General features: G+C 40.4%; 1 protein-coding gene across 1 annotated transcript; it reads right to left on the bottom strand.

Annotated features, from left to right (window-relative positions):
- Nucleotides 1–23,062: 23,062 nt before the first annotated feature.
- NOTCH1 (notch receptor 1) lies at nt 23,063–93,453 on the bottom strand. Its single transcript, XM_074210713.1, has 34 exons — nt 93,393–93,453; nt 90,860–90,941; nt 64,479–64,741; nt 63,320–63,658; nt 58,001–58,123; nt 56,521–56,754; nt 55,480–55,635; nt 55,006–55,191; nt 54,168–54,281; nt 51,556–51,669; nt 48,487–48,720; nt 48,036–48,146; nt 46,276–46,468; nt 45,790–45,935; nt 44,847–44,960; nt 42,544–42,663; nt 41,664–41,816; nt 40,252–40,480; nt 38,279–38,480; nt 37,527–37,680; nt 36,881–37,065; nt 35,592–35,724; nt 34,417–34,674; nt 34,204–34,316; nt 33,398–33,966; nt 32,560–32,988; nt 31,861–32,009; nt 30,723–30,939; nt 30,314–30,401; nt 29,911–30,076; nt 28,916–29,211; nt 27,560–27,707; nt 27,340–27,437; nt 23,063–26,476 (listed from the first exon to the last, which is right to left on the bottom strand). Exons 1-34 carry the CDS (start codon nt 93,448–93,450, stop codon nt 25,016–25,018), a joined length of 7,635 nt encoding a protein of 2,544 aa, XP_074066814.1. The 5' UTR covers nt 93,451–93,453; the 3' UTR covers nt 23,063–25,015.
- Nucleotides 93,454–144,179: the final 50,726 nt, after the last annotated feature.

The raw sequence follows: 144,179 nt of genomic DNA on the forward strand, positions 1-144,179 counted from the left end.
TATAAAACAAAATGTGATATTCTGATCAAATGTACTCTGGAAGCTCAAAGTGGAGAGGGCCAGTGAAAAGAGAAGGTTTCTTGGACCTTGAAGGGAATATCAGTTATCAGGAAATAGCAATATGGAAAGTTGTTATTATTTCCTGGTAAAAACTTCCTGCTTTTGCACAAAATCAAAAAATTCTTAGTTTGAAAAGGAACTTCTACCTAGTTAAAGATCATTCCCAAGTAGATATGAGAATGTCTCCTAATAGCCTTCAGGTGGCCACCCTAATTCAAGTCTCTCCAACCTTAACTCATCCTCCACTTACCTGTGAAAATGATCTTCCTAATGTACAGCTCTGACTTCTTCCCATTCACTAAACTCAAGTGGTTCCATATTTCTTCCACGATCAAATAATAAAATCCTTTGATTCTCAAAACTTTTCATAGCAAGGCCTTTTCCTTCCTTCCCAGTCTCCTTACACCTTATCTTCCTCTATGTACTCTATGATGCATAGACATTGATTTCCTTGCTGTTCCTCATACATGACACTGAACATCTTTACTGGTTGACCACAAAGCTCTCCCTTCTCATCTCTGCCTCTGGCTTCCTTCAAGTCAGCTCAGTCCTCCTTGATCTTAATGCCTTTCAGCTGAGACTGCCCCAATTTATCCCATGTAGATCTTTTTTGTGCATAGTAAGGACTGGTTGTTGGGGGGGGGGGGTTGGAGGGAGGTTAGGAGTAGAAGTGGATGGTTTAATCTTTTGTATCCCCAGGGTTAATAATAACAATAATGATAATAGTCAACATTTATGTAACACCTATTATGTTACAGGCACAGTGCTAAATACTTTACCATTATTATCTCATCCTCACAACCTGGGAGGGAGGTGCTACTATAATCCTTATTTTACAGATGAAGAAACTGTGGCAAACAAACTTTTTAAGTGACTTGTCCAGGGGTCACATTTTAAATGTCTGAAGCCAGTTTTCCATTCGTGTCTTCCTTACTCCAGGCCTGACACTCTATCCATTGCACCATCTGACATTGAATAAGTAGATAATAACTTCTAGTTGACTTACTGATTATTTTGAAAGATCTCCAGAGGAAACTTTGAGAACACATTTACTGTGTAACTTTTCATAAATCATTTCTGCCTATCTGGACCTCAGTTTCTTCTGGCTTAAAATAATGGTTTGGATTGAATCTAAGTGCCTTCCAATTCTGATTCTATATAGATCTCTATTCATTGGTGCTTGAATGAAAAGCAGGTTGATTTTCTAACTAGGAGAGCTATCCAAAGATGACCTGAATTGTGTGATGGGGGCAGGAATAAAAGCTATTAGAAACTGACTTTTTTCATGGAGAGGAATGAGAACCTAGATATAACCAATAGCCAAGATCATCTTTATGACTTGGTGGCTAAGATACAAGGGGCCCAGGACAGAAACTGTAAAGAGAAAAACCCTCAGTTCATTGAGTTAGAATGTCTTCTTAATTTTTTGGGGGGGGGGTGGGTTGCTAGGTAATAGGGTTTAGTGTCTTATCCAAGGACACACAGCCAGATAATTATTAAGTGTCTGAAGTCAGATTTGAACTCAGGTACTCCTGACTCCAGGGCTGGTGCTCTATCCACTGCACCACCTAGAAGCCCCTCCTTAATTTCTTTTTTTTTTTTTAGGTTTTTGCAAGGCAAATGGGGTTAAGTGGCTTGCCCAAGGCCACACAGCTAGGTAATTATTAAGTGTCTGAGACTGGATTTGAACCCAGGTACTCCTGACTCCAGGGCCAGTGCTTTATCCATTGGGCCACCTAGCCGCCCCCCTCCTTAATTTCTGTAGTTTTTTTTTTGCTTTTTTTTTTTTTTTGCAAGGCAGGGGAGTTAAGTGGCTTGCTCAAGGCCACACAGCTAGGTAATTATCTTCCTTAATTTCTTTTTTTTTTTTGCAAGGCAAATGGGGTTAAGTGGCTTGCCCAAGGCCACACAGCTAGGTAATTAAGTGTCTGAGACTGGATTTGAACCCAGGTACTCCTGACTTCAGGGCCGGTGCTTTATCCAGTGCCACCTAGCCCCCCTTTCCTTAATTTCTTAAAAAAGAAACCCAATGCAAACAACCTTTTAAACATTCAAAAAACAATCTTTTAGTTTGTCATGTCTACCAATAACAAGATCATCTGATTGTTCTCTTCCCTTCTTTATTTGATAAAGAGTTTTAAGATTTCTTTAATAAATGTTACTTTAGAAAGATATCAAAAGGTTGGTTGGTTTTTGACTTTTGTTAGCAAAGACCAAAATGATACCACAATGTTAGAGATGAGTTACAATGTGTCAGACCAATCTGATCTTGGAATGCTTTACCATAGGCAGTTCATGTGAACACCAGGGGTGCTTCTTTGCACGTTCTAAACTTACCTATCTCACATTTCCTTTTAGCTGCTTCAATTCTGCCTTTCTCATAAAGCATAGCACCTTCTCTGATGAGGGCACACCATGCTGGGCAGTCCTGTGCCAATGTCTCCCATGCTGTACTATTAAGTCTGAAGTTCTTGAGAGACCTTCAAAGTGTTCCTGTATCATTTCTTTTGACCCCATTTTAAGCTCTTGCCCTGTGTGAGTTCTCTAAGAAATAGTCTTTTTGGCAAGCATATACCTGGCATTCAAACAACATGGTCAATCGATCTCAGTTGCCTTCTCTGTAGAAATGTTTGAATGAATGGCAATTTAGCTTTGTGTCTGATATCTTATCCTGCCAGGTGATCTTCAGAATTTTCAAAAGACAATTAAAATGGAAGTGATTCAGTCTCTTGGCATGGCACTGGTGGACTGTCCAGGTTTCATAGGCATATAGCAATGAGTTCAGCACAACGGCTGAGTAGACCTTCAGTTTGGTAGTCAGTCTAATATCTTTTCTCTCCCACATTTTTCTCTGGAGCCTCCCCAATACTGAGCTAGCTCTGGCATTGCATGTGTCAACCTCATTATCAAAGTGTACTTCCCTGGAAAGGACACTGCCAAGATAAGTAAATGTGGTTCCACATGTGGTTTGGTGCTGGCTAATGGAACACCAGTGTTTTCTTGATGTTAATTGTTAGGCCAAAATTAGCACAAACAACAAAGAATCTATACCTTTGTTGCCTCTCAGCTTCAGAGGCTGTATTGAGTGCACAATCACCTGCAAACAGAAGATCATGCACCAACCCTCCCTGCACTTGGCTTTGTAGCCTGTTCAAGTTGAAGAATTTACCTGTCATGCAGTAGCTGACCTTGAAGCTGTGTTCACCCTCAGTGAAAGTGTTTGATAATATGGCTGAAAACATAAAAAACTTGGAAGCAAGGACACAGCCTTGTTTCACTTCATTGGTAATTGGGAAATCTTGAGAGCACTATCCAGAACCCAGGCAAGCATGTAGTCATGAAATAGATGAACTTCTCTGGGCAACCAAATTTTGACATAATTTTCCATAAGCCTTCACAACCTTCGTCAGATCTCCAAATGTATATAGACCTCTGATCTGCTGGCATTTTTCCTGGAGTTGTTGGGCAGCTAACATATCAAGCTGTTCTTTGACCTTTTATGAAGCCATACTGGCTCTCAGGAAGGTGACCATTTTCCAGGTGAATGGAAGGATCAGCCTATTGAGAAGGACTCTGGCAAGAATCTTACCAGCAATGACTAGAAGAGAATACCCCTGTGATTGTCACAGGACAATCTATTCCCTTTACCTTTATAAAGATGGATAATGGAGACATCCTTGAACTACTAAGGAATAGCCTCATTATGCTATATAACCTGGAAAATTTCAGTCACCTTTTGTATGAGCATTGGAACACCCCCCATGTTGTAAAACTCTCTTGGAATAGAATCAGCACTAGGTGCTTTGCCACATGAAATGAGTCTAATTACATTTAAAACCTCTTCTTCAGTTGGAACTTCATTTAGTCATCCTGATTCATATCTGGCCACTGGACCCAGGATGGCTCTAGAGAAGAAAGTGAGGCTGGTGACTTAGCACAGCACCCCCTCACTCAAATCCAATTCATAGGCTTGTCATGGCATCACCTCCCTGATGTCATGGTCTTCTTGGAAAATGAAGGACAAACATTAGATTGACTTCAACTTGAGATAATCCATCAATGACTTCTATATTGAATGATGATGGTCCTTTAAGAACATTGTGGAAGGGAGCAGATAGATGGCACAGTGGATAGAGTATCAACTGGAATCAGGAGGACTGGAATTCAAATCCAGCCTCAGACACTTAATAAGTACCTGGTTAATAATTACTTATCTTGGGCAAGGTCACTTAACTCCATTGCCTTGCAAAACAAACAAACAAACCAAAAAAGAACAGGAAATGTTCAGCCCTTCTCTCTCTAGGGTCCTGTCCCTCTCACTAATCAATGTGACTATCAGCTATCAGCACTGAATAGTTAAGGTACACCATATGTCTTTGGCCCATAAAAACCTATCATATCATAAAAGCCTGTTGGACTATTACAATCTGCATAAAACTGAATTTCATCGGCCTTCTTACTGAACTAAGAATCCTATATCTCTCTAAGCTTCCCTTGTACTTTACTTTTGATGGAATTAAATGCTGCCTTCTCAGAAACAGATGAACCATCCTGCTGGTATAAACCCTGTGGAGTTCCCATTTTTCATTTAGCAGCTTCTGTATTTCCCCATCATTTTCATCAAACCAGTCTTAATGTTTTCAAGTGTTCTGGCCCAGATGAACAAATGCAATGCTGGACATCAACTCTCTGAACCCTGCCCATTCCTTTTCTCCTCCACTGTTGCCAACACTGTGTTGCCTCAAGTTTTTCTCCAGGTTAACAACAAATTGTTCCAGTTCATTAATTCTTCTGATTGTCACTTTGCCTTGGGGCTGCTGCTTCAGTTGAATGGAATATTTAGTTGGAGAGGATGAGATCAGTTCAGCACTGTGTGCTACACATTGTCTTGATCACATCATCTATTAGATTCCAATGTTTGCTTTGAGGAAACAACCAGGATTTTATTACATTTAGGTATATGGAAGACAATGTTGTGATGAGACACAAAAATCTTCACTTGCTATTTCCAACTCTATTCCTTGCAAGGATTCCCTGCAAAGTCTGATAGTCTGAGCCCACTCCAGCATTAAAATTACCCAGAATTATAATTTTTCTTTTTTGGTACATTGATGATAAGGATTTCCAAGTCTTCTTTGTCTTCATCAGGGCTTGTCATGGTGGGAGCATAGACCTTGATGATGGTGGCATGACGTTTTCCTTCAACTAGCAATCTCATCTCACAAACCTGTTGTTCATTCCTTTTGGTAGGAATTTAAGTTTGTTGACTAGATTAGTTTTGATTACAAAACCTACCCTAGCTTCACAGCAGCCATTCCAGAAAAAAAACTTGTATCCAGCCCGACTTCAGTAAAGGGCCTTCATTTGCCAACTTGCTTCACTTAGGGCTGCTATTTGAATATGATACCAGCTGAGTTCTTTTGCAACAAGTCTTTCAGGTCTATTGGATCTTGTATTGTCTATGAGTGTGTGCATATTCCATGCACCTGTAGTGAATGGAACCTTTTTTTGAAGAAGTTTTTGTACATTTTTTTGTGTGTTTTGACTGAAGGGTGGGATCCTCACCAGCTATGATATTCAGGCCAGGGTTGGGTAAGCAGACAATTCTGGGGACACATTTTGTAGCCTCTTCCTTAAAAGGGAATATCAAAGGGGAGTAGTATGTTATAAGCTAAAAAGATAGATTAGAATAAGGTTGTGAAGGGTATTAAATGCTGAAAAAGAGGAATTTGTATTTTGATGTATATAGAAACTTTCTTACTCTATAAGTGGAGGTAATTTCTCTTATACTCTAGGTTTTTGAAAAAAAAATTGTACCAAAAAATGAATAGGTTAACTATGTGCTATAACTTTCTAAAGATTGTAATTTAAGAAATTATCAACTTCTATGTTTTTTCTATATTTGAAAGGAAATTAATCTAAGATTATTTGGCTAATACTTATGAAAATTTTTAATTATTAACTGTTATTGTTTTGATTTAGTGTTTTACATGAGTATTGTAACAGACAATCTTATTTTGACCTTGTACAAGTCTCAGTGTTGTAGAATTTTTTAAAAATTCTTGCATAGGAGTGGTTAGTTGGTGTAGTAGTGGATAAAGTGGATAAAGCACCAGCCTTGGACTCAGGAGTACCTGGGTTCAAATCTGGTCTCAGACACTTAATAATTACCTAGCTGTGTGGCCTTGGGCAAGCCACTTAACCCCATTTGCCTTGCAAAAACCTAAAAAAAAAAATTCTTGCATAAAATAGGTTGTAATTATAATTGTCAAAGTCAGTTTCATTTAAGGATATATTATATACAACTTAATTTGGAAGTTTTGCAGCCAATTAGCCAGTGTTGTTCTGAAGGTCTATTTAGGATTATTTCTAGTATGTATGTAAGAACATAATTACGTAAGTGAATTTTTGTTAATATAATAAGAGTAATTTATTTAGGTATAATTCTGTCTGGCTTAGAAAAACTTAAACTCCTTCCTGTTAAAAACACCTGATTTAAAAAAATGACCAAGGGAAGGTAATATTTAAAGACTTTGTGATAATTAGAGATTAATTTTTGCCAACATGATTTAAAATTAATTTCTGATACTTAAAGCTAAGATTGAATATGACAGATTTTAGAAGGATTTTTTTTTAATTTTAGAAGTTAAGAAAGGGAAATTCTTTTTTTTTTAAACTTGGAAAGGGGGCAGCTAAGTGGTACAGTAGTTAGAGCACAGGTCCTGAACTCAGAAAGACCCAAGTTCAAATGTAGCTTCAGACACTTTAATAATTACCTAGCTGTGTGAATTTGGACAAGTCACTTAGGCCCATTGCCTTACCAAAAAACCCCTCCAAAAACGAAAATTATTTTCTTCAATTAGCTTCTGTGTTTCCTTTTCCAGTTGGTTATTTTTACTTTTAATGGAGTTGATTTCTGTAGTTAACTTTTCACAATTTTCCTGCATGACTTTCATTTTTTTTCCATTTTTCTTCTTACTCTCTTTGTTTTTTTAATTCTTTTTTAAGCTCTTCGATGAGCCTTTTTATTTAAGTCCAATTTATAGACTGTTTTGATACTTACCCATAAGTGATTTTTCACTGTTTCCTTCTTCAGACATGGCATTGCTATCATCTTCATCTGTAAAGTAGTTTTCTATAGTGAGCATTCTTTTAGTTTTTTAATTCATTTTTGTTGTTTTACTTCTGCTCCTTGGGGTATATGGAGTATTGATCCAAGCTTTTATTTTGCTGGAGTTAGGGTCTGATGCCTGGTTCATTGTTGGCAAAGATGTTGCCTATGCAGTCCAGGCCTTGCCTTTGCAGAGGTTTTTTTGATTTTTTTTTTTGTTTGTTATTCTTCCTTTCTGACTTAATAGAGGATTGTCCCCAACACAGTACTGTCTTTTACTCCAGTGTTTTCAGGTTTCAGACTTTGTTTAGGGTTGGGATCCTCCCTTCTGGCTTACTATCCAGCTGCCAGGACCCTGTTGTTATTAAACTGTTGGGATCTGGATTGCACATTGACTGAAAGCCTCCTGCAGGCTTTCCCCCCTCTCCTGCAGGCTTCCCACCCCCCACCCCCCCACCCCCCACCCCCCGCCTCAAGGACTTTACTTCCCCTTTTCCCCCAAAGAGACAGATCTTCACTGAAGATCCTCCACAAGGTCTACAGTTGAAAACTCCTTTAAATTTTCTCCTTTTTCTTGGTGGGATCCTGTAGTGTGAATGTCAGAGTAGAGCCATTTATCTTTGGTAGGGAAAGGGCCCAGGAGCATGTTAACTTTGCATTGCTATCTTGGCTCCTCCAGGGAAGTCCCAAAAACAAAATTTTTTTTTTAGATCTCCAAAGGTCCTTTACATGCATATATCTATAATCATTGTAATTTTAATTTGACATTTGATAACCCTTATGCCACGCCTAAATAAGATTTTGGAATCTTGAATATTATTGAAATTCTCATTTTTAAGTTTACTCTTTTTTGATGTAGATTTTGCTCTCTCAGAGTAATAGTCAAGTAGCTAAACATTTCATGTCTAAAGCCAGTATTTTTGCCATTTTTATTTGTTTTGTATCATTGCAAGAGCTAAAATAAAATTTAGTCCCTGAAGAATCTCTTATTAAGAAATAAGATATAGGGGTGGCTAGGTGGCACAGTGGATAAAGCACCGGCCCTGGAGTCAGGAGTACCTGGGTTCAAATCCCGTCTCAGACACTTAATAATTACCTAGCTGTGTGCTTAATAATTACCTAGCTGTGTGGCTTTGGGCAAGCCACTTAACCCCATTTGCCTTGCAAAAACCTAAAAAAAAAAAAGATTTCAGTATAGAAAAGTATATGTAAATTAAGAGTAATAATTCATGTGTCACCCCAGTTTGGAAATCTGAGTTTTGATTGTTTCATCTAGAATTAGAACCTTGTAGAGATATATACAAAACACTTAAGAGTTCCCTAAGTTTGAGAATAATAATCAGTTTATCTATTCAAGCATAGTTTATAGGCAATGTTTCAAAAAATAACTATGGCTTCTGGAATTGCATATTTATATATTCCAGGCCTTTGTTGTTTGTTATTAAGCATCTTAAGACAAAAGTCACTTGTATAGGGGCTGCTAGGTGGCACAGTGGATAAAGCACCGGCCCTGGAGTCAGGAGGACCACTGTTCAAATGCAGCCTCAGACACTTAATAATTACCTAGCTGTGTGGCCTTGGGCAAGCCACTTAACCTCATTGCCTTGCAAAAAAAAAATCACTTGTATAATATTGACAAGATAAATTGTAATTTTTTTTATGGATCTTTTGCTGATATTGTTGTGAGATTATAGTCACCACATGACATATTTTGATCCTTTAGATCTAAATACATCTGAAGCTCTGATTATAAGAAATTGCTTTTGGAAGTCTTTATGAGACTATTAACTGATTTGATCTGATTCTGTGGAGATGAATCTCCACTCAGACTCAGGAATGCAGGTTTTGGGAAAGAAAATAGAAATTTTTTATTTTTTATTTTAGGTTTTTGCAAGGCAAATGGGGTTAAGTGGCTTGCCCAAGGCCACACAGCTAGGTAATTATTAAGTGTCTGAGGCTGCATTTGAACAGTGGTCCTCCTGACTCCAGGGCCCTTGCTCTATCCACTGTGCCACTTAGCTGCCCAGAAAACAGAGATTTATTAAAGTAAGTTACAGCATATTAAAAAAGTAAGAGGAAAGTTAAAAGAGTTTAAGAGAAGACCAAGTGGATTGCTGATTGAATTGGCCAGGCTAGCTGGCCAGGGTTTAGCAGGAGACTGGAATGTAAAAGGGGCCAGTCTAGGGGCGGCTAGGTGGCCAGTGGATAGAGCACTGGCCCTGGAGTCAGGAGTACCTGAGTTCAAATCTGACCTCAGACACTTAATAATTACCTAGCTATGTGTGTGGCCTTGGGCAAGCCACTTAACCCCATTGCCTTGCAAAAAAAAAACAAACCACTAAAAAAAGGGGGCCAGTACCTCCCCTGGATCTCCTTAAATTCTTTCCCAGAGTCCATGGGAGTGGATGGTGACCTGGGGATGACCCAAGTTCTTCATTGGAGATTTTACCTTTAGGGTAGTCTTCCAGGGCATTTGCTCCCTGGCTGCCCCACCAAAAAACAATGCAACCAACTCCCTTTGAAGGTCAGACCCTCTGGGTGTGGCTTAAATTAGATGATAAAAAAAGGAAGATTCCAATTACAATACAAAACAAAAGATTTACAAAGTTTGTCTCCCACTCCCATGCCCAGTTTTCTCTGCATCAATTCTAGGTATGATCACATGGAAGGAATACTACTTGACCAACCATTTGTGATGCTAGTAATCCTAAAGGGTTTGATATGCTTAACTATATAGATGGAATTCTCATGGGAAAGATTAGGAGAACAACTATTGGCACCGTTGAGGTAGGTTTTCCCTAACATGTCATATACAATGTCCCACCTGACAGACTTGAAGCTTGACCCATTGCAACTGGCTATTTATATGACCTCTGCCTGGAACAGACATCTAAATACATAAGGGGACATTTCCTTTTATGTGCCTGTTCTTTGTAGCAAATTTCTGTAATCATGTCAGGTGAACCATTTGTCCTGCAATTCTCTAAATTCTAACAGTCAACTAAGCAAGTGTTTAACTTTGGCATCTTTTACTAGCCACATATCTTTGTGTTGATTGAGAGCCTTTAACTCCTCACAATGCTACTGGGATTTATGAGAATGGGGATATGATAAATTATTATAACAAGTTCTGGTATTTATTGATTGATTGATTGTGGGTTTGGGGCTATTTTTTTGGCCAGACAATGGGATTAAGTGACTTGCCCAAGGTCACACAGCTAGGTAATTACTAAATCTCTGAGACCGGATTTGAACTCCTCCTGACTCCAGAGTCAGTGCTCTATCCACTTTACCACCTAGGTGTCCCTCAATTTTTATTTTAAGGAAAGAAATATCAGCACCACTAGTTAAATCAGAAGGAGGATGATCTGTGGTACTTTAAAAATGTCTTAAAAAAGGGGTGGCTAGGTGGCATAGTGGATAGAGCACTGGCCTTGGAGTCAGAAGTACCTGAGTTCAAATCCAGCCTCAGACAATATTTACCTAGCTGTGTGGCCTTGGGCAAGTCACTTAACTCCATTTGCCTTGCAAAAACCTAAAAAAAAGTCTTAAAAAGAGATCCATTTTTCAGCCAGGGATTTTGTTCATTTTAAATATGACTGAAGATGATCTGACAACTTTTAACGAATTCCCTTTTGCATTAGAATCCATATTCTTAAAAAAAGTGTTCTTTTATTACTTTATTACTTACCTACCATATGGAGAAATGAATAATGTCAAATATAAAAAACTGGATTTAAAATTTTCTATTTGTAACTGAGTTTTCTGTGTAGTTCAGCATAACAAGTAACCAATCATAACTGTAATTTCCCTTGTAAATTTCTTTTTTCTTATAATAAAAATATAAGTTTTGACTTGATTATCTCTCAAGGAAAACTTTGTGTTAAGATGTTCTTTATTCAGAGACCAGTATCTCTCCAAGTATTGGAGGAAACTTCTCTGAGATCAGACCTGAACCAAGAAATGACTTGGGAGATTTCCAGAAAAATTAATTTTTCTAGAGTCTTACAAATAAGAGACATTTAAGGGGGGGAGGGGAAAGTGTAGGTGGGGAGTGGCATAAAAGCAAATTCAACTTGTTCTTCCAGAGACTTCTGAGGCTTTCTGTGTAGCATGCCATCTCTAGGGAAAAATCTTCCTTGGGCAACTGCAGTCTCACCACTACATCTACCACCTTCTCAGGCTTGACTAGATACTATCAAGTTCTTTCACCTAGGCTTTCCATTCAGAATTCTGTTGCCTCTGAGGTTTGTAATCTCTCTGGAAGAGAAGGAGAAAAATAGAGATTCTCCTATTCTGGGTTTAAAACTGGAGTTCCAAACTAGGTGAGGAAACCCATTCTAACTTTTTGTAACTATCCCAGTACATTTCTCAAATACTTAGAACAAAAGAATGAGTGAGGACTAAAGAAGAGTCAGTCTGTGCCCTAAGGCTAGTTCATCCTCCTGCTAGCCTGTTCATATGCAACTGAGTTACTCAAAACCTTAGAATCCCTTCCAAGGTGTAAATAATTAAGGGCCTCACCTCAACATTTCAGAGTTCACCTTAGCCCATTACAAACCTCACCTTTCCTGAAGTCTAAATAGGGCATACTTCATAAAAGAAGTATTTTTGGTTTTGAATAATTTAAAAATGATCATGGGAAGGAAAAAAAATCATCTGTCTTAACCTAGGAATTCCCAGCCAACTCTTCCTTCTTTCAATAAACAGCTTTGCATTCCCTTATTCCTTTCCGTTCACCTCTTATTGCTGTCCTTTATATCATGGCAGCTTACCTTCCAGTGAGGGGAGGTGAAGGCCTACTATAGGAAATTGGCCTTCCTTGAAGCAAAAACACTACCAAACCTCAGGTTGCCAAGAGATGTAGGCAGGCAGGGCATGGTCTACAGTAGCGAACATAGATGGATGAAACATTGACAAAAATCCTGCTAGTGTCTAGTTATGTGACCTTGAGGAATTTTACTCTCCATCTCTGGACATTTTTATTTAAAATGTAGAATTACAATTGATGATTTTAAACACGAATGAGAACTAGTCATCTCTATCAGATTAAAAAAGCCCGCACTGGCAATGCTCTGCCAGCAGGGAGAGGCAAAATCCTGCAAGAACTCTCAGCATTGAGGGGCATTCCTCTGGCCCCAGAGTTAGGAAACCCTTCTGCTCCCTTCTCTGCATAATCCTAGAATTGGGAGTTGGAAGAGATTTTAAGAGAAAACATATTCTATCTTCCCATTTAGGAATCCTCTCTCCATCATTCCTCAGGGATGAATCTGCTGCCTCTTCCTGAAACTGTCTTCCTTAAGGAGAAAAGGCTTCTAGGTTGTCCTGATTTTTAGTGTTATGTGGAGCTGAAATCTCTCTCTCTTTAACTAAATAGGAAAGAAAGTAAACATGGTTGTGGTGGAGAGAGCTTGGAATCAGAAGCCCCAGGTTTGAATCCTGTTTGTGTTGAATAGCACTGAATTTCAGATCCTTTGGAGTTACCATTAATGAATTATTAGCATTCCACTCATTGGTTCAAATCTTAGCTCCCTCTACATAATAGCTGTCACAAATTTCAAGACAATCATTGCCTACTAGAACACTACTTAAGATCACAAGTTCACAACAGCTATTAAGTATGAGGCATAATTTGAACTCAATCCTTCCTGATCTCAAGAAAAGAGCTTTATCAGTTGTAATACTTAGCTCCCTCTAAAGTCCTTCTTTAAAACATCACGTTCTTTCAATCTGTCCTCCTATGACATGGTTTTGAGTTCTTTCACTAATCTTTTATAAATCTTAATTTTTTATTATGAACTTATTTATCAACAATTACAAACATCCCAGTATATAAAGAACAAAACAAAATTGAATATGAAACTATGAACTATAGAATGTATTTTGTTTTTAAGTTATTTGGAAGTTAGTAGCAAAATTGCCTTAGATTCTCTTCTGCATATCTTTTTGTTTTCTTCTGTATATTTTTAATGTTTTATTGATGCTTTTTTTGTCAACTTTCATCACTTCCTATGACCTTGCCCCACCTCTTCCCATAGAAGACCTCCCTTATAACAAATAAATATAATCAAGCAAAACAAATCAATACATTGGCCATGGTTGACTTTGTCTCTGTTTCTCACACAATATCTCCTGTCTGTGCTTTTGCACCAGCCTCCCCAGGATGCCCATGATGTCCTTTTTTATTTATTCCTTAGAGTCTACCTCTAGCTTTTTTTTTTTTAGATTTTTCAAGTCAATGGCTTGCCCAAGGCCACAGGGCTAGGTAATTATTAAGTGTTTGAGATCTGATTTGAACTCAGGTTCTCCTGACTCCAGGGCTGGTCCTCTATCCACTGTGCCACCTAGCCACCCCTCTACCTCTAGCTTTTAAGACACAGCTCAAGCATGAAGGCTTTTCTGATCCTCCAAATACTCATACCCTCCTTCCCAAACTAACTTGTATTTAACTACTATGTATATATTTATTTATTATAAATGACTCAAATACTTAGTCCAGAGTGATTAAAATGGCTTTTATTAAGGTATCTTAACAAAATGACCACCTCTCTCAAGGGGAGAGGGTCACCGAGTCATGAAGGAGCTGGGTCTTCTATGCAGTTTGAAAGGCTTGTTCCTCCCCCCCCATGCCAATCATTGGTGGGGCTCACAATCTAATTGATAAAATCGTCTCCCTATGTGTTCCCCTTCCATTATATTGATGAACAAGAATAGCTACCTCCTTGAACAGGTGCAAAGGACAGTAACACAGACCTGCAAAGTTATTTGTTTAACCACCCTCCCTATGTTTAACTCTCTTCTTCCTGTAAACAGGTTAGCATCTTTTGGGTTTCCACAAAGACCAGATATCCTGGCTTTTGTAATGTATTATCCTCACAGACATCTGTGAGATTCTGGCAATACCCTTTCTCACCCTTGTGAAAGCAAAACACTTGATTCTTTCCCACAATATTTATGTATTTTCTAATATATTTATGTTTATGTGCTTTATGATGTACTTTTTTATTTATATATTTTCTATAGATACTTGTGTTCCCCATTAGAATGTAAGTTCATTTTGAATTGAGACTTTTTCATTCTTATTCCTTGTGTCCTCAATGAAAAATGGCTAGTATTTAAAAAGTACTTGTTGATTAATTGATTAATATATCATTCAATACCTCTAGTTAATAATCACTGCTGACACATAAGGCAGGAAACATACTTCTTCATATCTTCATTAGTTATAATTGGTCATTGCATTGTTCAGTGTTCTAAAGTCTTTCAAGTTGTTTTTTCTTTATATTAGAGTGGTCATCGTATAAATTATTTTATTTCTGCTTATTTCACTCTCAATTCATATACATCTTTACATCTTTCTCCTTATTCATATGTCAAAGGATCATAGATTTAGAATTGGAAGGATCTTTGGAGGCCATTGATTCCAAACCCTCTCTTTTTCTAGAGGGGGAAACTGAGATTTAGAAAGGTCAAGTACTTTACACAGGTTTAAGGCAGGATTTGAAGTCAACTCTCCCTGACTCCAAGTTTAACATTGTTACCACCCTATACTATATAGCTGCCTCAATTATCATTTCTTACAAGCACAGTAATGTTATATTTCATTCATGAGCCCCAATTTGTGGAATCATTCTCCATCTAATAGTAACCCATTTTGATTGCAGTCTTGTTTTTACAATTAAAAACACTACTATAAATATTTTTATTCATTTGAATCCTATCTGTCTTTGACAAATTTGAGGGCGGGATATACATACATAGTCATGGTATTTATATAATTTGTCTCTTCCTCTTTTTTTAAAAATTTAAGGCAATGGGGTTAAGTGACTTGGCCAAGGTCACACAGCTAGACAATTATTAAGTGTCTGAGGCCGGATTTGAACTTAGGTACTTCTGACTCCAGGGTCAGTGCTCTGTCCACTGTACCACCTAGCCACCCCTCTATTCCTCTTAAAATGTAGCACCCTGACTGAACACTGTTACTTAGTTGTCTGAGATGGGTAAATGATAGTATAATCCTGCCTTCTCTCATTCTGAACACCAAACTTCCAGCTAACATTTATTTAGCTTATGCAGAAGCTAGGTGGTACAGTGCATAGAACACCAACTCTGGAGTCAGGAGGACCTGGGTTCAAATCTAACTTAGACACTTAACACTTAATAGCTATATGACCTTGAGTAAGTCACTTAATCTTGATTGCCTTATATACAGGGCCATTTCTAGTTGTCCTGATTCATATGAGGCCACTGGACCCAGATTGCTGTGGAGGAAAAAGTGAGGTTGCCTAAAACCAATTCATGTGCTTGTCATGGCATCACCTCCCTAATGCCATGCTCTCCTTTGAGAATGAAGGACAAACAACACAGAACTACTCACCAAGTAGAGTAGTACAGACAGAAAAGAGAAGAGAGCCCTGAACAGAACCCATGTAAGGCTTACAAGTTGGGATATGGAGAATATTCCCCACTTGAAAATGGAAGGAGATAGAAAACAAAACTGACCCCCCCCTTATTAAGAAAAGCATTCAAAGATTTAACTTTGTCTGAACTTCAGGTATAAAAATCCAAATTTTCACAAGTGGTAAATAATTGGGGGAGTTTCCCCTTTTACAAAAGAATTTTTCTAAAATAGAAAGCTCTCCTTTTTTACATAAAACACAATTTTCTTTATAAAAATTCTCACATCATTTTTTAGGAACATAACCAATCTATGAAAGAAAATCCATCTCCAGTTTGTTTTTGTTTTTTTCCTTTTTAGAGTAACTGGCTTTTTGCCCAAGGGGTAGTAAGGATTAGCAGAACCAGCCAGCAGCTTTTTGATCTTCCAAAATAGATTGGGAAGGGTGTGAATTTATCTGTTGCTAATATCACAGTTTTTAGAAGCAGAAGATGAAACTCTTTGGGCGTAAAAGGGACCTGGGATCCTCCAAAAGGCTACTTTTCCATCTTATACATCAGCACAACAATCTGAACAATCACATACTTTTAAATCACCTTTGGAAATAAAAAGTTTAGATAAGGTCCTTCTCTTTATAAAATCTAGTCAGATATCACAGGATAAGGCAAACACACACACACACACAAAAGAAAGTCAAACCAAAAATTCAAAAGAACATAACCAACACCCCCCAAAAATACAAACATAAATAATGGTAATATACAAAATACAAAATAAAGGCATCAGATAGGTAGAAAACAAAGTGGTGTGTGAAATATCAGGGTTCTGCAGAGGGAGCTTTCATCACAGTATCATTTCCATTGTATTTTAGAGGATTAGTAGAAATTTATTAGACCAGTTCTGGCTTTAGGGAACAACAGTTTGAGCAAAGATTGAAACAGGAGAATTTATGGTGTGTTTTAGGAGTTGAGAGAACAATTTGACCAACACTACATTAGTTTAGAAAAGAAAATTCATTAAGAGCTCTCAATGACCAAATAAGTATTTTGTAGAGGGTTGAAAGAAATCTTTTTTTGAAATATTAGTTTGGGGGGGAGGATTGGAAAAAGAGGGAGAGCGGTATACCCAGGTCTTTCTCCTTTATGATATTCCTATAATAAACACCTTCCATTCAGAAATTAGAATGAGAACCTTGTTTTTAGGGGATGAATGAGTAAGCAAAATGTGATGAAAACTTGGATTGGATCCAGTGAGAAATCACTTTTCTAAAGTCTTTTATATTTCCTTCTGAAAGATGTTCCTGAAAAGTGGCTGGAATCACAACTATTTTCTTTATTTCCATGTTCCTTGAGGAGATCTGACTGACACAGGCTGCTTCTTAGACTCTAAGAGTTAGAAGAAACATAAAATTTCATCTAATCCGACCCACATGTGATCAAGAATCCCCTTTTAGGACATAACCACCAAAGTGGTTCACAGAGCCATTGTTTGAATATTTCTAGGTGGAGGAAGCCATTACCTCCCTGAGGATACACACTACACTTTTAGGTAGCTCTAGCAATCAGAAAATTTTTCTTTGCATCAAACTTTGATCAGTCTCAAGAAGTAAATATGCCCCAAGAAGTAAATATTTTGATTTTATGGAATTCCTTATTGATCATTAATTTATTTATCATTTATTATTATTATATTTATTTATATAATTAATTTAATTTATATTTCTTCTGGAACTTACATGCCATTTTCTTTAGGTTCTTTATAAAATTTATTTTTATTTTATTTATTTAAGGCAAAGGGATTAAATGACTTGCCCAAGGTCACACAGTCAGGCAATCATTAAGTGTCTGAGGTTGAATTTGAACTCAGGTTCTCCTGACTCTAGGGCCAGTGCTCTATCTACTGTGCCACCTAGCTGTCCCCATTTCCCATTAGGCTCTGCTCTTATCGTCACAATTTTTTTTTCATTATAGATTATACTTAACTTTGTTGATAAGTTACCATAGATTGAAACCCCAGCTCTTTTGTTCTATAAAATATAATTTTCTAGGTCCTATAGTCCTTCAGTAGAGCATATGTGATCCTGATTGTAGCTCCACAATATATAAATTGTTGTATTTCTTTTCCAGGTTGATTGTAATATTTCCTCCTTAACCTGGTAGCTCCGAAATTTTGTAAGGTTTCTTTCTGGGATTTCTTTCAGGTGATGACTGGTGGATTTTCTCTGTTTCTGCTTTAACTTCTTGTTCTAGATCTTCAGGGCAATTTTCCTTAATAATTCCCTATAATATTGTATCAAGATTGGTTTTTTGATTGTAACTTTCAGACTGAAGAACAGAAAGGAGAACCAGGCAAAAATAATCATAAAAACTCAGGGGAGAGAGTAACTTGGAGAAAGATCTGTCAATAGCAGCAAAAGTTATCAAAATCAAGGGAAACCACCCAGATTTGACAATAAGAAATTATTGATAACCTTCATGAGAGCAGTTTTAGTCAAATGGTGAGTTTGGAAGCCAGTTTTCAAAGCAGGAAAGGGGAGAAAAGATATAGGATAGTAGCAGGTTAAATGACAATTTCTAAAAGATGGGGAGATCTAAGAGGGAGCTCATGAGTTCTCAAATTTCTCAGGGAACAGGGTGGCTAGGTGGTACAGTGGATAAAGCACCAGCTCTGGAGTCAGGAGTACCTGGGTTCAAATCTGGTCTCAGACACTTAATAATTACCTAGCTGTGTGGCCTTGGGCAAGCCACTTAACTCCATTTGCCTTGCAAAAACCTAAGAAAAAAAAATTTCTCAGGAAAGTATGAGGTGTAAAGTCTTTTGCTGAGAAAGGATCTGATGACTGAAGATTTAGAACAGTGATTATGAAGATCAGGACTGATGCTGTGAATGAGTCAGATAGACTCCATTAAAGAGAAGTACAAAGATTGGAAAGAAGTAGGGAGGATTGATTGAATGAAGCCCATAATTACATTAGGGATTTTATGGTGTTCTCAATTTGGTGTTGGTGTTTTTGTTGTGACCAAATCTTTGCTTAACCTTATATAGCCCTTTAGACTGTTAATGACTTTTCTTTTTAAGAAACCCTCAGCTCCTCTCCCTCAGAACTGGCAACATGATTCTCCAATTAAACTGAGTTCAAGGGATTTGGAATCCTCCAAAAAAGCTAGATTTAGAGTTAGTCCATTAATTGGTATTGGTTAAGTACCTACCACTTACATGTGTTAGGAACTGTGCTAAACACCGAGAATATAAAGAATGGTAAAATACAGGTTTTGCTCTCAAAGAACCCACACTCTAAGTAGTGGAGACACCATGCAAATACATACAAAGCTATTTTCCAATTTATGAAAATGTTCTAAATCATTATTGATTAGAGAAATGCAAATTAAAACAGTTATAATGTATCACTCATATCTCATATTGGCTAAAATGGCAAAAAAGGAAAATGATCACTGTAAAACTGGAAAAACTGGGACACCAAGGTAGTGTTGGTGGAGTTATGAATTGATCTAGCCATTCTGGAGAACAATTTGGAACTATATCCAAAGGGCAATAAAACTATGCATATTTTTGATCTGTTTGAACTTTTAAAACTGTGCATACTACTAGGTCTGTATCCCAAAGAGATCACAAAAAAAAAGGAAAAAAGATCCACATATGCAGAAATATTTATAGTGGCTCTTTTATTTAATGGCAAAGAATTTGAAATCGAGGGTATGCCCATCAATTGGGAAATAGCTGAAGAAACTGTGGTATATCAATGTGATGGAATACTATTGATCTATAAGAAATCATAAGCAGGACCTCAGAAAAGCACAGAAAGACTTTCATGAACTGATGCTGAGTGACGTGAGCAGAGCAGGAGAATGTTAACAGCAACACTGCATGATAATCAACTGTAAAGGACTTAGCTCCTTTTAGCAGTTCAGTGATCAAGGACAACTCTAAAAGACTTTTATTGGAAAAGGCCATCCATATCCAGATAAAAAACTGGGGTCTGAATGTAGACCAAAGCATGCTATTTTCACTTTTAAAAACTTGTCTTATTTTTTTCCTTTCTCATGAAAGTTCTAACTTTTTTCACAACATGACTAATATGAAACTATATTAAAGATAATTGTACATGCATAGCCTATATCTCTTGTGGGGAGAGTGAAGGAACTCAAAACCTTACAAAAAGATGAATGCTGAAAACTATCTTTGCATGTAATTAGAAAAAAAAAAATAACATAAAAAAAAGCTAAATATGTACAAACAAGCTACCTAACAAGATAAATTGGACATAATCAACAAAGAGAAGATCCTAGAAGGAGGAACAGGAAAGGCTTCTTAGAGAAAGTAGGATTTTAATTGGGACTTGAAGCCAGGGAGGCCAGGAGGCAGAGATGAGCAAGTAACGTGTTTCAGGCTTGAGGGACAGTCAGTGAAAATGTCCAGTGTTTTGTTCAAGCCAAAGCAGGAAGACCAGTATCATTGGATTGCAGAGTACAGGGCAGGATTAGGTTGGGGGGATGGGGAAAAATAAAATGCAAGAAGACTGGAAAGCTGCAGGAGTGCTTTTAATGCCAAATAAGACTTTATATTTGGTGTTGGAGATGATAGGGAACCACTGGTGTCTTTGATTGGAAGAGAAATAGAATAATATAATCATACTTTAGAAAGATAATTGACAGCTGAGTGGATGATGGACACAAGTAGATGGACTTGTAGTAGTAAGATCAACCAGCAGTCTATTGTCATAGCCCAGATGGGAGGTAATGAGGGAATACATTAATGGGGTGTTACTTATGTAGAGAGGAAGGTGGGAGGGTGTATGCAAGAGATGTTATGAAGATAAAATTGACAACTCTTGGCAACAGACTGGATATGGGGGGGGTGCAGAGTAAGATAGTTGATACCTATAGGTGGGTAGTGGTACCATTAACAGTAATAAGTTTGACAAGGAGATCAAATTTGGATGTCTACAATACTTCCAGTTTGAGATATCTCAGGTAGTTGAAGATGTGAGATTAGAGGTCAGCAGAGAGGTTGACTTGATAAATAAGTTTGAGAATCATCAGCATATAGATGATTATTGAATCCATGGGAGTTGAAGTCATCACCAAATGAAAGAATACAGAGGAAAGAAAGTTGACACAGGATGGTCCTATAGGAACCTGCCTTTAGTAGATATGACCTGAATGAAGTTTCAGCAGTGGAAACTGAGAAGGAAGTCAGGTAGAGAGAAAATTTCCAAAAACCTAGAGAGAAGAGAATATGAAAAAAAGAAGAATTAAGTGTTAAAAACTTAGCGGGAGGGGCGGCTAGGTGGCACAGTGGATAGAACACTGGCCCTGGAGTCAGTAGTACCTGAGTTCAAATCCGGCCTCAGATATTTAATAATTACCTAGCTGTGTGGTCTTGGGCAAGTCACTTAACCCCATTTGCCTTGTAAAACCTAAAAAAAAAACTGTAGAGGGCTAAGAAGTTTGAAGAATGAGGAAAAGCTCTAAGATTATTAGTTGGGCCGACTAAGTGGCACAGTGGATAGCACTGGAGTCAGGAGTACCTGCATTCAAATCCGACCTCAGACACTTAATAATTACCTAGTTGTGTAATCCTGGGCAAGCCACTTAACCCCATTGCCTTGCAAAAATCCTTAAAAAAAATTATTAGCCCCTTTGGAGAAAGTGGTTTTGATTGTATGAGGTCAGAAGTCAGATTCTAGAGAGCTGAAAGAAAGAGGAAGACACCTCCCAAAGACATTTAGCCACAAAAGGAAGAAGAGATATAGGATAAAAGTTTGAGGGGGGAATGGATGGGATAAAAGGAATATATTTTTGAGGATGGGGATGATGTGGATATGTTTGTAGAAGTGGGGGAAGTGTAGACAGGGAAAGATTGCAAATAAGTGAGAGTACAAATGATAGAAGACAATCTGTTGAAGAAGATGAGACAGAAGGGAGTCCTTTTGGAATATACTTAGTAAGAGGGGCCACCCAATGCATTGTGTGAGATTACAGAGGAGTGGCAAAAAGCATCTGGATGATATGAGGTACCTCTTGGCAAATCACCACAATTTTTTTTCAGGAAAATATGAGACCATGTTTCTCACCTGAAAAGGGTGGAGAGGAGGAACCACAGGAGGCCTGAGGAAGGAAGAAAACATTTGAAACAACCACTATATATATATATATATATATATATGAGATACTGAGTTAATTATGGATATGTAATTGTCATAGTGAGATACAATTGAGGTTATGTAATGTAAATTTGCAGTGGACCTAGACAGAGGAATTTGTTTTTCTCCTGTCTCATTCAACAACACATGTGTATGGAAGGCAGCAAATAGTGTAACAATTCAACTGATGCTTGGCAAGAAAAGATTGGCAGTGTATTAAGGAGTAAAAGGACTCTGGAAGGGGAAAATAATAGTACCAAGGGGATCAAAATAGGGAAGGGAGGAAAATATGGCTAATGGTAATAGCCTGAAAAAGAACTGAAGACTTGGAGGTCATGATGTAACTACAAAACAAGAAGTGAGAGAAGTATATCGACAATAGATTGGGATCAGAGAACTTTCTTTATAATTCATGAATGTTGAAGTGCTGGATTTGTGATGACAAGATTATAATCTTATATGAGACCAATGTGGGGTGAAATAGTCATGTGGAGTGAATCAACTGGGGAACTATGAGGTTAGAGTGTTGTCTCAAGGTGGAATGCCTTAGGGCCTTGGACAGTTCAAGTGAGGAGACATGTACTTAAAGAGTTGAAGGAATTACTCCCCTTTCTCAAGGCAGACAACCAGATTGGAGTAATAAGTTAGATAATGATAATGGAATGGCCTTTCTTCCTTTTCCCTGTTCAGTGTGATGGTGTTTCTACTCTTGCAACAGGAAGGCAAGAAACCTGGCTGGAAGGAATAGTTTTGTTTTTTACAGGGGATATAGATGAACAAGATCTGGTCCTACCCTGAAAGACTTACAATTAAGTGGTGAATAAAAGAGTGAGTACATAATTATATGTGTTAGAATTTGAATAATTCCATAAGAAAAGTATAAAGTGTCATCCCTGGAGGGGGGGAGAGAAAAAAATTCACTTATGGAATTTGAAGGAAGAAAAAATTGACCAGGAAAATTTTCATGAAGGTAGTTATATTTGAATGACATTTATGTGAGACACAAACTGAACAAAATAAACTCAGTTGCTATTCAACAACATATGCTGGTTTTCTCACCTCCATGATTAATTCTCTAGACATACATTCTAATTTATTCTAAAATTTCCCAGAATTTCTGGAGAAAGAGGATATACTAAACTCACATCTCCACTCTAACCTTCCCTGTCTTGTGAAAGCTATTTCATGACTCTAACTTGAGATGACTCCCACTGCCCTTCAACTACTTGAGTCCAGAGGAGAAATCTACTGGTAGCATCACAATCCAGAAAGGGGGTGGAGGGGGAAGAGAGAAAGAGTACCAATCACCATAGCCAGATTTAGTAAAATCTAGATGACAGAATCATTTATTGCAAATCAGTTAACAAAAACAAAACAAAAAGTACATAATTTTTGTAATCTACAGTTTTGCATGTAGACAATTTTATTAAAAGGTTTCTCTTCTTCTGTAAACTACAGTCTCTAGTTTATAAAACATGAAATGAATCAACATCATATGATGTTTAGACATGCACATTAGGGATGCAAAAATATCACTGGTTAGGAAGGTGCAGGCTTGAAAAACTGGCAATCTAATTTGACCTGATATCCACAATGCAGAAGAGCTTTTTTTTAAAAAGTAAACAAACATATCCCTGCACAGCCAGGTGATTCTTCATTTGCAGGCACAGCAATATTCTGACATCTCTAATTGGCATGAAATACTTAAGACTTGTTCATTTAGATTTTTGAAACAAAATCCACCTTTTAAAAATTTATTTACAAACATTTAACTTGCCATAGGCTTATACATTAGATTATAAGGTTGATCTTTTTGCCTCCCCTCACGCTTAAGTATGTGTCACCTCATAACTGAGTTGCACCTCTATGAAAGGAGAGGGTCCAATGGCCAACATTACATTTAAAACAACTTCATCATCCATGTCCTCAGCTGCATTTTCTCTTCTAGTCCTTAGGACTAGAGGCTTCAGTGCATACCCTGAACCAGACACAACTTTATCTTACTACAAACGTCCATATCCCAAAGCTGAAAGGGAGCAATATCTGAGTAGGACTGAAGCACACAGCCTTGACTGGTATAATGAATTTGTTCAGAAAAAAAAAAAAGCAAAAACAAACCCACCAAAAAAACCTTTATGCAGATATTTAAAGTGTCCTGGAAAACTTCCTATAACAAATATGAGTAGAAAATCAAGGTGTGGTATGTCAAACACCAATCCCAGAACTTGTTTGTTCTATTATTTGCTGAACCTGAAAAAAAAAGATATTAAAGGTGAGGTGTTTCTTTTCCTTTGCTGATGCCAAGCACGGTCCTGTTTTTTTTTCCCCCCTTAACAGGTGGCATCTATTGTGTGAATTCCATTAGCTTAAAAATTGAGTACAGGTCTATAGGCCTGATTGCTCATATCTGTGTTTAAATAAAAACAAAACAACCCAAAACCTTTTTTTTGTTGTTGTTGAACCTGAAACTACGTAATACTGAAATTGTAAACAAAGATTCATGATTGGTACCATAAAATGTATCCTCAAGGAAACATTTTAAGTACATTTCAAAAAACCATTCCATTTTAAGATACCTCAAATTCATATTAAAGACAGACATGCAAATTTATAAAGGACCTCTGCTAAAAGCCTTAAAGGCTCTTTCCATTTTTTTTTTTTTTTTGCTCTTTTAGGTTTTCTTGAAAATTAACATTTTACAACTTCTACTTGCAGAGACATATGTTGTCAGTTCATTGATACTGAAATCACTGGGAGGCAGATGAATAAGGCAATGGGCGGTACTGGCAGGTGGGGAATGGGGCTAGGGAAAAACTGCAGGTTTTTGGGAACTTTTCTGCATAGCTGGTTTAAAAATAACTTTCTCCTCTCCCCCTTCCCTATCATTTATCTCTGGATTTGGAAAGCTTATCAATAAATAAAGGTAACTTCTAAATCATGAATCTTTGCTTATCATTACAAACACACAAGAAAAATTATCATATTAAAGAAAACCATTTTTCTAAACAGCTAGTTTTGTCTCAAAACAAACTTTTTGCCTTGAGCCCTACATTGAACATATAAATAAAAAAGGCAGTGTTTTCATGTAAAATAAAAGTACATAAATAAATACTAAAAAAAATTAAAATTTTTCTTATTCTGTATAAAAACATATAAAAAAAAGAAAAGAAAAATGAATCCTTCAGTCAAGTCACAGCATAAGCATCATTCCCAAATGTCCTCTTTCCTCTCATGGTTCTTAGGAAAGAAAAATTATCAAGTTTTGTGGTGAGACACTATGTGTTCACTTAAAAGCATCTGGAATGTGTGCTATCTGTGACTGCATGCTTGTAGGTGGACTTGATATACCTTCCGACCAGTCAGAGATGTTGGAATGTGGAGAGGAGCTAGACCACTGGTCTGGTGACTCTGGGGATGGGGTCAAGAAGGGATGATCAGGAACTTGGAGCTGGTGACTGGGTGTGTTGTCCATAGGGGAAGAGTAACTGTGCTGAGATGGTGGAGTCAAGAATTGAGTAGTGGTCATGGGTTGAGAGAGGGAAGTTGGCAGGGTTGTTGGCAGGATCTGGGTCTCCTGTGGCAGAATCGTGTGGACAGCCATGCTGCTGCTCCCTAGCTGTTGCACATCTTGTTGGTTCAACTCGCTGCCAAGGAAACCCTGGCTGATATGGCCAGTTGTGGTGGAGCTTGTGTTGTGCTGTTGTTGTTGCTGCTGCTGTTGCTGCTGTGGTTGCAAGTTTGGCTGTGGCTGCTGCAAGTTTGGCTGTGGCTGCATCTGCTGCAACTGCTGGGCCTGCATCATGTGGGGCTGAGTGGCTAGCCGAGTGTTAGGCATACCCTGGTAGCTCATCATCTGGGACAGGGTAGTAGAGGAAAGACCATTGTGGAGTGGCCCCAAGATGTTGTGCTGCAGGCTCTGAGCAGGTGGATTCAGTGGCCCAGCTGGGATGTTCCCTCTCAGAGGATTATACTGGTTTTGGACCATCCCACTCTGGAGTCGTGAAAGCCACTCACATTGCCCATTCAGGCTGGCTGCTCCACCAACTGCGAAATTCATAGACCCACTATTCATTACTGAGTTGGGACTAGAAGCAACAGGAAGGTGAGACAGGCGAGGTGGTACTGCATCAAAGCCCAGGCGGTTGGCACTGCCCAGTGCAGCCATCTCCTGCTTCCCAGCCATGTTCAGATGATTGATGCTTAGATGGGCATCAGGCATACCAGGTAAATGGTTCAGGGGCATGGATGGGGACTGTTGGAAGGGGGAAGTCATTAATGGTGGAGATGCCACATCTGACAGATAGCCATGGGGTGACTCAAGAGAATCAACAGGAGACAGCACACTGGAACTGTCCAAAAGGCAGCCCTTTCCATCTTGAGACTTTTTCCTACGGGTCTTGATGTCTTTGGCATCCTTGCCATTACAACTGAGTCCCTTGGTGCTGGGTTTCCGGGCCTTCTTGCCCTGGACTGCTGGCTTCAGGTTGCCAATGTAACTATTAGGAGAGCAGAGTGGAGGAGACAAGGTGGGTGCTCCCAGGGGCCCATTGTGCAGGGGTGGGCTGCGCACTAAATTGTACTCATCCAGAAGCCGCACAATGTCATGGTGCATCCGTTCCTGAGCAATATCTCGAGGCAGCCGGTCCATGTGGTCAGTTATATCCCGGTTTGCAAAGTGGTCCAGCAAAACTTTGGCAGTCTCATAACTCCCTTCTCTGGCTGCAAGGAACAAAGGTGTTTCTTCCTAGAGAAGAGGCATAGAACAAACAATTGTTTAGGAGAGTGTCTTAAAACCCCATCATCCAGAATGGATCTTGTAATTGGGACAAGTCCTTATCTCATCCTTATACAAAATACTCTTAGTTACTTAACGAAATATGAGAAAGCAAGATTGAGATATGTTTGTGGTTTCCATCCCTAGGGGATTTCAGGAAAGTAGGCATTGGGTTGAACCAGAGAATCTGGGATGAGAGGATTTGCTCCAGTCTTAAGAGATAGCCCTAGCCCGAAGATATTCAAGGTCACAGAGCTAGAAATAACACACACACACACACACACACACACACACACACACACACACACACCCCTTTATACAGTATATATGATATAAATACTTTTTATAACCTATTCTCTGTGTGTGTTACTTTTCCTAAATTATTCTAATTCATTCCCATAGTATTCTTGTGAAATTAGTACCTCAGATGTTATTAGTCCATTTTTTAGATAAGGAAACTGAGGCTCAGAAGCTAAAAGACTTGCCTATAGTCCTACAGTTAGCTAACAGCAGTCAAGATTCAAATCTAGGTACTTGCAATTCCAAATCTAGTGCCCTTTCTGTGTATTTTATAGTCTTCTAGCTCTAGAATCTGGTAAATTTAACTTTTTTTTGCTAGGCAGTGGGGTTAAGTGACTTGCCCAAGGCCACACAGCTAGGTAATTATTAAGTGTCTGAGGCTGGATTTGAACTCAGGTCCTCCTGACTCCAGGGCTGGTGCTCTATCCACTGAGCCACCTAGCCGGCCCTAAATTTAACTTTTACAAAAGAAATAACTCCCTCCCACCATCACTGCCTTTGCAAGGATGGAGCCAAGTAGTTTCTTGTCTTACCTTGTTGTTCTGCATATCCTTATTGGCTCCATTTTTCAGCAGTACAACAGCAGCGTCAACATTATTTACTGCAGCTGCCCAGTGCAGGGCAGACTTGCCTAGAGGATAAGAAGGTCAAAATATATTGAATCAACTGTAAAAAAAAAAAAAAAGATACATTCTCCCCTTCCCAAAGGCTTTCATGGTCCTACCCCCCCCCCATCCCTGCCCAAGGGCCTACCCAGATCATCAACTGCATTGACATCTGCATGAGAGTTGATGAGGTCTTCCAGCATGCCTTCCACTGCCAACCGGGCAGCCAGGATCAGTGGAGTGGTCCCATCATGCATTCGAGCATCTAGATCTGTAGCTCTATTCCGGATCAGGATCTGGCCAAGGAAAAATGAGAATTTAAGAGTCAGGGAAGTGACAGGAAGGAACACAATTGCAGAGGCATGTAGTGAAAGACCATATTGCAGTGTTGGACACATGGATAGCTTAAGTGAAGGAGGAAGAATGGGGGATTTTAAGAAAAGGGGCCATCTAATATGTGGGTAATATGGACATGACTTGAATGGCATTTTGCAGTAAATCAGCATTTCCTACTTTGTCTTTTGCATAAATCTAGCCATTCACCAATTGTTAGGTCTTGGTAACTGCATAACTTCACTTCTCTCACATAATTTTCTCATCTATAAAATGAGGTTAAATTAAATGACCTCTAGAGGCCTTTCTAAATCCATGTTTTCACATATTGGTTTTACTTTATGATCCTGATAGACAAGAAGGGAAATTCCCCTTCTGCTTAAGGGGAAAATGGCTTAATTCAACTCCTAAAGAAGCCCTCTACAGGACAGGTACTCAAAATCACAATTATCATTGCAAACATTCCTCGACTTTCTGTTTATTCACTGCAAAGGATTAAGAAATTGCCACAGTAAACCCACATCATGACTACAGGCAATACCTCTGGCCTAAGGATACAGTTCCATAGATAGATCAATTGGGTATGAATGTTGGTGGCTTGATAAGAAGCAAGAAACAAACTTCAGTGTTCTTGGGGTTCCCAGTGACACCTTGGTGCCAGTTCCTAGAGGCTCTCACCTCTCCCTGACTCCCCAGCAAATTCTAGTTGGAGGAATCAATTACCCTCAAAAACTATGGGTGTCCCCAAATACCTCTTACTGTCTCTATATCCACTATATGGCCCCCATTTTCCAAAGATTTATTTAACTCTGTCTTCAATGCCTCTAACATCTTTGGGGAGAACAAATTCCTCAAGTTTATATACTAATGTGAAAAGGATGAGTATGCCCCTCTCTGTCTAGTTCTAATATTCAAGTTTTAGTTTCATTCTTCATCCCTCTTGAATTTTTCGCACTGGCACTTGGAACACATGCCTATCTCACACCTATTAGAAACCCGTTTTCTTCAAAACTCTTCAAGTACCACTTTCTGCATAGTCCTGGCATATAGCAGTGCTTAGAAAATTGCTTGTTGACTTATACCTTCTTAGCCTCTTTTTGGATGAACAATTTTCAGATAAACTCAGCCAAGAAAAAAAGATGAATTTTTCAGACACCTGGCAGGCACCTACCTGGAAGACCCCCTGAGCATCAGCAGACACAGCTGCATGAAGAGGAGTTCGACCCATGTTGTCCTGAATGTTGGCATCTGCGCTGGCCTCCAGCAGACGTTTGGCTGCATCTGAACGGGAGTAGCGAGCAGCCAGATGAAGGGCTGTCTCCCCAGTTCGGTCTGTTTGATTGTGCAGGCTAGCTCCCTGATAGATGAAGTCTGAGATGACAGCTGGGGCATCCTCCTCTTCTTCACTGTTGCCTGTCTCTAGGCCCCCTCCACTACATGAAGCGATCATCAAAGGGGTGAAACCATCTATGGGAGAGACAGGGGAGGTCCATTTAGTCTAATATTGCTATAGCTATTACTTTCCAAAGAGCCAAAATAGAACTTTCTCCATTCAAATTTTTAATCTGAGGGTGTAGTTAACAAAAAAGAACCTTTAGATTGTTAGTTCAGACACTGACCCTACTTGTCTCACTTCATATAATATCTGCACTTCTAATTCTTCACCCACCAAAAGCAACATGTGCCCATATGGAATGAGGTTTTAAAAACTCTACAATTAAGAGTGTTTTGCCTTTTTGAGAGGCAGCTTGGGTAAAACTTAGTTTCTGGAGACAAGAATATTCAAATATCCTATGTGTTACTCAAAACCTGAAATTGGTGAATTGTCTTAAAGAGCAAGCTGGGGATGAGGGTGGACCACACACACACTTTTGTGTTGGGAGTCTTGAGAAGTTTCCCACAACCTTTTCTGAACTTGAAATCTAACAGAACTGAAAAGGGTTTTCCCTCCCCATTCAAAAGAGAAGGCTTTCAGAATGTTGATCACACCATGTTGCTATTGACCTTCTGCGTGTGGCAGAGGAATGGGGGTGGAAATTAGAACATGCCAGAAAAGACCTTAATGGATTTGGGGAAAGGACAGTGCCAGGGGCTGTTTATATAAATAGATCTATGAGCTACGCTGAGGTAGAGAAAGTGTGAGGAGTCTTAGGAGGGTCTTCTTACCAGGACCTCTGACATTCACATCCATGCAGTCAGCATCAATCTCGCCCTGGGGTGGGGTAGGAGCCATAGAGGGGATCCGGAGGTCAGCAGCATCAAGATGCTGCTGAGTCCACTGCCGGTGATCTGTCTGATCATCCATGTCTGGCAGCATGACTTGTTCTTCAAACTGGAAAAGCAAAGGAAAGGGGGAATGGGTGGAGAAATCAGGCTTCAGCTACTGTAGGAAGGAAAGCTTCAACAAAGCTCCCTGGCATCTGAAGCCAAGGAAGGGGGGGGACTAAGTGGAGAAATCAGGCTTCAGCTGCTGTAGGAAGGAAAGCTTCAACAAAGCTCCCGGGCATCTAGAGCCAACTTAAAGGGCCTCTCACTGACCTATCCCCAAATGACAGGAAGCAAGGCTCACCCTGAATTTCTTGGTCTCCAGGTCTTCATCTCCCCATTCATTCTGATTGTCATCCATTAAGGCACCATCTGAGGCATTCTTCAAGGGTCTTTGGAAAGGGTAAAGAGAAGGATAAGAGTGAACTACACTCACTGAGAAAGGCTGGGAATATTTCACAAGACTCCACCCCAGCTCTTTCCCTCTGGACCCTATCTACAATTGCTCAGTACTCTGAATGGCCACCGCTCTCACAGACAGAACCTAATCCACCATGCAAGAAAGGGAAGGGGAAGTTTCCCTGGGGAAAGGTCTTCCCACTGCTCAGACCACCAACGCTAAAGAGGACAGTGCCTGTTCCCAACACACCTCCCTCAGACCTCCACCCACTCTTCCTGGAATGAGATGGGTTAAAATCCCCGCTGTGACTTACTTCAATCCCACTGAATCCTCGCCTAAAGGCTCCCGCCGTTTCTTCTTGCTGGACTCGGTCACTTTGAAGCCCTCAGGGAACCATAGCTGGCCATGTTCCCTGCGCCGTTTTCTTGACACCAGCACACCAAAGCCAATGAAGGCCAGTAGTGCAAAAGCAGCCACCAGTACGTACATAGGATACAACTGAGAGTTCTCTGGGGAGTCCACTGTCTTACCTACAAGGGGACAGGGTAAGGGAACGCACCGGAACATTGAGCTACATATCAAGTCAAGGACTGGAGTAGTCAGATAGAGTGAAATTAGTTCATAAAATGTAACTCACTAGCTCTATATCATTCTCCCCAAAATAAGGTCATTTTATACATGATTAATCAGAATTGCAAAATATCACTAAATTCTCTCCTGTACTAGCCCATTGTATCTGGAGACAGCTTTTACTTTTTTCTCCTTTAAGGAAAAGGATTAGCAAACTTCAAATCAGTGCACTTGCATTGAGCTGTTAAGACAAAGGATTTAGGGGGGATTTTCAAGATACAAACTTCAACTCCTCACATGACACCGATCAATTCTTGTTTTTTTTTTTTAAAGCTGTAATGATTTTGAAATAATACCCAACAAAGGGAAAAAAGGCCTGGGGAGGGGGCAAAAGAGTGGAATGTGGAGAGTGGATGAGCACAGAAAGACAGATATTCAGTTACTTATTATGGCTTACCAATAAGCTTACTTCTCCAAAGATGTACATTTTTAACAGCTGGCACCATTGGTACCATAAGGTGTCTCACTTGTCCTCTGTTCAGAGGTCTGGAAAATCTTTTCCAGAGCTTTGAATAGCATAAGTGGGACACCCTTCAGACCAGCTGAGAAAAATTATTTAGTCCCAGTCTTTGGAGAAATTAAGACAGATTTAGCCCCTCCTGTCTTTCTTTCTCCCATACCCCCAAAAAGAAAAAGAGAAAAATAATTCAAGGTTTTTAAGGACAAAAATAAGCCAGATATTTGACCTGGGAACTGGCTAATGAATGAACTAGTAGGAGATCTAAAGGGGAGGAGATAGCATCAAGAGTGGGGTAATTCTGTTCTACATCCAGTTATGTTGCACAATCCTCCATACCCTAGGATATGATGGACTTACTTACTCTGTACAGCTTCTATTTTATAGGGGATGTTAAGGTTCCCCATTGAAGCCAAGGCTCCCAGGAAAGCTGCCACATCTGTCGTACTCTGAAAACATTGGGAGGATGACTGGATACACTGGCGGTTGTCAATTTCCAGATATACAATTGATCTGTATGGATGGGGAGATAGCATAAGGAGAAGCAGAAATGATGATGGGATACAAGTGAGAGAACTAGTAGAATTGCATGGTAGTCCTAACTGCAGAAGCAAAAGATTACTTTCAACCCTTCAGAGCTGTATATATCTGCTCTCCTTTTCAAATAGTTCCATCTACCTTATCTCATATGATATTCATTAAGAGGGCAAGATGGAGAAACTGATACCTAGTCAGTGTACTTTTAAAAGCAAGAAGTTTATATGGAAGCATTAAAATAATGTGATTCAAAGATGACTAAGTTTGATCCTTCCTAAAAGAGTTAAGAATGTATTTCCCTCCCTTCTTTGTACAGTGGGGAAGGGGAGAGAAACAGTGCATGTACTGCCAAGACTCAATTGACGTGTTGATTGGTTTTACTTAACTGCTTTTCTCCTTTCTGCTTTTATTCTTTGTAACATGGGATAAAGGAGGGGGAAGAAGGATATGTTGAGAAATGGAAATGATACAAAAACAAGATAAAAGATGATGAACTTAGGGTTCAGAAAACCCACTGGATTCTTACCCTCGGATGTCCATCTGGTCCAGTTCTCTCCGCTGCCTCCCTCCAACTCGGGAGTAAAGAGAAGTCTTCATTTTACCAAAGACAGCACCAGGCATGTCAGCCCAGCTCTCTGCAGATCTCTTGATGTGGTGTTTTTTCAGCTCCTCTGCATTGCCATAGTAGGGGAAGATCATGTACTCCCCATTGGCATTCTTCTTGAAGACCACATTGGTGTGTAACACTCGGCTTAGCTCCCGAAGGAAATGGAAAGAGTTGTTCTTCAGGTTTTCTGGGAGCATGAGCACCACAACCACCAGGGTTCCATCTGCCAGCTTTTCGGGCATGTTGTCAGCACAATCCAAACCATCCCACTCACACTCTGCATTGTTGCAACCCTGGTCACAGTGGCCATCGCTGAAGTGGTCCTTACAGTATTGGTCATACAGGGGGCTAGAGGGAGAGGAGGACACTGTCATTTCCTGGTCACTTGTCTCAAAATGAGCAACAGTTTATTTTCTTAGAACCATCCACCAGTGTACTCTTTAGAATAGTCTCCAAATCTATTCTCTGAACACAAGAGCAATAACATTCTCAACCGAGAACTTTTGCTCATGCTGTTCCCTCTCCAGAAAAATGACTCCTTGCCCCTTTCCCTCCCCTCCCATACCCTGGAGCAGAGGTAAAGGAGATGGGGAGGGGTGTGGGATGGGAGTCAGGGAACTTGGGTTTTCCCACATCACCAAATCCCATCAGAACACAAAATAAATTTGACTGTTTGTATGGACCAGCAGAACTGGCCTTCTAAACCTCTCAGGGAAAGCGAAAGTGGAAAGAGAAATGGTAGGCATAGGAGACTCACTTGCACTGGACCTCCACTTTCTGACAATCAAAGCCATCAAACAGGCAGCCAGCATTATTGCACTGGCTATCACAACTGCCATCATTGAAGTACTTCCAGCATTGCAGAGACTGAGTACAGTTCTTCCAAGGGTCATTGAAGTTAAGGGAACAGTCTCCGCCATCCCAGCCACAAGCGTGGTTATTACAGTTGCTGTCACAAATCTTATTACCAGTGGTCTTCTTGCACTCAGGGATCTCACATTTCTCTTCAATTTCAGGTGGGATGATGTCTTTCCCCTCTCCACCCTCAAAAGAGAAGTCCAGGATGTGGCACAAAAGCCCATTGAACTTGGCAGGGCAGTGGCACTGGTAGAAAGGGCTCTCAGGGATGAACTTGCAGGTACCCTGATTGTAGCAGGGGTTGGAGAGGCATGGGCTGCTTACTGGGTACTGGCACTCTGGGCCGGTGAAGGGCCCCAGGCATAAGCACTTGGAGCTCTTCTGGCCAGAGACACAAGTGCCCCCATTCCTGCAGTGCAGGCTGCCGCAGGTACGGGAATCATTCTCACACGTAGCACCATCAAAGCCCTGGAGAGAGTTTAGAGAGAGGTTATGGTATCTCTTCTTCCTTAGACTCATAATCCATGATTTAGTGTAACCTTAAGGGGGTTCTCGGAGGAGGGTTCAGTGAGACATCTAGGACTGGTTCCCTCTGGGTCATCAGATAGAGGATTGGAGTCTGGAGAGGCTGACCTATCTTTATCTTGGATTTCCCCTTCCCTTCCACTCCATTCCGCCAACCCACAAAATCACATGACCACGTACTGAGGGGCAGTTGCAGATGAAGCCACGTCCAGTGTTAGTTGCCACGGCACAGGTCCCACCATTCTTACAGGGCTTGCCTTTACAGCCATCAACAACAGAATCACAGCGGCGCCCTGGGATGGTGACAGGGATATGTAAATGTGACGATGGTCAATCTTTCTTCATTCTGCCCATTCCCTAACTTCTGCCCCCCACCATGCCCCGCCTGCCTACCTGTGTAGCCCTGCCGACATTCACATTTAAAGTCATTGACACGTTGCACACAGTTCTGAGTGCCATGAGGATCACAGGGATTGGAGAGACACTCGTTGACATCACCTTCACAGCGCTCTCCAACAAAGCCAGGAGGGCAGGTACAACTGTAGCCTCCAACCTGGTCAACACACTTGCCATTATTGAAACACTTTGGTCCCCGGGTAATGGGGTCAATGAAAGGATTGCAGTCATCCACGTTGATCTCACAGTGAACACCTGTGGGCAACCACACAAGGGATGAGGAACGTGAATAGCCAGTTTCTAAAAACATATAAAACAGGTAGCATATTTTCCATTTAATATGAGAAATATGAGGGCCAAAAGGAGTTGAAATGACTTGTCCAGGGTAACTCAGATGCTTAATAGCACAGTTAAGACTTGGAAACCTGGATCATCTCTAGACTCACTGAATCCAAGGTTCCTTCCACCACATAACACAGCATTTCAATATTGAGAAATAGGGTCAGAAGGTGGGGGAAGATTACAAGAAACCAACAAATTATTTGAGTTATACCTAAGCATGGACAGTGGGGCCATGTGAAAACTTACTGAATTCAGGAGACAGTGATATTAGATATAAAGGTTTGAAAATTGGCAGCAGTTTGAAAAAGGCTGCTAATTCTGGAGTGATCATGTCCTCTATGAAAACTTCCTTTATTGGGGCAGCTAGGTGGCACAGTGGATAGAGCACCTGCCCTGGAGTCAGGAGTACCGGAGTTCAAATCCGGCCTCAGACACTTAATAATTACCTAGCTGTGTGACCTTGGGCAAGCAGCTTAACCCCATCTGCCTTGCAAAAAACTTAAAAAAGAAAACTTCCTTTATTCTACTATTCTACAAGCCTTGAAGTGTTTTCTACCTCAGTTTCTCTTTTTTTCTTTTTTTGGTTTTTACAAGGCAATGGGATTAAGTGACTTATCTAAGTAATTAAGTATCTGAGGTCAAATTTGAACTCAGGTCCTGACTCCAGAGATGGTGCTCTATCCACTGTGCCATATAGTTGCCCTACTCCCTCAGTTTCTCACATAGAATACTTGACTCATCTTTGCCCTTCTGCACTCTTACATCTTCCCTATTTGCATTTCCCTTGAACCATCCCAAGACCTTTCATCTGGTGAAGATCACTCTCTTACCCTGAGTCCCTCTGGGACATGAGCACTTGTATGTATTAATCAGATCAATGCAGGTGCCACCATTCTGGCAAGGGTGGGACAAACACTCATTGATCTCCTCAGAGCAGTTTACTCCATGGTAGCCAGCAACACACTGAAAGGAAAGAGGAAGAAAGGGAAAAACATCACAACCTGGCCCTGAATGAACTCAAACTGTCTCAGGAGGCTTAACCATTATGAAGTACTGGGTCTCCATTTCCTCAGTCCCAGTAACATTCAAGGGCAAAGACAGAATAGGTGTTAAGGCTCAGAGGGTCAGATGGCTCTTCTACACTAATCTTACTTCACCAAGAAGCCTTCCCTTAACACCATACTATCTTGTTCAGCACTCAGTGAAAATTCAAAGCAAAATAACAACCTGCCCTGTATTTTTTTTTTAGGTTTTTTTGCAAGGCAAAGGGGGTTAAGTGGCTTGCCCAAGGCCACACAGCTAGGTAATTATTAAGTGTCTGAGACCGCATTTAAACCCAGGTACTCCTTGACTCCAGGGCCAGTGCTTTATCCACTGCACCACCTAGCAGCCCCCTTGTATTTTTCTATAATTGCTTTGACTGTGTCAGTGTTTCTCTTGACCACAGTGTGGGCTCAAGGTCAGATTCCACCACTGCCCCACCCTCCTGCATTTCTCTGCCTCCCCCCACCCCAAGGTATTTTACATAATACCCATTTCCCTCAGGAAAACCACCAATTTAGCTTTTAAATCCTGAAAAAAAAAAAAACCATCACTTTATCCTCAAAGAAGCCTGCCTCCCACTTCTTTCTCAGGTTAACTTAGAAGGTCATCCCTAAATTCCTATTAGATGTCCATTTTGGGGACAATTCAAGACTCCTGCTCTTGCTAAGGCAATTACCTTGCCTCTTCTCCAAATTAGTACCTAGTCCCATTGCCCATGTGTAATTCTGCTCTCTCTTGAACTGGTCTCTGTTCAACGGGCAAGAGCTATTTCTACACTCATACCCTCTAGGTGCCTCATTGTGACATAAAGGCTATGATAAGAGTCTGATTGCTGAGCTGCAATGGTTTCAAGTGTATAGCCAAATAACAGGAATGCAATCTGAGTCCAGCCTAAGTATGACAATCTAGAAACTGCTAGATGAACTTAGCAACAAAACTGTCTACAACAGTCCAATCAGTCAAGATAGCACTCCTTGTAAAGGACAATTCGGTCTATAAAGGCATTGCCAAAGGTCCATGTGAGTTGTTTATTGTGTCTTTCTAGGAAGTGCCAGTCCCTTGCATTACTACTCACCTCACACGAATAGCCTCCCAGATAGTCTGTACAGGTAGCACCATTCTGACAGGGATTGGGAGAGCACTCATCCACCTGCTCCTCACAGTAGCTGCCTGTGTAGCCAGCCTGGCAGCGGCAGTAGTGGGTGTTACCAGTGTTCATGCAGAGGCCAGAATTCCGGCACAAGTGGGCCACATCAGTTTCTATGGATAACAGGAAAGAGCTCAGTCTCTGGTAATAATCAAGGGATTGGCTAATAGAAGATGGAATTTTCTTTCTTTTTTTTTAAAGCCACAGTGACCAATGAAAGAATTAAAAATATAAAATACTTTTAGTCTCATGAAGCTCCTTTTTGATTTTTACAATGATATGAGATAGTTTGTGAATAGGAAACAACATTTTCCCCTCTTTTAACAGCCCTGTACAGGGATTAGACCATGCCCTCTACTCCCTTTGGCACTGTATGCTAATTAGGAAACAGTAATGACGCAGGCTGTGCTCTATGGCTGGTCCCTAGAGTCCTAATTGACAGATGTATCAACCACTGCACCCCAAAAAACCTAGGAAGATGGTACCTGGGCAACCAGGTCTAGGTCTGCACTGAAACATCTTGGGATCCTTCCACATTTTCCCTGTTCTTTCATCAATAGGAATAGCAACTGACCTTGCCGCTTGGCAGCCACCTCGCAGGACACACTGGGCACATCACAGTAGAGACCAGTCCAGCCACTCTTGCACTCACATCGGTACAGATTGTTGGTCTGTGAGCATGTCCCACCATTCCTACAGGGTGAGGAGTCACACCAGCGCACCAGGTTCTAGGGAAAGTAAATGGCAAATCAAATCCTGCTGCTACATCCAAAAGAACAATGAGGATTTGGTCTATTAATTATTTTTGAGAACTTCTAGTTGTTTTATAGACTGTTTTTCTTTCTAAAGGCATACTAGTTGTCACCTATATGGAGATCTGCTTTGGGCTTGTCTCATAAGGTAAAATATCCTTGTCAAATCAACCATCTTCACTGTCCCAAAAATATAACTTGCACATTTTACTATTGATAATCATGATTCTTTCCTTACTTCTCTTAACTACTAATGAGATGATCAATGATGGATTTTTCATTCCAGATTAGGTTTTACTTAAAGGAGAGGCTAAGCCCCTTAAGAACAGAGAAGCTCAGGAGCAGCTAGGTGGCACAGTGGATTACAGCACTGGCCCTGGAGTCAGGAGGACCTGAGATCAAATCTGATGTCAGACACAAAATAATTACTGAACTGTGTGACTTTGGACGAGTCACTTGACTCCATTGCCTTGCAAAAGCAAAAACAAAAACAAACAAACAAACAAAAAGAACAGAGGAGCTCAAGACCACCATCTGATCAATGTGATCTATAAGGATGGGAGACAACAGTTACCTGGCAATTGAGGCCTGTGTACCCTTGAGGACAGGTACACTTGTAGGTGCCATAGCTGTCCTGGCAGGTACCCCCATGTAGGCAAGGGCGTGAGTCACACTCGTTTATGTCATGTTGACAGTAGCTTCCTGTGAAGCCTGGTGGGCAGAGGCAGGTGAAGGTGTTGATGCCATCCACACAGGTGCCCCCATTGAAGCAGGAGCTAAAAGGTAAGAGTACAACTACCAGTTATAATCTCAATAATGAATACCCCCACTTCCCTCTAAGCCAGCTAATCCCATGGCCATCTGCAAAAACATCTCAGAGTACAGTCAAACCTACTCTGGAACTAGATACTGCCCAGAAAGAGTCTTTGAAGCAAACATATTTTCTTTCTCTTTTTAGTTTGAGATGCTATGGCACATTTTAATTATTATTTTTTGATTGTTCTTCCTCCCACCTTTCCTATTTAACTGAGGGGAAAAAAGGATAGAAAGACAAAACCCTTATCACATAAGCACACTCAAGCAAAAATTTTTAAAATTTAAAATTATTTTAAAAAATTGGGTACATCCAATAATGTTTCTTATTCTGCCTATGAGACTATCATCTTTTTTACATGAGTGGGCAGCAATCTCCATTATTCCAGTTCTCTGGAATTGTTGATCATTGAGTAAATCAGAGTTAAATCTCTCTTTTTTAAAATTTTTTTTGCAAGACAATGGGGTCAAGTGACTCGCCCAAGGTCACACAGCTAGGTAATTATTAAGTGTCTGAGGTTAGATTTGAATTCAGGTACTCCTGACTCCAGGGGCAGTGCACTACCCATTGTGTCACCTAGTGGACCCCACCACCACCCAGGGGGTTAAATCTTTTTTTTTCTTTTAGGTTTTTTTGCAAGGCAAATGGGATTAAGTGGCTTGCCCAAGGCCACATAGCTAGATAATTATTAAGTGTCTGAGACTAGATTTGAACCCAAGTACTCCTGACTCCAGGGCAGGTGCTTTAGCCACTGCCACACCTAGCCGCCCCAGGTTAAATCTTTAAAAATTGTTTTTGCAAATTTTTTTACAAAATTGATATTAAATATAAATTGTTCTTCTAGTGCTGCCCATTTCACTCTGCCCTCAGGTTCATTCAAATTTCTCTAACTCTCTAAGAAGCTGAATTTTTGTTCACTGAGGATAGTAAGAGTAGTTAGTATTTATATAGTACCCTCTATGTTCTAAGCACTTTGCAAAGATTATCTCATTTGATTTTCACACATCAACCCTGTGAAATAGTTATTATGATTCTCATTTTACAATTGAGGAAACTGAGGCAGGCAGAGGTTAAATGACTTGCTGAGGGCCCATAATTAAATTCAGTTCGTCCTGATTTCAGTCCCAGTGCTCTCTACAGTACCATCTGGTTAATTCTATCTACAATCTATTTCTTATAGTGAAATAATATTCCACTGCAAGCACATTTCTCAAGACACTTTCTTGCAGATCTTGGTTTATCAAAGAATAAAAAATGAAAATAATTCTAAGACTGGAAAATGTTTGGGAGATCATTTAATCTAAGCCCCTTCTTTTTAGACATTGGTGAACCCAAGGCCTATAGAAATGAAAGCAACTTGCTTTCATTAGGTTAGGCAGACCTTAAATCTGTGGGAGTCAGAGGTATATCCAATCCAAGGCCTTTCCAACTTGACCTATCTTTGTTGTAGTTCACTTTCATGTCTATTATTTCCTTGGATGCTCATACACTCCTATAAGTTTTTAGTATTTATTATTGCCTCCATTTTGAAGAAGGATATTGGGGACCTGAGGTGAAGTCATGTTCAACATCTCAAAACAGAATAGTGACAAAACAGAAACACCATGTTCCATTGCAAAACCATCTCACTTTAACATAACATTTACAAAGCACTTATCCCACAATTTACATGGAAATGAGATGACTAGATGGGGCATTTTAGAGATCTCTGCCTCCTCTACACCAATTCTTACCTTTCAGTGCAGTCTGGAGTGTTGTTCTCACAGTGGATTCCACTGAAACCAGAAGGACAGGTACAGGTGTAACTGTTGACACAGTCAGTACAATTGGCCCCATTCTTACAAGGGTTGCTTGCACACTCATTGATGTCCTCCTCACACTGAAGACCTCGGAAGCCAGGCAGGCAATCACAGAAGGCAGTATTGATACCATCAGAGCATGCACCACCATTATGACAAGGATCTAAGAAATCACAAAGCAATAGTCAATTGCAGATCAACAATCATATGAAAAGTTATTTCAAATCATCAGTTAAGACAAGTCTAAGCTTTCTGGTTCATACCCCACAAAGTGTCAAAGACAACAAAAGACCAAAATAGTTAAAGGCTGGCAAAGGTAAAGATAGACAAGCACATTAACACATCATTGGTAGTCTTGTGAATTGATCCAGTTATTTTAAAAACCAATCTGGATCTATGCAGAAAACATCACTAAAATTATTCACACCCTTTGACCCAGAGGTCACAACACTGGGCATATATATTTCAAGAAGGTCAAAGGCAGAAAGGTTTTTTTTAAGACAAAACATTCAGGGGCGGCTAGGTGGTGCAATGGATAGAGCACCGACCCTGGAGTCAGAAGTACCTGAGTTCAAATCCGGCCTCAAACGCATAATAATTACCTAGCTGTGTGGCCTTGGGCAAGCCACTTAACCCCATTGCCTTGCAAAAACTAAAAAGACAAAACATTCAGAGAAACATATCTCATAGTAGCAAAAAGAAAATGGATAAAAAGTAAACACCTGTCAATTGGGAATGACTAGACAAATTGTGGTTGATAAGCCCAACAGAATATATTCCAGTTTATTGTATCACAACAAATATAAGGCAATTTAAAATATACAGGGAGATTTATATGAAATGAGAACATATATATGTATAGATATATAGATATGTGCCCGGTGACTAAAACTATAGAAAGGCAGTTGAACTCTAAATTAATTTTAATGAATGGTCTCTGTCTCAGAAAACTAATAATGAAATATACTTGCTATTCAAAAGAAATGTATGTGGGAGACTACACAGGTGTGGTAGAAAGTCCTTAGCATGATCACCAATGTTTCTGAGGATTTCTGTTTAAATTTTAATTTTTAAATTAAGATGAGGAAGAAAGAAGGGTAAAAGGAAATTGACTATTGTGTAAAAGCAAAAAGCTTCATTAAAACTTATTTCTAAAGTCAGCTGCAGAGTTTTGAGCCTAGCAGTACCCAAGTGCTCTCTTATTGATAATTCTACCACATCTCCCAGGGAGGGTCTTAACTACTCTTTGACACTAGCAGTCTTGCTCCCATGGTAATAATCCAGATGGTCACCACCCAAGCCCCCAATGTTCCTCTTTCCCACACCTGAGCCCAGGCCCTTCTTACTTGGCTGGCAATCATCCACATCAGTCTCACAGTTGCGTCCTGTGTAGCCAGCCTTGCAGCTGCAGCGATAACTTCCATTGGTATTCTGACAGGTAGCTCCACTCTGACATGGGTTCTTCACACATTCATTGATGTCAATCTCACATGTTTGTCCTGTTGGATGAAGTATCATAGGGACATAGCTGTAAACCTAGGTGAGTCCTTAGAGGTCATCTGCTCCAACCCACTTATTTTACAGAGAGGGAAACAGGTTCAAAAAGGTTAAATCATTTGCTTGGGTCTCATAGAATTCAAACCTTGATCCCCTGGATCTAAATCTAGCCCTTTTTAACACTATACGCTATAATATCAGGGAACAACTATCTCTCTATCTACTGGAGTTGCCACCTCAAAACATGGAAAACCTTCCCCATTAAGCTCAGGAGGCCCATGTTCTTACTCCTCTCCCTTCTCCTGGGAATTCTCTATGGGTATAGAAGGAATTTGGGCTTATGTCCCAATTCTGAAAATTCCCAGGAAGGAAGGTAACTTCAGCACATCCTACAACGAGTCAAAGGCAAGGCCAAGAACTTTTCACCTTCTAGGATGACTATAGATACTTTTTCCAGATATAGGAGACTTCTAGACAGAAAGCAGGACTCTAGGGAATCTGGACAATAAGAACCAAATACAAGGACACTAGATCACTGACTTCTGATCTGACTGGTCCTCCCTGACCCCAAGCCTGAACCCCAATTTGGCATCATGATTCTACTATTATGAACTGTGTTACTTCAAAAGAATTTTGCTTTGCCCTATGGTCTTTCTGAAATACAATCTAATAGATGGATAAAGGAGCCCCAAGAAGCATCATGAAATACTTTTTTTTTTAAAGTCTCACCTTGCCAGCCTATGGGGCACATACATGAGAAGCTCTCATAATCCTCTGACTCTTTACACTCTCCACCATTTTTGCACGGGTCTTTGGCACATGGAGCCAGCACGTCCTCACAGGTGGCACCTGATCATTGGGGGGGGGGGGGAAATGACGATGATTTTTGTGAGATGACTTGGTTTGAAGTAGGCATCTACTACTATGACTACTAGTTTCCAGTATCTACCTCCTTCCAATTAGCAATCCAAATGATTGTTATTCAAGCAATATGGGGTGAAGGTCTCAAAAAGTTATCTACTTAATGTACAAATACCCTTGATAAAGTATGCATTTCCCCTTAAGCTATTATCAATAAACATTTTATTAAAGATTCCTAATTTAGTAAGAGTATTTGATAATCAGACCTAGAATGGCAAGAAGAAATGTGGTTAAGTTTCATAAGCATCATCCTATATGACTCTGTCACGTGTCTGATCTAGGAGTTACTCACCCACAAAACTCAAATTCCTTTACTCTAAAAACCACAGACTATTTCAAATACTTCACTCCCATAACAGAATTCCATTTGAAATTACCATCTAGCAAAGCCATAGGAATTAATGAGTTGTATCTATCAGTCTTTGAGGATAGCCAATAATTTAGAAACCTCCCCTTTTAATTCCAAAAATAATTCTTATTTGTAGGTTCTTCTTGATTTTTTTTCTTCCCAGTATACATATGAAAAAACATTTACATAGATATATAAATACATATATGTATTTCTAATAAAAAAGAAAGTAAAAATCTGATTTATAGTCTTCCTGTTTACAGGGCATATGGGGAAAATAAAATGCCTAGGAAATCTTATCTTCCTTGTCAACTGTTATCTTCCAAGTATAACTTTGTGATTTTTCCAGAGCTGATTTTTCCTATCTGTTTCCATGGTGATCTGCACAGACAGGAAATTCGCCAGAGTTTCCTACAATTGTGCACATGTTGCCATTTTGTGCAAGAGGAAGCAGGAAGCTGGCCAACAGGAACTAGATCAGCACTAATTCCCTCTCCTCTCCCTTGTACAACTGCCCCCAAGCTGCTTTTCAGGAGCTTCTGATGTAGGTTTTTCCAAAAAGGAGCATCAATAGTAGAGAGAATGCTGTTCATCAACAGGCCCGGAAAGGGACAGAATCCCCCAACAGACAAGGACTCTGTTCTGTTTTCTGAAATAACACCCGCCTAACTCTGGGAGAGCAACTGAGAATGCAGTCCTCTATCTTTAGTCAAAGCAAATATTTCTCTTATGCTCCTATGTCATGGGAAATAAAAGTACAACCATTCCGGAAGCTTCCTCCCCTTCTGAGTCAGGTTCCCTTAGTAGGATCCATCAGAGCTAAAATAACAGATTTAGAGGAGTTGCATTCATTCTCCTTTCTCCAAACTACAGAAATCCATCCATTCCCATGGTCAGAGTGAACTGTCAGAGAGAGACTCAGGTTAAGGACTTTTTCTATCAATTCTTTACATGGAACATGTGGTCCCATATCCAGATATGTGGTCAACGAACAAGCACTTATGATTTTTTTTTTTTTTTAGGTTTTTGCAAGGCAATGGGGGGTTAAGTGGCTTGCCCAAGGCCACACAGCTAGGTAATTATTAAGTGTCTGAGGCCAGATTTGAACTCAGGTACTCCTGACCCCAGGGCTGGTGCTCTATCCACTGTGCCACCCCTAGCACTTATGATTCTAAAGGAAACTTTTCCCTTTCTTCCACCTTCAAGCAAGCTCTGCTTGGTTGGGTTTTTTCCAGTAGCTGTTTTCAGCCTCTATAACAACAAATACACATCCTGATCAATCTCTTCCAACCATGGGAATCTTCACTCTCTCTCCTATTCACCTTAATTTCTCTTATACAAAGGCTCACAGGCTAAAGAAATCTTGAAAGCTCTTTCAGGGATGGAGGGAAATGATTCAGACAGTACATATTAGGAAGCAGGTGACCAGGATAAGGCAGTGAGTACTGCCTTTGACTGACTGTCTTAGTAAACAAAGAAAGATAATTCCTTTGGCCAAAATGAGATTAGTCAAAGCATCGGCATCTTTTCTCTCTAAAAAGGAACAGGATATATTATGCCTCAGTTTCCCATTCAGTGAAAGAAGAGTGTCAGACTAGGGTGGTCAATAAAGTCCTTTAAATTTTGATATTCTTTATTCTGGGGCTCTTCCAAATCTGGACATTTTATGAGTCTATGCACTCTAAGGCTGGTCGTAAGTGCTAGACAGATCCTCTTCTTTAGGCTCCAGATAAAAATAAGAAGTGACAGCCATATTTCTCACCAGTATAGGGTAGGAGGCAGTTACACTTGTAGCCGGCCACATCATCAATACAGGTACCCTGGTTCAGACATGGGTTGGAAGCACATTCATTGATGTTGGTCTGACAGTTAGGGCCTAGAACAGAAAAACAAACCATAAAGCTCCAGTTTCTCAGAGAGGGCCTTCATCTTCCTTGGGATAAATGACTGTAGCACAAAGGCCCAAGTGCTTTAAGGGAGTGGCCCCTGAGATTAAGAGACCATCTCCTTCCTCCTTCTAATATCTCATCTTCCTTCTCTCAACCTTTCCCTCTTATGGTACAGTATAAAGAGTACTATATTTGGAAGACCTGGGTTCCAGTCCCAACTCTAACATGAACTAATGACTGACCTCAAGCAAGTCCTTGCCCTTTCCGAGGCCTTAAATTATATTCTTTAGTTGATTGGACTAGATTATGCATAAGATTACATCAAACTCTAAAAGCTGGTGATTCTATTATCCCCCCCCCCCAACCTTTTTCTTTCTTGCTTTTTTTTTTTGCATTCCCCTGTGAAATCCCATTGATCAAAATGTGATCTGGTTCCCTCAATTAGACAGGAAGCTTCTTGAAGGCTAAGTGTGTGTTTTATTCATTTCTGAAATTCCCACTACATTTCACTGTTTGAATAATGACTTGTTAAATGAATGTTTCTCAACCAGCAAAAAGGCTTCCATCCAATGGTTAAGAAAGTTTTGTGAATAGATTCCAAATGGTGCATTCCACTAGCTAGGGTGACCTCCCCGCCAACTTTGATTCACCTGGCCTTATGCTTCTGAAACCTACAGCTATAACCAAGGCTTAATAGATTATCAGAAAATAGCAAAGGAGTAAATGATAAACCAAAGAAGTCCCAGACTGACTTTAATTGTAGAACATGATACCTCCCCCTGCACCATGAGGACACCTTCCATAGGCTCTACTTACCACTGAAACCCTCCCGGCAAGTGCACACGTAGCCACTGGTCATATCCTTGCAAGTTCCCCCATTAACACATGGGTTTGACTCACACTCGTTGTTATTGATATCACAGTTAGTGCCACTCCAGCCTGGGTCACAATCACACTTGTACCTAAAGAAAAAGTAGTCTCTTAGGCCACCCTGTGAGTCCCTGACTAAATATGCTCACACTTTTTATTGACTACCTTGAAATGCAAGGATATAATTGAACATTAAGTTGTAGCTAAATACAATGCTAGACTGCTCAGAGGCTTTTCTATTTTTTCTGGACATAAAGTATGAATAGAAAAGAGCAGGTTCATTTATCTCTTTCTGAGCTTCAAGTCAAGAAGTCCAAAATCCAGCCAGGGAGGATAAGAAATCGAGACCTAGATATATTGTAGAATAAAACCAAGGACCCCCCCCCCCATTAATGAGATATGGTAGGGATAAAAGTCCAAGATTTTACATACCCATTAAGGCCATCCCGGCATTTCCCATGTATACATGGGTTACTGCTGCATTCATTGACTTCAGATAGGCAGGTAGGATCATGGTAGCCATCTGGGCAGTGGCAGGTGAAACTATTAATGCCATCCTCACATGTGCCACCATTGTGACATGGATTCCCAGCACATTCATCAATGTTGATATTGCACATACTCCCTGGTAGGAAAGGGAAAGAAAGATAGATAGGTTAGAATTAATGGAATGGTGAACTCTTAAGTCCTCTCCAATGGATTCCAGCCTCTCTCCATCTTCAACTTGTAAGGGATGATAAGCATCTTGGTTAAGTGGAAAGGGAAGTAATTTTGCTGTCTAGAGCCTGGATTTAGTCATAGTTCTCCTAATTACTAGTGGCTTGACCTTGAAAAGATCTCTTAAATTCCCCGAGTCTCAGTTTGTCTATAAAATAAAATGGCTGAACTAGATGATCCTAAGGTCCCCTGATACTCTCAATCCCATGATCTCATTCATAGAAGCAATAGGGATTTTTCAGCTCCTCCCTAACCCTTTCCTAAGTCTAGAATGTAGTGTAGGCAAAATAGCACTTGACTTGATTATTAGGGTCCTGGTAGTTCCATGCCTGCCATTAGCTTATTCCTTTACCTTTCTATGACTCAGCTTCACCATTTATATAAGAGTGGTAATTACATGCACACTATCCATTTCATGGGGGTGATATGAATTGTCATACAAAACACATAAAGAACCTTGGAAAGGAGTTGTTAATGATGCCCAACTTGACCCCACCTCACTCCTTTCCTTATACTCTCTTTATCTCTTTCTTAGTATCTCTTCAGTATAATCTTTCCTCCCAAAGCAGAAATTCTATTTCCCCTGGGCCTCTGCTTCCTCACCTATGGAATAAGGAGCTTGTATTAGAGGAAACCTTTCTACATCTTATACATGTATTCTTGGTTTTGGTTTATGAGGGGAGGAACCAATTCTTGAGTTTTTATTCAAGGCAGCAAGGAGGGCCTAATAAAGGATGTGGTTCTTTGCTAGTATCTTGGGTCAGGTTTGGAAGGTACTGGTTAAGTAGAGGTAGACTGATCCAAGATACTCCTCTCTCCATGATAATCAGACCAACCAGTCAAACAAGACAAGGAATCTGATAGCCCTGAGACCCAGAAGTCTGGGATTACAGGATCACAGGATTTAAATCCAAAATGGACATCGGAGATCATTTAGTCCAACCCCCTCATTTTATGTGAAGAAACAGACCCATAGATATTAAATGAGGTTCACTGACCACATTCTCCTCTTTCTTGTGGGAGTACATATATCCCCCTGCTCCCTTGCACCCCAACCCAAGTTGTAAGAAGGAAAGGGGCCAGTGAAGTTAGAATGTTCCTAAGCAGGAAGCTAGCTGATATGCCTATGCTTTTATGTTTTGCCCCAATTTCTACCTGTTCAAGTCCTACCCAATCTTCAAGACCTAGTTCCCCACCACAAGTTTTTCCTGATCACTTCAGCTTTTGGTGAACTCTCCATCTTGACAGCCTAACTCATTTGTAACCTGTCACACCTCAAACACATTAATTTTACTTGTTTCTATGTACCAACTAGTTTGTTAGCCTTAAAGGCAGGAATGACCTAGAATAAGTCTAGGAACTGTGAAATGGGACCAATATAGTCTAATTACAAGAGATAGGAATACATGAATAATCAAAGGGGCTACTAGTATCAGAGAATCCCAAGATTCCATGCTTCTTCCTGAGATCCTCACCTGTATAGCCTGGCTCACATGCACACTCATAACCATTGATCTTGTCTATGCATTTGCCAGAATCACAGGGGTTGCTGGCACAGTCATCGAGGTTGATCTCGCAGTTGGGCCCTGGAGTGGGAAGAGAACCAATAGTCAGTGTCAAGCCTGACTCCTACTCTGTTCCATTTCCCCATTGCCTCATAAAGTGACCCTCAGGTTATGAAAATATAGGGTTGTCCCAAAAGCCTTATTGCAGATCTAAGTTTTAAAACTTTTATACATATGTGCATGTGTGAGCATACACATATACAAATATGTGCATGTATGTATGTGTGTGCTTATGTGCTCAACCTGTATTATTCCTAAAAACACACACACACACACACACACACACACACACACTTTGGGCTCAACTTTACACCTGTCTCTGGCTCTTATGACTTGCTATTCCCTTCATGAAAGACCTCACCTGTGGTCCCCTTAAGACAGAGACAGTTGTAGGCATTGTAACGGTCCTGACAGGTGCCCCCATTTCGGCAAGGCTGGCTCTGACATTCATTGATGTTGGTTTCACAGCGATGCCCAGTGTATCCTGGGTGGCAGAGACAAGTGAAGGCAGCAATGCCATCCTTACAGGTTCCATAGTGGCAGGGGTCAGGCTCACATTCGTTGATGTCTACCTCACAGTGGGAACCCGTGAAACCTGATTGAGGGAGGGAACAATAGAAGGGGCTGTCAGAATGTGGCTACATTAGATCTTCCTAAGCCCTTCATCTCCTACTTCTTTCAGCAGAGGCCCTCAATGGCTGGGATCCCAGTTCTGTAGGGCTGCTGACTGTCATCTCCTCCCAAACACCCTTCCAGACATTTCCCTCTAGAAGCCCAGAGGACTTTGGAGACAAAAAGAGACCAAGAGGCCTCCTTGACTTGGAGGAACTGAGGTCCAGAGAGGAGCCTTGGCAGAAGTCTCTAGAATTGCAATGTTACAATTAGAAGCAAAGGGGAAGGGAATAAGCCTTTATTAAGTACCCACCACATGTCAAGCAATGTCTTAAGCACTTTACAAGCATCTCAAAACAACTATAGGAGACAGCTGTTATTATGATTCCTCCCATTTGCAATTGAAAAAACTGAGGTAGACAGAAGTTTGATGGCTTCCTAGGGTCACACAGGTAACTAAGTGTCAGATCAAATTTGACTTTGGGTCTCTCTAACTCTAAGCCTAGTTGCCTCTAAGGAAAGTCTCTCATTATATAATGAAAAGAATAGCAAATTGCCATTTGAAAAGTGAGTCTTCAATTCCAAACTATACGAATAATTGGGATCTTGGGCAAGTCATTCTGAGCCTTATTTCCTCCTCTATAAAAATGAGGGAGATTTGCTAGACAATCTCTAAGATTCTTCCCAGTTCTAAAAGTCTATGAATCTATGAAACTGAGACTCAAATAGAAGAAAAATGACTTACTCAAGGTCACACAATAAATCAGAAGCATAGCTAAGATTAAAAGGCAAATCTTCTGACTACCAAGACCAGGGCTCTTTCTAGTCTGCTACAACCCTTTCTTTGTGTTCCTCCTCCCCTTGGATAGTCTCTTGGCTTGCAGTTTCACTAAGAGCACCCCCCACCCCCACCCCCCACTTCCCGCCTCTCATCAGGACTCAGCTCTGTGTGCACGCTCATTAGGGACAGCTCTACTCTGACTTCTGGTGGTAAGGCCACACAAAAGCTGCACTGTTGAACACCAGGCTGCCAGCATCGGCTTGCCCAGTTGCTCCTCAGGTCTCTGGGCCTCATGCCGAAGAGAAGCCTGTGCTATGTTACCACCAACAGCTTGCCTAAGCCTCCCCTTGAACAGCTGGTCCCAAATGGTGATCTCAAAGCATTTGTAACAACCACTAACCCCAGTGTTTATGGAAGCACTACTGGATTGTGAATGAAACAATAGCTTCACCTGATGGGGAAGCATAACATCACTCAGGGGGCCTGGATTATTCAGTAAGAAATGCTCCATCAGTTTCCTTATCTGTCAAGTGGACAAGAGAGATGCCAATGTTCCTAGCAAACTCTCAGGGATGTTAGAGAATCAAATGAGTATAAAAATGACTTGAAGGGGAAAAAAAGTTTGACCCAGCAAAACCATTACCAGGTATATACTTCAGAGATGCCATGGGAAATGTCATAGATATACAACAATTAAAGTAGCAAGGAACTAGAAGAAAGCTGAGTGTTTATCACCTTGGGAATACCTGAATTAAACACATGAATCTAAGAAAATAAATGAACTGCTACAGAATGAAGTAATCAGAACCAGGGGAAAATTTACATAGAGATTACAGTAATGCAATGAAAAGGAAGATACCAACAAAAAACTAGACCTCCAAGCAAATCAATGTTTGATGATGATTTCAGAGAGAAGTGGAAAAGCATGCTGACTGCTTCTCAGAAGAGAAGTGGTAGAATAAAGATGTGGAATGAAACATATTTTTTCAGGCAGCCAATATAATGAATCATTTTGGTTGATCCTACTTATTTCTTGCAAGGGATGAATCTACAGTGGCTGGATAAAGTCATTAGTAAATAAATCTTAAATTAAAAAATGTATTTTTAAGTGCCAATATTTTCTTCTTCCTTTTTTTTATTTAAGGCAATGGGGTTAAGTGACTTGTCAAAGGTTACACAGCTAGGCAATTATTAAGGGTCTGAGACAGGATACTCCTGACTCTAGGGCCAGTGCTCTATCCACTGCACCACCTAGCTGCCCCACTAAGTGCCAATAATTAGAATATAGAATGGAAATCTTTATGGACTTGAAATGATAACAAATTTCCCTGATTCTGCAAGTAGACTACCAATCTTCAAGATTGATACAAATAATGTACTCAGAGTTTAAGGGGACATGGACTCCTCCTTTCTCCTGTAACACCTCCAGGTTTCTGGAGTCCAGAATGAATCTCCTACACACTCCATCTTCTAAATGATTATTATTCCTTTATTCCTGCTTATAATAGCTTCTCACTCTCCACCATGTTGCCCCAAGGATCTATGACAAGTTCCAAAAAAGATGTTTGTTAGAACTGTGTACAGGAGCAGCTAGGTGGCCCAGTGGATAAAGCACCGGCCCTGGAGTGGGTTCAGGTCTGATCTCAGACACTTAGTAATTACCTAGCTGTGTGGCCTTGGGTAAGCCACTTAACCCCATTTGCCTTGCAAAAGCCTAAAAAAAAAAACAAAAAAAACAAACAAAAAAAAACAACAAGAACTGTGTATAAACATACAGCTTACAAAATTAACAGAACATTTTGAAACCAACAAAGCACATTTTTTATTATGGTCTTGGTGTGCTTTATTGACGAGAAGATACTAACTAATTAATTTAATTTGGTGACAGAGGGATGTCTCCTTAATTCAGCTAGATATTTTTGGTTCCCAGGATTCTGAGATATCTACTTAGTTCTTTTTTTACTTCCTGATTTTTGGCTTAATGCTAGAAAGATGAGAAGTTATAGGGATAACAAGAACTGGGGAAAAAACACTTACCTTCAGTACACTCGCAGGTGTAGGTATTGGGGCCATCCACACATTTTGCTCCATTCTTACAAGGTGTGCTGGCACACTCATCAATGTCATACTGACAGAGGTGCCCATTGAAGCCTGAAATCCAGAGCAGAGCAGTTATCAGTCACTGTTTGTCCTCTTCTATCCTAAACATCTGCAGCCTTCTTTCCAAGGTCAAGTCCTAAAGAAGTAGGAATCTTACAGGAAAACTCATCAAAGAGGAGTCAATTCCAAAGCCCTTCTCATTAACCTTTTTGTTTTTTTTTCTTTGCAAGGCATTGAGGTTAAGTGACCAGTCCAATACTACAAAGCTAGTTAATTATTAAATGTCTCAGCTTGATTTGAACTCAGGTCCTCCTGACTCTAGGGCCAGTGCTCTATCCCATGGGCCACCTAGTTTTCCCTTCAAAGCCTTTCTCCATAAAGTTAAGCATCATCTCCCCTGCACTGCTCAAGACCAGTCCAACACTGTGAAGTAGTGTATCCTTACCAAATCAGCCTATTCAAGAAGTATTTTTTACAAATATCTGCTCCCCCCCCCCCAACTTAGGCTTGGATAAAATATTCCCAAGAAATAACAAAATATCTCTCCGAGGTATTGTATAAAGTCCTGCCTTCAAGTTTCTCTTCCAACCATAGCTCAAAGCTTTCTCATCCCAAAGCCCCTTGATTTCTTTCAGCTCACTCCCTTCTGATTACTGTCCCTTCCCTGTACACTGCCAGCTCCTCACCCCCCCCCCCCCATTCCCAGGCCTGCCTATAGAAGCTAGTATTTTTTTTCAAACCTACTCTGGGTTGCCATAGCTACAGCCACATAGGGCTGTGAATGGGGGAATCTGACCCAATGTCTGGGACATCTTATTTACATCTCTAGAGGAGTGAAGGATCTGAAATTCGAAATCCTTTCACAGCTTGTCCATTCCCCCCCCCCACACACACACACTCTTGTTTTTTATCCTGGGATTCTGACACCTTAGTCAAGCCCCCAACAAGTTCTATGGCATGCCCCCCCCAGCCTTCCCACGCTGGAGACTTTTCAATCACAAACTTTAGGTTTTCATTTTAACTGTATTCAGACTCTCTTTTCCCTTTCCTTATCCCAGGGCAGAGGGCCATGAGATGGTGTGTTTGTGCACACACACACACACACACACACACACACACAGAGGCATGAAGATAGGCAGTACTTAAGTTAACTATTCAACTGAGAAGGTGACTGAATATCTTTGATCTATCCAGAAAAAGCACATCTACCCTTTCTTAAGGCAGCTTTCTTTTATTAACTAGCTCTCTCAAAGGTGAGAAAAGCAATAATTTCTCTGCAAAATATCCCTATTTTCCTATCCTTAATATTCAGAAATTCTGTTCACTCTAACCCAAGCTCTTGGGAACGTTTCTTTGGAAGAAACTATTTCTTTCCCAGAGTAGGCACTTCCTAAAAACTGGGCAGGTGTTGCTTTATAATCAGAGTACCAGGGCTGGGAAAGATACCCCAGGTTAATACCACCATTGTACTGATGGTAAAACTAAGTCAGAGCAAAGAAGTAGTTTGCCCAAGATCATAATTAGTTTAATGATAAGTGTTAGAACTGAAATTCAGTCCTTCTGGCTTTATATCCATCTCTTCATGGTGCACTCTCACTCATTCATTCTCTCACTCATCACACTTTCTCTGTGTATGTATATACACATACATACATATACATATATACATACATACACACACACACACACACACACATATGAATCAAGATCTTTCTCGCTTCTTTAGTCTTCTTGAATTATGATTACCTGAGAAATTTCACCTTATCTTAAACCAGCAAGGAGGAGAAAGGGGGGATGTGATTCCTTGGGTTCACTGACTTTTAAAAGTTAGAAGGGACCTTCAACATCAAATAGACTAACCACCTCAGTTTACAGATGAAGAAACTGAGACTCACTCAAGAGGTTAGCCAGGGTCAGCTAGGTGGCACAGTGGATAGAGCACCAGCCCTGGAGTCAGGAAGACCTGAGTTCAAATCTGGCCTCAGACACTTAATAATTACCTAGTTGTGTGACCTTGGGCAAGTCACTTTAACCCCATTGTCCAGTTTTAAAAAACCCCAAAACAACAACAAAAAGAGCTTTAAAAAAGCCCAAGATCATATATTTGGCAACCAGAATTATTCTACTATTGATTCTACAAACTCAAAACCACTACTACTACTACTACTACTACTACTACTACTACTACTACTACTACTACTACTACTACTACTTACTACTACTACTACTACTACTACTACTACTACTATTACACACTCCCTCTGAGCAAATAAGCATTTTGAGAGGCTGAATGAGTAGCGAAGAGCAGAGTCTTTGTTCCTGTGCCATTTTTGGCCAAAAAGGCAGCATTCCCTAATGCAGATGAAGAATTCTGGCTTTGGGGAGTGGGTTGCCTTGGACTCCAAGGGAGTCCTGCAGCAGGCATGGAAATCCACCTTTCCTTAGTTGCCTCTGGCAAGGGGATTAATTTCAACTTTGTTTCCACTACAAAGGCTTATGCTGAGAGGCAAGGCTATCGACCGCCCAGCCAGCCCATCCTTAGTCCTTACCCGTGGGGCAATCGCAGTGGAACTCGCTGATCTTGTCGATGCAGATGCCGTTGTGCAGGCAAGGGCTGCTGGCACACTCGTCTGTGTTGATCTCACAATAAACACCCTCATAGCCTGGAAGTGGGAGGAAGAAGAGAGGAGGGAATTGGGTTGACGTTAGAAGAATGATGGGGGGAGAGAGGGAAGGTTTCTGGCATTCAGGACATAAGCAATTGTCAGGAACTTCCTTTTTTTCTTTCCATCTAGGAGCCCCAGGAGAGAAGTTGAGAAAAGATTCATGTCTTAGCAGGAAGTTTTTGGGATACAGTAGAAATTAATTATACTTATTAATCACAGAATATCAAGACTAGAACAAATGGAGAAACCATTTAGTCCAACCCCGTATGCTCTAGAAGGGAGTATTAGAGAGAATAAATTCCTAAGTTCACCAAAAAGCCTAAGGACCAGAGTCACCCCTAGAACCTTACACACCACACAGGTCAGGGATCCACTGTCACATCAGGAAGCCTAGACTTGTCTGCCATGTGTCATCCTACTCCTGGGAATCTCCTATTTCCCTGGACTTCTGACTACACAACTTCTTCTGCCTTATTTTAATAGCATTCTCTCTGCTCAGTTTCCCTGCATTCTGACCATAGTTTCCTATATTGACTCTGATCTTTGATAAGTGCCAAGTACTTCCAGGTTTAGTTTCCCTGATCCTAACTTTTCATCCTGTATCCACAGCCCATTGTGTCTCCATACTCAGAAAAGACTTGTGCCTGCCCACTAAATTTCCAAAGCACTTTATATCCATCCCTTTGGGGCTGGAGGAATCCCAGTAACTCCCATTTCAGACCTGGCATGCAGATACACTGGAACTCTCCAATCTGGTCCAAGCAAGTGGCATCATTCTGACAAGGATTGGATATGCACTCATTGACATCAATTTCACATCGAGGTCCAGTATACCCTTGCAGACACTGACACTCAAAGGAGCCAAGGGTGTTGATACATTTACCAGCATGCTCACAAGGATTAGCACCTATTAAGGGGGAAAACAAATACAAAAATGGATTTAAAGAATTTCTATAACCCAAGAGTTGATCCTATCTCCTAAGTGCCTCATCTTTATCCCAAGGTTACTCCCAAAAATGCAATTAAAAGTGACAGAGCTAGACAATGCCTTCCCTGACTGAATCCTGACTGGGGGGGGATCCCCAGGAGCAGAAAGTACTATCTCCTCTTTCCCTCAAGCCTCTTTCCCCAGTAGAATGACTGTCATACAACAAGCACTCAGTCTATGTCCCAATGGACCTGCTCAGCCACATACCCAATGAGCATTCATCCACATCTTGGTTGCAGGCTGGCCCCATATAGCCAGAGGGGCAAGTACAGATGGCTTTGCCATTGACAGGGTTGGTATCACAGTTGGAGCCCTCATTGCATGGGTTGCTGATGCAAGCATCATTGAGGTGACAAAGCAGACCTAAGTGAAAAAATGTGAATGAGATGTGAACTTAACCACATTAAGTTCCCAAAGGACTGAAGGATCCAGTATTCTAGTCCTTCAAGTATTTTGCATGATAATATTATGCTTCCATATGAGCTGCTATTTTTGTTTTTTTTTTTAATAGAATCAAGATATAATTTAAAACAACAAAAAACCAATTAAATAATTTAGAAAAACAAACAAAAAAAAGCAATTAAAAAGGATCCTGGAGAGATAACCCAACTTATACCTGTTAAAGGAATATTCTCTACTATATTCCTGACAATAGATGATAAATATATCATCCCTTGCAATGAAAGAACACAAACTAGGTTGATATGAAAACTAGATTTCATTTTAATTTCTCAGTTTTTCTTTTCTGAGGACCATTCTCATTGCAGGTACAACAGATAGAGATGGAGATGGCTAGGAGACTGGGCTGATTGTGTCTTCCTTTATCAGATTTTAATAGGCTCTTTGAGGTCAGCAACTCTTTTTTTTGTGTTCCTTTTTTGCAAAGTTTAGTACAGACTCTAATATACAGTAGTATAAATGTTAATTGACTAACATACTAAGTTTGTAATCCCTAGATCCCAGGTAAAAATTCTAGTTATCCGGATTTCCAAACTATTTGGGTGGGGCTTATACTAATATTTCACCTTCCTTTAGTACATTTTTCTTTTTAAGGCAATGGGGTTAAGTGACTTGCTCAAAGTCACACAGCTAGGTAATTATTAAGTGACTGAGACAGAATTTGAACTCAGGTCCTCCTGATCCAGGGCTAGTACTCTATCTACTGTGTCATCTACCTGCTCCCTAGTCCCTTTATTTTCAAAGCATTTTTCAGTGTGTAAATAGTCACCTCCCCTGCAGTTAACCTACCTGTGCGGCCGTGGGGGCATTCACAGTAGAAGGAAGCAACACGGTCATGGCAGGTGGCACCATGGAAACAAGCAGCATTTGCACAGTCATCTATATTTTCACTGCAGTCCTCACCAGTCCAACCATTGACACACACACAGTTGTAGTCACCATGAGTATTATGACAAGTACCACCATTCTGGCAGGCATTGGGCATGAGCTGACACTCATCCACATCCTCTGTACAATACTGACCTGGGAGGGAAGGATTGAAAGGAGGGCAATGTCACATCTAATTCCAGGAGGGAAGACAGCTAGAAGGCTATATTACTTAAAGCCAAGTGATTTCACAAGAGAAAGCCGGAACCAGTCACAAGAGAAAGCAGGAACCAGGACAGTTGAGAAAATCTACATAAATCATGTTACAAAGATGTCCAAATAAAATAAATACAAAGTACTTTTTCTTGAGGGAGAAATCCCTCAAAAAGCACCAAATGGGGGCAACTAGGTGGCGCAGTGGATAAAGCACCGGCCCTGGAGTCAGGAGTACCTGGGTTCAAATCCAGTCTCAGACACTTAATAATTACCTAGCTGTGTGGCCTTGGGCAAGCCACTTAACCCCATTTGCCTTGCAAAAACAAACAAAAGCACCAAATGGTCAGTTCTAGAAAAACATGGCTATCCAAAAATGGTTCATTCATTCATTCTCTAACAGTTCCAGAGAACCAAGGTTTTAGCAAGAAGGAATTGATACAGATAATTTACTTGTAATGTTAGGATAATCTTTTGTATATTATGTCACAAAGACAAAGAACACTTAAAAAATCTTTCTTTTGTAGTATGCCCAATAGAATTGAAACTTTAAAGAATATTTCATTTCAAAATAATCCCTTTCAAAATGGGGAAGGGAAGAAGAGTGGAAAACAGAAATGAGAGCCATACACAAAACTACTTTCTTAAATATTATATACCAAATATTTTATAATTTTTTTCTTGATACATAAGCTTATCAGTACGAATATACATTACTGAGACACAGAGTCTTCTCCAATATGTTCACCAATACTCCTATCTTAATTCTGTCCTGGGATCAAATATTGGTAAGAGGATGTGTCTGCATATTGACTGGCAGACAGTGTTCAATATTACCATAAACCCAGGGTCCCATAGAAGTGGGCGTGCCATGTCCAAAAGAGTTAAGGATAAAAGGGTTAGATACATAAGGGCTTATGTGATGAGGACAAAGTACAGAGTGGGCTTAGACAGTCATAAACCCCTGTTCCAGAGTACTAGTTCTAGGGTAAATGATATGATTAGCAACTTAAACCATGAGCCTGAACTTGTATCATCTTCCTATGTTTAGGACTGCATTGACCTATGGATCTGGGGAAGTCCTAGTGAAGCTGTGAAGTGAGTGTGGAAGAGTCTTTTCCATTTCTGGGCGACACCCCTAAAATTCATTTATCTTTACTCAAGAGTCAGTCAGTTAATTGCCTCATACCTGTCCATTCTGGGGGGCAGCGGCAGTTGTAGGTGTTCACCCCATCCACACAAGTCCCTCCATTCTTACAGTTATTACCAGGACAGTCATCAATGTTGTCTTCACAATTCTGACCAGTAAAACCTGAGAGGAAAGAAACAGAAAGAAGATAAATCAGACTCCACTTAGGTTGCCAGCAAATTAGGATATAATTTTCTACTTCACTTTAAAGGATATTTCTTGTTATATGCTATCTATGAGCTCAGCTCCATCACCTGATTAGATCTGGAGTAGAGGATGCAGTGGGGCAATCACTGGACTGATTTGGGATTTGGATTCTAAACTAGTTATGTCCCTAATTCTGTGTAACCTTCAGCAAATCACTTCCCTTTTTCTGGACTGCAGTTGCCACTGGTGCAAAATGACCAATCTGGACAAGTAAGAATATTCAATTCTTCTAAGGTAGGAAGAATGCAAAATATAGAAATTCCATCTATATTGAACTTTTTTGAAACAAAGTGAAAATAACCCAATGTCAATGGCTTTGTTCCTGATATTTCTGGGAGAGGGGAGTGTTGTGTAGGGGAGTGGAGGCAAGGAGAAAGAGGAATATTTGTTTCCTAACTGAATAATCTAAGGCTTAATTCCTTGATTACAAGGGACCTTACTCAGTTCCAACCCTTGGGGGGGGGTGCTTAATATCTAAATCATTCTGGCTGCCAGGTTACCTATTAATCTGCTCCACTCCCTCTGGCTCAATGATCAACCCAGGAGAGTCTGATTCTAATTGCTTCAGGCTGCTATACTGCAGGGCAAACCTGTGGCCAGTTACTGATTAATGCTCTAGACCAGTTAAGGAATCCTTTGAACTGCCTCATACCCTTGGGGAAAGTCAAACTACTTCAGCCCCACTCCCTGTGGGCTTTGCCCCAGAGCAGGAGTGTCAAAGACACCCCCCCTCCCATTACCTGCCTGCCAGCCTTGCCCACTCAAAGCTGGAAAGTGGCAGCAGGAAAAAAAGAAATTCAAAAGATCTTGGTTGAATGTGAAAAGGAAAAACTGAAGAGCTTGTGTTTTCAATAGAAGCATTTTTGTGGAGCAGACACTCATTCTTTACAGTTACCCATTCTTCTTCCAGCTCCAGCCAGTTAGGAAGAATTTTTCTCAAAGAGCCTTGAGGAAAGGCCAAGCAGGAAATTTATAGATACCTTTTCAGGTCCTTATTCTTAAGGTGCTTTTCAGATCTGGGACATGACAATCAGGGAATCACCCCTGTTTCTACAAGAGATCCATCAAAGAACCCAAAGCAATGGCAATCAACACAACTCATCTCCACTGAAGGAGAGCTTTCTCCATTAATAGTAGTCAGTAAAAAGTGGGACTTCTGAATCCCTTTTGGAGAGAAGGGAAAAGTGGCCTAGGAAAGAAAAAAGAAACTAGACTTCAACCCATTTGTCTGTTGGCCAAGTGGCAAAGTGAAAACCAAGAAGCCAGTTTGTTAATGTATAACCTGCTGCTCATCACCGGCACTCCTGAGGAATGGTATGTTTATAGTAAATAAGAAAAGGACTATCACAGCCAAATATTTCTTACAGCAAAGTAAGTAGGGGACAAGCATCCATTCCTAGGTATTCCCAAGTTCCTTAACAAAAGGAAGATTGGACCTGGACACATTCACCTCTTGTACTGTGAAATGTTAAAACATGATCCCTGTTCTTCAAAAGCTGTATAGATAATGGAATGCACCCATGAAAATAATACCAGACTGGAAATGAGAGGGCATACTCCTCCTCCTCCTCCTCTAAGAGCTATGCAAGAATCCAATCATTTTGCCTTTTTTCAAGTCCGTAAGAGGTTGATGTAGACATCACATTATGCTGTGCTCCAGAGAAATTGAGATTAAATTGGTGAACTCATCCCCTTCTCCCATCTGAACCACTCAGACACTACACTGTAAATTAGAAATAATCTTTATTGGTGAGAGGGTCTATTCCATGAATGTCCTCTAGAACCCTGGAATGTATGGTCTGGTTTGGGTTGTTTTGTATTCTCTAAATAGACTACGGGCTTCAGAAGGACAAGGACTCTCATTTTCTGCTTTCATATACCTCTAACCTAACAGAGGGTTGGGCCTACACTCTGTGTTTGCTTAATTGTTAATTAGGGAGGGGGATAAGAACAAGTGATGCTTTGTTCACCTGCCATTCAAGCTTCTCCACAACCAGAATTAATAAACCAAAGATCTTGAACTTTAAACTTTAAACTCCAGTGTCTTGTCTCCTTTTCCATCTCCTTCCCCACCATCAAGAAGGTTTCCTCTGCTATAGATCTTTTAGAATTAGACCAGCAGTGGGCTTTGGCAAGACAGTGCACAGAAGGCAGTGACTGATGAGTGAACAGTGACAACTAAGCAAGTTGAGGGGTCAAACAGGAAGAGAAGCTAGAGCCTGGATATGTCTTTCCAACCTCCCATCCTCCACTGACTCATTGAGACCCAGGAAGCTGTCCCCTTGACCACTTCCTATGGTGATAGTAGGAAGGTCCAAAGCTAGACACTTGCACTATACAAAGTCACTGAAAAACATTTTGACTTCTTTTTCTGGTGTCTCCAGCACCAATCTGATGATCTCTCTTTCAAGGTCCAGCTCAAGGCTTTTCCCTTACAAAAAGCAACTCACTCTGCTCAAAAATCTATTCTAGATCTCTATTTCTTTCCTTCCATTCAAAATCTTCCAGAAACTGGCACTACCTCACTTAATCCAGATTTAACTCATGTTACTCTTTTTTGAGAATTCTATTATCCAGCCAAAATGTACTAGTGATACCCCCTCAAAGATGGGCCACCATTTGCCCCTTTGATGCCTTTTGCTTATTCCATTTTCTGTGGTGGCAATATTCTCTCTGTTCTACATGTGCTTAATTATTGCCCATTCCTTCAAAAATCAACTCAAGGGGCAGCTAGGTGGTGCAGTGGATAAAGCACTGGTCCTGGATTCAGGAGTACCTGGGTTCAAATCTGATCTCAAACACTTAATAATTACCTAGCTGTATGGCCTTGGGAAAGCCACTTAACCCCATTTGCCTTGCTAAAACCAAAAAAAAAAAAAAAAAAAAGTCAAATCAAATATCATCTAAGCTGTGCTGCAGGAGGAAAAGTTTTGGATTTGAATTTAGAGGATCTGAATTCAAATTCCAACTTTTTTCACTACTCACAGACTGTGAACTTGGGCAAATCACCTTACTTCTCTAGCACTCAGTTTCTTCCTCTGTAAAATTAGGGGGATAGATTAAATATCTGTAAAGACTCTTCTAGCTCTGATCCCTATGACCTTATGATCATATCAGTATGAGAATAGACTCTGAACACTGTGCTCCATGATCCCTTTTGTGGAATTTTGCAGCCATTCACCTTGTTAATCCACTTTAAAGGGATGTTTCATAAATTCTTTTGATTATCATATACTATTTCCTATTATAATCAGAACTGTAAGAAGAAATTTTCTTTTGTCCCCAGAGCAAGTAGCACAAACCATATCTGGGGCAAACAGCAATAATTTCAACCTCAGTGGTAGGAAGGACAAGAGAAAGTGGCATAGAGATGTTGCACACTAGGACAAGACTGATTTCTCAGCACTCAGTGAGGGAAGAGGAGAGACACATTAGGGAAAGTGGGTGAGGCGCTAACCCTAACCAGCATCTGCTAGCTTCCGGTTTTAACTAATGATTCTAACTAGGTATGAAGCTCTGTTCTTACTGAAAGCTGCAAATGCTTCCCCCAGAAGCCAAGGCATCAGTTCACCCTGGTTCCAACTCTGATTGTGATCATCTCTACTTAGGTCTTTTATCTCCTTCTTGGGGTGAGGGAACTCAACTGTAAGCCCCATCAGGGCAGGGTTCCCATCTTATCTAAAGTTCCTATCTCCCCCCCAGCACCTTGTATTACAACCATAAGACATTTTAGTAAATATTTGATGAATTGTTACAACAGCTTAAAGTGACCATTCCTTTGGCCAAATTTTAATGGTTCTCAGCCGTACAACTTAGTAAGTTTTATCTAATCATAGCTCACCCCCTTCCCCAACAAAAATCTGAACTCTTTGAGAGAATGGACTCTTGCTGTATTATTCTATTTCTCCAATAATATCTAGCAGCACAAACCTAGGCACCCAAAGTTACAAAACTTAATAACTTACAGGACCCCAAAATGTTAACAGTGAGAAGGAGACCCCCTTCCCATGTTCCCCCACCTTCCATTTAAAGGATGAACACAAAATTCAAAGAAGCCACACCACCTGCCAAAAGTTGAGAAAACAAATCATGGCAAAAGTAGGACTACCACCACCCAGGTCTTCTGACTCTCTAGGGTTCTTATTGTCACCTGATGGACCTGAGATGGTCCTTTAAGCTGCTCATCTCATCTCACAGAAAGCTTTCCCTCTCCATTCCCCATACAAGGGCTTCAAACTAACTTCAGATACCATTTTCCCCACTGTGTCCCTAACAAGAAGAAAGGCAATTTAGGTGTGAAAAGAAACTATCCCCACACAAAGCCTACCTAAGGGCCCTACCACTGCTATAACCGGCACTACCCCTCAACCCCCAGCCCCCACCCCAGCTGGCTGTAGATATTCAGGAAGTTCATAAACTATGTGTCTGCACGCAGGGGGGCCCCAGCTGTTTGTGGGAGTGGCTGAATCTCTGAGGAACAGACTGTTAGGGCACAAGCTTGGACTGAGGCTGAAGAGGCCTCTCATTTCCCCTTTTGAAAAAAAAAAATGCTCTAGCAGGGCCCATTCCTAATGACAGGCTCCTGGGGCATACACACCACAGGCTGCCCCCATCAAGAACTGTCAACTGGCAGGCTGGATAGTGTTGGTAAAAAGGGTCTCAATGAAGCTACCCTGAGGTGCAGGAAGCTCTTCTAGGAAGGTTTTTAGACTAAATTCCCTTTCTAAGGACAAAGACAGCAGTCATCATTCAAGAAGTGAAAGGGACCTTTCAAGACCTTTCCAAAATCCTCCTGTTGACAAACTTGAGGAATCTGAAGCCTGAAGCAGGGAAAGGACATGTTCAAGGTCACTCAGACTATGAAGTAGGCAGGGTATGACCCCAGGGCCTGTGGATGATACACTGTATGAGGGATGCCACTGTGCTATCTTGGACTGCTCTCCAATTTTTCTACATATCGGAGCCTTGAATTCCCAAACATATCCCCTCTCTGGACAGGAGCTATAGCCTTCAACTCTGTCTTCCTCACAGGACTGGACCCAAGACTGGTTCCATACAGTACCGACCCAGTAAAGACTAAAGGTAGTATAAGAGAAAGGAGGAGTTCAGTACCTGGCAGACAAGTACATTCATAGGTGGTATCTCCAGTCTGACGGCAGGTGCCTCCATTCTGGCAGGGGGAAGGGTTGCAGGGTACATAGAGCACCTCGCAGTTCTGGCCAGTGAAGGCTGGTCGGCAGACACACTGGTAGGAGCCAACTTCATTGTGACAGGTGCCCCCATTCTTGCAGATGGCAGGGTTCTGGTTACACTCATTGACATCATGCTTGCAGGTAGGGCCGTGGAAACCAGGAGGGCAGCCGCAGATGTAGCTGGACTCAAAAGGTAGGCACTGTCCACCATTAGCACAGGGATTGGATGCACAAGGGTCAGCCTGTTGGCATGTCTTACCTAGGGGAAAGAGGTAGAAGGGAGGAATGATAACCCTTCACACTTAACATTTTGTTTTTCCTATCTGTTATCTCACCTGATAGCTCTGCTATACAGACAGTCAGTCAAAGGAACGTGAAGGCCCAAGAGGCAGAGTAGTTTGAGCAATGGGTCAGAGGATTTAGAGCTGGATGGGGCCTTATGGATTTATCTAATCCAACAAATCTGAAAGGTTACATAGATGTAGAGTAAAAGAACCATGATCCAAATCCATAGGATCATAGATTGAAAACTGGAAGGGATATTTGTAGTCAGTTCTAAAATTTACATTTAAAGAAACTGAGGCTTAAAGAGATCTGACTTAATTCGACAACTTGGTACAGATCACCACTCAACCCAGCATGAAGAGACCTGAGTTTTTGGTCCCTTATCCAATATTTACTAGCCAGGAAACCTCTGGCTGGTCACCTACCCTCCACTTAAAAAAATCCATATTTTCAAGTGATATTGCTCCCTATTTGGGGTGACTGTTCTCCCTGCTGAGTACATGGAAGTAGGGGTTTAGGGCCAGCCCCTGCTGGTCAAGGGTTGAGGGTCGGAAGAGAGTTAAAGGGGGGGGGCCATTCCCATGTGAAGGAGTTCTTCACTGTTTGTGTTGTGGACCCCTTCAGAAACCCCCTTTCAGAAGTTTTTAAGTATATTAAAAAATACATAGGATTATAAAGAAAGCCAATTACATTGAAATAGCTAAGATATTTAAAAATCAAAAACAATGAACCCCAAGTTTGCAGAGTCCCCAGGTTAAGAACCCCTACCCCAGAGGCTGAGGCTTTTATCTTACCTGACCATCCAGGGGGACAACGGCACTTGAAGTCAGTAAGTGTAATGAGTTCACAGGTGCCTCCATTCCGGCAAGGGTTATTCAAGCAAGCATTGTCCTCTGGAGTCAAGCAAAGCCGGTCAGAGAAGCCCAGGCGGCAGGTGCAGGCATAGTCCACGATGCTGCCCTGGATAACTATGTGGCAGGTCCCAGCATTCTTGCATGGGTTACTGAGGCAAGGGTTAGGGGCTTGACAATGCTGGCCAACATAGGGTCCGCTGCAACTGTTGGGTGGGAAAACATACAAAGGAATTGGTCTCTGGTCCAGCAATTCCCCACCCTCCTGGCCAATAGAGTTAGGTCTCTGTCTCTTTGTTCTTCTGTAAAGTTCAGAAATGATTGGTTGGTAACAATTTCACAAAGAGGAAAGAGTAAGACTGGAAGAGATCAAGTAGCTTACCTAAGCTCAGTAAATTATGAACTAGGCAGCAGATGTAAAAGTTTCAACTCTAGACTTTGCTACTTAGAAGCCATAATTCTTTTTTTTTCAGGTTTTTGCAAGGCAAATGGGGTTAAGTGGCTTGCCTGAGGCCACACAGCTAGGTAATTATTGTCTGAGACCAGATTTGAACCCAGGTACTCCTGACTCCAGGGCCAGTGCTTTATCCACTGCGCCACCTAGCCGCCCCAAGGAGCCATAATTCTTACTGGATCGTTAGCTATTTTCTCTATGATCCCCTTTTCCCTCAGCTTAGGAGCTCTCCAAAAGCAGGACTCTAGTTCCCTCCCATCAGACGAAGTGAGTGGAGAATAACTATGTCTTCCCCCATCAGACTAGGAGTGACCCAAGAGCACCAACTGTGTCTTTTCCCATCACACTAGGGAATCCCATTGATGACAGGGAATCCTTCAAGTTTCTCCACAAAGCACATGCTCTTGCCTGAAATCTCCTTCAACTGGAGTGACCCTGCAAAAATAAGGGGCTTGAGAAAGGGAGTGAAAAGGAATTAGGAATGCAGAAAAGTAGAATTCCAAGCAAAAGCTGTTTCTGTCATTATCCTGCAACTCTACAATCCTGAACACCCCAAGATTTACTTCTAAAGCCTCAGGACTCTATTCCTCTCTCCTGCTCAACACCACAGCAAGGAAATCCCTTTCATGTTTGCCTGGCTGCACTGGCCAGCCTACCCTGCCACCTGTTACTACATTTTCCAGAGCATGAGGGAAGCCATAAATCACCTGTTTAAAAGAAGAGATAGGTCATCTCTCAGCCACCTCAGCCTCCCATTCCCCTCCCCTTAGAGAAGGATAAATAGAAAACCCTGGGACCTGCAGAGCATCACCCTTCCCAGCCCAACACCCTTGCCCAGGGCAGTGTCAGGTGTCCTTAATGCTAGCTAGTTAGAATGAGGCACGCTGCTCAGGATGGCCCCAATGCTCAAAATCGCTATATGGGAATGGCACTACACCTGGGCTCTAATATGAGCTTGCCTAAGTTAATTTACTTTTCTGGACTTTTCTGTCCTCATCTGTTAAATGAGACAAGAAAACCCATTAGAGGACCTAGATTCAAATACAATCTCTACCATTCACTACCTGCATGGTCACCTTAGGGAGAAATCATTTAAATTTTCTGGGATTTGGGTTCCTCATTTGGAAAATGACTGGGTAATTTTTAAGGTTATTTTTTTCCAGTTCTAAATCCTGTGGTTGAAATACATTTGAGAATGTTGTCAAATTAAACCCCATACAAATGTTTAGTAATAGTATTCTATGAATAGTGTATTACTCTGGATACAGCTGCTGTCATCCCCAGAGAATAATGAAAGCCTCTTCATCTATGAAAAAGAGTTAACCAACTACTCAGAATTTCAAACTGTGGTGAGAGAAAGTCCTACCTTATCCTACAAGACTTAGGTTTGTTTGGTTTTTTTTTTGGGGGGGGGCTATTATGTGTCTCTCTCACCTTCTTTTAATAAGTCCCTGGGAATGAAAGGCATGCCCAAGCCCTGAGCTTGTCAATTTTAACACTCACATTCAAAACACCACAGTGCTACAAGGACAGAGCATTATGTCTTTTCCCATTGGGTTTTGTGGACAGGAACTATAGCATTTTATTTGTGTCCGAAGGCTAGACCTTGAATTAATTTCTTTATACTCTGGACCTTCTCTGAACCATTGTTCATGAACTCTTTCTAAATTGGGTTGAATTTCCCCATAATTCTATGCTCAGACAGACCATTTTTAGGAAAAACCAGAAACATAAAACAACTTCCCCTTTGGGTTCCTCTTCTCTTTCTAGTTTAATTTCAACTTGAAAATAAAAATAGAAACCATACTTTAGGAAATAGATAATACTATTGTAAGGGTTGGTAGATCCTCAGGATGGATGAGAAGGAAGAGGGACACATTTAGAAGATCAGAGAAGAATAGGATTTAAAGCTTTAAGGAATTTCAAAAGAAAAAAATCAGAGTTGTAAAAGATCTTTACAGAGGAAAACAAGGTCAGATAAACATGCCACAGAGCATCAGTGGAGCTCTGACATAAGGTCCTTTTGACCAGTGGATCCCTAGGATGGCTTCCTAGAATAGAGCTGCATTTCTCAATAGTTGCTGCATAAATTGCCTTGTCCCAAACTTCTTTTCTAAGCTAAACCTGAACTGGGCCAGGAGAATCAATCTGTCTTCCCTCTGCCAGCCATTTATCTCTGTCTGATGAGCTCAGGGAGGGTGAGCAAGAAAAGAGACTCAAAAATGGACACTCAGACCAACCATCTGTTACCAGAAGCCAAAAGGGCCAAAGCAACTGGCATTAGGAAAACAAAAGCCCTCAAGGATAGGAAGGATTGGCCTGGGGAATTAAGTTGTTTCCTGACACAGAACAGAGTTGTGGCCATTGTTGGTCATCAGCTCCTATCAGTGGGAGAGCAAAGAAACCTACTTCTATCAGAGGGGCCAAAATCAACAAACTGGCCCGCCTACTCCAATGAGGCCAAGCCCATTTCTTCTATACTATAAGATTCATAAGAACCCAAAATCACACCAAGTGGTCTGGAATAAACTAAGAGCAACTTGTGCTGAATTCAAGATTCTCAAATTCCTCCAATGTTCTCTACCAAAATGCCCCAATTAGAATGTGGAGTTAATTCTACCAGCAGTCATTTCTCCATCGACTTCATACCCGCTCTGTCTGGCCAGTTTGGAAAGCAGGCAGGAGGAAGGATTAGAAAAGAAAAAGGATCTTTACCCACTCACTACCCCCTTCTTTCCCCCTCCCCGCCAGTGAATGTCAATGCCCTCTATTGTTAGATAGGAGTTTGGGCACAGGAGAAAAGGCTCTTTTTTCTTTTCCAAGCTGATGACAAGGATGGCTAGAAGGGAGTGGGAAGGAAGATGGGGAGGAGAAAAGGGAAGGGGGGCGTGGGTAGTTAGGAAGAGACAGAGGGCACTTGATCAAAGATTTCTGAGGCCTCCCCATCAACACCCGCTGGCACACATCTTCCTCCTGCCTGTCTCCTCTTTCAACACGAGATGTCAATCCCATCTCTGGCTGGATGCTACTGTCATGATTAACTGAGAATACTGGGGAATGTCCAGTGAGGCTGAGAAGGGTAAGATGAGCCAGACTTACCTTGGCCTCCCAGCAATACCCTGAGCAATCACCCCCCCCCCCACAAAAAATCCTCCATCCTATAGGCTATCTAGCTTTTACTAAACCTTTAAGATAATCAGGCAAAAGTGAACCCTGGAAGAGCCCCTATCCCCTTCCCAACCTGGCTTCCAAAAACCAGAATCAGAAGAGAGACGTCAAGTACAACTAAGTTTCTCTGTTTCATTCTCCTCCCCTCTCCCCCTGCCACTTTCCTAATTCGAATTTCATTGTTGAGGATTGTGTGAGAATTTGTAAGGATTCGGGGACATTTCGAGTTAATGAGATTGTATTATCCCAGACCAATGTGAAGGAAAATGTGTCTAATAAATCAGGCATCTGCTCTCCGGACAAAGGGTGGCTGGAGGGAGCAGGTGCACATTTTAATAAGGAAGAGCAGCTGCCGAGCCCGACAGCCAATAGCCAGGCCTGGACCCAGGCGATGGGGGGGTGGGGGGAGGGACAGGAGGCTAGGTTTCTGGGTGGCTCAATAGTATCCTCCAGTTTGAGAATGCAACAGGCTGCCTCTGGGAGCCCACTGCTCTTATGAGAGAGACCATTGTCCATCAGGGTTGAGGGCCCAGGAGCAAGGAAAGAGTGAAGGCATGTTTGCCTGTCCCCAAACGTCAGTCATCTTTGTCCGTATGCTGGGCAATACCCCCCTTCATGATCAGGGTAGCGCGGTTTGGTTTGGTTTGTTTCTTCAAGAATCACCATGGGGGAAAACAGGTTTGGGTCATGAAAGGAAGGAGGGAATGTTTTATGTTTTCTTTCATATAAGGTAAAATGTTTGTCTGGTGAGATCATAAAGGAAAAGTGTCTTTCTTCACCCTCTCTTCACTGCTCTCCCCTCCCCACTTCCAGGAGGTGGGCAAAATTAGACAGCAAGATTGTAGCCCAACCCCAGTGGTTTGTGAAGGGAAACTCCTAGGGAGGTGTGAATTGCCTGTTAGTAATAAGATCTCAGAGAAAAATTCTTTGTCCAAGAAGATTGATTCATAAGGTATTTATATTCTAAGTGTATGTGACAGGGAACACATTCTAAGCATATGTGACAAGGAACAGGGAATGAGACCAGAGAGAAGGGGGAGAAGAAAGGGAGGGTATAATGAAGAAAATCTAGAGTTTCTTTTACTGTGGCCTTCATACAAGCCTAGAGTTGGGGAGGAAGGTAGAAGCAACCTCTCAAAAGGAGCCATTTATGAAGATTAGTCCCTTCACGCTTAATAACAACCAAGTTCCATACTGACTTATCCATAAGTCTTTTGATCTCACAGCCCAAAGTCCTGATAGTAGGCAATGTCTTAGCCATAAAATGAGGGAGGAGAGGATACTCTGGGACTATCAAGAAGACCAGGTAGAAGCAGGTTGTTTGCCAACCAAATCAGAGTCCAAGGGATGCATTTTGGTCCAGCAAGGATAAATGAGACTAACATGAGAAAGAGACAACAGAAGACAAAGAAAGGCCTTGAGGATACTCCATGTAAAATGCACAGGAACAACATTGCACTAAGGCTCAAGAGATATAAATTCTAATCCAGGCTGCCATTAACTCTGCACCATAGAGACCTGCTTTTCCTTATTTCTATTAAGTCCCTCCCCCTCACAATTCACTCCCCTAAAGTAATTAAATCAGCTTCCCTAACTTCCAGCTCACATGGATTTACCCTCTCCTCAACTTGTCCTATAGCATTTACTGTGGGAACCATTTATGTTTGCAAATCATAAATACTTTTAAATACATAAATGTATTTAAATATGGTTGTTGGATAAAAGTAAGCTCCCCAAGGGTAAGAGACAAAGTCTACTCTTTGTACATGGTGATTATTCAGCTCATAGACCAAACTGTCCATGGAGTTTTCTTGGCAAAGAAACTGAAGTGATTTACCATTTCATTCTCCAGTTTTATACAGGTGAGGGTTAAGGGACTTGCCCAAGGTCACACAGCTATAAAAGTCTGAGCTCAGATTTGAGCTCTGGTGTCTCTGACTCCAGGTCCAGTGCTCTATCCACTGCATCACCTAGCTATGCAAGCACATAGTACCAGATCAATAGATAACTGAACCTGGCTTAACCAGCTTTTTATATCCACCTATAGCATTTGCTTACATTAAAAAGATCTTCAAGAAGAGGGCTTATACTCTTGCCTTTACATTTTCAAGGCTAGATATTATTTCCTTCCCAGCAGTGAATGGGTCTCCCCCCCACCCAAAGGAAGTCATTTGTGTTAGAGAATGGGCAGTTTAGCTGTTAGCCTTCTCACATCTCCCTCCAACATTTCCTAAAACTGGCCTGGGCTCCTACTTCAAGTTTTCTCAAGTATCAATCCCCTCTGTGAAAATCATGGATGCCAACAAAACCAAGTCATTGATATCAGATGTGAAATGCTGTGGCACAGGGTTTCTAAACCTACCTCTTTCCTTAAAAAGTGGTGAAGAGAATTTACTAAAGAAAGATTCTATAAGACTTGGGACCTAAGTCTTGACTGGGTCACTAGGTGGCTGTGATCTTAGCTTGTCACTGCCCTTCTCTGGGCCCTGGTTTCTTCTTGTGTAAAATGAAAGATTTGAGCTAGAGGACTCTTAGGGGTCTATTCTAGTTCTTTAACTTACAGTCTAAGCTAGACTATTGCTAAGTCAGAGATTTAAAATTTGTGTCTGTCACCAGGGACCATTGGATCTACTTATAATATCTACATGCTTAGAAATATTTTCCACCTGTTGAGCATCTCATGTAGTAATATCTATACTTTACTACTTCTTTCAAGCTGGAAACTTCCTTTAACTAGCAAAGACTTAACAAAAAGAAGTTTACCTTTAGACATTGCTTTTACTTCTCAAAATAACCAAAGTGATACCATTTAATTTCCCAAAGCCCTTTCCCATTGACTAATCTCATTTGTACTCCTTCACCAAGCACCAGAATGGTGAAATAACTTGTACATGGGAATTCAAAGAGTTAATGGCAAAGGCAGAACCCGGTCAACAACTGACTTTCAGTCCCGGGCTCTTTCTATTTCCTCTACACTATTCTGGTCCTTGGTTTCTCTATAGGAGGATAAAATGGGGATGAAAATTCCCGCTCCACACTACTTCTAAGGGAGGTTTGTGGGGGATGAAGGGGAATTTCAGAGACAGTGTGGAGAGAATTGAGCAGACTACTTACTGAAGGAAGCTACCTCAGAGCCAATCTTGGCCCAGAAGCTGCAGGCTTCCGGCAGAGGTGGGGGGAGGATGCAAGTTAAATGGTGCTCTGTCTGTGGTTCAAAAAATATTGCCTCCCCCTTTGTTCCCTCATTTCAATATTTCCCCTGTACTGGGCTCCTGCCTTTTCCTCCACCAGCACTGGGCTGGCTCCCTGTTCGCGCGCTCTCTATAGAAATGTGACTCCTGAAAGCATCCCCAGGCAGATGTTGCTATGACCTTTCACCCAAGACTAATTCTAAGTTTGGCTGTTTTCCTTTCTAAGCTAAGCTGCCATCTGCCACCCCCAGGGGATGGATGACAATTCCCTCCACCCTCTAAATGAAAGAACATAGAAGGGATGGAAAGACAGAGGTAGCAAAGAAAGAAAAAAATAGGGAAGAGGGAAGAGGCAGAAGAGATACCTGTTACTTGAATACACAAACCAGGGACTTCCCTGTAACAGGGAAAGAGTTCTCTGTTCTGTACTGAGGTTCTGTTCATTGTGGGCAAAAGGATGGGTATGTGATAAGAGAGCAGAGGAGCACAACTTCCTTATCCTGATGGCTGTGGACCATGACCTTATAAACCTACTGGAAAAACCCATATGGGCATAGTGAAACTGGTATCTAACTGGACAGAACCAGTTTTCTTGGGATGTCAGAGAACCCCCCACCCCACCCCAGTCCTAAGATAAAGAAGTTTGGAAGAAGCTTGACCAAACTATCTATGGGAGCATCTTTTTGAGCCTTGGGGAATTAGCAAAAGCTCTGTCCCTTTGCCCCACTATAAAAGCAAATCTAGGCTAAGAAGATCAGGATTTACAGCTTCCCAAATTTGGCTTCACCCTATGGTTCCTACCTTTTATCACTCTTCTCTTTATGTTTTCTTCTATCTAGCCAAACCAAACTACCTACTCTCATTCTGTCCCTTCCTTCCTTGGTGTACTCTCTCCTGAGAGCATTCCCAAAAATCAAATTCCTCCCATTTCTACCTATCTAAATCCTCCTTCCTTCACAATACCATGCAATCTATTGCCCTAGCTAAAAATCATCTCTTTCACATCAAAGTTCTTATAGTGCGTTATCTAGTCCTCACATTTGCCCTTATGCCAGGCTATCTTATATCAGTACTAATCTGTGTACAAGACATAAAAGATTCATGAGGTCAGAGACTCATTTTTCTGATTCATATCCCTCCTCCAGCCCTGAACACAGTTGATACTTAGATTATCTCTTTAAATTGATGTCAAGGAATGTTTCTTTGATAAAAGGAATCTTTATTTTTACAAAGAGAACAGATTTCAAAAAAAAGCATTTCTTTGGCATGCAAAATCACTTAAATATTTGATTTATAGCCAAATGGAAAGATCCCTAATGCATAAATTGAAAAACACCTGCATCTTAAAAAAAAGAAATCAAAAGATCTTAGAATTTTAAAAGGCCTCAGAGGTTATCTAGCCCAACCCCTTCATTTTAAAGATGAGGACACAGAGACCCAGAGTTTAAGTGACTTGCTTCACTATCATTCAGGTAGCTAAGAAGCAGAGCCAGATTGGAACCAGAGACTAGCCATGCATTAATGAGCAGATAGCAATTTGCTGGGAGGTTTCCAATGGAATGCCTTGGGGTTCTGTCCCTAGCTTTGAGTTACTGGACATTTTTAAAGATGCTCTGAATGAAGGCATAGATGGTCTGCTTAATGAATTTGCAGCTGACAAATAGAAAGGGATCGCTAGCATATACAATGACAAAGTCCATATCCAAAAAAAAAATCTTGACACCAGAATATATTCAGTCAAAAGGGAATAAACATCAAGTTCTATGCTTGTGTCAAGAAATAAATCAACACTATAAGTACAGGCAAAGGATCGGTGGGAAAATGGTTACAAGGTGAACAGTCTTAAAGACTCAAAGAACATGGTATAGAGAAAAGATAACTCGGCTAGAAATTAGTAAATAAGTTATGGACTTAGATTTGCTACCTAACTTTTGTGATCTTGGGCAGGTCATTTTCCATTTGGATTTACTCATCCATGCATTGATTTATGGGAACAATCTCTCTCTCTCTCTCTCTCTCTCATTCTGATGGCTCCTTTGGCTGAGCTTAAGCAAGTTCACTTTTAAAAAATAAAAATCAGGAGAAGCCCACTAGTTATAGTCTGTGGACTGAAAGGAACCAACACTAAGATCTCTTAGCAGGTTTTTATCAGATATTCCCCATCTAGCAGTTTTTCCTCCCAGAAAGGCAATGTAGTTCATGGGGGAAAAAAAAGTCAGTGGATAACAGAACTCTGTGCTTCATGCTAGGGGAAGGTGTCTTCCAAAAGTGGGGTAGTGGGGAGAAAAGTCCAGGAGTTGAGAATGCTGAGTCAACCACTTTCCAGCATCATCAAGTAACCTTTTGATCACCCCCTGCTTCAGGTTGTCCTTGCCATGAAGAACCCGTGGGAATAAGTGGAGGAAGGAAAGGGTCATGGCTTTAATTAGCCTGGCTCCTTCCTTGCTCGATTTTCAAATTAATTAATAATAACTTCTCCCCACCCCCACCCCAGAGCAGGCAGCTATAAAAGCTTACAGGTGTTGGCAGGTGAGGCCCTAGCAATCCATTAAGGCTTAACCAGGCACACATTTCTCCTCAGGAGAACAAGTACATTTGATGATGGATTACACACAGCTCTTTCTTTGGCCTGGGCTGCTACTACCATTTGGAGTAATCAGCCTCTTACTCTGTGCCTCTGTCCATCTCTTATCTTACCGCCATCCAGCACAGTCCAAAGTTTGCCCAAGTGGCCATGTGCCAATCTACTCATGGGTTATTCACTAGGTCATAAAAAATAGGGGTCTTTTTTTTAATCTATCTACCTCTACTACTCCCTTTTTGGAAGACAGTCTCTATTAAGGCTTCTGTGATTTTAAATTGGGGGGAAAAGTCATTTTTTTTTACCTGCAAGGTCAATGCACTTAGGCAAAACACTTCAACAGTTAATAATAGATAGCTGCTACTAACTCAGTATAGAGACAGAGTAATGGGTAGAGAGTATGGCATAGAAAGCAGTGGCAATAGCATCAGAAAACTGGGGTTCAAATTCTGCCTCTGTCATGACCTAAGGGACCTTGGGTAATTGTGTTTCCTTCTTTGGACTTCAAGATTTCTAGCTCTAAAATTCAGTTCAAAACTAGCCCTAAAAGCCCAGCTGCTCTACAGTCCTATAAGGATAGGAGTATTTTCCCTGACTCCACACCTCAAGCCCAGATGCTTAGTATCCCAAAGAGAAGAAAACTGAAAACATATCCTAATAAATCTGAGTTTTTTGAGGGAGACAGCACAAATTGGCTATGACTCAGGTCTGGCATGTTCTCTCTCCCTCCTCATGTCCACCTCGTGGGGTCTTCTAAGTTCCTAAAGGTTAGCCCAAGTGCCACTTACTATATGAAACCTTTCATGACCCTCTCTCAGAAGTTCATTATCCTCAAATCACTCTACCAACAAGCATTAAGCATTTACTATATACTAAGCACAATATAAATATGGAGAGACAATTTTAATAAATGCCTGAAAAAGCCACAGGCATGATTCCTAATTAGGGGCCTCTGAGATTCTAAAAGAAGGCCACCCTAAACATCTGGGTTTTTTCTTTTTCTTTTTTGCAAGGCAAATAGGGTTAAGTGGCTTGCCCAAGGCCACACAGCTAGGCAATTATTAAGTGTCCAAGGCCGGGTTAGAACTCGGGTACTCCTGAAGGTGCTCTATCCACCGCCATCTAGCCACCCCCACCCTAAACATCTGAAAGAAGAAGCCACCTCCAACTCCAAAATTTCCCTTTCTATATGGGGCAGAATTTGGAATTCTTCGTTGTTCATTCACACTCTGGAAGGGATTGTGGCATATGATAACTCCATACTGATTCAAAAATGCTTGTTGAAACGTTTAAACAATTTATTGAAAGTGAAGTTGGTCAGTTATGCTCTGTGGTCATAGGCTGACTCTTATCTTTACCACAATCTAAGCCCTAACCTCAACCAGACACTGTCCATCAGAAAATGCCAGAGCATCGACCCTAATCCCAACCTCCACTCCCTATAATTTGGAACAGGCTACCTTGAGGAGATACCAGGACCTTTGGATAAAAGAAGATCAGAGAGTTATTTCAAATTTAGAGCATGCTTTTAGAGTTTTCCAGATTCTTTCAAATATGAAAGTCTAGGGAGGCAGGCAAGGTAAGGATTAACAGTACCACTTTACAGATAGGGAAACTGAGATCCAGAAAAATAAGATTGTTCAAGTGGTCAAGCTGGAACAAGAACCCAAGTTTTCTGATTTACAAGAAAAAATCTTTTTAGGTACCATTTATATTTTCTCTTGGAGAGAAGAGGCCCTCCTACATGGTCTGGGGAACCACATGTTTCATTTTCTGCTGTCCTCACTAGTGTCTTAGGAGCCACTGTCTGAACACCTGCCTAAGTTAATTATCCAGAATATCCTGACTCTTTTTGGGGGTAGGAAGAGTGGAGGGAAATGGGGAAGTAGAATTTGAAAGATGACTCAAATCACACTGGGGCTTTCTCCTGTTTTTACTCCCTTGCCCATCAGGGAATTGGAAAGTAAGGGGAAAGGGAGGACAGAATATGTGCACCCAGCAATAACACACTGTGAAAGACTTGGGTTTTTTGTTTGTACAAAGAGCCAAGTCATAAGGATTACCTGAGCAGAGGCTGTGGTGGGACATCAGTTACCCCCAAACACCTGCTCCTTCAAACCACAAAGTTTAGTTCCACCTGATCTCTCTGGTGGCTAATTACCAAGATGGTAGACCCTGCCTGGCAGGGGTGAGATCGAGTTACTGAGAGCCATACACCTGCAACCTTCCTGTATGTACTGCGGTCTCTGGCTAAGTTTCTTAGCCGTTGTGCATAGGTGTTAAGCAGAAGGACTGGGGTGATCTCTGCTGATTCCCAGAGCAGGAACTAAGGGAAAGAGGATGAAGAGGAGTGAACCATGGGTTTCAGAAAAGCTAGCCTTGTAAGGGGTCAGTAGGCTCAAGTCAGTTCTCCATTAAAAAATGCTGAAGCAGCAGAGGGGCCGAGTTGGGAGTTCCTCTGGATCAGACTGTGTTGGTTAGTGGGAGAAAGGAAATCAGAGTGAGTGTCCCAATTTACATGTCCTCTGGGGTCCCACAGAAAAGGCTCAGTCCTGGTCTATTCATTGGAAATACAAACACCAAAGGACAGGGCACAGCCAATACCCACCTGAACTTTCCTCTTTCTCCCCATCAGTCCCTGCTTAGACTCATGTTCTTCTCTCTTCTCCACCAAGCTCTTTCCTACTTTACCATCTCCTCCCATAAAGTAAACTCCTTTCTAATTCCTCAGAGTCCTCTTCATTCTGCACACTGGGTTCAGCTCTCATCATGTCCATGACAATAACAGATATAGACTTTTTTTGGGGGGGGGAAGGACCCTACAAGCAGTAGTGTCTGTCCTAAAGAGTTTATAAGAGGAAGCCTGGGGAAGTCCTTTGCTTCTTCCCACCAGCTCATCTCTCTTCCATAGTCCAGGAAGACAGAAAGGAATAATAATTGAGAATGATTAAAGCAGAACCCTAAACATATTTTGAAATTATATTCTTTCCCATTCAGGTCAGCCATGAGCTGGGATCTAGACCCAAAAGTAAAAATTATGGAATCTTCAAATTCTAAACTTCGGAAGGAACCTAAGGATCATCTACCCCAATCCTATTCTTGTACCTTAAACCTTAAAAGGGAACTTATTCAAAACAAAATTTTGGAGTTTCTTGCCTTTCAGGGATCTTTCCATTATACCCCCATGGCCAAGTGTTATTAGTTTACCAGTATTCTCTGTCATCTTTTCCCTTTGATATTTTCTACATCCTTAGATAAGTGTTAATTCTGTTCACCCCTCCTCCTCTGAGAAAGAGGAAATACAGGAAAACAGACACACCTACCTTCCCAGCAGTGTGGCAGCCTAGCCCAGCCTGAGAAAAGAGGAGAAATCCCTTTGTGTAGTGAGAATGGATGAGGAATAAGCTTGGAATGGTGATCTCTGGAAGCCTGTTTTCCCACCACCATGAAAACAATGCTTTAATAATTCCCATTGTTCCCTATTCTTTCCTCGGAGCAGTTCCAAAAGTGTGTAAAACTTGACTACGTGGCCTCTCAATTCTGTGTGTGTGTGGGGGGGGGGATGACAAGGAAAACTGAGAAATTCTAAGGGGAACCAAAGTCTAAAGAGGTCAAGCAATTTGCTAAAGGTCACTTAGTTTTCTGTAGTGAAGTCATAGGAAGAGAACTCAAGATTCCCCAGCACCCTTGCCTATGAAGTCTCTCTAGACTAGATCTATATCTGTCCACATCCACTCTTCCACATTACCTTGAGGAATGAGTTGGTGCCAACAATAGAGGAGCCACCCAGGACTTGCACATGCCTATGGCCAACTTTGTACTTCACTCAAAGAAAATCCCATGTGAATCCTTTCCCTCTACTTTGGGGATGATTTTTCCTAAGGAGTTCCCATCCATTCCCCTGAAGTTCTTTCTCCTCCATCTCAACTAAATGCCTATTTCTTACATTTTTGACTGTCCATAGCATTTGTCCACAACATTTTAGCCCCAATTATATTTCTCCCCAGCAAAGGAATATACTTAGACTTCTTCCCACTTCAAGTGCTACTGAAGCTCGCTGTCTAAAATCATGGTTAGAGCTGGTGGAGGAAGTAGACTCCCAATTGAATCATGTGTCTTTCCAGGAGACCTGCCCTGTCCCACTGACAGGAGAGTTCTCAAAGCACAAGAATGGCTTTTAAAGGGACAGCTAAAAGCAGCCAGTCTTCCCTCCCTCCTGGTATGTTTGTGTGTTTTCCTGTGCCAGGCCACCCCACCCAGATTTTATGCAACATCACCTGATCTCCTTAGACAAAAAAGACCCAGGAGGGAGACAATGCATTCTTATATCCTGACATGCTACGGCTGAAATACAAAACTCACTGCAGGCATGGGAGGAGGAATAGAGCTCTAGAAAAGAGAAAGATATGGGTGCTCTTCTTGGAGGTCAGCAATAGATCAATTTTTTTCTTCTTCCAGTCAAATGGGGCAGATAAGGACAATCCATAAATCAACAAGTTATTAAAGTTATTAAGTTATTAAAGTTATTAAAGACCTATGAAGAGCGACAAATTGTACTGGTGCTGGAGATAAAAGGAAAAAAGACAGTCTCCATCTTTAAGGAACTTACATTTTAATGGAAAGTCCTGTTCAACTTTTTGTGATGCACTATTCAGTTTACTTAGCAAAGATCCTGGAGGAGTTCGCCATTTCCTTCTCCAGCTATAATAAGAGGTGAAATGACTTGCCTAAGGTCACACAGCTGATGACTGAGGCTGTGTTGAACTTTGGTCTTCCTGCCTCTAAGCCCAGCACTCTATCTTCTGAGCCATCTAGCTGAATATATCTAGGTATATACAAAACAGATACCAAGCAGATCAAAGATTCTGGGGTGGGTAAGGCCATAGCAGTTGGGCAGACCAACAAAGGTCTCATGGAAAAATATGTACTTGAGCTGAATCTTGAAAAAGATCAGGGATTCCAAGAGGCAGAGGTAAGGAAAAGAAGTATAGGGGACAAGCATTGCAGAGACACGGGTGGGCAATAGAATGGAATATTGAGGAACAAGAGGACCAGATAAGGATGGACCAGAAAACACATGGAAGAGAGTAATCTGTACCAAGTCTCCAAAGAGACAAGTTAGGAGACAGGTTGTAAAGCTCATTGAATATCAAACCTGAATTTATATTTATCCTAGAGCTATTAGGCAGTCCTGGAGTTTACTGATAGGAGGGTGACATGGTTGGACTGCTTTGATGTGTCTGGTTGACATGTTAGACTGTCAGATGTATGAAGGATGGATTAGAATAAGGAGAAGATTTTGGCAGGCAGGTCAAGTAGGAGGTTATTACAACAATCCAGACATAAAATGATAAGGGTAATTTAGGACAGTGGCTATGCTGAGTAAAAAGGAGGTAGATATGAAAGATGTCATGGAGTAGGAATTATAAGATTTGTTGTTTATTAGATATGTAGAAGAGTGAAAATGAGGAGTCAAGCTTATCACCAAATCTGCAAGTGTGTGAAGGATGATAATACCTCCCACATAAATAGGGAAGTACTAAGAGAAAGCGGCAAGATTCAGAGGTAAAGATAACAAGTTCTGTTATGGGACATCCAATTTGAAATTGTCCCATTGGTAGTTATGATACTAGACTGGAGCTCAGGAGAGATAAGGGATGGAAATATGAATTGTGATTTGTATAGAGATAATGGTAATTAAATCCATGGGAACTGAAAAGATCATAAAGTGAAAAAGTATAGATGGGGGAAAGAAGACTCAGGACTGAGCCTTGGAATACAACCACAATTAGGGGAGAGGACATGAATATCCAGTGAAGGAAACTGAGGAGCAATCAGATAGTTAGCAAAAGAACTAAGGGAGAGAGAGAAGTGAAGTGTCACAAAACCTAGGAAACAGTAACCAGGGAGAGAAGTCAATATCGGCAAATGTTGCAGAGATGTTGAGAAAGATGAGGACTGGGGAAAAGGTCAGTAGATTTGGGCAATTAAGAAATCATTTGTACCTCTGGAGAGAGAAGTTTCAGTTGAGTGATGAGGTCAGCAGACAGATTGCAAAGGGTCTAGCAGAGTGTGAGAAGAGAAGTGAAGGCACCTAGTGTGGACAGCTTTTTCAGTGTTACAGCAAGAAAGATGCATTTTCAATGGGTAAGATGCAAAAACACTAGTCTTTATCTTGGTGAAGGAAGGGTGGTGACGGAACAAAAGAAAAAATAAAAGTGGGGACAAAGAGGCACAGGATGAGGGAGACAAACAGAAAGGGAAAACAGGCAGAGAGACACACAGAGAATGGGGAGCAAGAAAACAGAAATCCTGACAGACAAGACATATAGGACAAAGAATAAAAGAAAAGACATATGGTTTGGGGCTGAGACCAGAACCAATAAAAGAGATAAACAGAAAGAAATACAGAGGAGACCCAAAAGATGATGGAAAGGCAAGTAAAGGGAGAGACACATCCAGGAAAAAAAAGGTATAAATGGAAAGGATCCTACAAACCTAATAAAAAGGAGACTTGTACATCAGATACTCTTCCTAGAGTGTTTTCATTTTTTATCTTTTGATTAGGTGGAGACGGGGGGGGGGGGGGGGGGGGGGGGGGGAATAGAGGAAAGATACATCGAAAGAGAGCTGCATGAACTATGCCTAACCATGTTCACTGGAAATGCTGAAAAAAACTTTTACATTCTGATCCTTCCAGTCTACAGAAATCTTTGGGTCAGCCTTAGTCTTATTGAGAAAACTGATGACAATAGGAGGGGCTCTAGCCTCTGCTGCATTCTTCCACACTGCTCCTTAGAAACCCTGCCCCCCTTTTACTGGGAACAGTGGGCACCATGAAAAGGGCCGTCTGTCGCCTCCGCTTTTTGACTCTGAGCCCTGTCTAACTTTTTAATAGTAGCCCAACAGGCCAAAAAGACTATCTCCAGGGTCAGTTTGTCACAGGGTCACTCTCTAGCCAGAACTGTCACCAGCCCCTTTTTCTCTCTATCCAAGCAGACTAATGGCTCTGTCCCAGGAACATTATGCCAGTAGCGCAGAAGCTGGGCAAACGGAAAGAGGAGGAGCAACGATTGAAGGAATTCCATGAATGATTCAGCTCATCTCCCCCAATAATGTCCTTTCTGAAAATTCCAGAAAGGGAACAATGAACACTGTTTCTGGGATCAGTTGGGTCCAAATTGCTCTGATCTATGGGACTGCCCAGACCTCAGATCCTTCTGTCTTTAGTCAACCTTATAGAACCAGGGACTCCCAGGATAGCTAGGTCATTTCTCATATGCATCTAATTGAATTATATATTCCTCCTCAAGCAATCACAGAGACTCTGCATTCCTTTACATTTATAACATTCACTCACTACCAGGGGAAGATCTGGGTAGAAAACATTCATGAATGCTATCAACTAACCAGTCTTTCTTAAATGTCAATTATGCACTCAGAACTATACACAAAAGAACCTCAGTGCTCAAAAAGTTTGTATTTTATTTGGGAAACCAGGTCCTTGTATTATAGTTATGTACATGTCTTGTCTCCCCAGTTAAAGCGCTAGCTCCTTGAGACCAGGACAGCAGGAACTGTTATTAACTCTGTACCTCCCCTACTACAGTATCTATCAAAAACAATGCAGCTAGATGGAGCAGTGAACAGAGCACAGGCCCTGGAGTCAGGAGGACCTGAATTCAAATCCAACCTCAGACATTTAATAATGACCTAGCTGTGTGACCTTGGGCAAACCACTTAACCCCATTTGTCTTGCAAAAAAACCCAATGGTTTCCACACACATGTATTTAGTAAACGTTTACTGAATTAATGTCACATGTGAAACCCCTCTCCCCCCAATACACATAAGATAGTATAAATACAGTACTAGAGGTAGTAAAGATGAAACATTTGTACATCTTTGTAAAACCCCATGCAAATTGAGTTATTCTTAGGAGTGAGAATCAGATTTCCTTCAGGCTCCCTCCTTTATTTTTTTGACCAATTTAAACCCTGTACATCCTATATAAGCCCCACTTCAAGTCTTATCTCTTTCATAAAGACATCTTGACAATTGTAACTCAAACTGATCTGAAAGCGTTGTTTCTAGAAGGGGTCTTCAAAAGCACATGTTTTTTTCTCACTGTAGAGAAGACTAAACTAAGATGACAAAGTTATTGAACTGCAGAGACCAGACCAGATCCCAGATCCACAAAATCCTAGACCAGAATTTGTTTTCTAAAGCACCACATTACAGGTGGTTCTCCTCAATGTGGAGCAGTGGATATAAGTACTGGTTCTGGAATCAAAGGACCTGGGTTCAAATTCTGCCTGTTAATATCTGTATGACCTTAAGCAGGTCATTTATCCTTTCTAGGGCTCTTCTCATCTAGAAAATCAGAGTTGGACTCAATGACTTCTGAGGTCCCTTCTAGCTCCAAGTCTATGATATACAATCTTCTGAATTTTTTATCTGTTTGTTTATCTAATAGAGGCTATGATATGAATCCAAATATTATACAGTTGGGAATTATAGACTATCTTAAATCAACAGATGTTACACCTATATTGGTTTGCCCAACTACAATGCAAGTTCCTTCCTGAAGGGCAGAGACAAGTTTTCTCCTTGTTCCGTCTCCTCTACATTGCCTACCCATTGGACTGGACTCTGAGCAAGTTCTCTCAGAAAACACATGAGTGACCCAGAATAGATAATTGTTGAAAAGTGGAATTTGTCATTAATATTAAGAGAATAACCATTGACTTTCTCAAACTATTCCTTCATGTCTCCACAAAGAGAGTATCCTGAGTTAGAGGGGACCAAGGAACTGGTCCAGACAAGTACATCTCTAATGGTCTCATGATTCAGAAGACTTTATCTGCTAACTCCACAAGGGATGGGGCAAAGCACAATGCTATGCTTACTAAATGGTCTGCTAAACTGAATATTGCCATTTTCACCTCAATATTAACCTAAGAATCACAAGCCAGTGTCAGCTCCTGTTAGAGGGTCCTATGGGGGTGGGGGGTGGGAATGAAAGCCAATCTCCACCATCCACTAACACTTCTTACAGAAAAGCAATTACCAGAAAAACACAAAAAACCAATCTCCCTGGAAACTTCACATTTCCAGTAAGTGCATAGTTTCCGCTTACTGACCAAAACTGAAAGGAACTGTAGGTGTAGAAATGAGGTTCCTTCTAACAAAGCTCTGGGCTCATCTTTCCAAGGTCTGTGTGATGGTAGGTGCTTTAACCAAACTCCCACTGTCTGTAGCTTGTAAATAAAGCCCTAGCTTGCTCTCCAAGCAGTATTTCCTCCCACTGTTTACAATGGGAGTCCCATGCCTATTTGTCTGCCTGACAGATTGCAGTTAGTGAATCCAGGAATAGGGAGGCCTTAAATATCCACTGTGTGCAAACAAGGCCTAAAATAACCAACTGCTTCCATAGGGGAAGCGAGGAAAACTTGTTAAAGAGGACTTGATTGATGTGCAAATAATTTCTCTCTTCAACTTGATTAAGCATGAAAGTTTCCCCTATTAAATCCAGCCCTCCCTGGCTGGAGAGTCCCAGAAAAATGCCTGTGCTTTCCTAATATTAACTCCAGACCGCCCCAGGCATCAGGGGAGGAGATCTAAACTGCAGCATGAGATTAACTCCCAAAGGAAGGATAATGGACTGAGCACCTCCAGTTCAGATCTCATTACTTTTCATTAGAAGACTACTTTCTTCTTTGGTCTTAGCCCACTCACATAAAACATCAGCCCACCTTGGCATTCCACTCTCCTAAATTTAAGCAACTGAGGGGAGGGATGGGACCCAAATGATCTATAAATATCCCAGGCCTCTCTTTCAGTCACTATCCAGGTGAACACGAGTTCATAGATTTCTAATGGGAAGAAAACACAGAGATCTCTCGCCCTATACCCTCAATTTAAAGATAAAGTTCAGGAAAGGGAAGGGACTTGGTTAAAGTCACACAACTAATTACTGGCAGATTTGGGACCAGAACCCAAGCCCCCCCCCCCCCCTAAATCACAGTAGAGGTTTTCCCAACATCAGGCTACCTCAATCTAAGCAGGTGATAAACTGAGTTTACTTTTAGCAATACTTTTCAGGTTAGCAAATTAGCAGTGTAAACAAGATTACAAGAGGAATATTTACTCTACTTAAGAGAACAAACTGCTTCAAATACACTAGAAGCACTTAATTTTACATGCAAACAATGTAAATATAATAAGAGTCTCCAGGATACTGTTTAGGCTGAAACTATGCTAAACTCAATTTTTTTTTTAATTTTGTAATCACCAGAACATAGACTACACTTTTGTCATCTAGATTATGCCACTGCACTTAGCTGAAAATAAAATGATTTCTTTTTTTAAATTGTGTGATTGAAATTAAAGTTATTATTTAGTTATGTCTGATTCTTTATGACCAAATTTGGGGGTTTTGTGGCAATACTGGAGTGATTGCCATTTTCTTCTCTAGCTCATTTTATAGTTGAGGAATCTGATATAAACAGAGTTAAGTGACTTACCCAGGATTCTGAAGTCAGATTTGAACTCAGAAGGATGAATTTTTCTGTTCTTCTGTCTTTAAACCTGACACTCTATCCATGACATCACACCTAGCTGCCCCCCCCAACCCCACCCCTTTCTGTGCCACTGTGCTAGGAAAAATGCCTAGCCTCTAGGTCTGAGTTTAACCAATCTTCAAAATAAGGAGCCCTTATACTAGATCACTAAAGTTTTAAAGTTCTAGCAATCTATGAATAATGTTGGGTTTTTTTTAGGTTTTTCCAAGGCAATGGGACTAAGTGACTTGCCCAAGAGCTAGGTAATTATTAAGTGTCTGAGGTTGCATTTGAACTCGGGTACTCCTGACTCCAGGGTCAGTGCTCTATCCACTGCACCACCTAGCCACCCCAATCTATGAAGGTTATTTCAAATGAATCCAAAAACACTACTCAAATTTCATTCAACAAACTGAGTGCCTAAGTGCAAGGTCTCCAGAGAGAACTGTTTGAATTGCCTCAGTTCTTGGCTCTCTACCCCAAAGCCACTACTATCACAGAATCAAAGAGTGCTCAGGTCACTGGTATAAAGCCCAAACCCAAATTTCCCCCAAAAGATTTGAGGAGAAAAGAAGCCTTACACAAAGTTAAGCCTATTTCCAAACACTGCTGCACTCCAGAAAAGGTGTTATATGCAATCACCTTAAGAAAAACTTCCTTCCCCAACCTGGGACCAGCTGTCTTTCCTGGAGAAAGACCAAAGCTTCTGTCAGTCATTCCTGAGGAAAACTGAAGCATGGTCTTCAATAACAATACCTCAGTTACTAGCATCCTACTTAGTTTTGTTAGAGTTGGATGGTTCCTAATTCAAACCCTCATTTTTAAGAGAGGAAAAACAAAGTCAGACATGGGAAATGACTTGGCCTTAACCACAAGACAGAATAGAAATCAGAACCTAAGTATAATGAGAGGAATGGAGTTGACAGGGGAGAGGACTGTCCTTAAAAGTCTATTCTGAGAAAACCAACCACACCTGACAGAGACAGCTCAGTTAGAAGAACAGGTCATAAATGATCAAAAGTATGGCAAATCATATTAATTGTCCCTTGAGGCCAGTCGCTAGTTAAATCTGTTTATGCTTCCTACAATCTACATTCTTCTCCTGATGTTCTCAGTCTACAGGGACAGGTGGCTTCAAGAACTTCTCAACAGAAAGGTGTGTCACTTTTATTGGTTAGCACCTGACCCGACCCTAGTCTTTGCAATATAGTTTCTATGTTTCTGTATGCTATTGATTAGCAAATGGAGACTAACAATGTCATCTTCTTGTTATTTGGATTTTAGGGGGAAAAATCATTTTTAATTCCATATCTTGCAACAGGTCATCTCTCTTCCTCTTCCAGTTGAGGTAATTCCAGAATAGTTTCTGGAGGAGCTGTTGCCTGGGCAGGAAACTCTGGGGGACACAGAAAAATGAACTGAACTTCTTCAGATGGAAAGAAATTGGTAAATGTCAAACCTTAGAATAATGATTTCCATTCCTGCCCCTGATTCTTTTGGTTATGAGATGAGATGGGCCGTTTAATTTGTTCAGGAAAAGGACCACTCCTTTTCTGGCCCCAACTGCAGTAGAAGATCATGCATGAATATCATAATTCAAGAAATATAACTGGTCCAAAAGACCTGACCCAGCAGACAAGTTGAAGATTGGGAAGTTCAGCTCTTGTTTCTCTCGTAAAGGCTCTCTACTGCACGCCCTGAGGCAAATCATTTCATCTCTCCCAGACTCAGTTTTCTCATCTATAAAATGGAAATAATCATACTGCCCACCACCACCTTGAGGGGGAGCAGAATGTCTGTAATTTTATGACCTCCAGATGAAAGCATCTGTCAAAGTGCAGTTATTGTTGTTACATTATTGAGGAAAGCAATCTAGACTCTCAATCAACTCAGAAAAGCCACATCCTTTCACTATTTATAGAACAGACAAGAGAAACAGGAAAGGTCCCTCCTCTCCTAAAGTACTGGGGGACAGAAATCATTCTTCCCAACTTCAGTTTGGGTAGTGGAATGCTAAGACTCAATGATTCTTGATCTTCCATGTAGAATCCCTTTCCCATCCTCTAGTCAGACTTCAGCATTGGATAATCTCCAAATTACGTTACCTCAGAGACCTGTCACTGAATTGGTCCTTGTGGCCTGGCACACTTTACCATGACATAGTTTCTTGGGTCCTCATGCTACTTCAAATCACCCTTATCTCCTACTCTCCACAAAAATCAAAGGTTTCTATCCTCCCATAGTCTCTTCTAAAATCAAGGTTACAGCCTCTGAGTCCCTTTACCCAGAAAGATCATGGTTTAGTTATTTCAGAAGTTCCTTTTATCCATTGTTCACTCAACTCCACCCTCTTCCTGTTCAACCTACAGTTCAGTCTCCCCCCCCACCTTAAATTTTTTTTCATGGAAAAATGTTGGGTAACTCATAGAAGCAATACATACCATAAGAAAATGTTCTCTTTTTAAAAAAAAACATTAGGAACAGAATTAAAGAGAATGGTAGATCCAAACTTTACAGGACTTTCTTGCCATCTACTCATTTTTCTAGTTATCTTCCTCCAACAATTTATAGGTAATCCCTTCTCCTTGACACTTAGTATTTTTAAACATGTGCTTTTCTAACCCTTACATCCTCTAACTATAAGACAGAATTGCTGCATAAACAGAGGAAGTCCTGTAACAGACTCATTTTTTTTCTCTCCCAGCTTGAAACCAATGATTAGATTTAACCTCTCTTCCTCCTTCACCCCTTTCAGTTTAAAACAAGATTGGTACCCAGGCATGGTACAAACAACGTTCAACTAGGAATCAGGAAACCTGGATTCAACTCTCAGTTAAGTACTTACCAGTAGAGTGACCCTGGACAAGTCACACTCCAAAGTCTCAGTTCCCTCATCTGTAAATGGAAATTTATTATTCCTTGTCCTGCCTACCTCACAGAAATGTACAAAATTCTAATGATACCTCTATCAAATTCCTCTCCTTCTTTGTCTTTTCAAACACATTCATATAAAGTTGGTTTCTCCCTGCAGAGAAAACTGCCATTCCTCTATCAAGTTTCTTGGAACAGAAAGGAAGGTTCTGGGGTAAGCCCACATCTTCCCCACCCTCCCAGAGAGGGCCACAGGGGGGCAGCTGCATCCCAGTCAAGTCATATCAAGTGAGAAAGATGCTCTTGACCTGGGGAATTTGGCACTACAGAAGTTAAGAAAGACTCAGTTTTCAAATCCTACTGGTGAAACAATGTACAGCAGCAAATGCCATCTCTCAGTGGCTCTCATCAAGTGACAAAGGTTACTTTGCCTTCATACCACAAACAATTAGGTTTTGAATCCCTGATCCAGATTTATCGAAAAAGGGTAATTCTGGACCAGGCTTGCCTCAATATGGCCATAGCTCCCTGCTTTCCTGCTGTAACCGAGAACCCCCAAATGCCAGAACATTGCCCTACTAGAGTCATCCTGGGGTATTTATTTCACTCCATTTTCTAATTGGATTTGTAGGGAAAGCACAATAGGGCCTTTATGGCCCAACTGTGTTAAGTGCCAGGCCAAATTGAGGTGTGGCCCTGGGCCAAAAATGGAAGGGGCCAACTCAGCCTCTGCTATCTCTGCCCTGGACTAGGCTTCATTTAGGAAGCTTGGAAGTAGTGTTCCCAGTAAAGAGATTATTTGGGAAGGGAGGAGGGGAAAAGGTAGGAGGGTGGAAGGATAGCTCTTTCAAGGTCATGTCTTCTATTCCATGGGGCTTAAGGCAGATTAGGGGCTTCAATAGCCAATTTATCTTTTAGCAATGAGAAAAAGGGTCTCCTGTCAAAAGGTCCATGACTACCATGAAAATTCAAAGCTTCAGCCACAAGGACTATGTTGACAGTAGCAATACAGTCAGGCCTTATGATAACCACAGGCATAGGAAATCACTTGCTTTACCCCAACAGGGTTTTCATTTCCAACAGAGGGCAGCAAGCCAGAGTAGAAAACTTCAATGTCTGACAACCAAAATCTCCATCAACACTGCTGGCTATCCAAGGTTAAGTTTTCTTTCTCTCTCTTCCCAGATGAGGCCAAAATAGCACCTGGGGAAGCATACTTATATAATATGATGACCAGAATGTTACAAGAATAGAATGTCAGAGCTAAAAAAGACCTTAGAAATCATTTTGTCCATCTCAAGTCATTTTAAGGATTAAGAAACTGAAGTCTGGAGAAGAGGAGGGAACTTGTTCAAGGTGTGTGTGAGAGAGAGAGAGTGAGTCAAGGATTAGAGGCCAAGTCCCCCAACTCTCCAATGCAATGTGCCTTTTGCAATACCATGCTGCCTCTCCAAAGTTTTTCTCCATCTCCAATTATATTATACTGAAAATTCTGTACATATGTAAATCTGCTGGGGGTGGGGTAAGACAAAGTAGCCAAGAAGGAAAGTAGGGGTGGGAGAAGAGATTGTGGGGTAGAAGGGTATGGGGAGAGTTATGCATTCTGGGAAGCCACACATGATTAGTCACACAGCATTAATCTGCCTTCCTCAACAATAGCTGCCGAATTTCGACTGAATCCCAGCTGTCGGTCCTTGAATGAAAGAAAACAAGATTTAGGGCATCAAGCGTCGGTGAGGCTTCTGCAGGGGGAAAAAAAAACCAAAAAGGAGGAAAAAAAAAACCCAGCGTTCATTCATTAGTGGCTCACAAAGAGGTCTCGTCTTTGTCCATTAAACTGCTCATGGGCCTGATTAATTTGCTGAAGTTTTGGGAGAGGAGGAAGGGGGTGAAAGGGGTGGGGTGGGGAGGGGCAGGGAAGAGAGCTACCAAACTAGGCAGGGGTAGCTGGACTGAAACAGATGCACAAGCATGATGCCCAGTGTTGTCAAGGAAATGAGCCAGTCAACAGTAGGAATGAGAGGGCCTCTGAGATGTAGAGCAAGGGGCTACTTCTTAATCTGAAACCTCAGTGGTAGGGATGCCTTCACTCTTTTTTTTCCCCTCTTCACAACTACCAAATATTTCCCTTATTATTCACATCAAGGATGAACTCAAGTTGAAGAGCATGTGGCTCAAAGGCAAAACTTGATCAAATTGGATTTTTGAAATAAGAATCCCTCACTCTTTTCCCTGCCTTGTGCTTATCATGTTCATGGCTTATCTCCCTTAAGCCTCACAAAAGTTCAAATCAAGGAAAGCAAGAATTACATATTCCATTTCACAGAGCAGGAAACTGAGGCTCAGGGAGAAATAATTTACCCATGATCATACAGCTAATTTAAGATTTAGAAATCTGATCTCAAAAAGTAATAGTCAGTTAGTCAACAAGCATTTATTAAGTTCCTACGATGTACTACTAGGCCCTGTACTAAATGCTTGGAATACAAAAAGATCCAAAAGACAGACAGTCTGCATTCAAGGAACTCACAAATCTGATTGGGTAATTGATTTTATATAGACTAAAGAAATAAATATAGCCTAGATTTATAGACAATTTACAGGAGGTGAAATACATGCCAGTCAAAGCAGAGTGCCCCCCCCCCCAATCCATCTCAACCCTCCATATCCCAGGTTTTCTTTCAAAAGTGCCAAAAGTATTTTGGCCAATAAAGTATTAAAGAGATCTTTTCCAGAATCCAAGTCTGGAACTAGAAAAGTCCAGGATCGCTAAATCTCTGGTATTTAGATCATAAAATGTTAAAAACTATTGAAATTAACTTTATCCTAGAGGAAAATTCTAGCAGAAACTGATCTACAGAGAAGGGAACAAGTACTAAGAACTTTAAAAATATTTTCTTTCTCCTTTGATTCTCACAACAACACTGAAAGGTAGGTGTTTTCCATGATCTCCAATTTACAGTTGAGGAAACTGAGGCAAAGAGAGGTTCAGTGACTTGCCGAGTCACATGGCTAGAGGCTGGATTTGAACTTGGTTCTTCCTGAACTCCAGGAACATTGCTCTAGCCACTGTGATTTATGAGTCATATGGGCTGAAAGTTATATACACCACTTCCACTTGTGTTTCAGTTTGCCTTTCTGTAAAACTGAACTGTGTCCACTGGAAGATGAACTCTACTGAAACATTTGGGGAGAAGAAGGGATATGGAAATGCTGGCTCTGGTCCTATCAAGAAACAGTTTCTTAAAGTGATCCTCCACCCCAGAACAGGAAGAAAAACTCAGAGACTAAACCAACCACTGCAAATATATAGCTAATACTTATTAGGTGATTGCCAGACTTTTTCTAATAAAAATTACCATATGATCCATCTTTCTTCCTTGTACTAAGGCTCAGTGGGAAGACAATGACTGACACTCTCAAAGACTACTATATTCAAGACCCCACAAAAGCAGAAGGGAATGGTTCTCAGAATACTCCAAGTGCATGCATACTTACACACAAGATTCTGTTCCATTGTCATAGATTTCACACTTGCCTCCATTCAGACAGGTTTCTGTAGGTTGTGAACACCGAAAACCTAGAAGATATGTACAAGAAACCCATCAAGGGTCAGATTTATGAGTCTAAATTAACATACCTACCTGCTTCCAACTGGGTCTAACCCTTAAACTTTCCAGAAAACTCAATTTTTCCGGGTAAGTCATAGAATTATAGATTTGGAGCTGGAAGAAACCTTAGAGATCATCTTGTATGACCCCCTTATTTCTTTGAATTCTCAGCTCAATGTTTTCCCACTTCATTCCAGTTAACAATCTATTTATACCATCATAAGTACTTAATAAATGTTCCTTATTGTTGAATTATAGAAGAAAAATGTCCATTCGCTAAACATTCTACATCATATTTCTGTATCACACATGTCTACATTTATAAAAATATGGCTACGTACATATCTACGTAAACACACACACTCAGGACCACATTTCTTAGAGACAGACACCCTTCTAATGACTTCCTTTGAATATTCTTAATGAAGTCAACTGGAGACAGGAAGGAAGAAGAATGGCAGATTGAAGGTTGGGCTGTTTCTATAATGCCAACTATAAAAGTCTACCCCGGACTACTAGCTCCAAATTACACAATAGCTTGGCAAAGAATGGGAAAGTTAAGCAAAAGTCAATGCGACCCACTCTACTCAAAAATTCCACCGGCGAGACTTTTTCCAAACTTCTCTAGATCTCCCTCCTCGCCCACCCGCCACCCAGAAGCCTACACTTTAGGGGACACCCGTGTCCCTGTGACCGGGAGGAGGGGAGGGAAGGAGAGGGGAGGGAGGAGGGGGTGGGGAGAGGCGAGACTACAGTGAGCGCTCAGAAATGCAGTGAATTGTCTGCCTGTTCAAACATCCATGGTAAAGTGACTTATCTAGCCAGTCCTGGAGGGGGAGTCTGAATGGCCCCAGAGCAGCCGCACACACTCCCCTCCTGGCTCGTGGGAAAATGCGACAGCTGCGGGGCCCAGCTTCCCCTCCGCCCCAACAAAGCGGGAATCAGAGCCGCCCATTGTGGCTCCTCTAAAGACACCTCTTGTTGCATTCGGGGCCGTGGGGCTGCCATTGAATGCTCTTACCTCCCGGGACACTCAATACCTGCCCCCGGGAAGGTCTGAGGCGCGCCCCCGGCCCGCCTGCCTTCCGCCCCCACCCCGCAGCCCCAGGGCTGGGTCGTTCCCGGAATCCCTCCCCCGTTCGCCTCAGTTCTATTCCGGGGCCGGGGGCGAAGTCCCAGCAAGGGGCCCGCAGTGGTCTCTCCCTGCCAGGGGCACGCAGCGGCCTCTCCTAGCCCGGGGCACGCAGCGGTCTCTCCCTGCCCGGGGGCACGCAGCGGTCTCTCCCTGCCCGGGGGCACGCAGCGGTCTCTCCCTGCCCGGGGGCACGCAGCGGCCTCTCCTAGCCCGGGGCACGCAGCGGCCTCTCACTGCCGGGGGCACACAGTGGCCTCTCACTGCCGGGGGCACGCAGTGGCCTCTCCTACCCGGGGGCACGCAGCGGCCTCTCACTGCCGGGGGCACGCAGTGGCCTCTCCTACCCGGGGCACGCAGCGGCCTCTCCTAGCCCGGGGGCACGCAGCGGCCTCTCCCGCCCGGGGCACGCAGCGGTCTCTCCCACCCGGGGGCACGCAGCGGCCTCTCCCGCCCGGGGCACGCAGTGGTCTCTCCTACCCGGGGGCAAGTTGCGGTCTCTCCTGCCCGGGGGCACGCAGCGGCCTCTCTTACCCGAGGCCACGCAGCGACCTCTCCCTGCCCGGGGGCACGCTGCGGCCTCTCTTACCCGGGGGCACGCAGTGGTCTCTCCTACCCGGGGGCACGCAGCGGCCTCTCCCTGCCCGGGGCACGCAGCGGCCTCGTCCCCGCGAGGGGCCTCCTTTTCGGGGTCGCTGGCGCTAAGCCCGCGGGGTGGGCCGGGGGCTGTGCCCGGGGTCTGGGGCCGCCCGGGGAGGGGCGCCCACGAGGCGTGGGGAGCGGGGCGGGCCGCCCCGAGGTGTCATCCCTGAAGGCGGGGGAGAAGGCGGCTCCCAGGCGCCGCGGCCCCGGGCCGGGCCGGGGGCCGCGGAAACTTTTTCCCTTTTCCGCGGATGCTCGGAAGTTTTCGGCCCCAAAGCCGGCCCTCCCTCCGCGAGCCCCTTGGCACGGGCTTGGCACGGGCCGGGCCGGGGTCGCGGACCCCGGAGCCCCCTGCCCCGGCTTCCGTGGCTCCCTCGCAGAAAGCTGCGCTTTGTTCTGGCCCAACACCCGGAGACATCCGGCCCGGCCCGAGGGCGCAGCGGCAGGGAGCCGGGCTCCAGCGCGGGTGCGGGGGGGCTGCGGGGTCTGAGCCGGCCGTCGGGGGCCCCGGCTGGCCGCAGCCCCGACGCCCCGCGCCTCCCACGGCTTCCGGCTCCGCTGCGGCCGCCGCCGCCCCGGGGGAGCCGAGCCGCGGAGCCGCGTCCCGGCCCGCCCGCGCCCCCTCCACGGCGCGGCCCCCGCCTACCTCGCGCGAGCAGCGGCAGCAGCGACAGCCAGACGGCGGGCACCAGGAGCGGCCGCATGCCTCCGGCGCGGCCGCGCTCGCTCGGGCGGTCCGGGCAGGCTCAGAGCCGCATGAGGGCTGCGGGCCGCCGCCGCCTCCTCCTCGACGGGCGCTGGCCGCCTCCCGGCTGGCTCGGCGGAGCTGAGGCGCCGCTCCCGGCTCGAGCCTGCGTCCGGCTCCGCTGCCCGGACAGCGAGTGAAGCCCGAGCGCGCCGCGGCCGCCGCCCGCCCCGCCCCGCCCCGCCCCCGGCGGCGCGCCGCCTCCCGCCCCGGATCCTTCCGCCCCCCCCCCCCCCCCCCCCGCTCCCTCCCTGCGGACCCCGGCCCCGCCGCCTCCCGGCCCGGCCCCCTGCAGGGGGCCCGAGGCTCTCCCCGAAGCGTCCCGCGCGCTGCCGGGGGGCCGGGGGGAGCGCGCGGGGCCGGGGGACTACTTCTCGTTTGAAAGTTTCCGAAGTTGGCCGCGAGCTCGCGGAAGGATTCGGGGCCCCGACTTCGAAGTTTAGTGGATCGCCCGCGGCCCGAGCATTTGCATGTCAATGCCCCGCTCCGCGCCCGCCGCCCTCCCCTCCCTCCCGGCCCCTCCAGCGGCCTGCCCCGCGGCCCGGCCCGGGGGCTCCCGGGGGGTGGCGAGGCGGCGCGGGCCCCGGAGACGCCTTAGGCAGCGAGCGGCCCGGGGCCTGGGCCGGAGCCCTCTGCCCCCCGGGGCTCCCCGACATGGGCTGCACCGGGCCTGCCGCACCGAGCCAAACCCCCCCGTTCCACGCACAGGAACTCCTCCAGAGCACGGGCGGGAGCCGTGCCCATCCCCATCACCCCGCCGCCCACTAACTCTGGGGGTGACGAGTCCCGTGCCAAGGGGTTGGGGACCCGAACCCCGTTGGCCGTGACGTCGGCGTGCATTTGAGGAGATGGGCCTTCAGGTGCCGCAGTCATCTGCTCCAGCCTCTGCACAGATGCGGGAAACCAGGTCCCGGAGGGGTCCAGTGGCTCTGTCCACGCTCACCTTGGTCCTGAGGATACAGACAGCATTCGGAGCTAGGTCTCTGAAACCAGTCAGGAAGTGCTTATTGGGGACTTTCTCGCTAAAGATTCAGAAACAAAAACAAGCTTACAAATTCGATAGCATACAAGTAAGCACAAAATAACACATACCCTATAGATTAAATGAGGATAGGGTGGGGAGAGGAAAGACACTAGTCTTTGGGAAAGGGTCTTCTATAAAGGGACTTGAGCTGGGTTTGAAGGATCTGAGGATGCCAAGCTGGGCCAAAGCCTGTGAAACAAGCAGGAGAAGCAAAAACCAAGCAAATAGGCCAGTTTAACAGGATGTAGTGTGCATGAAGTGGAATAATGTGCAAGGAGTCTGGAAAGGTCCTTTGGAGCCAGACTGCAAAAAGCTCTGAATACTGAAGGAAATGGTATTTTATCCTAGAAGCAATAAGGAGCCACTGGAAGGCTTTGATCAGACACATGATAGTCAGATCTTTAGACCTTCGGATATGATCACAGTTTGAAGGAGAATGTTTTGGAGGGGAGAGAGGAGACCAGTTGAGACACCATTGCATTAGCCCAGTCCAGAGGAATGAGATCCTGGATTACAGTGGTAGCTTTGAGATCGGAAAAAAGTCAGAGATTTTTGTGGAGGAGGATCAACAAAACTTGGCAACGAATTAGATTTGAGCGATGAGGAAGAGTAAAGGATGACGCTGAGATTATAATTTCAAAGTTAACCTACTGAGAGGCTGGTGGTGTTCTCAAAAGAAACAGGAAAGTAAGGAGGATGAATGGGTTAGGGGGAAAAGGTCATGAATTCTACTTACTTTATATTTGTGGAGTTGAGCTCCCTATCAGACATCCTAATGGAGAGATATTGGACAGTTAGTTATTGATGATGGTCAAGGAGAGCAAAAAGATGGTAAGTGAACCCATGGGAGCTGAACAGACCATGGCAAAGAGAGTAGAGTGTATGGAAGGTGTAGAAAGAGAACAAAAGACTGGAGGACAGACTCTTGGGGCATACCCAGTTAAAGTACAGGCCTTCATCCAGCAGGGCAGATTGAGGAGTATGCTCACTCTTGATAAATGAGTGATCAGACTAGCAGGCGGAAAATTAAATGACAACACCCAGAGAGGATAGAGTAGATGGGAACAGAGAGGGATCAACAGTGTCAAATGCTATATTGAGTTTAAAAAAAGATGACAACTGAGAAAAGCCATTGGATTTGGCTAATTAAGAGATCATTGGTGACTTTGGAGCGTTTCACTTGAGTAATGAGCTCAGAAACCAAATTGCAAGGATTGGAGAAGTAAGGGTAAGTGCAGGTGAAGAATATAGTATTAGCATGATCCCCCTATTCCCCCTTCTTCACACCCCAATTTCTGTCTCCTACACTCTCCAAACTTATGGCCCTGTCAGACAAGCCTAAAGTTGGGCAATTCAGAACAAAAGAGAATCAAACTGTATCTACCTAAATAGACCCCATGTCAAAGACCAAAAAAAGTTCTAGAAAGTGTCTGAGATGAATGAAAACATGTTTAAATTTTTTTTCATCTATGCTGCTAGGGTCACTCAAAAATAAATTAAATTGTCAAAACCTCATAGTGTGTAGACCTGTGTTTGCTTTATTTCCATTAAACAAACATCTACTAAACAATTACTTTGTACTTTGCATCAGGTGCAGGGGGAGTTAATTCATTGATTTATACAAAAAAATTAAACTATTCTCTTTCCAAAGACCTAGCAAGCCTATGGGGATACATTAAGCCACTGGAGTGGCTAGGAAACCTTTTTATTTACAAATTGAGCCTCCATGTACTTTCCTCTACCTTATTTACAAACACTTCTCCAAAGTTGGTAACAAATTCTATTCTCAAGCACTTTGAGGAAGGTTCCCATATACTTGAGTTTGTTTATTTGTAGAATCATTTCACCAAAGGAAACTAAAGGTTAACATTAAAGGTTACTTTAGCAGAGAGATGTTAAGTACAGCAGCTTCACAGTTGAGTGATCGTATTTCCACTCACTCTGTCCTACTCCATCATAGGATGCATCCCAGAATTGGCTTGGCCTGCCTAGAAGTAGAGAGACAGTCTATCTCAGGACTTGAATCAGAATCTCAGAGTTAGAAAAAATTTCAAAGGTTATCTAATTCAGTATTTTTTCAAAAGTTTTAAAAATGTTTTAATTATTTTTATTAACTTAGCATCTATCTCCTTGATTATTTCCATATACAAAGAACAGAAAAAGAGAATTGCTTATACCATGAATCTCAGTTACTGAAATCATACCACAATACTGCTATTTTTAAAAGTCTATAATAGATTCAGCATGGTAATTCCAATACAATCTTATTTTCCTGTGTCTCTTTCTGAATTTCCTTCTGATCTCTTCTGTATACTTAATAAATGTTTCATTAACAATTCTTTTTCTCTTGATTTTTACCATCATCATTATTATTCTCTTTATTTTGACAACATTATTACTATTCCCTTCATAATTTTTCTCCTTCTCCCTCCACCAAAAAAAAAAAAAACCAACCCAAAACCAAATATGGTCAAGCAGAACAGATCTCTACATTGGTCATGTCAGAATATGTTCGTCTCATTCTGAACTTCTCTGTCACGAGTGGTTTGTGATGGTGATTCTGTGCTTGATTCTCTGCTTGATCAAAGTACTTAATTAAGTCTTCCAATGTTGCTTTCCTCTACGAGGTTATAGTTATTAAATAAATTGTTTCTCTGGTTCTACTTAATTCACTTTATATTCAGTTTTATATATATATATATATATGTTTTCCCATGTTTCCCTAAATCCTTCCCTTTCATAGGCCACAAATTATTTGACCATTATCCATTTGATAATTACTCCCCTTGTTTTTAATTCTTTAATACAACAAAAAGTGCTACTTTGAATATTTTTATACAAATTAATTATTGTTTCTCTTTCCTTCATCTCTGGGGTATAACATAATAGCAGTATCATTTGGTCAAAGGATTTTTTTGTAAATGGTCTGTTGAAGTGTAAGGATCTATAATAAGAATAACAATAACAATAGGTCTCATGTTACTTTCCAGAATGATTGAACCAATTCACAGCTTTTGAAACAGTATGTTCATCAGTTTGCCTATTTTTCTTAAGTTCCTCCAACAATTGTCATTTTCCAAGATAGAGCATGAGATTTATTTTAATAAATGCAAACCAATTCAAAAGAAATTCTTTCTACAATGTCCTTTAAAAGTAAATAAGTGATCTAGGGGTGGCTAGGTGGTGCAATGGATAGAGCACCTGCCCTGGAGTGAGGAGTACCTGAGTTCAAATCCAGCCTCAGACACAATAATTACCTAGCTGTGTGACCTTGGGCAAGCCACTTAACCCCATTGCCTTGCAAAAAAAAAAAAACCAAACCCTAAAAATAAAATAAGTGATCCAGCCTTTGCTTGAAGATCTCCATCAAAGACTCCTAAAATAGTCTTTCTACTTTTAGATAGCCCAAGTTGTTAAAAGGTTTAATTTTCTTTTGTTTTTCTTCTCAGAGTCAAAATCTGCCTCTCTATAACTTTCAATTATTCCTTATTCTATTCTTTGAGGTCAAATAAAATGAGACTAACTTTTTTTCCCAGAAGATAGTCTTTAACATACTTGAAACTAATCAAGTCCTCATCTTTTCCTTTCCCAAATCTCCTCTACTCCAGGATAAATATCCCCAAATCCCTACAATTTTTCTACTTAGTATAGCTTTGTTTCCAGGTCTCACCATTCAGTTACCCTTTATGATGGATCCTAAATTTAGAGCTGCTTCCCACTGGTGGTGTATGTATTATTGGGATAATGTATCCCCAGGTTTATGGAAGAAGATGTTTTGTAGCTCCTGAACTTACTATGTTATTTCAGTGAATGCCTTTTTTTATTTGAAAAATAAGAGGTCATGTTTTATTTTATACTCCTTTATTTTACAAATGAGGAAATTAAAACAGAAAGTTAAAGTGATTTACTCAGTCACAGTTAGGTAAATATCTGAGGGGATTTGAATCTAGGTCTTCTTGACTTTCAGTACTTTACTCTGTCCTTGATGCCTCCTAATGTGTTTCAGTTCATCAGTGTCCTTTAAAAAGTATGATGTCGAGGCAGCTAGGTGGTACAGTGGATAGATCATGGGCCCTGGAGTCAGGAGTACCTAAGTTCAAATCAGACCTCAGACAATAATTACCTAGCTGTGTGGCCTTGGGCAAGCCACTTAACCCCATTGCCTTGCAAAAAAAAAAATCTAAAAAAAAAGTATGATGTCAAAAAAATATGGTGCCCCAAACTAAACATATTAGTACAATGGTGGTCTGATCAGAGAGAAAATAATACTATCAGTAACTTGGTTCCTGAAGCTAATCCTCAGTTTGAGTTTCCTGTTGGTATTTCAGATTGATATGTATTACTCTTGACTTGAATTCATCTTGCAACTGCATATATTCACCTTTGCAGAAAACTCAAGAGGGACCTCTGGGTTTATCCTGAAATCAGATTTATGGAAAAAATATTTTTTAAACTGTTACTTCTCAGAGGAGTTATTTAAGGAAGACATGGAAGAAATCCGATTTTTCCAGGAATCAGGGCATTAACCTAAGGAAGTTTGGTGACTGAGCTTCCAATTTTGCAGTAGTAGACTATTGAAATGTCCTTTTTAATCTTGACTAGCCAATAGTAGCCATGTCAGAAGCCATTGCAAGGTAGAGATGATCCCCTGTTACAAGAACTATCTCTACAAAGAAAGTTTTTATATAAGGGAAAAATTCCAAACTCTGGACAATAGTTCATTTATTTCAAGTAATAATTCATCTTCAATTAAAGGACAAAATTTCCCGTGTAACTATTATGTGCCCAACCCTATGCTGTATCAGCTGGTAGGGAGGCAGAGAATAGGCTTATTAATTTAGAGCTAGAAGGGAGGAACCATGGAAGTCATCAAGTCTAGCTCCCTCGTTTCATGAAAGAGGAAACTGAGGGTCCAAGAATTGAAGTCACTTGTCAAAGTCATGCAGACATAAAAACAGAGCCAGAATTCAAACCATGTCCTGTGACTCAAAGTTTCAGTACTCTTGTCCACTGTAACAGAATACTTTTTAATAGCAAGACATTGTCCATGATCTCACAAAACAGAAACTTCTGAAAACAGAGGTAACATGATGAAAGTCAAAGGTATCAGGGATAGACTGTAAGTAGATCAGAGAAGGGAAGATTTGCCTAGGTCAGACTAACTGAGGAAAGACTCATAGAGGAGGGGCTTGAACTGGACCTTCAAGGTTGGGGGAAGATTTAGATAAAACAGAGAGAGGGGAGAAAAGAGAGAGGAGCCTTGGCTAATTCCCAGACTAATACCCAGAGAGGTATTGGGCCAAAAGGTAAAGATTCCTGTATAACAAGAAAAAATGGAAAACTAGCTTCTCCTTTGAACAGGAATCTAACCTGTACTAAATTACCATCCCCTAAAGGCTTGTGAATTAGTCATCTTCCAAAGGTATCTCACACTTTTTCTGTAACCAAAAAGCAGTAGAAAAAGAAGTATTGTCATCCTACTAAATTTTTGAAAATGGTCTTTTTGTCATAAAAAAGCATTGATCTGGGAGTCAGGAGCCTAGGTCCTGGTTTCCTTACTAAAATTCAATGTGATGTATGGCATGTCACTTTCCCAATTTTGACCTCAATTTCTTCATCTGTGCAATGATGGATTTGAACTAAGTGATTTCCGAGGTTCCTTCCAGCTCAAAGAGGCCCTAACCAGTCTGAGGCTCTAACAAACAATTTTACTCTTGGGTAACCTGAGTGAATTTTGATGAGATTCAGAAAGAACCCTGTACTCTGTCCAGATTGTTTACACTTCACCCCCACCAGGTTTGGCAAACTTCAATTTTAATTTAAACACATACAGGCAGGCAACATTCAATGGTGCTTTTAACATAAACATGCTTAGCTTGCCAGGAGCTGGCCTTGTTGGTGGGTGGGAGGGAGAGGTAGATAAGGTTTGAAATAAGCCAAAGACAACCTTGAGTTTTGTTACCACGGCTTCTTTCTAACCCCAGAAATGAATTCAGACCAGTCATACAGTGGGGCAGAGAGAATATTTCCTTGGGAGGAATAAGCTAGGACTGTCAATTTGCAAATATTCATTTGGCTTTATTTATCAAGTGCCTACTATGTGTTATACATGCTTTCTTATCTCTAGACAACTTTTATGAGGATGGTCTGTACTTCTGGCATGCTTATCCTACTCTATATATGAATGGAAATCATGTCTGATAAAAATATAAGAAGAATAGGAAGACTGATAAATGATATTCTATAGTGAACCATATTTAAAATGTATGAATAATAGAAAACCTCACTTTGTGTATTGCTTGTTAACTATCAGAAAGCATTTGATTCTTTTGGGTAAAATAGAGCTTGAAGACTTCCTCCAATACATTATCTTCCTTGTGAATGTCAAGTTGATACAAGATTCCTTGATAGATATAACAACAAAGATAACTTTTTTCCAAGATTCCTCTGATTATCAAGGGAGTCATAAAATTGAGAGATATTTGCTCTCCAAAGATGCTTGCCACTGCATTGGATGATGTCCATAGTGAGATCCTCCAGATGCTCCCGTTCACTAATGACATTTTATTACTAACTTCTAACTTGGAACATTGAAAAGCACTCTAAGAAAAGAAAAAGAAAAAATCACTCAAGAGTATTTGATCTAATAGTCCACAAAGAGAATTAAAAAATGGATGGAGAATACCTAAAGCTGAGACTATGATATGAAATAAAGACAGACCATTAAGCTGATCAATCAAGACACAAATTAGTATGTGTCCTATGAATGAAAATTAATGAGGCACCAAAATGAAAAGAAGAAAGAGAGCTGGTGATTGAAAAATTGTGTAACACTTTCAAAGGCCTCAAATTCCTCTAAAACAAAAATCCATCTTTTTTTTTTAACATCAATATTCATCAAATGATGTTATCTGGCTGCAAATCATGAGATACTGTATTTCCAAAGAATAAAGTTTTGAGTCATTCACAGGGCAGAGGAGATATACAATAAGATACATGTAAATAGGTTTTGCTATATTAACTATTGTAAGCAAAAAAGAAGATCTAAAATGACATCAAAGGCCTAAGTTGCTAAAAAAAACCACAACTGGTGATATAGCAAAAGTCAGGGATCACACAGATTGCCAACATGCATTTTTTCACTTTAACCCAGATAATGTTAAAAGAGCTAAAGTAATTTACCCTGGCATATTTGGTATAATCCCTGTGGAGAATGAATGGATTAAAGACTAGATAGGTAACTTCTATGCCTTCAGAAAATCATCCTCATCAGTGAGATCATGGATCCACTGGAGGTTTCAGAGCACTGTGCCAGGAGCTGAGGAAAATAAAAAAATTTAGGCATGCTTCCTGCAAATTGGAGATTACATTCTAAAGAAGGAGAATAAATTATACATAAATATAATATACTGTGTATAATATGCACCCTAAAGAATTGAGAAACATTGTTGACTACAAATTGTAGAACATATACCTATCTATATTCTCTCTGAATTTCCTAGTCAATGAAATCACAAGTAGAGACTTTGAAAAGAACAATGTACTAAGTAATATTTGAGAGGGAATATCATTAACTATTGAAAGTAGTCATGTGCATACCCTTTGATCCAGCAATACCACTACTGGGTCTATACCCTGAAGAGATGATGAAAAAGGGTAAAAACATCACTTGTACAAAATATTCATAGCAGCCCTGTTTGTGGTGGCAAATATTTGGAAATTAAGTAAATGTCCTTCAGTTGGGGAATGGCTTAGCAAACTGTGGTATATGTATGTCATGGAACACTATTGTCTTATTAGAAACCAGGAGGGATGGAAAATTCAGGGCCTGGAGGGATTTGCATGAACTGATGCTGAGTGAGATGAGCAGAACCAGAAAAACACTGTACACCTTAACAGCTACATGGGGGCAATGATCAACCTTGATGGACTTGCTCATTCCATCAGCGCAACAATCAAGGACAATTTGGGACTCTCTGCAATGGAGAATACCATCTGTATCCAGAGAAACAACTGTGGAGTTTGAACAAAAACCAAGGACTATTACCTTAAATTTAGGGGAAAAAAACTGATATCTGATTGTCTGATCTTGCTATCGCTTATACTTTATGTTTCTTCCTTAAGGATATGATTTCTCTCTCATCATACTCAATTTGGATCAATGTACACCATGGAAACAATGTAAAGACTGACAAATTGCCTTTCTGGGGGGGGTGGGGGAGGGAAGTAAGATTAGGGGGAATATATAATATATAATATATAATAACTCAAAGCTCAAAATAAATAAAATCTTTAATAAAAAAATAAAAAAATTATTGAAAGAAAGAGTCTCTTTCTCTTCACAGAGTCATGAACAAGTTTCATCTCAATATAAGCAAGCTGTTTTCTAAGAATTAGATCTGTTCATCAATGAAATGAACTTCCTAAGCAAGTAGGCAGGAAACACCAAATCACTGACTGTATTAAAAAAAGATTGTAGAGTATACATGCATACATATATGCATGTATGTGTATGTGTGAGCATACATGTGTTTGTGATGGGTCCCTTTGACAGTCTGGTTAAGGAGATATCAGAATAATGTTTTTAAATGCATAAAGTAAAATGCATAGGATGACAAAGTAAATAAATTATATTGGAAGGTAGTTACCAAAATATTTTCCAAAAATAAGTTCATGGACTCCAGGAACTTGGTTGAGTCCCTAAATTTTTAGAATAGGGTGTAGGGGTGGGGACTTTGTGGATAGATTTAAGGAGTGTGTGAACTTTGGCGGGGGAATGACATTTTAATTTTCACTAACCTCTAACTGAAATTAGGTAATTCCTTCAAGTATGAATTTTTAGAGCATTAAGAAAGGGTTCAAAGGCACCACCAGATTGCTAAAGGAGTTCAGGGTACAAGACACACACACAAAAAAAGGTTTTAAGAACTCTTGCTAGAGAAGGATCAGGTATGGGCTAGGCTAAATGACCTCTAGTTCCCTTCTAACCTTGAGAATCTCATTCAAATTCCTTTAAAAAGCATAATCTTTTATGTACACAGATAACAATCCCAACCTACCAGCAATAGGACTCTGACTCTGACTTTGACTCTGAGCTGAGTCTCAGGCAACAGAAATGCCTCACTTAACCATTCCTACTGTATCCGCCTCAGTCAGTAGTTGTTGTTGAAGATCCTGGACAAGTCACTTAATCCATACTTCCAGACCATTTCCAGTGGTCCTGATTCACATCTGGTCACTGGACCCAGATGGCTTCAGAGGATAAAGTGAAGCTGGTGACTATACAGACTATCCTCACACAAATCCAATTCCTTGGCTTGTCCTGGCATCACCTACTTGAGGAATGTTCTTCTTTGAGGATGAAGGACAAACAATAGTAACTGTCTCTCCCTAGTCTCCTTGTCATCAATAGTATACATTTATAAAATGACTAGCTAGGTTTAGGGGTGAAGTCAAGTCAGAATAAAACTTTAGGAACTTTACAGCTTAATTAATAGAGTATGTCAATAGCACAAATGTGCTCCAACACATACACACACACATACACACACACACACACACACACACACACACACACACACACACACACACACATCCAGAGAATAAAGATAAGGACTGGATTCTTGTCTTTAGAAAGTTCAGGATCAAGTAGGATCAAAAAAAAGAAATCTATTCCAGATACTGGACACTAGAGATGACTGAATGAAAGAAAGGGAATAGAGCCATCTAGTTCAGATGGAATATAAAGTGAGAGCAGTCATATAATATCAGGTTGGAAAGCTAGGTTGGGTTTATTATATGTTAGATAATCTTGAATGCAAGGATTAGGGGTAATAATTTACTCAGTAAGCATTTGGAAGCCACTGAAGATTTTTGAATAGGGGAATATATGATCAATGAATCAATTTACATGAATAAAATGGTACATCCATAAGAATGCTTTAGGCAGCCCAGATCCAGGAACTGGAAGCACAAGCCTGTAGGCAGGAGCCCCTAGGGCATGAGTGATGAGCCTAGGGAGGGGAGTGGAGAGAGACTGATGAGCTCTGTAATTTGTCCCTGGAACAGGACTCTGGGGTTCTGACCATATACAGATCCTGATTGTAGTCTAGGAGCCCCCAATAGAACAGCAGGGCACCCCCCACCTCAGCCCCATGGCAGAGGGGTGCACTTATGGTCATTCACAGACCAGGAGGGAAGACAAAACCTCACACATGGAGATCCTTGTGGAAGTGTCCCACTAATACTCAAAAGCTCAGAAACCACCCCCAAACCAGGCACAGGCTGGGGAAATGAGTAAAAAGAGAAAAAAAGAGGAACACCACTGAGAAATACTTTGCCTGTGATCCCAAGAAGGATCAAAAACACCCAATCTGAAGATGAGAAAGCACAAGTTCCTGCATCTAAAGACTCCAAGAAAAACAGAAATTGGGCTCAGGCTATGACAGAGCTCAAAAAAGACTTTGAAAATCAAGTGAGGGAGATAGAAGAAAAACTGGGAAAAGAAATGAGAGAGATACAGGAAAAACATGAAAAAGAAGTCAGCAGCTTAGTCAAGGAAATCCAAAAAAATGCTGAAGAACATAGCATGTTAAAAACCAGCATAGGTCAAATGGATAAAACAATTAAAAAAGTTGTTGAGGAGAAGACTGCTTTAAAAAGCAGAATTGGCCAGATGGAAAAAGATATAAGAAAGCTCTCTGAGGGAAATAAATCCTTCAGACAAAGAATAGAACTGAGGGAGGTTGCTGATTTTATGAGAAATCAGGACATAATACTTCAAAACCAAAAGAATGAAAAATTAGAAGAAAATGTGAAACATCTCATTGAAAAAACAACTGATATGGAAACAGATTTAGGAAAGATAATTTAAAAATTATTGGGTTACCTGAAAGTCATGATCAGGAAAAGAGCCTTGACATCATTTTCAAAGAATTACTACAGGAAAATTGCCCTGATATCCTAGAAGCAGAGGGCAAAATAGAAATGGAGAGAATCCACCGATCCCCCCCAAGAAAGAGATCCCAAAAAACAACCCCCAGGAATATTATAGCCAAGTTCCAGAACTCCCAAGTCAAAGAGAAAATATTACAAGTAGCCAGGACACAGTTCAAATATTGTGGAGCTGCAGTCAGGATCACACAAGACTTAGCAGCAACTACATTAAAAGCTCATAAGGCTTGGAATATAATATTCTGGAAGGCAAAAGAGCTTAGAATGCAACCAAGAATCAACTACCCAGAAAAACTGAACATCCTCTTCCAGGGAAAAAGATGGACTTTTAATGAACCAGGGGAATTTCAAATATTCCTGTTGGAATGGCCAGAGCTGAACAGAAGGTTTGATCTTCAAATACAGTATTCAGGTGAAGCATAGAGAGTGGAGGAGAAGGGGAAAATATGAGAGACTTAATGATGATGAACTACATGTATTCCTGGATAGAAAAATGATACTGATAATACTCATATGAACCTTCTCATTTAATAGAGCAGGTAAAAGGAGCTTTTATAGATGAAACACAGGAGAAAGCTGAATTTGAAGATATAATGTGGTGTAAAAATGGAGTCAATAGATAAAAAAGAAGTGTAATGGAAGAAAGAAAAAGGAGATGAGGAATAGGCTAAGATATTTTATATAATAAAATTTTTCTTTATTACAATGAGCTATTGCAATGATATAGAAGGGGGGAAAGGCAAGGGGGAATGAAGGGACTCTGCTCTCATCAGAGGTGGCTCAGAGAGGAAACAACAGATATACTCAATGGGGTATAGACATCTGGAGTAAGAAGGAGAGAGGGGGGGGGACAGGGGGAAGGCGGGGGGATGTGAATGATGGAGGAAAAGATGGACCATGGGGGGGAGAGTGGTCAGATATAACACATTTTCTTTTTTACTTCTTGCAAGGGTCTGGAATTGGATGGCCTGTCTGGGACCATAGGGCCAGATAGATGCTGGGTCTAAGGGGTGATATGTGGGTTCCGGGCCTCTTGGCCCCAGGGCTGGGGATCTGTCTGTTGTGCCACTCAGTTACCCTACAGCAGAGACAGAGTGAAAGGAGAAAGAAAATATAGTACATGGTAGTGGAGAAGTACAAATGGAGGGAGTTGCGATCAGCAATGGCAATGGTGGAAAAATATGTAAGTAACTTTTGTGATGGACTTATCATAAAGAATGTGATCCACCCGTGACAGAGCTGGTGGTGTTGGAACACAGACTGAAGCACATTTTTTATTATTACTATTTGGTGGGAGGGAGTTGCAGGGCAAATAGGGCGGGGTGGTCTGCCTGGGACCGCACAGCTAGGTGATTGTTGGGTGTCTGAGGCCAGATTTGGACCTGGGTGCTTCTGGCTCCAGGGCCGGTGCTCTGTCCGCCACCAGGCCACCCCTACTATTATTATTATTATTATTATTACTATTTTATTTTACTTTGGGTCTTTTTTTGTTTGTTTTTTGCAGGGCAGTGGTGTTGAGGTGGCTTGCATGGGGTCACACAGCTGGGTGATTGTTGGGTGTATAGGGCCGGATTTGGGTTCAGGTGCTCCTGGCTCCAGGGCCAGTGCTCCATCCACTACACCACTTGGCTATACCTATAATTATTATTATTATTTTTTATTTTAATTTTAATTTTTTTCTCTCCTCTTTATGTGGGTAAATATTTTTTGGGGGGGAGGGGGTATTATGTTTATCCTTAAACAAGAATATTTTAGTAATGTATAAAAGCATTATTTGTACAAAATAAGAATAAAATAAATAAATGGGGAAAAAAGTTATTTACAAATATTAAAAATTATTATTTTTTAAAAAAAGAATGCTTTAGGAAAGAAAATAGTCTAATTTGGCTTAACAACCAGACTAGGATCAGGAAGGTGGTTTGGGGCTGGCTTATAGAAGATTCTGAATAACAAACTAACTGGCTTCCCTAATCTCGGCCTTATTATTGACTCTCTGAAGAGAGAAAGTAAGAAGAAAGCAAATGGAGTATTCATTTTGTCTCAGGTAACAGGTAATAGAAATAGAAATTGTGTTCTATTTTAATGTGGTTGTTGTTTTTTTGAAAGATCCTTTTGGGCTTCTCCATACAAGCCTAATATAGCTTTTGGCCTAAAGTACTGATTTGTGAGAAGACTCTTGGATACATATTTGACATACTACCCATGACCCAGGTCACAGCTAGTATCTATCTTATGTGAGACCTGTATAGAAATTTTATTAAAAATACGTTCATACATGTTCCTAGAATTGCTTACAGATAAGCTGTACAAGCAGGTAAATAGCAAATTTCTTGTTTGAATAAGGGGTGCTCCTGTAGTTTATGTTCTGGGGCTCAGTTTCTCAGTATTTAAAATGGACTAAGTATGAACAGGGAGAATAGATGAGATATTATTAAGGTCAGTTCTGGCTTAATAGAATCATAGGTTCAGTAGTGGTTAGTGAGTCTGATGTGCATGTCTGTGTATGAATTTGGCAGTAACTGCCTGTGTCAGACATTCTGATCCTTGAAGTCTTAAACTTTAGTATTTGAACATATATTGTCACATTTCATCTTCTAATTATTTCCTGTATGTTATTTCCTCAATAATGCTATCATTCCCCCAAAGCAAGGACCTTGTATTCTCAATTTTTTTTAGGTTTTTTTTTTTGCAAGACAAATGGGTTTAAGTGGCTTGCCCAAGGCCACATGGCTAGGCGTTAAGTGTCTGAGACCAGATTTGAACCCAGGTACTCCTGACTCCAGGGCCGGTGCTTTATCTACTGCACCACCTAGCTGCCCCTGTATTCTCTATTTTTATTCAATTTCTCCATTTCCTTCAATATCTACCATGAATGCCAACTCCTCCCCAAAGTCTTCCCTTAATTCATCCACTTTTCTTGTTCATTGGGACTTTCCTTTCAGAAATATCACATTGTGCCTTGGTAGCACTATAATTCACTCATTCTATAGCATTGTTACAGTTTGGGGTAAAAATAATATTTGGAACATTTAAAAAATTAAATTATTAAATAATTAATTTATTTTTCCAACTACATGAAAGGATAATTTTCAACAATCACTTTTGGTAAGATTTTGAGGCTCATATTTTTCTCCCTCTCTCCCTATCCTCCCCCTCCCCTGACAGAGAGAGGCATAATATAGGTTATACATATATAATTATGTCAAACATATTTCCATTTTAATCATGTTGTGAAAGAAGAATCAGAACAAAAAGGGAAAAAATCCATGAGAGGAAAAAAATCCCTAAAACATAAAACAAACTTGGAAACATTTTAAAATATAAAATCAGGGGCGGCTAGGTGGCACAGTAGATAAAGTACCGGCCCTGGAGTCAGGAGTACCTGGGTTCAAATCTGATCTCAAACACTTAATAATTACCTAGCTGTGTAGCCTTGGCCAAGACACTTAACCCCATTTGCCTTGCAAAAAAATCTAAAAAGAAAAAATATAAAATCAATAAGACCATCCAACATATCAGCAAGACTTGATAGGTTTATACAGTATTTTGAAAGACCCTCTGTTGATGAGTCTGCATTTTTCTTCCTTTACTCAGATGCCACATTGCTGTCCCAGTAATCTTGAGGTAGTTCTGATGTTACTCATAAGCATCCTGGGGACTTTCTGAACAGAAACTCTCCTCTCTACCCATAACTCTTTTCCATATAAACAATAATCTTTCTATATTCAAATTTAAGTTTTTAGGTGGCAGTTTTTAGATAGTTTGTTTTCCAGTTCTATCCTCAGGGCTTAGTAAGAACTTCATGTTTTTCATTCATTCTTTCATTCATTCATTCCATATCCCGTGTCCTCCAATTAGAGCAGCTTATCCTCTAATTTTTTCCTCTCAAGGACCAAGCTTATTCTTTACAGTTAAAACATTGTTTCATTTTATTGTTTTTCCTACCATTCCCATCTACTTAATGTATAAATTGGATATTGATACTTTTCGAATTATCCAGGCCTTAAATTTTAAAGTGTTTTGGTTATTGTTAAGGCTCAGAACATTTTTTTTTAGAATGAAAAATATGGTCCTTTTTATTTTCCTAGAAAATATTCCAATAAACTTTTCCTTTCTAAGATGGGGATTTCTATTTTAAAAAAAGTGTGATCTAAAAGGAATGGGATAAATCACTCTGCTATTAGCTTCCCTTACTGTATAACTGCAGGTATTCTACAAATCTCTTCAGCATCCAAGCTTTTAGAAGTCCTAGCAACGTGCGTAAGGACTTCATGAAGCCAGTTGGAATTTTGCCTCCATTTGCTCCAGACACATTTAAACCTGTTTAGGACTTCCGCCCCGCCCCCTAGGTTCCCACTCTCTTCTTTCTTCCCCCAACTTTTGGTTAAAATAAAAATGGGTTAGCAAACTGGGGTTTGGGTTACAGGGAGCACAGGGAATTGTGTTCACCAGGCAAAACTGTGCAAATATAAACAGGTACAGCACATCTGTGAGTTATTTTCATGTCTCCAGGGGCAAGAAAGGGAAAAAAAAACCACCCTTAAGTGAGACCAGAATTCTTCTATATTTTTGTCTTGACAGCTAAGGAAAAAATTTGCCAAAAACCAGAGGCCCCGGAGAGTGTTGGCGTGGGAATGTTGGTTTAGTCAGAGATTTGCCTTGGGCCATTTAAATAAAAACAGGCACTTGAGGGGCAAATGCTTGTAAATGGAGAAGCGATTACTACAGATTGGACCAAGAACAGGCTGTTTTGCAATCTCTTACTCCTTTTTCTTGACCCCTTCCAAGGCTTTATTATCACAATCAATACTTCACAGATAAATATTTTAGAGCAATTATTTTTTTAAATCCAAAGACTCTAATGTGGCCATGATCAGGGTCCTCATTTCTCATTAGAGACTTGTGGTTTCTCAAATCTTAGCTTCCCTGTCACTGAAGGAGTCTTTAGCTTGAACCACTGAAAGAACTTTTAAGAACATAAATCAAGCCAGCCCCTCATAGATCACTTCAGGCAACAAGGAAAGGATAAAAATATTTCCAGTCGGGGGAGGCAATGTGAAAATGATCAGGGCCAAAACACTACTGTAATGGGATTCCATCACCAGTTCCCAGAAGCTCTATAGGCCCAGAATTTGGTTTGTAAAGGAGTCAAAGAAATACATGTATTTCATTAAAAAAAAAACCCTTTGGATTAGACACTTTGAATGAGTTATCTATATGAATTGCAGGCCATTCCCACAAGCAGAGATAGCTAGGGTTATAGAATGTAAGTTCTTCAAGGTTAGAGACTGATTTGCTTTTGTCTTTCTATCTCTGGTACCTTAGTAGAGAGTATTTATTATTAATAAATACTAGAATCAGGAATCTGCAGACATATTTTGGGGTTTACAGTCTGTTTGACCTTGAACAAATCATTTCCCTTCTATGGATTTCAGTTAACTCCATATCTATCTTGCAGGCCTCTGGAGGCTATGATTGAGGTTCAAATGAGATAATGGATGAGGAAAGACTATACAAATGTAAAGGGTTATTATTATTATTATTATTTAACAGAGTAGAATTAATTAGATCTAAGCAGAACAAAATACATTTCAAAGTTTTGAAGGTTTTTTTGAGCTTCAGGCTAACTGTAGAAAAGATGGTTCCCATGAAACGAGGGAAGGAAAGGGAGACTGAGGGTTAAGGACCCAAAGGCTCAGTATCTTCTGCTATCCATAATTTAAGTGACTTTGGACAAGACATTTTGACTTCTATGGTTTTTGGTTCCCTAGATGTTGAAAGTGAGTTAGATGACTCATCCTGAAGTCAAATCTAACTGGCAAAAAAAAAAAGGAAAAAGTTTTAATGTATTATGGGGAGAACTTTGAATAAGGTGCGATGGCCAGCTCTAAAGAAAACTGATAGAATCTGAATGTGGATCAAAACATACTTTTTACTCTATTAAAAAAATTTTTTTGGTCTTTATTTTTGCAACATGGTTAATATGGAAATATGTATTGCATGAGTGTATATGTATTATTTATAGAAAATTACTTGTCTTAAGCAGAGGAGAAGGACAGAGGGAAATAGTTTTGGAATTCAAAATTTAAAAACTGTTAAAGTTGTTTTTATGTAAAATTGAAAAAAACCCCAAAAATTTAAAAATTAAAAAAAAAACCAAAGATAGGATGTTGTAGGATTTCGAGTCTCCTTTAAGTCTAAAAGCTTAAGGTATAGTGAAAGGCCTTCTTTGGCCAGAGATAAATGACTTTTACCTCAAAGTCCAGGTCTTCTTCAGTGCTATCACAGTCAATTCTGTTTCACATTTAAAAAACAAAAGAGTTTTTGTAGTTTTTGTTCTTTTTCTTGTTCCAAATAAGAATAGCAAAACAGAAAAGATTCTGGTGGCTTTGATAGCTCCCTACTTTCCAGGAGAATAAAACATTTATTCTATTGTAGGAAGCTAAGATGGTAATGAATTGAGAAGATTTATGCCTAAAAGCCTATGCCTTAAAGATCTATGCAAATGAATGAATGAATGGATGGATGGTTGAATGAATGAGTGAATGAATGAATGTAAAAGCATTCACTATTTGTCAAGCACAAGGTTAAGTTCTGGGAATCTAATACTTACCTTCTAATAGCAGAAAGACAAAGTTAAGGAATGTTGGTCTGAAAGAAGTGTTTTGTCAGCTAAGTCACAGGGATCGAGAATAGTCTTGGGGCAATTCACTGTCTCATCCTTTGGTCCTTGAAGTGTTGATTCTGTGGCTGTAGATTGAATTGAAGAAGGAAGAGGTTGATAAATGCTTTGGGGTAGGGAGCAATGTTTTGGACCTTGAAGATGGCCAGGGAGCAGTCAGAGAAGAGGCTCTCTAAGCCTGGTGACAATTAAAATGAATGAGAACCCCATAAGACCAGTTAGTGGATTCCAGTTAGGTATAATCAAAGGATTCGCTACATCACTTTTAGGTCTTAAAATGTTATTGTACTTGTGGGACACTACACCACAGACTAACTTTTAAGTCCAACCAATAGGGAGCCCTATTCCTATCAGGTGCCATGCAATGGAAGAAATTAGCATAATGGAAAGAGTCCTGGAATTGTTACTTCTCTTGGCCTCAGTTTCCTCATTTGTAGAATAGGGTCATTGGACAAGATAATCTCAGTTCCCTTCAATCTGTTATGATCTCTGACTAGAACAAAAGTTCTTTTTTTTTAGAATTGTTTCTTTTTATTTCAGCATGTATGTCAAGAGAAGGGAAAACAAAAATTTGTAGAACAAATATTCTTAATCTGGAGTCTGTGAATTTGTTTTAAAAATTGTTGTGATATGACACTTCAAAGTTTGTTTTCTTAGTGATTCTATCTATTTTACTATATTCATTTAGAAATGTTATTCTAAGAAGGGGTTACAGGCTTCCTCAGAGGTTAAAAAGAAAAAGTTAAAATTTATTGCTCTAGGAGAATGATCTTGATACTCTCTGAAGTCTCCTACCTCTGAAATTCTTTGATTCTGTTTGAAATTGAATATTGTAACAGACCCTCTGAAAGTTTGTCAACTTTACCATTTCATAATAGACCACCATCCTGCTAAGGTTATAGTATCTGGGAGGGAAACCAGGTGGTACAGTGGATAGAACACTGGCTTTGGAGTCAGGTCAGGAGTTTGAATTCAGTCTCAGACATTTGCTACTTACTGTGTGACCTTGGGCAAGTCACTTAACCTGATTGTCTTGCATCCAGGGCCATCTCTAGTCATCCTGATTCAGTTCTGGTCAATGGACTCAGATGGTTCTGGACGAGAAAATGAGGTTGGTAATTTAGTACAACATCCCCTCATTCAAATCCAATTCATGTGCTTGTCATGACATCACTTCCAGGAGGTTATGGTTTTCTTCAAGAATGAAAGGCAAACATCATCATTAATATCTAGGAGTTATTTTCCTGGGAATGGCCTGCCTTAGAACTCTTCCCCATAGCTGTATGCTTTGCCACCTATCCTTGTTCAGTATGACTTCAGGACCCAAAGAGATCTGACTCCTGCAAACATTATCCCGTCCCCTAGGCTCTCTTAGCTTCAACAAACAGCCAGAAAGGCTTTCTCTTGGTTGATTTGGTTGGGAGATGAACTGATATGATTACATCTCTCATCAGAACAGAGTGATCTCTATTCCTGTCCAAGCATTTGGGTTAGGGACAGTTTCCTGATTTGGGAAAGGGATTAAAGAAGCACAAGCAGGGAAATAAGGATTTCCCAGGAATTTACACTTTAGTAAGAGAAGTCAAATGATTTTGACTTTTCTATATAATATAAATTCCAATTTTCTTTACCTTGAAAAAGTGGAAAAATTCAGACACAAAACACTACCTAAGTATTAGTAATGCTGAAGGAGTCATTAACGTCCTCTTTAGATTGACTCAGGTCAGGCAAGTACAATTGGCAATGGAGAGCAGATTTAACCAAGATGGATTTTGAATTAAGCAAACTATATCTTTGGTTCCTCTTTCTTTTTTTTTTTTTCTTGTTGTTAACACTTTTATTTTCCTAGACTACATGCAAAAACTGATGAAATAGAATGGAACTCATTTCAATCTTTTAAGATTCCTTTTCCTTATGACCCAGATCATCCCCCCACTGGAGTCTCCTCTCTCCGACCTTAGGCTGTGTGACATGCCAAAGATTTTCTACTTTTTCATCCCTAAACACCATTGCCTACCTTAAGGTCAGGTCCATCAGGGCCTTGTTTTCAATAAAATCACTTCCAACTCAACCTTTAATCCACAGTTAACAAGTGGGTTCAATTCAATGAAATTCAACAAGCAATGATTAAGGGTCTAAACATAGTGCTGAGGATAAAAAGGAAAAAATATCAATTTTTCCTTCCTTATAGAACTTAAAAACTATTAGGGAAAGCCACATGTACACAAATGAGTATATAAAACATATCCTTAAAATAAAAAGAAGGTAATATTTTTGAACTACTAGGGAATCAGGCTCTTTTTTTGTTGTTTTGTTTTGTTTTGAAGGAGGAAGCATTTGAACTGAACCTTGAAGGAAATTAGGAATTCTAAAAAGCAGAGGTGACAAGGAAGAACTTTTCCTAGCAGGGGGTCAATCTATGCAAATTCACAGGATCATGGACCTTCAATTTTACATTCTAAGAGAAAGAAAGGTAAGCGGGCCACTTTGGTTGGAATGTCTTACATAATGTGCTAGGGGGGAGTTAAGATGAAATCAATCTAGAAAGACAGGTTGGAACTGTATTTTAAAGAGGTCTTAATGACTTATAGAGGTATTTATATTTGATATTAGAAGTAATGGGGGGCAGCTAGGTGGCACAGTGAATAGAGCACCAGTCCTGGAATCAGGAAGACCTGAGTTCAAATCCAGCCTCAGATACTTAATGATTACTTAGCTGTATAACCTTGGACAAGTCACTTAACCCTATTGCCTTGCCAAAAAAAAAAAAGCAATAGGGAGGCACTGAAGCTGTTTTAGTAGGGGAGTGACATGGTGTGACCACATTGCAAAATATCAACATCAATTGATATTAGTCAATTAACAATAATCAGTTTTATGATATTGATGATGTTTGCCCTTCATTCTCCAAGAAGACTATGATATTAGGGGAGGTGATATCATGACTAGCATGTGAACTAGATTTGGTGAGGGGTTGCTGTGCAAAGTCACCAGCCTCACTTTCTCCTCCAGAGTCATCTGGGTCCAATGACCAGATATGGATCAGGATGACTGAGAGGGCCCTGGATTTGAAGCAGTCCGGGTTAAGTGACTTGCTCAAGGTCACACAGATAGTAAGTGTCAGATGTCTGAGGGTAAATTTGAACTCAAGTCCTCCTGACTCCAAGGATGGTGCTCTCTCCTTCTTGCCACCTAGTTCAATTTTGTAGATGTAGGAGGCTAGATTAGAGAGAAGAGAGATGGAATGTAGGAAGAACAATTAGGATGCTATTGTATGTGTCCAGGCAAGAAGGGATCCTGAATTAAAACTATAGTCATGTGAGTAGAGAAAAGGAGGATATTGATGCAGAACTGACAGGATATGTTGACTGACTGGATGATTCTAAGATTTTGAATATGTGATGATGGCACCTTTAACAGAAACAGGGAAGTTAAGAAAAGAGGTGGGTTTAGGAAGAAATATAATGAATTGTTGTGGAAATGTTGGGATGTGACATCCAGATAGAAGCAGATGGCAAAGAAGTGGTGATGTGAGATCAGAGCTCTGAAGAGAAGGAATAGGGATAGGAAGAAAGGATTTATAAATCTGAAAATAGTCTTCATTAAGGTGGTATAAAATTGGAAGGAAATAAGACTTCACTAAGAGATAGAATTTAGAAAGACAAGAGAAAATAATCCAAAACTGAGTGTTGAGGTACATCCATGTATAGGGGTTAGAACCCAGACAATGATCCAGCAAAGGAGACTGAAGAACTGCAATTAGGCAGAAGATTACCAGGTGATCTGCATCATGAAAATTGAGGGAGGAGAGAGAATATTTTGGGAAGGAATCAAATAATCAATAGTGTCAAATGCTACAGAGAGTTAAAAAGGATGAGGACTAAGAAGAGGCCACTGGATTTAGCAATCAAAAAATTGATAATGACATTGGTGTGAAAAGTTTTAGTGAAGTGGTAGATTTGGAAGCCATATTGCAAGGAGTTGAAAAATAAGTTGGTTCTATGAAAATGGATGTAAGTGATGGATTCTGTTTTTAGGAGTTTGCCAAAAAAGAAAGAAAGATATAGGATAACAGATTGAAAGGATGGTAGGACCACATGAAAGCTTTTAAGGATGGAGGAATAGGGTATATTTGTAGTCAATAGAGAGATTAAAGATAAGAAACATTGAAGATGATTGAAGGAACAAGCTCCTGGAGGAGACAGGGGAAAGATTAGATCAAAAGCACAAGTAGAGGGATTGGTCTTGGCAAGGAAACACAGGGACTTTTTTGGAGATAGCACCTTAACTATCAAGTTTGAGGCCTCTATTTACCAGATGGTAAGCAGTTATAAATTGTTGTCCTTCTCTCTGAAAGGAATTGAAGCCAAATGTTAAATTGTCTACACTATTTATTTCTCAGATAAAGTTAATAACTCTAGCCTGAGTGAGTTTAAAAAGACTGGAAACCAAAAGAGGAGGTCCAGACATGAATTTCACTGGGCAACCTGAAGCAAAATATTTCTCTCCCCAAATCTCAATTTCTTCATCTGCAAATAGATAGGTTAAAGTAGGAAATTTTCTTAGTGCCCTTGCAGTCATGACATTTTGTGATTCTCTACATACATACATACATACATACATACATACATACACTTACAAATACATGTATTAAATTTAGCTAGATTTTATTTTTATAATGAACTGTTTTGAGTCTAGAGGCCATTTGCTGACCCAACCAGCCTCTCTGACCCATCATGCTCTGCACTGAATTCTTGAGGGTGTTTTTTTTGATCTCTGTTGCTCCAAAGTATTGTTTTTGGATGGCATTTAGAGCTTGATTGTGATTGAACAAATGATCCAGATTTAAACTACCTAGAGTTAAGTCTCTCTGCATCAGGGCCAAGACTTGGGAAAAGGAGGGCTGGATGGTTACTGATTTTTATAGGGTTATGGAGGTGGCACTGGAGAGAATTAGAGAAACAGAGATCAGTCTTTAAAATGTCTTTGCCCCAGGGCAGTTAAAGCCAACTGTTGTATACTTTCTTCCTTCCTTTGTTCCTTAACCTTAAATAAAAGAGAGAGCAAGGAATGACACCATGGGAGATGCTCTATGTAAGTCTGACCTCTGAGTATCATATTCTTTTTTTTTTTTTTTTTTAGGTTTTTGCAAGGCAAACGGGGTTAAGTGGCTTGCCCAAGGCCACACAGCTAGGTAATTATTAAGTGTCTGAGACCAGATTTGAACCCAGGTACTCCTGACTACAGGGCTGGTGCTTTATCTACTACACCACCTAGCAACCCCTGAGTATCATATTCTTGCCCTAAGTCCTATGACCCCTTAGCCTCAGTGGGACTTTTTCCTAGAGTAGATCTTAGGAGGAGAGGGTCAAGGTATAGATAATCTGAATGTTTCACATACCTGTGGGAGGATGACCTTTTCATCATTCAAGGTACTGTCCCTTTCTGCCTTCATTACGTTTGTCAGTAAGTCTCTCTCTCTCTCTCTCTCTCTCTCTCTCTCTCTCTCTCTATTTTAACACCTCCTTGCAATTTTGCTTGCAGTTCCCATACAAAACCCTTCACCATCTGTCAGACCAATATGGGAAGTAACTCTAGATCTTCCCACTAGTTTACAACCCCCCCCCCCCCCTTGGTCCTGTAGCAAGTCCCTACTGAGAGGCCAATCACCATAGCTAATTCATTTCCCTTCCTTGCTGCTCAATGAGTCCCATTCCCCAGGGTAGAATTCAGCTATCTCCAAAGCAGAGGTTAACATTACTCCTAGAAAACTAGTATAAGTTTTATAACTTGAGGCAGTTCTTCCTGGGGGGGCAGGTCTTGAGTAAGGCAGAAACCTAACTACTGAATCCTATTGATGCTCTGGCATCCTGGATCTAAGGAGAAGGGCATTTTCAGGAGCTTAGGCATTCTACCTCTGTCCTCTGGTTCTGAATTCCGTTGAACCTTCCTAAAGAAAACTTCTGATTTGAAGCCTGTATTTGTTTCCCTCTATTTTAAAGCAAAGACTCCCAAATTGTGTCTGGCTGCTGAGTAAGAAGCATAATTAGCAATATTTGCTTCTGAGGTAGCACAGAGCAAATTGTAGGAAACATAAATCTTCAAACTTTCCCTAACTTTCCTCCATCTCTTCTAGCACACAACCATGATTCCTTTTCAGACCCTCATAACCCCTTGTCTAAACTATTACAATATTTTCCCTTCACCTAATCTTTTACCTAGCCCCTCTACTCCAATCCATTTTTCACATTGCTGCCAAATTAATATTCCTAAAGCATAATCCTAATTGTCATTTCCCTGCTCAAGAAGTTTCATTGGTTCCCTTTTGTCTCAAACACGAGCCTCATGAACTGACTCCCATCTACCTTTCTAGACTAATTTCTTATTACTCTTGTTTGCATATTCTACATTCCAGAAAAATGGTCCTACTCACCATTTGATTCATACAATATTCAATCTCCCATCTCAGTGATTTTGCTCTGGTCAATCCCTATTCCTAAAGTGCTCTTCCTTTCCAACACTATGTCTTGAAATCCATAGCTCCCCTCTATAAGGCTTAATCAGATACACCCAATTCTTATCACTCTCTCTCTAACTCAGCTTTATTTTCACATGGCACCCTAAGTTGTAGAAGGTTGTACCTATGGAGCTCAAGTTCTGGTAGATTTTATCATGCTGAAAATCTTTGAGGATGGTCTTGGCCATAGGCTGTTTGCTTCCTGAGGACCAGCCAAGCTAAGTATAGAGCGTCACCTCAACTAAAGGTTGGTTCCTCTATCATGAATTATATGTTCAGAGTAACCTATGAAGCAAAAATAAATATAAAATGTGACCATGTAGCCCTCTTCTGTTTTTGTAGTGATCATGATAGGAAATAGAAAAGGGAACATGGGTACTAAGAATCATATAATTATTAGCTTGATTATAAACTTGAATTTAGTTCTAGGCACTTAAAAAAGAAATAGCTGTGAGATCCTTGTGCATTTAGAAGATAATGACCTAGTGGACATACCATAGAGAAAAGAATTGTACATTCCTGACATTCTTACTGTATCCGAAACCAGAAGAAAGAAGAAAGCTTCAGCTAAGTGGAAGGATATCTTACGTGATCTCCTTGGAAACAGACAAAAGCTTTGGCAGAGTTGACTCTGTTATTTATTCCCCAAAACAACTAACTCTCCCATTATTTCAGGGAGCATTTGGTCATCTTGTGTTTGCAAAATAGCCATCACCTGGAACACTATTGTTCTATAAGAAACCTTGAGGGACAGGACTTCAGAAAAACCTGGGAAGACTTGCATGAATTTATATTGAGTGAAATGAGCACAGTCAGAAAAACATTATACACACCAACAACAATATGGCACGATGATCAACTATGATGGACTTGTTCATTTCAGCAGTACAATAATCAAAGATAATTCTCAAAGACTTGTGATGAACAATATCTTTCATATGCAGAGAAGGAACTGTGGAGTTTAAATGAAGACCAAAGCTTACTATGTTCAATTTTTAAAAGTTGTTTTATGTATTGTGCCATTTTTGTCTCTAATGTTATTTTTTCTTATGCTAGAATTTGATTTTTCTTTCAAAACATGATCAATATAGTTCTATGTTTAATGTGGTTATATTATAAATGTAAAGTCTGTATTAGATTGCTTTCAGTCAGAGGAAAGGGAGGGAGGGAGAAAAATGTAAAACACAAAAACTTGCAAAAACTGATTAGTAAAAACTACCATTGCATATGGTTGGAAAAGCAAATAAAATATTTAAATTAAAAAACAAATAATGCCAAATTAATCATTACCAAAAATAACTGAAGCTTACACACCAACATCTTTTGCAGGGGATGGAAAATCAGGAAATTTTACAAAGCTCTTTATAATATCCTCAAAATTATTAATATTTAGTGAATTTAATGTAAAAGGAGGAATATATATATATATAATATATATATGGCTGGTAAAAATGTATTTAAAATATAGTTCAAGAATTCTAAGGTCAAAGATTTATAGATTACAAAGAAACCCCAAGACTATGTATCATGAATAATTTCTTCAAGAAGATATTCAATAAATGCTAGATTGCTAGATATAACAATCACAGAATAACATCACAAAAAATGAAGTTGATCATATTTTAACAGACAGGAAATGATTTATTACTAATGAGGGAGTTATACCTGAATTAACTATCCATGTATACTCAACTGTTAGAACATAGATCAAAATTATAAAAAGCTAGAAAAAGATTGTTATTGTTGTTCATCCTTCCTTCTCAAAGAGGAACAGTGTCATGACTTGTGTATGAATTGGATAGGAGTGATATGCTACAATTGGAGCAGTTCCATCCTGACCAATTCAAACAAGGTATTAATGAATAAAAGAATTGAGATATAAGCAGAAGAAAAACAATAATTGAGAATAAGTTCATATAACAACTTAACCATTAGAAATAAATTTCCATAATAAGGAGACAAAAATGTCTAAAAAAACAAGTCACTGAACACTTGACTTACAAAATAGAGAGATGTGGCAGTGGAAAGCAGCATCAAACTAGAGTATCAATTTATTTTTAAACTCTTTTGGAGATGGCAAAGCCTCCAAAAATAGTGGAGGGAAATCCATGTTAAAGAAAATTTGTCTAGAGAGCCAACTAAACAAAGTCTTCCTAAAGGCATATAAGGATGAAAATGGAAGGACAACAAATAGAAGAAAAATGGAAAAAATCTGTAAAAGATTTAACAATGAACATTTTCCCCCAGTCTTCAGGATAGTAGAGCTTCCACATTTGAACTCTAGTATCCTAATAAAATATGCATATAATGTCACTAAAGAGAACTAAAAAGAGAGACATAGAGATATTATTCCAAGTATGCATAAAAGAGATCTATACTAAAGGTATAGGTGTAAGTACTGCCCAGAACTTGAGTACCAATACACCCTGGAAGGAAGCATTCCTATTTGCCTTTCCTCTGTGGCATAACTGATTCATGTTCTCCAAAGGCCTGGGACTGGAGGAAAAACAATTGTAAAAGCTTTTTAGATCAATTCTTATCCAAAGAATGAGAAGATCCCAATATTTTAGGGAAGAACTTTCAGGTCTAACTGCTATTTAAAAGATATAAAAGAACATGAAATGCCACTGACTTATGAAATTTCAAAAAATTGTTTATAAAGACATAAATAGTTTCAATAGGTATTAATCAGCTACAACCAGGCAAGCAGACTACATCTTGACTGTCACACAATTGATAATCTTGTTCAATTATTTCAAGTCCTATCTGACTTTTCACAAGCTCATTTGGGATTTTCTTGGCAGAGATACTGGAATGGTCTGCTATTTCCTTCTCCAGCTCATTTTATGGATGAGGAAACTGAGGCAAACAACTTTAAATGATTTGTTCAAGATCATATAGCTTGTAAGAGTCTAAGGCTGGATTTGAACTCAGGAAGATAATTTTTCCTGACTCTAGGCCTAGGGTTCTATTCACTGTGCCAGAACTATGCTAGTCATTTTACAAATTTTGCCCTCTTTGATCTTTCCCAAAACTCTGGGAGGTAGTCATTATTATCATCCCCACTTTACATCCATAGATCAGAATCATTTCAAAAGACCTGAAAGATCTATCTGAGATAACCCCTTTAATAATATCAGGCAAATTATAGAATAGTGAGATAAATAAGATCTCACAAAAGGTATATACCATTGTCTTGGTGGACATCTAACAGAAAGTTTCCATTGAAGATGGATTCCCAAGGGAATCCTTTTGGGTATTATCTTTTTTCCATTTAATTGTAAACTTCTTGAAGTCAAAGACAGCTTCTGCCTCACTTGTTTGTCTAATGCTTAATACAGTATCTGTCACATGTATACTTCATAAGTATTTATTGATTAGGATTAAGGATGGTTACTTCCTCTGTCATGCTATTATTTGTAGACTATATCACAAAGATTGTATCAAGCACTGAAACATTGTAGAGCCTCCTGGCCTCTCCAAAGAGTTTGGTATAATCATCTACAAAGAAAAACCAAGTAGATAAATAATGTCAACTGTATAAATGATAAAATGTAGCTAGATGGACAACCAATAAAGTTGTTGGTTATAAATATATAATTGACAATGAATTGGGCCCAGTACTGAACAGGAAAATGATAACAGACTGGATTGTTTTCAAAAAATTACGCTCTCTTAATGATCTCAAATGTTTTTTATTCTTTAGAAACAAAGGCCTATCCTCTTAATGGCATTTTAATTTTTCTTGGTACCTTTAATCTCTACTTCCTACCTTCATTTTCCAAACCATTTTTAATTTTGCTGCCTCCCTAATAGAAGTTGAAAAAAAATTAGGTCAGGAAAACTAACTCATATCTGCCAAATCCATTATTACATCTTACTTTTCATGCCCATAGCTCCACAAAGAAGGAAAGGAGGTACATTCTCATTTCTCTACTTTGGAGTCACATTTGGTTATTATAATTTCAGCACTTTCAGTTCCCATTTAGGGAATGTTTTCCTTTCTATCCTTAGTATGGCAGTCATTGTGTTACTCAAATTGTTTTTATATTTTTGAATAATGGATCACTACAGAATCTGAAGAATTAAAAATAGAGAAGGCAATGAAAAGATACATGAAGTTTTTAAGGCTACAACATATAAAAAAATAAGGAACTTCAAAAAGAACCTAGGACCTTGCAAATCAGGACCCATATCAATGTAGCTCCTGGACACACTGAAACAAATCTGTAGTTGGAGAAGTTTGTTCTTATATAACAAGTGACAAAAAATTAATTGAGTCTCATTACCTTTTATGTCTTTTGAAACCCTAACCATTTATTTCCTATCTAATGATAGCTAATATTTACAATGTATTTTAAAGTTTGCAAAGAACTATGCATATTTTCATAATAAACCTGTGAGATTAATGCTATTACACCCATTTTAGAAATGGGAAAATGGAGATGGAAGAAGTTAAGTGACTTGCTCAGGGTCACATAAACAAGGAGTTACAGTTAGCTCTTTCTGACTCTTAGCCCATGCTCTGGATTTTTTATCCCACTGCTATAGTTGGAATGCCTACCGTCTGCCTCATCAGCAAATCAAAAATTAGTCAATCAAAAGTATGATATTGTAGGCTCTTCAGAAGGAAACATTGTAGTCTAATTCACAATCTCTATGCAGCTTTTGTATTTCAATAAATTTCCTCAAAAGAAATCTGGGATATAGGTAATGCAAGTTCCCTCCAGCATTGTAGAACCCAACTTATTGATGTCTACCCAACCTGTATGACTATGATGAAAGCCCTATGGAGTCCATGAAACATTCCAGACAGTCCTTCCTTATTTTCTCCTGACCTGTTATTGCTATTCATCTCATTCCTGTTATCTTTTTTGAAGAGAGTTCAGATAGAAATGTCTTTTATATTCTATGGATTGGAACTGATTCCATACTAGATTATGTTTCACCTTCCAACATCCAGAATCTACCTTCAAGGATGCTATGAATCAGTTCAAGTATAATCTTAAAAACAAAACCCTTTGCAAAATCTCAAGTGTCAAGGAAATTCTTGTTTCCTTTTTTTTTCATTTTTACAAAAGAGGAAACTAAGGCTTAGAGAAATTTGATAGCTTGCCATTCACACTGTTAGTAAGTAACAGAACCTCCACTGACTGAACTGATAAGTCAAGAGAATTGATCTAATATCTCATCCCAGGGTCAATGCTCAATCTAACAATTATTTTTTCCAACTGGGAGCAAGAATTGTATTTAACAATTAGCATGCTTAGAATATTTTTATGTGCTTTTTATTTTATCCAAGGATTTTTAAATTTTACTTTAAAAGTATTTTTAGAGTATCTGTGCAATGGGAGACAAATTCAAAAAGTAATAAACAAAATTTAATAATAATAATAAATCAGGTGGCACCTGATTTAGTATAATATGAATATACAACAAATATTCATATAACCCTTTAACATTTGCAAAGAACTTTACATAAACAGGTGGTTTCAAAAGTATTAGAGTATTCTTAAATTTTAATAGCTTAGATATACATATAAAATCTTATTAGTCCTCTCTCTCCCAAATCCTACCACCTATTATTGTCAAGGCATCACCATCCTTCCAGTCCTCAGCCTCAAACTTCTGGCATCATCTTCAATTCTTCACTTTATCTCACTCCTCATTTATACAGTCTATGGCCAAGGGCTTCTGATTTTAATTTTGTAATGACTCCTGAATATATCCCTTTCTTTCCTCTGACATTGCTACCACCTACCCTGGCACAGTCCCACCTCATGCTTGGACTACTGTAAAAGCTTCTGGTGGGTCTGGTGGGTAAAGTTTTTTCCCATCCCAGTACATCCTCCAGGCCGCTGCCAAAAAAGACTTTCTGAAAATTCAAGTCTGACCATGTCACCTTACTACTCAGAAACTCTAGAGGCTCCCTATCACCTCTGGGATTAAAAATAAAATTCTCTGGTGTTCTTATCCCTTATATCCCATCATGTAGTGACCGTGACATTGCCCTCCTTGTTATTCTTTGAATAAGACATTCATCATCTGCCTTCTCAGGGTATTTTTGTTGGCTATTTCCCATTGCCCGGAACACTCTAGCTCTTCTTCTATGCCTCTGGGTTGCACTGACTTCCTTCAAGTCCTAGCTAAAATCACACTATCTACAGAAAACCTTTCCAGATTTCTACTTAATTCTGGTGTTTTCCAACTCTGTTGATTTTTTCCAATTGATCCTGTATATAGCTTATTTGTACATGATTTTTTGCATGTGGTCTCCACCGTTAGATTTTGACTCTGCTTTTTTGTCTCTTCCTTCTTAATTGTCTCTCTCTGCTTCCATCAAGACTCAACTCATCATCTACCTTCTGCAGGGCCTTCCTTCCCCCCTGCTAGAGCCTTCCCTCTCAGACAACTCTTCCCCTTCCGGGTTTATATTTTGTCTGAATATTTGTTTGCCTTAAGGAATGGAGATTTTGATCACTGACACCTGGCTAGATGTCTTGGGGCTTACTGGCCTCAAATCACTGCTCTAAAGGACTAGCCAACAATGGGTCCCAGGCCAAGGCCCACTTGGTCATTGATATGGCCTAGATAGGTTCAGAGTGAATGAAAATAGCAATTGTTTCTGTTTTGGCCAAGAAGACCTCAGGGTCTTCCCTTTCCAGATTGACTTTTTTAAACTAGGTTAAAAAAAGTCATTTTTTGCTTCATTTTTCTCATACTTATCTAAACATTGAGTGGGAGTTGCCTCAGTGAAACTGAGACCCATTAAAGACCTTAATTTAAAATGGCCAAGATCTCCCACTGCCTCCAGGGCCATCTGCAATCATCCTGATCCCTCTTTGACAACAGATGAACGTGAGGCTGAAGAGTCACTTAAATCCAAGTCACTGGCATGTCCTGGCATCATCTCCTTGAAGTTAAGGTCCTTTACTAGAATGAAGGATAAACAACAACAACAACAATAACACCCAACCACCACCTTCATTAGAATGTGAGTTCCTTGAGGGCAGGGAGTGTTGCCTTTTTTCTTTGTATCTCTAGCCCTTAAAATGCACAGTGCCTGGCATATAGTAAGCACTTAATAAATGCTTGTTGATTGACCAATAATAATATTGTTAGGTAGGTGTTATTATTATTTATTCCCATTTTAAAGAAGAGGAGATTGAAACTGAGGATATGTGACTTGCTCTGGCCACACAGCTGGTAGGAACTTTAGGACTAAGTCTAACATGCCCTATCAATTTTGCATTCTAGCTATTATCTTAAAATAATCTCTTTCAAACTTCTGATATTGCAGTGCTATTGAGTCATTGATTTTCTTTCTATCAGATACCAAATGCTTTCATTGGATAACTAGGTCTTTTAAAATATTTTTAAAAAAGCCACCTTTGAAGTGTGTATTCCTCTTTTGAGTTTCTTTTAGACTTTTTTATATTTTTTTACTAAATGGGCTGATTCTTTCAAGGTTTCATCCCTTCAGGTATGGATTTGCAACTCAATGGAAGGCTTGTTTCCAGATAATAATTACTCTGCAAGCAATGTCTGTATTTCTTGATAAAGACCTATGTAGGATGCAGCTGCAGCAACAATAGCAACAGCAGCAGTCAAGTCTTCTCAAACATTCAACAAACATTTGTTTTTTATTAAGTGGCTACTATATGCTTTTCTTAATGACATTTTTGGGCTCCAGTTCTTACTTTCTCCTCAAAGACATTTGTTTCCCTGGGCCCTTTAAGCTCTCACCTAAGAATCTGGATTGAAGGTAGGTGGTCATGCAACTTTGCTCTTTAGAGAAGAGGCAGATGGTGTTAAGTGCTTTCTAATTTGTTAACAATCCTTTCCCTGGAATGAGGGAGTGAAGGGGACAGGGATATTTATGGGAAGGTGACCCCTTCATCCCTTAATTTAAAAAAAAAGCCATTGTACTAAGCACAGGGGAAACAGAGAAAGGCTTGCCCTCAAGGAGCTTTTTTATTCAATTGGGAGAGATAAATCCCCAAAAGAAAGGTAGTTCCTTGGACAGTAGGGTTAGCTCTGGGATAGGGTCCAATTGCCAGTGTGGTTCCAACTGAAAATTTCAACCAGAAGAGCTGGAGAGGTCCACAAAATTCATCTCAGTCCAGTCTTTTGAGTATTGAATACCAAATGTAATCAAGTTCAGTAATTCTTTCTTAGCCAATCATAAGTTATTGTTCTTGTTGCCAAGGGAGAGGTTCTTTGGGAAATAATGACGCAGAGGTGTGAATGAATGTTTTTCCTCCAAGTCTTGAGCCAATCTCTTCAAAGACCCCCTACCCCCCTTAGATGAAGAATGTTGCTTCCTTCTGCTAAGTGAGTCATGCCCAAGGAAACCCTGACTTTGAAGCCAGCAGCTGTCTTTCTGCGTAGGAGAGTATGGGCAATTCAAGTAAAAGAATATGAATAGTTTATCATGTTCAAGACACTGTACTTGGCTGTGATGTTACAAAAATGAGCAATGACACAGTCTCTGCTCTCAAGGAGTTACAGAGGGAATGGGTGCATGACATGGGCATAAATTTTGTGATTCTGTAAAATTAGAGGTAAAATGTGATAGGAAGAAAGAATAAGATGCCTTAGGGAAATTTGAGGAGGGAGAAATCACTTTCAAATGATGACTGCTGGGTGAGTTTGGAAAGTCTCTTTTATTTTTAGCAAAGCAGTGGGGTTAAGTGATTTGCTCAAGGTCATACAACTAAGTATTAAATGTCTGAGGCTGGATTTGAACTCAGCTCCTCCTAATGCCAGAGTCAGTGCTCCATCCACTATGCCATCTAGCTGCCTCTGGGAAGTCTTCTTGGAGGAAGTAGCACCTGAATTAAATCTTAGGAGCTTGGGTTTTAAAGCTAAAAAAGACCTTAGTGATCACTCTCAGTGTATAAGAAACAAGTCCAGAAAGGACAAATGGAGACAGTGTGGTTTAGTAAAGAGAACAGACTTTGGAGTCAGGGATCAATAAACAAGTATATCTTAAATGTCTATTATATGTCTGGCACCCTCAGGAACTAGTGATACTGATACAAAGAATGATATGATCCCTGTTCTCAAGAAGTTCCCATTCTACTGTGGGGAAGCAAGTACATATTTTAGCACAAGCAAAATAAATGTAAAGAGATTAGGTATAAGGGGAAAAAATTAAATGAAATGCAAGGCAATTTGTACAGGATGGTTCTGGTAGTAGGGGAGGTAGAGGAAAACCTTTGGTGGTACTGGAGCTGAATATTAAAGAAAGGAGGAGTATATGAGTTGAAGATGAGGAAGGACATTCTAGTGTTGGAGGATGGATGGTTAGTGCAAAGACAGGGAGACAAGATGGAATTCTATTTGTGAGGAACATAGATAAAGCCATTTTGATTGGATTGTAGTGTTTGGGAAGTAGAAAGTATAATGAGATTGGAAAGATAGATTGGGTTCAGATTGTGAAGGATCATAAAAGTCAGAGTTTATATTTAGTCCTAGAGGCAACAGGGAGCCACTGGAATTTATTGAATAGGAGAGTGACATGGTCAGACCTAAACTTAAGGAAAATCACTTTGCCAGCTGTGTGGAAAAGGAACCTGAACAAAAAGAGATTTGAGGCAAGGAGGTCAACTAAGGTCATGGCAGTATGAGAGTAGAAAAGAGGTCGAATGGAGGAGATGGATATGAGCAATAAAATTTAGCAACTAATAATATATTTTGACTTTATGAATCTGAAAAACTGGAAAAATAGTGGTGGCTTTCATAGAAATAGGGAAATTCATTGATTGGAGAAGAGGAAATGCAATGAGTTCTATTTTGGGTATATTGAGTTTGAGATGATTCCAAGACACCAGTTTGAAATGTCCGGTTGGTTATGCAAAACTGAAAAGCTCAAAGGAGAGCCTTAAGCTATGACTTTCCAAGGACAGAAATGATAGGGAAATCCATGGAACTGCTGATGTCATCTAATAAAGAGAGAGAAAATATATAAAAAGAAGAGAAAAGGGTCCAGGGCAGAGACCTGGGGAACATTTACTCTATGCCTTCCCAGAAATTGCTCATGTGATCTTGGGCAAATCATTTGTCCTCGCTCAGTTTCCTCATCTTTGAAAGCAGGTTTAAACATACCTACTTTATAGGAGTGAAGATGAGATTATACACACACACACACGTGTGTGTGTGTGTGTGTGTGTGTGTGTGTATATATGGATATATATCCATATATATATGCTTCTATAGGTATGAATGAAATAGCATATGTGAAGAGCTTTAAAAGTTTTAAAGTGCTATATAAATATTAGATAATATGATCATTAAATGACTTGTCCAAGGTTATATAGGTAATAGAATAAAGAAAATTTTTACAGTGAACTTATGGAGGGAATATCTATGTATGTATGAGAGGTGGCCTAAAAATGTCCCAAAGCACATAAGTAAAGTATGTGATTGGGAACCAACTAGTTTGAATTAGATTTTGGAAGAACTTAAATACCATACTGAGTAAGGAGTTGTCATTTTATCCTATAGGTAATTGGCAACAACTGAAGGGTAGAGAGAAATGAGAAATTTGAAGAGAGAGAAATCATTTTCATCTCTTCTGGAAATCAGAGTTGGTATATAAGTTAGGCTTTGAGGGAAGGAAGAATTTTGATAAACAAGGAATGCATAAGTAAAGGCAGAGAAAAGGGGAAAGAAATAGAAAGATGGAAAGAGAGTAGTTGGATTTGTCTGGAGATTGAACAATTCAATTAATAAAGCATTTTAAAACTCTTTAAAAGTGTTCTGCACTGTTTTAGGACTTGAGGCAGGGATAGTCCAAATGAGATAATGAATGCAAAGCAAAGGTTAACTTGCTTTATAAGTGCCAGTTGTTATTATTGTTGTTGCTGTTATCTTCCATTTACCAGACTTTTACCACACTCCTGCTGAGGTTATGCAATGTTTATGAGATTTACAGCAGCAGGACTGGCAAATGTTTAACAGCAGATTCCCCAGGAAAAAAAGTGTAAGTGCACACTTTTAAGTTTAATCTGCATTATTAACACTTTCTTAAGCCTAGAAATCAACAAAACAATAAAACTTTGATTTGTAGATTGCTGTTTTCTGAGGTGTAAATACTCACACTGAAAATTTAACATTCTTCTCCCAAGCAGAGCAGAACTGACTCCAGTTAAGAGTAAGGACTTGGAATACAAAGACAAAAAAAAAAAAAGAAAAGAAACTGTCCCTGACCTCAAGAAGTTTATGTTTTTCTGGAAGAAAATGATATATTCACAGATGGGTAAATATAGGATATATCACAAAGGCAAAATAATGTGGTAAGGGAAGAAAATCAGGAAGGATGTGGCATAATAGCCAGGTTTTGAAGATGGATAGGAAGTCCAAGAGATGGTAGGTGGGTTGGATCAGCAAAGGCAAAAGCTGGGAGGTGGGATGTATAATGCTCTGTCAAAGGAACAACAAGTAGGTCAGTTGGACAAAAACTATAATAATGAGTGGGAGTGAAGCTTAATCCACCAGGAAAAGCAGACCACAGTCATATTGGGAAGAACTTTAAATGACACATAGAGGAGTTTATTCAAGAGTCCATGAAAATTTTTTTTACCATGAAACATTTTTTTAAAAAATATTTTATTTATTTGTTTTTCCAACTATTTACAACAGTAGTTATTACCAATCATTTTTTTTTGCAAGGTTTTGAGTTTTACATTTTTCTCTCTCCTTCCCTTTCCTCCCCCCTTGTCCTGACAGAAAGCAATCTGATTTAGGCTCTGCATTTATAATCGTGCTAAACATAAACCCATATTGATCATATTGTAAGAGAAGAATCAGATCCAAATGGAAGAAAACATTAGAGAGGGGAAAAAAAAACATAAGACAACTTTTAAAAATTCATAATAGTTTAGGGGTAACTAGGTGGCGCAGTGGATAGAGCTGTCCCTGGAGTGAGAAAGAAGGACCTGAGTTCAAATACAACCTCAGACACTTAATAATTGCCTAGCTCTGTGACTTTGGGCAAGTCACTTTAACCCATTACCTTAAATAAATTAAAGGGAAAAAAATTCATGATAGTAAGCTTTGCTCTTCATTTAAAATCCATACTTTCTTCTTTGTATACAGATGGTATTTTTCCATCATAAGTCTTTTAAAATTGTCTTTGGGGGGCGGCTAGGTGGCGCATGGGGGTGGCTAGATGGTGCAGTGAATAGAGCACCGGCCTTGGAGTCAGGAGTACCTGGGTTCAAATCCGGCTTCAGACGCTTAATAATTACCTAGCCCTGTGGCCTTGAGCAAGCCACTTAACCCCATTGCCTTGAAAAATCTAAAATAAAATAAAATAAAATAAAGCTGTCTTTGATTATTATACTGCTGAAATGTATGTCTTTCATGTTGATTATCACCCCATATTGTTGTTAGTGTGTATAATGCTCTTCTGGTTCTGTTCATTTCACTCTACAACAATTCAACAAGTCTTTCCAGACTATGAAAAAAATTTTTTTTATTAGAAAACCAACAAACAGGTTTAATATATAAACGATGAATTTATTTTAGAAATGAGATAAGTGAAAATCTTTTTTTCCCTTTTTTTCAAGACAATGGGGTTAAGTGATTTGTCCAAGGTCACACAGTGTCTGAGGCCAGGTTTACACTCAGGTCCTCCTGACTCTAGGGTTGGTACTTTATCCACTGCCCCATCTAGCTGCCCCCAATAAGTGAAAATCTTAAGATGACTTGTTTCTTTTGGCCAACTGTTGGCAATATGGCCAGATCTGTGTTTTAGGAATATTTATTTGGCAGTTGTGTGCATGTTGAATTAGAAAGAGGAGAATTTGTATGCAAAGGGACAATTAGAAAATTACTATAATAATCCAGGTTGGTTGTGATGAAGATGTGGTAAAGTGAGAAAGAAAAGTCATTTTTGACACTCTTTGTGGAGGGTCTTGAATTCTAGGCTCAAGAGTCTATTTAATTCGATGAGCCTTGGAGAGTCCTGTGAGGGGCTTTGAGTAGAGTGATAACATAATACTAGATTAGCAGTGTACCAGAAAAGCTATTCATAAAGTATTGTGGAGAAGGGAGAAACAGGAAGCAAAAAGCTGAGTTAGTAGATTTCTGAGGAACTGGACTACCCTAGAAGGTCAGAGAAGAGGCAGCATCTGCAATATCAGTGGATAATTGAGAGAATGTTGTCACTTATTGGATGTTGAGAAAAAGGAAAAGGGGAGAGTCAAAAATGACAATAAAATTTATAAGCCTAGATTAGCCCTGTTCTCAATTTAATTCAATCCAGGAAATTACTAAAAGTACAAACCAAGATAGTTATGCCACAGGTCCTGTTCTCAAGACTAAGAGTTTACAACCTATTTCAATCTATATCTGGCCACTGGACCAGATGGCTCCAGAGGAAAATGTGAGGCTGGTGACTTTGCCCAGTCTTCCCTCACTTAAATTCATTTGCATGTCATTGTGTCACTTCCCTATTGTAGTGGTCAAACTACAATAAGAAGACAGAAACAACAAGAAAGGTTGGGGGAGGTCAAACTTGGTTGCAAAGAGAGGGAGAGCATAGTTCAGTCCTTGGCATGTTGTGTTTGAAATATCTAAGCTAAATATAGTAGACAGTTCAAAATACAGGTCTGGAGTGCTAGAGTGCTAGAGAGAGATATGGATCTGAGATTCAGGTGTCAGTTGAAGCTGGTGGGTCCATCAGAAGCTCCATAAGAGAATTTAAGAAAAGAATGGCCAAGGAAAACCTTAGACTTTAAGTTGTCCCTTAACTAAGGGATAGCTTTTCTCTACAAAAAGATGATCATGCGAGCTATGGATCCTTCCTGGTTCAGTAGAAAGAGGGATGGAGTTGTCATCAGAGGACTTTGATTCAAGTCCTAGTTTTTTATGAGTCCTATCTATGTGACTGTGGGTCAACCTTTTCACCACCTTTATGGTCCATTTTCTCAGCTGTGAAATGAGGGATGGGACTGGAAAGTCTCTTCTCCCTCCTGAACCCTGTGAATCTGCCACCCTCCTCCAGTTCAATCAAATTCTTCAAGAATTTATACAAGTTTACTATGTACTGATGGTCCAGCAGTCAATAAACATTTATTAGGAGTCTATAGGTGCTAAGTAGTGTGTTAAGCCTAGGGATAAGTCCTTGAGATACTCACAGTCTAATGAGGGCAACAAAATACAAACAAGTTATACAAACGCTCAAAGGGGTTAGGGGTGCAGTGCCCCATTAGTGTGGAAAAATCTGAGTAAAATTTTTTGATTCTCCCATTATAACATTGAAGAAGTCTGAATTATAATGGTACCAAAAGATAAAATATGTTAATATTATATCATGTGATATATATTTATGTATTTCTGAGTTTCTAAACTTTTTCTGTGTCTTCTGCTGGCCTATGTCTTCTGCAAAACTCCCCCAATTCCCATTTAATTTCTTATGCCCACCTAAGAAATATGAAACCAAGATGGAGAAAGTATCTTTGTGGAAGGTATAATATGCAGTACAGGATAAAATGAGATAAGCAATAGAAGGAAGATACTAGAAAGATTATCATCCTCCCATTAAGGGCTTTCCATGGAAACTCCCATTAAGGAGTTACAATCTATGCCTATAAGAGAGAAAGGAGGCATCTGAGTTAGAGGCTACAGAGAAGAGAATGGAGTTCTTTTCCTACCCTTACCACTCTCCTCTTCCCCCCCTTCCCTCCCTCCCTAGCTCCAAATCAGGAACTGGTCAGTTCTAAATACAATTGCTTTTAGTTAATAGCAGTTTTACCATCAGATTTCCTGGATTGGATTCCATAAATTGGGAGGTGGGAGGGGGGAACTTTCTTCCATCCTCTAGCATTTGAAGTTGTTGGATTTTTTGTTTTTTGTTTGTTTGTTTGTTTTTAACTGAAAGGAACCTTAGAGACCATCTGGTTCAACTCTTTCATTTTGCAGATTAAAAGACCTGAGGTCTAGAGAGAGGAAGTGGTCAGAGGGTAAGTCAAACAGAAAACCAGTGGCGGAGCTGGGATGAGAGTCCTGCTGGGTCTTCTGGCTCTCAGGCTGGTTCAGGCTGTTGGAATACATGCAATCAGACGTATCACACTTTTCTGCACATTCCCAAGCTATACATACAGCACAGGGCAAGCAGATGTGTTTGAGTTGAAACTCACAGGAAACAGGCAGCTATTCTCTCATTGAAAGGCCACCAGGGGAAAAAATACATAAAAGCTCATCTAATTTGCAAGAGTAAACAGGAAAATGGAGTGGGAGGGGAGTGAGGAGTGGGAAGAACAGGGAGAAAGAAGGGTAAGCAAAGCTACTTTTTAACAGTAAAAATTAAAAACAATCAACAGGAAATAAAATTTCACCACTTAGAAAAAAATGTAAGAGTTTTGATGAGTCAGATCTAATGATTTCAGTATTATTAACAACATCATTTCAGCATTTATAAAGAGTTTCCAGCATTGAGTGTACAAGATCATGTAAACAGGTCCAACTGCTCTTGGTACATTTATTTCCCTTAACCAAAGAATATATAGGACATTTCTTCTCTGTTTCCTAGTATACTTTGCACCTGATTTCCCAAAATAGCCTCTTCTCTAATAGTTATCATTATTGTCATTGTTGTTCAGTTGTGTCTGACTCTTCATGGGTCTGTGGGATTTTCTTGGCAAAGATATTAGAGATTTGCCACTTCCTTTTCCAGGTCATTTTACAAATGAGGAATTGAGTTAAACAGGATTAAGTGACTTGTCCGGGGTCACAGACTTAAAAAGTGTCTGAGACCATATCTGAACTTAAATCTTCCCTACTCAGGTCTGTACCACCTAGCTGCCACTGATAGATGTCATTACTCTAGTCTCTTTCTTTGTAATCTGTTTAGCGTGGACTACCAAAGTAACTTTGAAGCACCTTTTGGCTTTGTCATAAAACTTCAAGAGCTCTGCATTGCCTTCCACAACAAATATAACCCACTTTCTGCCTCAACAAAGAGCATTAAAAAACAAGTATGAGCTCTCTCTCTCTCTGTCTCTTTCTTTCTGTCTCTCAGTGACTGTAAAAATAATGTGACTGATAAAAATAGGGAAGCTAGAAGAGGGGTAGGTTTTTGGGGAAAGCAATGAGTTCTGTTTTGAGTATGTTTAGTTTGAGATGTCTCTGAGACATTGGACTTTTATTTCTGTAAAACTTTGTTATCTACCCACATAGAGAACATAAGTTCCTTTTGGGGGTCTAGACTGTTTCACTTTTGACTTTTCATTTCTATCTCCTGGCTTCCCTAGCTTCTGTCAAGTCTCAGCTAAAATACTATCTTTTTCTGATGTCTGTTTATGCTATTTTCTTTCCCTCTGTGATTATCCCTAATTTATCCTTTGTATATCTTTTTTTTTGTACATTGTTGTTTGCATGTTGTCTCTTTTATTTGACTGACAACTCTTTGATCTTTCTTGGTATCTCCAATACAAAATGCCTAACAGATGCTTGTTAATTGATCTCTTGAAGATCAGTATTTTCCTGTGAAACTACAAATCATGAAATACTGCCATTTAAGAAAAATCAGAAATGATGGTTTTCCAAAGAACAGTGGAGGGACTCATGGTAAGAAATTAAACCTCATGATATCAGCAAAGAAGCAGTGAAAGAATGAAAGGAAGAAAAAATAAAAGAAACTATCATCCCCAAATAAGAATTAAACCAACATGTCAGGCCACTCACATAGCAGAAGCATGGGATAAAAGATGAATGGATGACTGAATGATCCAAATTATGATTCACCCAATAGTTAAAAAAAAACAACAAAAAAACTACAGGAAGGACTTCAGTCCATTGAGCAATTGTTCTAGGGAATGTTTACATGAAGTTATGAACAAACATCACACAAGATATGGAAGGGTTGAAATCTGAGTGTACTGAGGAATGTTACTGTTCTGAGTACCTTCATAATCAAAGGGAACTAAGAGTCCCTGGCCTTTGTATTAGATTGGGTATTTCTTCAGGTTTAATATTTTCTCTGCCTCAAGTGAGATGGAACTCTATTTCTGCTCAAATAAAGATGATGTAATCTTGGTGTTGGGAAGAAATAGGGAAAAACTCAAGAAAATCAAAACTGGAAGGGACCTTAGAGACCTTTTAGTCCAACCTCCTCATTTTACAGATGAAGCAACTGAGGCCCAGAGAAAGGAAGTGACACACAGTTACAAAGCAAATTAGCAGCAGAGCTGGGACTAAAATCCAAGTTTCCTGATATAATCTTAATTTTAAGTGTTTTCAGGAGCCAGAGCCTGAAAATTGCATTATTTAAAAATAGTTTCTTCTGACTGAATTTTGCTCTCTCCATTCAGATCACCATTTTAAAATGTTAATATCTATCAAAGAGTAGCATTATGTCATTAGGTCTGATAGAATGAGTTTACCAGATCTGTTTCCTCCTGGATAGGTGGATGGAAAAAGGGAGATCCTCTAATGAGTTAATGCTGAACAGTAGAAAACTAGTGAAAAAAGACCCCTGCCCAGGATAACCTTTCATTTCTATAATTTACCAGGGAGAGGCTATCCTAGTGAGTAGACCAGTTGGGTGGGGCAGGCCCAAGGTTAAGCTATCCAGTGAATTACTGGCATGAATATGGCCCATTTGGGGAATGAGACCATTTCCCCAGGAAATGGTAGGTCAACAGTAGCATCAATTTTTCAGCAAACATCCCTGCCATTGGTAATCCCTCCCTCTATCCCTCAGTTTTGCTGCAACAATATAAGAAACTTGTTTTAGAAAAAAGTTGCCTTATCACAGTTTTTTCCCTTCTTCAGTCCCCCCAACCCTATCTTTCTAGACATGTCATCGTATATGGTAGAAAGAATATTTGGAATCAGGAAAGGCCTGAATTTGAACTCTTAATTTTAACACTTATCAGCTATATGACCTCACCAAGTCTCTCTAAGATGCAACTTCTTCATTTGTAAAATGAGGATAATAATATTTACCTGATATACCTCACATAGTTTTTGTGTGGAAGAAACTGGTTCAAAGTTAGTGGTAAAGTTAACATTAAAACCCGGATCTCCTGACTCTTAGGTGACTAGAAGCAGCTCAGTTTAGCTTTGTCCAGAGTACTAGAAATCAGAAAAACCTGAATTCAAATACAGACTCAGATACTAGCTGTGTGATCCTGGGCAAGTTGCTTAACCTCTGTCTACCTCAGTTTTCTCAACTATAAAATGGGAATAATAATAGCACTTACCTCTTAAGGTAGTAAATCAATCAGTGATCAAATGATTGTAAAGCTCTTCGAATAGTGCATAGTAGACTCTCTCTCTCTCTCTTTTTTCAGTTTTTACAAAGCAATGGGGTTAAGTGGCTTGCCCAAGGCCACACAGGTAATTATTAAGTGTCTGAGGCCGGACTTGAACTCAGGTACTCCTGACTCCAGGGCCAGTGTTCTATCCATTGTGCCACCTAGCTGCCCCACTCTTAATAAATACTTGTTCCCTTCCTTCCTAGTTGGGATTGTTTCTACTGCGTGATACAATAAAAACAGCTTTGGAATTAGAGTTTCAATTTCATCTCTGATGTTTTCTACCTATATGACCTTGGAAAAGTGACTTAATCTCCCTGGATCTGTTTTCTCATCTGCAAAATGAGGGGATTGTCCTAGATGGCTTCTGAGGCCAGACTCTTAAAAAGTCTTCTCCTAGTCCTTCCTCTTTCTTAGTCCCTTACCTGTCTAGTCTCCCCACCACCATGCCCAAATAAATATTACAGAGAACAAAAAGTAGCACTATTTTTGCCCTTTGTTTAATTCAATTTACACATATCTGGCTCAGGTACCCAAGGGCCTTCCTCCTAAGGAATGCCTCTCGATTTACAGAGTGGAGAAGCTGAGGACATTCCTTTGTGATCTACTTCTTTCCTGAGATGTTTTGATTCTAATAATCTCCACATCTTAAAAACAATGTCAAATCAAGGACAGTTGAAGAAAACCAGAAAGATTCTCTCTTTGGACAGTAACTGTGGAATCTACTTTTTTTTCAGTTCACTCTAATCAGCTCAGTTCAATAGACATTTTATTAAGCATCTACAATTCTTAGATGGAGTGAGATTAAATAAAAGAGAAGGTGGTTCCTGCTGATCCAGGGAAATAATGTAGAGAATTATGAATGTAGCTTAATCGCTGTAAACTGACTCCCTGTTGATTGTGTCCTGCCTATCTTGTCCCTATTTTCCTCTTCACTTGACTTTGGCCTGGTCACAGGTGCCACAGGAAATGACATGTTGAACTTGGAGGTTGAGCACCTTGGGATAGGAAGGACCAGAACATGGCTTGCCATTGGAGGATACCTGATACAGGGTGTGGGACCACTCCCCTTTGTCCAGCCTATCATAGAGGGGTATAGGGGTATTTAACAGGAAGTGCTGCCCCTTCAAGCTCTTACTTCTTCTGCTCTCCCATCTAGAAGGATGGGACTTTCTCTTGCTCTTCCTTAACCCAGGTGGAGCACCATGGTTAAGCCAAGTCTCATGGCTGCCTACCCTTCTCTCTCTCTCTCTCTCTCTCTCTCAGATCCCTTGGTCTGGCCAGATGACTGGAATGTGGCTGGATTTATGTTGATCTAACTTTTATTTTATTTTGCAAGGCAATGGGGTTAAGTAACTTGCCCAAGGTCAACACAGCTAGGTAATTATTAAGTGTCTGAGGTCAGATTTGAACTCAGGTCTTCCTGAATCCAGGGCTGCTGGTACTCTATCCACTGTGCCACCTACCTACCACTATGTTGATCTAAACTTCTTCCAAGCATTTAGTCTTTTTTGACCCCAACTTCTGCTAATTAGTAGTTCACCATCTTACTGCCTCTCCAGAGAGCTTAACCTGTGAACTATTTGCAGCACCTGTGACCTTTGTGTAGTAATTTGTGAACTTTATGTAATCACATGCTGACATAGAAGGAACTTGTGAATTAAAATCTAAGCCTTTCTTAACTCTTGAGTCAGATGATTTGTGAGTTTTTCACTTAAGAAATGAACCCAATCTCTCAGCCCCCCTTTCCTTGGGGGCATTTTTCTGTTATCAGTTATACAGTAAGGCAGAAACAGAAGGCCCTGAACCCAGACTTTCTATCTCTCAGCCCAGAGTTCTTTTCAGTCTGTCAGATTGTTCTCTTGTGACATTTAACTTTTAATTAGCCCAGAAGTTTAAGGAAGGAGAAATCAGGGTTGGGGGAGGAGGGTGAGGGAAGGGTTTATTGAGGATATGGGGCTTGAACTGGACCTAGGAAGGACTGGTAGGTAGGATAAATTTCAGGGAAAAAAGAGGCCATAATTTCTTAAACCTGTTGGCTCCATTTGAATAAGCTTAGAAAGAATGGAAGAACAAAATTTCTATTAAGCATTTTGAGGTACCAGACATGGTAATAACTACTGGAGGTTCAAATACAAGCAAGCATGCTCACAAAGAGCTTGCATTCTAATAGGGGAAGATGACACAAAGGGCAGCAAGAGTTTGAAAGAGTCAGATGTGGGAAGGGGAAGGATTCATATTGTAGCCTAGGACTGAGGAAGACAAGGTGAAAGCTAGTATTGTTGTTCATCCTTCCTTCTGGAAGAGGAGGGTGAAGTCTTGACTTGCAAATGAATTTAAGTGAGGGAGGGTTATGCAAAGTCATCAGCCTCATTCTCTCCTCCAGAGTCATCTGAGCCCAGTGGCAAGACTTAAGTCAGGATGACTGATGGCCCAGGATGCAGTAGGAGACCTTGGTCTGTTTAAGCTATGTTTTTTTCCAGGTCTCAGTTTGTTCTAGCCAACACTCATTCAGTAGTTAAAGACTTGGGAAAAGCTGAGATAAAAGTCTGGTTTGCCTTCACAAAAGAATCAATCCAGAGGCCAGAGTGCTAGGAAAGAGTTGCTTTGGAAGGAGTCTGAGTACAAGTTGTATGGCCAATAGAGAGGGCTCTTGTAGTTTAGTGGAGGTAGGGTGGGGTGGGGTGGGGTGGGAATTACTGAGTGTAGTCCTTTTTGTTGACTATGAGAAAGAGAAAGAGGGACTTTTGCTTTTTTCGTTTTTATACAATGTAAGTCTCCCCTGAAAAGACTTATGATTGCTCTGGAAATCTCACCAAGGTATAAATCAGATTAATTTGAAACTCCCTGAGGGCAGGAACTTTAATTTTCGACAATCTAAATTCTGAATTATGATTCACCAGATAATAAAAAAATAAACAAACCCAAAATAAATGGAATCCTTTTTGTGGGCTATGAGAAAGTTCATGAGGGACTTTTTCTTTTTCTTTTTTAGACAATGCAAGTCTTTCCTGAAAAAAGTGAAAATTGCTCTGAAAATCTCAGAGAAGTTTAAAATCAGATTAATTTGAATCTTCTTGAGGCAGGAACTTTAATTTTAGACAATCTAAGCCTAGTTCTCTTATTTGGTCTCAATCAAGTTCTCACTATTCCAAGAACAACATTTCCCAATAACATGTATAAAAAGGAACTTGAAAATTTAGATTGATTGACTGATGTTTTCCTTCATTCTTTTTTTTTTTTAAAGTTTTTGCAAGGCAATGGGGTTAAGTGGCTTGCCCAAGGCCACACAGCTAGATAATTCTTAAGTGTCTGAGCCTGGATTTGAACTCAGGTACTCCTGACTCCAGGGCCAGTGTTCTATCCACTGCACCACCTAGCTGCCCTTTTTTCCTTCATTCTTGAAGAAGACCTTGCCATCAGGGGAGATGATGCCATGACAAGCCCATGAATTGGATTTGAGTGAGGGGTTGCTATGCTAAATCAAAAGCTGCACTTTCTCCTCCAGAGCCATGAGTCCAGTAGCCAGATATGGATCAGGATGACTGGAGATGGCTCTGGATGCAAGGCAATCTGGATTAAGTGACTTGCCCTAGGTTACACAGCTATTGAGTGTCAAGTGTCAAATCTGGGTAGCCTTTAGATTCAACACAGTTTGCCATAAAAATAATATTGAATAAAGTCTGGCCTCCTTGTCTTTGATGAGTGGTCTAGGGGATAAAGAGAACTTTGAAGAGGAGTGGTAACTCAGCTTTTATTTCTTGAGACTTTTGCAGTTTCTGGCCTCTGGGCAGTGATATTCAATTGAGAGTTGTACCTTTTATTTTCTTTTTCCTTTTTTCTGTCTTCATCAGTTGTCTTGATAGTAGCTAAGACATGCTTGAAACTCTAGGAAAGCAGCAAGTTGTAGTGTCCAAGTTAAAGTAGCTCTGTCAAGGTAACCTCTCTTCTGAGGAGCAGGCTTTTTCAGGGTCCCCCCCCCACAGAGTTGGGAATAATAGTAGATATTTACTCTGAATTGGGTAATAACTTCAGTGTGGCAGTGGCTTATAAAACTCTAGGAGAATAATTGCTCTTCTTTGTTCCCACTGGATCCTTAATTGCAGGGATAATTCAGCCACCAAGAAAGAAAAACATCCTTCTATCTATATATTTGTGTCTCTCTCTGGGAACTACCTGTTAAGCACAATGTGCATGTCTTAGTAAATAATAATTTTCCATATATGACATAGACATCTTTCTCACCATTAATCACCTCGATACTATCAAAACACAGAAGTAATTATGAGGATAAATGGGCAGGTTTATCTTCCCTTTCTCTCCCCTGTGAGTTAATATAAGAGGCAGGACCAGTCCTAGCAAGTTCTGCTTTGTAGAGGATTATACATCACCTCAAATTCCATTTTTGGTTAATCCTTCCTATGGATGCAAATTAGGTGTTTTAAGTTCATAACCAAAAAGTTTATAAAAGGCCAAGGTGGAACCATAGTTCAAACTCGAAATATTTTCACTCCTCTGTGGTTTGTTTGTCTATTTTTAGAGGGAGGGGGAAAGTACAAAGTAAACTGATAACTAAACATGTTACTGAATTATCCAAGTTTTTTGGAATCATGACAATACTTCCTCAAGATACTTTTAAATTATTCACTGGACTATACAGTTGTTAACAGGGTTGAGATTCCCAGTTTCAGGGGATCTGGTTTCTAGTCCCATAGTCTAACTAGATATGATACTAGTTTCATTTTCCCTTCCTGGGCCTCAGTTTTCTTTAACATCAAATGAAAAGGCTCGGCTAAAAGATTTCTTAACTTCCCTTCCAGCTTTGATAACCTAGGTTCTAAGGTCCCTTCAAACTCTAACAGTCTGTGATCCTAATTTATTTTATCTCTATCACACTGAGTATAGGGTAAGTTGCTGCTGCAAGTAATGGAGGGAAAAGCAGAAAAAGCAGTAGTGGGAATCAGTCCTCTTTGTCATGGGAATATTTGTCCTGAAGTGGCCCTTCTGTTCAGTTTTCTGTTGCCCTAGAAGTGTGTCTAGCAATGAATTAGAAACTGAAGTGATGCCCATAAATTGGGAAACAGTTAAAAAAGTTGTGGTATGCAATTGTGATGGGATAATATTATACTGTAAGAAATGCTGAAGGGGATAGTTTCAGAAAAACTTGGGAAGATTTAAATGAACCAATGCAAAGTGAAATGAGTAAAATTAGAAAATGGTATACATCATAACAACAATACTATAAAGATAACTAACTGTGGCTCTGTTACTCTGAGCAATGCAGTGATTCATGACAATTCCAAAAAACTTATGATGAAAGATTCTATCCATCAAAGAGAGAAGTGATTAACTCAGTGCAGATTGAAGTATATTTTTTCATTTTCTTTATATTTCTTGTTTCCTACTCATACTCTCTCATAACATCATTCATATGAAAAATGTTTCATATGACTTTATTTGTAGAATGAGTATCACGTTTTTTGCTTTCTCAATGCGAGGTAGGGGATAGAGGTAGGGAGAGAATTCAGAAATAAAAATAAAAAAATAAAAAAGAAGGGGAGCTAGGTGGCTCAGGGAATAGAGCACTGGCCCTGCAGTCAGGAGGGCCTGAGTTCAAATTTGACCTTAGACATTTAATAATTGCCTAGCTGTGTGATCTTGGGCAAGTCACTTAACCCCATTGCCTTAAATAAATAAAAAGTAAAAAAAAATAAAAAAGCATACTCAAGTGGTATAGTAGTGGTGGTAGTCAGAAGTGTGAAGTCTTTTGATTTTGAGACTGAAATGCAAAGGCCCACCTATCAAGTTTCAAGGGACACAGGCCACTGCTGTCTTTTTAGATAACCTCCCTGCCTTAGTTTACCCTAATGAAAATGGAATAGTAGCAGATCATAAGGTGGGGTGAAAAGAAGATTCCAGGATAATCCCAGGATTAAATATCAAGCTCTTGTTCAGACAAATAACCTCCCCAATATATGTATCTTGTACTTTAGGATAATATTTAGGCTTTAAACAATTTCTTAGGAGTTAGGAAATGGGATGGATCCAGCTTTGTAAATGAATCAAGATCTAATAACTGAATTGGATTTAGCAAAAGAAAAAGCAGAGACAGTTGTTATGGGTCTGAGGTGAATGAAAGGAAGAGGAAAAAGGAGAGGAAAGAAAGAATCTGTATAGTTGGAAGTTTACAACCATCACCCCTTTGACTCAGAGAGATTTAGGATTTAGACTTAGGAACTAAGCTTTCAATAGCCATCTTTATCCATCTCTCTTCCTCTCCATTCCCCACCACCATTCCCACCCTTGACTCCCAGAATAGCCCAGGCTTTTATGGTATGTTAAAGGGACTATTGAAATAATTTCCCAACTAGAATATGTGACTCCAGCCTCACCCTGCTTCCCTCTCCCCAATCTATTCAGACTTATATTCTTTAAGCACCAATTTCTTCATATCACTTGCCTATGATATGATACCGGGGGTCAGAGCAAGATCTTGGGTTTTAGGACTAGGAGGACTAACTAAGGTTCAACTAGGATTATCCAGGAAGTGAAGGTCAGAAGTCATGACCAATGACAAGGAAGACAGAAAGAGAAGGGAGACAAATGGTCAAAATTGTCAGGAGCCAAGAGATCTGCAAAACTAAAGAGCAAAAATGATGATTAGGATTATGTATCCCACATAGAAGCTAGTTAATAAATGTCTGTTTCATGAAGACCAGGTGGTAACCAAGGATTGTAGCAGCTTGCTGTCTTTGGCCAGGGAACCCTCTCTTTTACTCTTTTCCCCCTTAGGAATTTTTCTCCATTTCATATTAGGGACCCCCAAACTTTGTTAACCTGCAGTAGAGTTAGTTAAACTACTTTAGGGAGGTAAAGAGAGGGGTAAGAAAAGGGTAGCCACTGACTTAGGCATATACTAAATTCATACCCACTCTCCACTGAATATGATCCAATTCCTTTGACCATTCAAAGGTCTTGAAAATCTGGCACCAGTTTTCATATCAATAACCTTCTTAGCATGTATTCCCTCATCTAGTCATATTAGGCTATATTCTTTTTTTAATTGATATTTTATTTTATTTTTCCAATGGCATGTTATGAGTTTTTCAACATTGCATATGCATATTTTAAAATTACATAATTTCCTTCCACCTTTCCTTTCCACCCCCTTCCCTCACTGACAGTCTGGTGAATATTGTACATATACATTTGTGTTTAACATGTTTATAGATTATTCATTTTC

The sequence above is a fragment of the Macrotis lagotis genome, chromosome 1, assembly GCF_037893015.1.
Source record: "Macrotis lagotis isolate mMagLag1 chromosome 1, bilby.v1.9.chrom.fasta, whole genome shotgun sequence".
NCBI lineage: Eukaryota > Metazoa > Chordata > Mammalia > Peramelemorphia > Peramelidae > Macrotis > Macrotis lagotis.

What these genes read in the sequence shown, in the direction of transcription:
- NOTCH1 (XM_074210713.1), bottom strand. Translation starts at nt 93,450, where the DNA reads ATGCGGCCGCTCCTGGTGCCCGCCGTCTGGCTGTCGCTGCTGCCGCTG. An exon ending in ATGCCCCCACGGCCGCACAG is followed by an intron (nt 55,636 to 56,520) that starts GTAGGTTAACTG and finishes TTTTTCACTTAG; the next exon opens with GTCTGCTTTGTCACCTCAAT. An exon ending in GGTGGCTGCCAAGCGGCAAG is followed by an intron (nt 37,066 to 37,526) that starts GTCAGTTGCTAT and finishes TGTTATCCATAG; the next exon opens with AAACTGATGTGGCCCACTTG.